Source organism: Delphinus delphis, chromosome 11, assembly GCF_949987515.2.
Source record: "Delphinus delphis chromosome 11, mDelDel1.2, whole genome shotgun sequence".
Lineage (NCBI taxonomy): Eukaryota > Metazoa > Chordata > Mammalia > Artiodactyla > Delphinidae > Delphinus > Delphinus delphis.
The window spans coordinates 17,210,237-17,332,264 of NC_082693.1; the positions used below are offsets into that span (position 1 = coordinate 17,210,237).

The following is a 122,028-nucleotide window of genomic DNA, read 5'->3' on the forward strand; positions in this document are numbered from 1 at the left end:
TATGATATCTGTCTTAACATACAAGTAATTAGTGTTTAGAAATAAACAAATCTGATTTTCTATTTCACCAGGACTACATAGAGTAGACATCACAGCAGACCAACAATAACCACAATCTGAAAGTATTTTAATATAAAGCTAAAACGTGGACCTGATGGAATGTGTTATGTCTCCTATTTTGGATGTGTGAATTAGAGTAGGTTCACATTCCAAGTGTTTCTACTCGATCATTTCCAGGTTCATCCTTGTTTTTATCACTAAGCACCCAGAAATAAATGGTTAAAGTCTTTAGGATGATAGATTTGTAACCTCTTTTCTATAGTCAGAAATCACTACTCACAGTATTTAGGTCCATGGTGATCCCATTTCTAGCACTGAACGTCTAGACCTTATTATATCTTCTCTTATTCAGTTATGGGTATGATGTAAACGTATTGTGAAGTACATTTTGGCAAACTCCAATGCCAAAGGAGCCAACGAGATAACATAAGTGAATAAAGAGTGTTCGGTGTGGTGGTTAAACTTGGAAGAATTGTTGGTGGTGAACTGCCCTCTGTACACACCTGAAAGTGCATATACTGCTCAGCCTCAACCTATTCTTTTCATGAAGAAATTTGGATCCAGCATTGACAAAATCTTCTGATTGGTTTTCAAGAAAATCCTGGAATCCAGATTTTCATGTGGAAGTTTTCAATTTTTAAAACAATGTGTGAACAAAAGAAAACACTTTGGCAGGCTATGTCTAGCCAGGTTATGACCTCTAGTTCCTATGTGTACACCAGGGATAGAACACAAAAAATGTTATCAAAATGACACTTCTGATGGATGATGAATAAGTACTTAGCATGTAGATGGAGTCACTGATTTTATCAATCATTTCTGCAGTCTGTCAGAGTTGCTGATTATGGAATAATATGAACATGTAAATCAATTTTAAACTCAGAGCTGTATATATTTGAAAACCACTTCAATAAATAGAATTAATAATTTATTTCTATATATCAAGTCAATGTTTTCTCACATTAAAGAGTTTTCTTATACATCAAAGAGTAACAACACCATTATTGTGCTTCAAACATCTATGGGGTGTGTGTGTGTGTGTGTGTGTGTGTGTGTGTGTGTGTGTGTGTGATGCTTTCTTATTAGAATGTTTATATTTATAAATTTAAATATATACTGAAACTTTATATTTACTGAAACAGCTCATTTATACTTGTTTAGATATAGCACATACATGGCACTCACACAGCTTTAAAGGGAAATATTATTGAAATAAAATGGTTAAATTATCCCTAAAATTTAGAGTCTAAATTTTAAACTCAGATTTTCATTATACGTATATCTTCACCATTATCATCCTCTGTGCTGTCAAGGAGTTGGAAATGCAGGTTCTAGGGGGAAAAAACCCCACTACTGGCTCTGAGAATTTCTTGCGAAGTGCTGTAAATTTCATTAGTTTCTTGACCTCAGGAGATGGTGCCAATAGAAGTTTTCAGACAATGAGTATCATGCTTTCCATAAATGGCCCTTAAATAGTTTGCAGGCTTCAACTGTTCAATGGTGGCTGCTGTTGTCATGTCACCAGAAAAGCCACCAAGTTCAACAATGTCATGACTGACTCCTGGACAACAGCAATTGTAAGATGTCATGACTTACACTTATTTCAAAGATAAAAAGTGTGAAAGAAAGAAAAGAGTGTCTCAGAATTGATGAAACATCATTTACTTTCTTCATCTATGGAGAACAGCAATTACTACAATTATTACCAGAAATTTTTACATTTCAAAATGATTTTTGACTGGCTTCTTCTAATTCTTTATTCTAGGCACTATCAGAATAACTCCTAAGGACTCTCGTTGGGTTGGTGCGTGGTGGCTTGGTTTCCTTGTGGCTGGACTAATATCCATTATTTCTTCTATACCATTCTTTTTCTTGCCCCCAAATTTGGATAAACCAAGGAAAGAAAAAAAAGCTTCAGTATCTTTGCCTGTGCAAAATGAGGAAAAGAGTCAAATGGCTCATTTGACCAAGCAGGGGCAAAATGTTAGTGAAACTGTAGCTGGTAAGTATTTCACATTCACAGTCAATTTGGAATTGTTAATCCCAGTGAAAGGGAGGGGTGAATATTCCAAAACAATAAGTCATACTCAAGTCATCTAAATAAAGTTCGATTTCTTCTTTACTAAATTTGGCTAAATTATTCTAAGTTCCTACTAAAATTTGTGAATATTCTGAACACATATCAACTCTGAAGGGAAGGGGATTAGGCTTGTGATCTTTAGCAGGGAGAAACCAATCAAAGGCTAAAAATATCTGTTATTTGTAAACCAAAGAGTATATATTCATTTCCAAATTACATAGTACAAACTATAAGGATTAAAACGTCTTTCTCTTTCTTCCTTCCTTCCTTCCTTCCTTCTTCCTTCCTTCCTTCCTTCCTTCTTCCTTCCTCCCTCCCTCCCTCCTGTCCTTCCTCCCTCCCTCCCTCTCTTTCCTTTCTCTCTTTCTTTCTCTCTTTCCTTTCTTTCTTTCTCCCTTCCTTCCTTCCTTCCTTTCTTTCTTTCTTTCTCTTTCTTTCTTTCCTTCCTTCCTTTCTTTCCTTCTTGCCTTTCACAAATAGTACCAGGAAGCATACTATGCCCTGGTAATAGAATATTGCCTCTGTTTTCCAAGTATTTACAATATAATGGGGTTGTACCAAAAAATATATAGACAATTGCCATATAGTGCCTATATAAACAATTATGAGTGCCTATAAATTGGGCAACTTAACTATTCTTAGGTGGAGACATGGAGTATGGAGAAGGAAATCAGAGGAAGTTTCTCTCTAGATAGAGTAAGATTATTTTCTTGGTAATTATATAGAAAAAATTGCTTACCTAAATATTAAAAAATGAAGTACAAGCAACAGTAGTAGTTAAGGTTATTGTAGTCAGTCATGTGAATAAGAGCCCTCCATCATTTGATAGTGCCCTTCCTTTCAAACATAAGCCCTGAGGGCTAATGGAGAACAATTTAGGAGCAGTAATTTGGGGAACGATCCAGTGGCAGTCAGAGCAAGATAGTGGAAATGATGTTAATAGTGCAGTTTTCAGACCGCACAGAAATGGCAGAATAGTAAGAGTCAAAGCAGAGCAATGCCTGAACCCTTGACAACCTTTTCAAGTTGAAGTTGAAGTGACATTAGAGCTTGTCAGGTGGAGCCCAATTTCTCCCTCTCATCAGTTCTTCCCCTCACTCCTTTTATTGTTACTTTCTCCTCTCCATCACTCTAATCCGAACGTAATGGTGTGACTTGTATTGACTCATGAGAGAAGACTTAAATTTTCTGTCACATTGGTAGCTTAAATTGGCCATGATGGGAGAAGTTACCACCATTTATTACCGAAATTGGGAAATACTCAAATCAATGTTGTTTTCCCAAGAATCAGTTGTTAAACATTTACCAGCACACCACTGATTTAGGAGTCTTTGAAATTTAACATGCACACTAAAAATACCATTCCAATAAATTTTCATTTGCTATGCTATTTTCACACTGCAGTAAATTAAATCCGTAAAAAGTAGTGGATTATCTAAAAATAAGGAACGTGGTGACTGTGAGCCTCCCCAAAATGGAGAGGATAATGAAGATGCAAAATAGGGCAATTGTAAACATCATCTGTGTTATCAACTGTGTTTGTAAGATAGTGACCAAAATAAGATAGTAAAGAGGTTCTTAATTATGTGCTATTAGGAATGGATGAAATAACTAAGAACATTTAGTCAGAAAATAATATATCTAATTTGAATAGAAACAAGACTAGTTGGTTAGAAAGAAATAAAGATATCAGTTCATTACCAAAAAAAATTGTGAACAAGGAGAATTGTCCAAAAATGAGCAATTTCTTTCTGAGATAGTCAGCTTAATGAGTTGTTTATTGATCTGTTTATTGAGGATATATAGTGGATCATGATTGTGTAGAAGTTCAGATGACATCCACGTTCTCACTCACCTCAAAAATTAAATGATTTGGTGAGCCCATATACCCCATTTCTTTTGATCAAACATCACAACTCACTTAGAATGCCTCACAAGTCAATTGTCCTTCCTGATTGGAGAGTCCCATAGAGAGAAGTTTAGCATTTTGACCTAACAATTTAAAATGTTATTTATTCCTGCTATACCTTTCCTTACATCTTCTTTTTTCTCCTTCTATGCCCTTTGCCCTAATCTTTTTTCTTGTTATTATAAGCAGATGAAACTATTTCTTAGTTACCATTGGATAGAAGTTTTGGTTCTAACCATATCTAATGGAAACCTTTAGAGATCTACAGCACAAGATCTTTCAAAGTCCACACCATCCAAAACTCAGTAACCATATCTGGTTCTGTCTTGCTAGACTCTGATACTTCCCACTGTTTTTCTAAGTGGTTTCTTCCACTTTTAACTCCCATTACAGCTGGTTAACCTGGTGATCATAGACCCAAATTACATAATTCTTGCTAGGTACGGAAGTTACGGATTTGTTACACACCTGTTTGTAGGCATGGGTTTTTTGCCCTACTGTTGTCATAATGTCACTTGAGACACAATATGTCGTTAAGAAAGCTGATGGATAATACTGCCAGATTTACTGAGGCAGTATTTTATGGTAGAAAAGCTATATACCAGGAAACAAGAGATCTGAATCCTGGTACTAAATTGACCTTTATGATTTTTGAACCTTAGTCTTCTTATTTCTGTGAGCTTTGGATTATACTATCTTTAAGATAAATTTCCAGTTAATAATTATATTATTAATATAATGATTATATTATTAAGTGCTAATAAAAAAGAGACATGGCATTTCATTCACTTTTGTTTCTTGAGTGCCTTATTGCCTAGTACCCAATTAAAAACCAAACGTTTGCTAAATGAATGAATAAATGAACTAATGATGTATACAGTTGTATGGTAGAATGCTAAGAATAACCAAATACGAGGCGAACAAAGCACTGACTAAAACAGCATGTATGTTTGATCCCGTTTTGGAGTAAAATGAACTAATTAAATAAATATTAATGCACATATGGAAAAAATTGAAAGAATTTTTTTAAAAAACTGTTAGTAGGATTGCAGGGTATTCTGACTTTCTGTGCTATATATTTATGGAATTTTAAATCTTATATAAATTATATTTACAAGATTAAGATATTAATATATATGTAAGCTGCATTATAATATTTTCTTTCTTTTTATGTTTTTATAGGTTTTTTCCAGTCCTTGAAAAGCATCCTTACCAATCCCCTGTATGTTATAACATTAGTTTTGACACTGCTACAAGCCAGCAGCCATATTGGAATTATTACTTATGTCTTCAAATATGTAGAACAGCAGTATGGCCAGTCAGCATCTGAGACTAGCATTTTGTTTGGTAAGACCTGTTTATGTTTGCTTGATAAATGCTATGCTACTGAGTCACTGAGCTCCAAGTGACATTTTGTTGTGAAGGCAATTTCACATTTTATTAAATATAATTTTCATTTATTTTTTTCAAATTTTATCAGATCGATGGGTCTTGTGATATCATCATTGTTCTGCATTTGAAGTTACAGCTCATGTTATTTTTGAGGAGATGAATTCCTGAAGGAAAAGTGACATGTGAATGGAACATATAGATATGATATCTGTATAACTGGATCTTATAATCTAGTGCTGAGCTTCTGAGGCAAATCCTTTTGTAATGTAATTATTATACTTCTATCCTTCATGGACTTTGAATCAGGACCCAGATACTTACAAAAAATAGGACATTGATGTTTCCAGGAGAAAAATCAATTTAAACACATCATTGGTATCTATATAATTCAATACAAATCTCATATTTTAGAGAGGTTTTTTTGCTGCAGTATCTGTTTCCAATGACACAAGGAGACTTCTTTATGAAGGAAAGGTTTTCTCATATTATTCTTTCTCTACCCCCTGTATAATATAAGATTCTTAAGAGCAGTAGAATACCCAGTACATGGCCCAGCACATTGTAGAAACCCAATATTTGATAAGTTAAGCTGAATTTATCAAGTGATATATGAATAGGTCATAAGTAAACAAGAAAAATATAATTCTGTAGGATGTGCTTATTGAACTTAAGATAAAAGTTAAAATTGTAAATTTAACTCCTAATAAAGTTCTCAGCCTAAATTTTTTGTTAGAGGGATCTTCATCTTTAATCAATCTTGGAAGACAATGAAATGGAAAAGTTATAAGAGGAATCAACTATTTTTAACATCACATATAGACCTGTTTATCATCTTAGGGCATGTGTGTGTTTAGATGAATGAAGAAGAGATATTAATTTAAGTGTTCAATTCTAAACTACTGGGCAAATTTGTAGTAAGTTTTTAAGGATGGGAACTCTTCATTTTAAGGAAATGCAAAGGATTTTAGATGGTAGGATAAAAGTCTCAGAGTCAGGAAGATGATATTTTGTTGTTGTTGTTTTCCGGGAGGGGACAAAAAGCACCTTATAAAAACCATATGTTCAGACATACAGATATTCTTAGTCACTGACTTTTGCTACTGAGGAAACTAAAACTTCAGCATTGGCAGGAAGAAATTATTTTTATCTCCCCCACATGGTGCACTGACCCTCTACCTCCATCCTGGACTGCCAGCCTTCTATTTAAGAAGTAACAAGATAGGATGATTTTGGTTGATATACAGTGTTTCATGTGTAAAGACATTCAGAATAACCATATTTATATAATTACATTTTTTCTCTTACTTCTAGGATTCATAACCATACCAACTTTTGCATCTGGAGTGTTTACAGGAGGATATATCATTAAAAAATTCAAATTTACCTTGGTTGGAATTGCGAAATTTTCATTTTGTAGCCATATGTTGTCCTTCCTATTTCACCTATTAAATTTTGCGCTAATCTGTGAAAACAAATCAGTTGCTGGACTAACCTTGACTTATGATGGGTTTGTATATATATATCAATATACCAATAGCACAATATATAAACCATCTAATGTAAAAGAAAGTAAGGCAAACAAGGCAGATGGCAATTTTACTAAACTTTTAACTCAGAGAAATTTCAATTTACAAATTCTTAAAATGTTCATTTCTTAAGATCTCAAAAAGTTCTTTTTTTTCCTTCCTTAAAGAAAAGCCATATAGTTTGTAATAGTAATAGTTATTATTTATGGGTGCTTACAATGAGTGATGGGTACTTTTATCCCCATTTTATAGATAAGGAAAGCAAGGCTTAGAAAGATACACAGATTACATATCTAACAATGTTAAGATTCTGACTCAGATTTGAAGGTTTTGACTCCAAAACTCTTAATCCTAACCACTATGATCTTGGGTGAATCATAAGAGAAATATAAATGACATTTTCCAAAAGTGACTGAACAATCTTTATCTGCAGTTAATTTTGATGTTTAACAATTATCTTTATAAGAAAACCAGTACACTGCACTCAATTCTCCTTTTTTGCAAGCTAATTCTGTTTCTTCTGGTATTGTCTTCATTAGCAGTAGAATTGATAAATACTCTATACATAATGGCATATTAGACCTAGAAAGCTTTTACTTTTCATTATTATCACGCATTGTGCAGTATACCTAGTACTACAGTCTCTACCCCAAATCAAGGGCAAGATTCCTGTGCAGATTTCTCATCATCTCCTGAATATAGCCAACAATTTAAGTTTAGGAATGTTCACGTTCAAGCAACAAGCAAAGATCCTTGGATCACAGTTTAGTAACCAGACTCCTTAGCACTGCTTATTGTTGGCTTTGGGCTTTGAAACTCTGGGTCTTATGAGGTGTCAATTTGAACCTGTCGAATCTTCCCACATTTGCTTACCTAAACATCATCCTATTCTTGGAGGCTTGCCAACTTAATCTTGAATTATCTCCCCATTCCCTCCTAATCCTGTTTGTTGTTGAATATTCCTATTGACCACCACTCACTCTGGTATATCAAAATACAGAGTACCTAGAACATTGAACTTTAGAGGGAAGAGAATCCTGGAGATTATGCAGCCCGACCCTCTAATATCCTCTTCCTTTGTTAGTTGAGACCCTGAGAAACTGTGGCTTGTTTGAAGTCATACAGTGACTCCAGAACGATGCTACTTCACAGCACAAGCATACAGGCTTTAACCTAAAGCCAGTTCCCTGAAACAAGCACAGTAACTGTGCTATCTATTCAAAAGAAGGCAGCTAGAGTTCTATGGGCTTTTTTCATTCAATAAAATTTCACTGAGTGCCTCCTTAAAGGTCAAAAAATTTATAGGATACCTCAGTGCCCTCATGGAACTCATAGTCTAAGTGATGGCTATTAACAGAATCAATATATTTAGCATTTATGAAATGTTAGTCACTGGGGTAAGTTTTTAGAGAATGAATTACTGTAGAGGTTCTCAGAATGTGGTCTGAGAATCTACAGGGGTCCCTGAGACTTTTGCAGATGGTCAACAAATTCTAAACTATTTTTATATTAATACCAAGATAGTATTTTTCTTTTTCATTCTCATTTTCTAATGAGTATATAGTGATATTTTTTTTTCATTTTTATTTTATATTGGAGCATAGTTGAGTAACAATGTCGTGTTAGTTTCAGGTGTACAGCAAAGTGATTTAGTTATACATATATATGTATTTATTCTTTTTCAAATTCTTTTCCCATTTAGGTTATTACAGAGTATTGAACAGACTTCCCTGTGCTTGTACAGAGATATTTTCTAAGGCTACAAGATATGTGATGATAATATCAGCCTGTTGGCTAAGGATGTGTGTGCTTGCACATTCTCATGTACTAAATTTTTCTTATTATTAATCTCTAGTAGAGTATGTATGTCAATAAGTAGAACCCACTTGAACAAAAAACCCTTGGGGTCCTCAGTACTTTTCAAGAATTGACAGGCTGCTGGAAACAGAAAGTTTGAGAACAGCTAAATTAACTTTTTTCCAAAAAAATTCTATGAGGATTTATGACTTACAAATGGCAAATCTAATTTTAGAAAGAGTAGTCACATTGCTGTGAAGTGGCAGACCTAATGTGAACACAGGACTGTCTGATTGCAATGTCCGGACTGAGTCATTAATCATTATGATAAATCACTCCCTGTGCATCGTGTGTCCCCAAGCAGGATTAGGTATTAGATGCTTTCAGTAAAATCATTGATTACAGAATTTCTGAATCTACCTTCTTCTTTCTTCATGAAAATTACTTTCTCATTCAAAGATAATTTATCAAGATTTTTACCAAAAAAAAAAAGAATAATTTTAAAAATCTATAAGCAGAAAATTAATTATATGAATAATCCATTTAATAATTTTAGCCATATTATAAGATTATATTTTATAAATACAACGATGTTTCACAGTAAATCATTATAAACTTTGTTATGGTTTCCTTAAAAAAGCATATGAAGTTTTTCTAGTCTTCCTCAACTGATTCTATTATTCTTTTTTTTTTTTTTTTTTTTTTTTGCGGTACGCGGGCCTCTCACTACTGTGGCCTCTCCCGTTGCGGAGCACAGGCTCCGGACGCGCACGCTCAACGGCCATGGCTCACGGGCCCAGCCGCTCCGCGGCATGTGGGATCTTCCCAGACCGGGGCACGAACCCGTGTCCCCTGCATCGGCAGGCGGACTCTCAACCACTGCGCCACCAGGGAAGCCTGATTCTATTATTCTTGATTTTTAAAAATTGATCCTTAAGGATTCTGCTTTGACCACGTTGAATCCTTTCCTTGTGTAGTTAAAATATAGATTTAAAAATTCAAACTAGTTAATTAACATTCACAGATTCATGAGACTTTACAGTGAGCTGGGAAGAACCTTAGTCTAATGCCATTATCCTACTGAATAGAAACCAATTCTTAGAAAACTGAAGGGATTTTTAAGGAATTTTTTGACAGAATCACAAAGACCTCTTGTCTATGTCTTACCTATCCTCTTTGGTTTCTTTTTTATGTTTTATTTTCTCTACATCATAAATCATGTCTGGGTAAAGATAAAGGGTGAAAAAGTTAATAAGCACTAAAAATAAACTTTGCCATTTTGGACAAGCAAAATATTTCTATTTAATTTAAAGACAACCCTTTCCCTTATTTCTCATCTCCTTTTCGTCTCTCCTCCTTCTTTTCCTTTCCCTCCCCTTCTCTTTTTGTCCTCCTCCTTCCTCCCTCTCCCCTCCTCCTCCTGCTTCTTCTTCTCCTTCTTCTTCTTCTCCTTCTCCTTCTCCTTCTTCTCCTTCTCCTTCTCCTTCCTCTTCTCCTTCCTCTTCTCCTTCCTCTTCTTCTTCTTTCTTCTTCTTTTCTCTCTTTCTGATATATGTCTATCATATATTTCCAGAAATAATCCAGTGGCATCTCATATAAATGTACCACTTTCTTATTGCAACTCTGACTGCAATTGTGATCAAAGTCAATGGGAACCACTCTGTGGAGACAATGGAATAACTTACATATCACCTTGTTTAGCAGGATGCAAATCTTCAAGTGGCAGTAAAAAGTCTGTTGTGAGTATTATTTTTTACTTTCTTCTCCTTAATCAAAACTGCAGATTTGATTTAACTTACTTAAACTTTGATAATTACTTACCAAATGTTTCTACAACTAAGGTCACCAGTAAAAAGATAGAAAAAGATTCCCATTATCGCCTGTCATTGTGATGGCTGTGATGTGTAAACAAAGCCTCACATAAAATCCTGCTTGAGACACAAACAGCTACACATCTAGCTACATTTTTCTGTTGCTTGAATTCTCATGAGATTACTCCCACCTTTTCTTCTTGCGTTTATAAGACTATGACCTTTTGAAATTTAAAAACATTTATGATTTCTAGGAAGCACCTCATTTGACTAAAGGATATGATTTCCATTAGGTTGGAAGTACTTTACCCTTCAGATGCTAGGGGAAAATCCTGAGCCAATCCCTTGTCAATCTAGGTGCCTTTTCAGGACAACCATCTATATGCAACCTTGCATATAGATTCTGCAGAGTTTATCTTGAGGCTCAATACCCTTTTGACTTTCCAAGAAATTAATCAAGGCTTCATGCTCACTTGACTGTCCAGTTTTTGGCTTCCAATGTTGATTTTTTTCAAGGTTGGCACTTTTCCTACGCAGGATAACTTAATATTCTGCTTACCTATTGCTAACATCTCCCATAGAAGTGCCACTGTCTTCTTCACTCAAAATATCCCCTTCCATGCAAATTATGAGTTCTCCCCAATCCCCCAAGTAACTTCCAATAGCTGGGCATCAGATATGGTGTTCTCTATTCTACTTCCAATCCACTGAATAACTCACAAAGTTGGGAACCCATTTCCTGGGCCCTTTTCCTATCACCAATATTAGCAATATTATCAGCTATGATCATTGCTCTCTACCACATCCTCCTGTCTTTGATTTTCAAACTTTACCATCATTTTCTTGCCCATAGTCCTACTAACTGAATTAATGAAGGTCACGGAGAACCTTTTGAAGAACCTAGATTCTTTGAAGCTGAGTCATAAATGTGCACAAAAATGGCCCAAAGACTATACTTAAAAACCCATATCTCGTATGCATGGCTATAGTGCCTTTCATTGAGAGTGCCCCGTTTAATCTATGGTCCCACCTTGTCCATGCGTGAAGGGCTGGAAGAGACATGATGTTAGAATCCTAAAGAGAGCTCTATCTACTATGGAGACATCATCTTCTTAATACTTTACCATTTAGGGACCACTGCGGAGTTCTTTTACCAAATTCTTAGTAATAAGTCATCCCTTCTTAATCACTCAAAATAATGCCCTTTGTACTTAAGTTTTGTTTTATTGGCTGATAGGCTTGCTACATAAAGAATTTCTCCATACAATTCTTAGTAAAAAAAAAAAGTAAAGCTTGGTCATCAGATAAGTATGAATTCAAATTCTTCCCCAGTTCCTCCTTCAGTAATTGGTCTTTAGCATTAATGGGTTCAAATTTCCCTTAAACCTTAGTTTAGCCTAGACTCAGAACAGAACTTATTAAAGCCATCTAGCTACATAAACTGCCTGCCAAATTAAATTTCTAAAATCATTTGTTCCTAAATTTTCTCCAGCTGTGTTCTAACCTTTAGGGTATTGTGTTGTGTTGAACCTCTCTGGTAATGGCATCATCTATCCTATAATCTGTCATTATGCAATCAGATGTTGTATTTGCTGGCCAAAGTGGAATTCTAGCATCCATGCCTGGTCCCTTCTGCCCTGGACTTTGCCCCATTCGAATGGGTGGTTCTCGACCCAGGTTTGACCCCTCCAAAACTACTATATTTTCTGGATTCCCTAGGCAATCCTACTCAGGGAGTGTCACTAACACTCTGTAGAGATTGTTAAAGAGAGTAAGTAGGTGTGCTATAGAAAATAAAAGTGAGTGGTAGAGAAATATTTAAACACTTTATATTGATGAGAAAATAATTTACAGAGTTTCAGACATTACTTTTTTTCTATTCTTTCCTAATTTTTAATTTAGGGATGTATGAAAAGTTAATAGTAAATTACATTTTCTTGTCTATAAAGGAATCCAGGAAACTATTTTGCCTTTCAATTCTTAAACAACTGTATTGTTAGAATGTTTTCTTTAAAAACTGTAAATATTTTAGCTTAGATGAGTGAGATGTCTTTAAATATAATAGAATATATTTATAGCCCAGTCATATTTTGTAAATATATTCTGTCATATTTCAAAAACTATTTTTCAGATGTTTCATAACTGTAGTTGTGTGGAAGTAAATGGTTTCCAGAGCAGAAATAACTCAATGAAGTTGGGTGAATGCCCCAAAAATGATCAATGTACAAGAAAATTTTATGTTTATATAGTAGTGCAAATATTTATCTTTTTTTCTTCTGCATTGGGAAGCACCTCAAATATCATGCTGGTTTTTAAGTGAGTATTACTTTTTAAAAGCATTTTTACATAGACTATAAACACACCTAATAATGTGCATATTTTTCCATAATATATTTGGAACCCCAATTCATATTTTGTTACATTTAAATTTTCTAAGAGTGCATTTTCTTAGGATTACTGTGATATTTCACTGCCATGATTAATAATAATTTTGCCTTGACCTTTGCCACTACAAAATCTAGATTCCGTACTTTCTCCTCTTAATGAGAATTTTAAGACAGAGACTGATCGACAACTGCCTCAATGTGAAAGAATCCCCGTTGTGATTCTAAAAGAACTTCTCATTCTGAGATGCCTTATACCCTGTTGGGCCTGTCAGAGTGAATCACCTATTGATTCCATTGAAAAAAAAAAATTGGGGAACCAGATCACATAATATAAACAGTCTATGATATTCCAAAGTTTTTAATCCTAGTTAAAAGAATGGCTTTTGACCTAGTCTCTCAAATACCCTCATAGAGAAAAGAAAAATACATGAGCAATATTCGTTCTTTTCTTCACTGATTAGACAAATATTTAAACCACACTTGGTGAAGAATACTCCATGGTGAATAAAACAGATAAAGTACCTGTTCTCATACAGTTTAGAGTATAACAGGAAAGACTTATGTAAGGCAAATAAGCTTAAAAATAAACACATAATTACAAACTGTCGTTAGTACTACTAAGAAAAAAAGAGTGCTATTAAAGGGAATAAAAAGGAAAAACAAATTTAGGATTGAGGTGAGGAGCTGTGAGGAAGAGGACTCAGAAAATACTTCTCAAAAACAGTGACACAATCTAAAGGTCTAGAGGGTATGTTAAAGTTAGCAAGTGAAGAACTTTACAGGGAGAGGGGCTATATGCCAATGCTTCAAGGCAGGAAAGAACTGATGTGTTTGAGGAGTGAACAGAAGCCAGTTGGTTGGAACATACTGAGTGAGACAGATGGCACAAGGTAAGACTGCAGGGTTAGGAAGGGAGTAGGTAATACAAGGCCCGTTGGTGAAGTTAATCATTCAATCACCTAAAAGTGAAAGCATGTAAAGACTTGCATGTAGGTATTAAAATATATATGTGTAAATATGGTGATCTGGGTTAACCTCTAGTTATACTTTTAAGACATAAGTAGTTAGCAACAGGTTCACGGTCAGCCAACAGCATGACTTAGAAGGGAAAGAAAACAAATATATTAATGTTTTTTAAAATGAGTATAAAGCTATAAACTGAGACTACAGTTGTTTAAATTCCACAATGACCCTTAAATCTTGTCAAATTATTTATACTAATTTATTCCACAGATAAAGCTCTACCTTACCATAAAATACTGTCTACTCAAAAGGAGAAGCTTTCCATATTTGCCAAATTACAGATTCATTAAATTACAAGAAGTTGTCTCAAAACTCCAAATTAGCTTGCATCTCAACAAGTCTTGGCTTCTTAATTTAAAATTTTTCATGAGGAGAACGAGAATTTTAGAGAAAACTGTTACAACATTGATGATAATTTTATCTTAATAAGAAAGTGATAAGATCAACATTACCATTTATCAAAAACATTTATTGATTTCTCACATCAACATTTATTGATTTCTCACATCAACATTATTGATTTCTCTTCGATTTTATTGAAAGAGAACTTTTGTGAGGCAGACTGTGGAATAAAAATATAAACTTCAGTCTATTAATGATTCCCCAATGCTTACATCATAAGGCTATTATTAAAACTAGACTAAGCAGGAGTGTTGATATTTACACATTCAGTATATATGTTAGGCACGGTTCTAGGGGCCACGGATGGAACTGTGAACAAAAGTGATAAGGGCTCTCCTTTCACTAGCTTTCATTGGGGTGAGGGATGGGAGAGTGGATGGGTGTAGGAGAAGAAACAATAAATAAATAAGCATGTAAATACACAAAAAAAAGAAGTGTTAAGCATTAGGAAGAAAAAATCAGAGTAAAAATATAGAAAAGGTAATAAAATTTTAATGCTTGGAAATACAGATGACAGGAATAAGGAAGGAATTCTTGTACTATTCTTGCAACTTTTCTGCAAGAATAATTAATTTCAAAAACTTTTTTCGAAATAATTTCAAAAGCATTTTTTTACAACACTGTTTTAAAGAAATGGTAGTTTCAGACTGTTCCCTCCCAAGAATTTGAAAGCTCAACCAACTCTGTGAATCTTTAAAAATTGGACAGGAGTTATAGAAGATGACTCATCATAAGAGCCCCTTTCCTCTTAGTAAAAGCCACCCTCTCTGCAAGAATAGTTAAGTTTTGAAGAAATCCACATATTATAGAATAATTGAGGCTAAAGCTATGATCTGGATGTGCATGATAAACAACCTACTTCACTTCTACAAAGTGTGGTTAGTCTACCAAGTGCATTTCTGGGGATTTTATTCAATCACCTGTCTGAGCCATTGAAAGAGATGGATCACCAAACTAGACCACGACATTCCATGAGCATCTGAACCTCCAGCCTCACTAGGTCAACGGCCTGCATCTCCAGTAAAATGCAATTAGCTAATCACCATGCATCCAAAAAAATTAAACATTAAGAAGCCTAACAGCCAAGTCTACAGTACATTGCTCAGGCCCTTGGCAGAGCCCTCCATCACTAAATTCTGGTGAGGAAGGAGGCGCACTGCATCTTCACTAACTAGGGTTTTAATTACCCTCTGTCTCTGTAAATCGCAATGGCAGGGTCTGCTTTAGTATCCCCATTCCACTGTCACCACAGCCTGACTTGATGTTCCCCCAGTGTGGGAAAGGGGAGACCATAGATGAGAATAACCTGATGAGGAAAAAAGAAAGGAAAAAAGAAAAGCAAAGAAAGAAGAGGGGGTGGAGAAGCAGTACTAATTCAGATACCTTCCATTGAAAGTCATTTGATGAGACCTGAATAAAGATTGAGGGTACAAATCATGCAGATATGAACAGGTGAAGAGCAATCCAGGGAAGGTAGCAGTGGAGGTAAAAGTCCTGAGGTGGAACATACTTGACATGTACAAGACCAGGAGGACTGTACGAAGAAGAAAGAGGTAAGAAATACAATGAGAGAGCAGGCATGGTGCAGAGAGCACAGACCCTATGGATCACAGTAAAGACTCTGGAGTTTACTCTCATTGTATTAAGAAGCCAGCAGAGAGATCTGAGCAGTAGAATTATACAACTATCTTATCCAATTAGAAGATCACTGCCTGTTGGGTGGAAAATATGTCTTTGGGAGGCAAGAACAGAATCAGAGGAAACAGAAGGCTATGATAGGAGGTGCTTTTTGTGGAGAATCCATCCTGAGAAATGTTGATCAAAATACAGAGCTGATCACTGTCAGATTGAGGCAGGACTCATGCTGCAGTGACCAATACTTTACATGATAAAAATGTGTGTGTGTGTGTGTGTGTGTGTGTGTGTGTGTGTGTTGAGAGTGTGCATGTAAGTATGAGCATGAGGGTCTGTAAGTGTGCATCCATGTGAATGTAGGAGTGTGTGTGATTGTCACTCTATATGTGTGTATGTGTGTTGTGTGTCATTATATCACATAAGTCTATCATTTCCACTGAGTTGTCTAAGATTTCAAGTTCCCTTTCAGGAAGATATTATCACTATCCCCAAGTCCGCTCAATTCTCCTACACACTAGCCCTCTCCCTGGGTAAAAATACAAGTTGATAGCAAACATCTCAATTTTGCCTCTATTGCATCCAGCTTGTAAGCCAAATACACCCTTTAAAAAATCAACTGCAATGAAAAGTGACACTTCAGGCACTTGTCACAGAAAATTCAACCAGGAACAAACTGCATTCTCTCTCTTCCCAAAAGCCCTTTTAAGAAATCTGATTATTTGAGAGAGATAGCTAACTGGACTAGTTAGCTGTCATGGCTGATTCCCTCATGACAATTTCCTCAGCGAAGAACTCACCTCTTTGAATAACATGACCTCATCTACTTACTGGCATGGCTTCACTTCCCTCAAGCATAGTGTTTTGTGTCCTCAGCTCGGCTAGTGGAAGTGTCCCTGCCTTTTGCAAAAGCAGAGGAAAAACCCTTTCCATTCATTTTCTTTCTTAATACATAACTCTGCTGTGTTTAATTTTTATTATGCTATGTTTAATTTTTTATCCTGTTTACTTTTATAAGCTTTCTTGAATACTTTTGAGAATCTCACTCAAGGGTAGCTCTCCTACAAGGCTTAAAGGGCAATTTTGTGTAAAGAAAATTGAGGTTTAGAGGGCTAGCTTATTACATTGTATCCTCACAACACACAAGATAAGACTACTTAGCAGATAAGGAAACTGAGGCTAAGAGAGGTTGAATGACTTATCTAAGGCATTTAGTTACTATAAACATGATTTATCTCTTTATATCAATAACAAAGACTAGCATAGAGTCTCCTAGGAGGCACATGGCAAATGTTTGTTGAATGACTAAATTTACTTATCTCTGAACACATACAGTCATTCAAGAAAAAAAATAAACCTTTGTATCAGTTAATTCAATATTTCGGTAAAAACAGAACTTCTGAGCCTCAGTCACCCTCCCCCATCTTGCCACTATAGTCAGATAATTTATTTTGCTTGATATGTATTAGGTTATTACAGAGTTGGTTATATCATCAGCTCATTGAACATAGAAATATGGAATTGTGGAAATAACTTTCTAAATGCAAAAGTGAGTTAAATTGTGAGAGGATACAAGTGTATTTGCTACCTTTAAAATGACATTTAAATACACTAGACAGTAGAATACAGATATCTTTTTAGACCTTCCTGGTTATATTATGTAGTTTATGAATCATATTAGTCAACTTTTCTGTTAAGAGCAATGATAGAAATGAAGTAGTAAAAACAGTTCTGCTCAGACCAAGACCTACATAAAAGTATTTGCTCTCTCATATGGCAGGTGTCAACTGAATAGATCACATGAAATCACTGTCTTCATAGATATCATAAAGTCTATTCCAACCACTATCTCAGGATTTTCTAAGGATCAAATGTGGAAATGTTTGTAAAACTGTCTTGAAATTGTAACACATTGAATAAGTAAAGAAATAAGAACTGTTAATATCATTCAGATGTTTGCTTTCTAAAACAACTGAAAATATAACTTTAAATAATATCTGCTCTTCACTTGAGGATTTTCATTAGATCATGAAGAACAACACTGAGAAATGCTTTAATATTTAGCTCAATCTGGTATTTTAGAGATGCTTAATGTTGCTTTGCCTTTATCTTATTTCAGAAATGTTGAACCTGAACTGAAATCACTTGCCATGGGTTTCCATTCACTAACTATTCGAACACTAGGTATGATAAATATGTAGATGATAAATTCCAGGTATAAATTTTCATGTCAAAGCTCAAAGACTGAATGTAACTGATTTCCAATTATCAGAAAGTTTCTTTAAAAAGGTATAAGTAAAATATCATTTTAATGTTTGTGGTAAATGAAAAATAATGAGATAAAGGAGAACTAAATGACCTAAAAGAGAATTTCATTGTCAGTTCTATTTAGAATCAATCTGTAAGAAAAAGGCATCATCATAGTTGTATTATATCCTTTCTAAAACAAAGATCAGTGGTCTCCAAGAATTTAATTTAAGACTTAGGAATATTTCTTCCCATATGCAGAGTGCAGGACCTTCCTTCTATGCTGAGGGGCGTAATGCCCAAAACAGCTCAGGAGACCTGGGAGATTGTGCAAAACAACAGATGAGGACTTTCACAGTCCCTCAGACTAGTTCTCTAAGGCTGGGGCAGATAACCTTTAATAGAAATTTAAAATGCAGAAGGGAATGGGTGTTACTGAACTCAGGTCTGGCTGTTCCCTGTTCAAAAGCCAATATTTGAGAGGCAAGTGTTGGTAGAAAGGAAAGTTGCTTTAATCAGAAAAGCCAGCAATCTAGGGAGAAGGCAGACTCATCCCAAAACCATCTCTGAAGATTCTGCTCAGCCATGATAGTTTTTAAAGGGAAAAAGGGGAAATAATCTCAGTTAATTATTAAGGTAGGAGGTCAGATTCCTCATCATTTTTTCACTTCATGCAGACTTGCTGACTACTCCTGATCTTCCTTTGGATGCTATCTTGCCCATGTGGTCTGCTTGCAAGTTTGCTAAGGGGGCACTGGGGATAGAGAGTCAATCATTTTTAATTACTTAATTCTTCATTCCTACTTCTTTTAATCTAGGAAAAGAATCAACAGGTTAGGCAACGCATGGTGTGCATTAAGTAGAGCACAAGTCAGGAGTTAGGTTAAATGTTACCTAGTGATCTGATTTTTATAATTAAGGTTTAAGGGGAACAGAAATAGACAAACAGAAAAGGAGCAAAAGAGCTGCTTGTCAGACATCATTCCATTCCATGGGATTAGGGATGAAAGTCCATCTTCTATAATTTCATGCCGACAAAGGGCATTGTATTCTTAAAGTGGAAGATGTCGACATGGATCTGTAGTATCTTTTTGCTGATAATTTTAGATGCCCACCTACACATACAGGCAGAGTAAACTACAATTATTTTGATGCCCACAAAATATAGATTATCATGAGCAATAATGTTAATCCCATTATCTGAAGCCAGTTCTTGGAATTGTGCTAGCCATAGATGGAGCAGCTTATGGCATGGCTACAGGCTGGTCATTAGGCGGTTAGCTTTTTCTCTTTGGTGGCAGTTATGGTATCTGCAACACAACTCAGGGATGTACATCAGACACTGGAAAGATTCTGTGACTCTGCTGTCCTAATCATTAACTGCCTGAGCTTGCTCTTTTGTGACTCAGGAAGGCCTGGGAGACTTCATCTTTTCTACAAACAAGAGGCAGGGGACATGGAGGGAACTTTGTACTTGCAGGGGCCCACAGGGTTCTGCTTGGTTTCATGGGAACTAAAATTCTAGAACTGAGCATCTTAGAATGGGGAGTGCTCTGAATGAAAGAAAGCTCAGGAAGTTGTATTTTGTTGTTGCTGTCAAATAGTAATACTATAGAATCTAGAGGCTAAAGGCCTATTTCTAAATATTCAGATGAGGTGATTAGTACAAGATTTAGAAAATTATCCTTTTCCCTTTGTTGCCATTTGCCATTTATACCATACAGTTTCCTGTTGGTAGCTTAACAACTTCTAACCTAACCCCTGTGCTACTGCTTTTTAAGACCTGTTTACATTATATGCTTATTCCTGGGAAGTAGGAAAAGGACATGATTGCTCTAGGAATTGGGGTAGGCAACTGATCATGGCCGGGAGGCAACCACCGATGGCTGAAAGAAAAGGAAATGGGAGGGCGTCAATCCCTGGGACTCTTGCAAGCAAAAGAAAGAAGCATAACTATGGCCAAGTTACAATGGAGCAGGTGTCCAACAAGTATATTTGGGAGAAAATCACAGATCCTCAAAGGTAAAAGGAGAAAATATAAAAGGTATGGGAGAGAAGGAGAAGATGGAGGTACTGTAGGATAAGGGCTGTGAGTGAGCTACAAAGTGCTAAGAGTTCTAAAGAGGACAGTTATTTCCAGCTGGCAGGAATAGTGCAAACTTTATGGAAGAGGATCATATAGTTGGAATCATACCGTGAGTAGTTTTTCAGACTGCCTTCTTTCAGTTAGCTATGTGCATTAAAGTTTCTACCTTGTCTTTTGTAGCTCTCTGTCCAATCCTGGCAGTTCCTCTAGATCCAATGGAGATGCCTCACTCCTAGAATCTAAGCTATAGAAGTTAGCAGATAGAAAGAGAATTTGGGGAGCTAGTATTCCTTCTGATATGCTGAAATGAGATTGAGAATAGAAGAAGTTCCTCTAGAGACGTAAAATAGAAAAAAAGGAATTTTGCTATTCTGATTTTGAGCATCCTATTTTGATATGTCCAGTATATGGCCCAATGGAATCTAACTCTTCTAGGGGAGAAATACATACTGAGGACCAAATGTCCGGTCACAAACAACTGTCTGAATACAATGTAAATTGTGGAAGGTATATTAAACTGAAACAGGTATTTGGAAAACAAGTTATCTGAAGTTTTAAATTTTCAATAATATAAGACCAAGTTTGTTACCTGAAACATTTAATTCATTAAGTTTGATCAAACCAGTGCTATTTTTATATAAGAAAAATAAATTGTTGGCACATAGTTTTCATTTTTCAAAGGAATGGCTTAGATTTGTAGAAACCTGTGAATTCCTAATCCAGTTTCTCAGTAACAGTTTTCCTCAGATATATTCGTCTCAGACACCAGTTCCTTGACATTCTAAGATTTCTCACTCTCAGAAAATTGAGACTGATTAAAAGTAAATGAAATTGGCAAAACTGTAAACTATGAATCACTACCATTTTTATGTAACAATATAAAATTTGAAAATTAGCATATCTATAAAATCTGATCAAGTTACTAATGCTTAGAATTAGGAGTCAATGTCAGAGTTTATTAAAATAGCAGTAAAAGCAGATGGGCACTTCTGCTATAAGACAACATGTGTGTTCCTGAAAATCCTCAAATTCTGCAAAATCATAGCTACAAATAAAAACTGGGTTAGGTACAGGCCACTGAAGAGACCTAGGCATCATTATGATCAGAACATCAATAGAAGCAAAATTCAGCACCACAGGCCCTTGGACAGCCCAGGCTGCTTCAGGAGGTATTAAAAATGAATACAATCGGGCTTCCCTGGTGGCGCAGTGGTTGAGTCCGCCTGCCGATGCAGGGGACACGGGTTCGTGCCCGGTCCGGGAGGATCCCGTGTGCCGCAGGGCGGCTGGGCCCGTGAGCCATGGCCACTGAGCCTGCAGGTCCAGAGCCTGTGCTCCGCAATGGGAGAGGCCACAACAGTCAGAGGCCCTCGTACCGCAAAAAAAAAAAAAAAAAAGAACACAATCAATAGAGAGAAAATGCTTCATGACTCCAAGAAGGTGGGAGTGGAGCCCTCAGGCCAAAAAAAAAAAAGCACAGCCTACCAGGAGCCTAGCACTCAGTGAAGCTGGGCCTGTGCTTCTCTGGGGAGGAAGTCCTAGTGTTGGCATTCACCTTTTTTTTTTTTTAAGATTTTTTTTTTACATGTTGGGGGTAGAAGTTTCTTAATTAATTAATTAATTTTTGCTGTGTTGGGTCTTTGTTTCTGTGTGAGGGCTTTCTCTAGTTGTGGCAAGCGGGGGCCACTCTTCATCGCGGTGCATGGGCCTCTCACTATCGCGGCCTCTCTTCTTGTGGAGCACAGGCTCCAGACGCGCAGGCTCAGTAGTTGCGGCTCACGGGCCTAGTTGCTCCGTGGCATATTGGATCCTCCCAGACCAGGGCTCGAACCCGTGTCCCCTGCATTAGCAGGCAGATTCTCAACCACTGTGCCACCAGGGAAGCCCCCACCTTTTAATTTACTTAAAAATAGAGTTGAAAAATCTCTTGCCTTTGCAGCAATTGAGCTGAGAGATTTTCCCTTTCCCTGTGAAGTTATAACTCTACTCCTGCTATTCTAGCTGTCCTTCCTTGCCTAAGAAAAATTACATATGAACCAATATAACTTCTATGTTTTGCTGACAACATTCTCCTTTTTACCAACCAGGCTTAAGTTAATTGGCATTATAAGAAGAACAATGTACAGGCATATAATCTTCCTTCTTCCCTATATGTGTTGGCATGGTGAGGGTAGATAAAAGATGTCTATGCTATTGTATGTGATTTGAGCTTTGGAGATTCCTCATAATCTTGATTCTTGAGTAGAGTTAGGCCAAATCAATGGACAAGTGCTCCAAATTTTTTTTTTCAAAATTTTTGATTTCTACATAATCCAAATATATCCGTGTGGAATATCACTTTTTCCTTTGAAATATGTTCCTTGGGTTGACATCTTCTCATCTTATGTTGCAGGAGGAATTCCAGCTCCTATATATTTTGGGGCTCTGATTGATAGAGCTTGTATGAAGTGGTCTGTCAACAACTATGGGAAGCAAGGGTCTTGTCGGATATACAATTCCACGTTATATGGGTAAGTTGTCATAAATATATTTCATTAATTGATTTTGTCCTTTGACTATGTTAATTACTAAAGAATGAGATATTTTCAGTGTAATATTAGGAATTATAGCTACCATTTAATAAACTTTATAAACAACACAAAGTTATAGAATTAATTCCATTCAGTTAAACCTAATTATTGTTCAAAGTATCTTTTGCATAAAGCTTCTCAACATTTAGTTAATAATGTTATGAGGCGACTGCTTCTCAACCTACCAGGTCAGTGGTCATCAATCTTTCCTGCTCATTATAATCACCTGAGGAGCTTTAAAAAATATTAATTTATTTTTTTCCTTTTTTTTTTTTTTTTTTGGCTGTGCCATGCAGCTTGCAGGATCTTAGTTCCCCAACCAGGGATTGAACCCGCACCCTTAGCAGTAAAAACATGGAGTCCTAACCACTGGACCACCAGGGAATTCCCCCAAAATGCTAACTTCTATTTTGAAATACTTATTTCAATTTTGATTTAATTGGTCAGGGGGTGTGGCCTGGGGAATGGGAGTTTTAAAATCTCCTTAGGTGATTCTTATGTTCAATCAAAGCCGAGAATCCTTGGACTAGACCATGTGTACTAGGTAATTTTATGTGGCCTTGTGAAAAATTTTCAGTAGACCACAGGGCAGGGCTTCGTAGACAGCAAGCCTATAAGGTAAACACTGGCTCCTGGTTCAATATAAATGGATTCAATCTGATTATCTCACAGTCAGTTCATTTCCTTTATAATCTGTTCTCATTACACATGAACTAATCTGTCTCTGAGAAAGTTAAACATTCCAAATATACCTTATTTTACGGAAAGCACTTGGGCAGATCGTGAACCATCCTTAGTTTCTGTGGGTTAATCATCCTTTAAAAATAATCACAAACTTCTTATGCTCCAATCAAAAGAATCACTGAAATTGCTACTTCAATGTTTTTATGTAAGATTTCAAACATCATTTTTTAAAGGCCTTCTGCATACTGAAGAGCAACACTGTAAAGTGTTTTCCAAGTAAAAACTGACTTTTTTTCTCTTTTCACAGAAATACTTTCTTTGGCTTGACTACAGGCTTAAAACTCCCAGCTCTTGTTTTATATGTTGTATTAATTTCTGTTATGAAGAAAAAATATCAAGGAAAAGATATCAAGACATCAGAAAATGAAAGAAAATCCGTGAACGAAGCGAACTTAGAACCGTTAAGTAGTGATGCCGCAGTGGACCGTGAAACACATATTTAAGGGGAGAAAAAAATTCTTCTGCTGCTGTGTTTTCAACTAACATTGTATTAATTGAGTAGGATGTTATTTCTGAGCAGTTCCTGGTCCCTTCACTGACAATTTTCACATTCTATACTAATGATGGAACAATGAATCACCTATGAATTTATGACAATGAAACAAACTATAAATGGGAAAAAATGGGAGTACTCATTGTTAAGGTGTGGCTATGCATTTGTGGTTAAGATTAGAATATGTGATCCATACAAAGTTAAAGTGAAAGGTATGGTTAATATGTAATAGAAGAAAATGTATTTGCTCAGGTAATTGTAACGCAATAAAACCGGTGACTAGAAGATAGGTAGAGGTGAAAAAGGAAGAGAGAAATTAATAGTCTAAGTAAGAAGAAAAGCTTAATACCTTTCTTTTTAAAACAAGAACCAAAACCAGTTTGGACAATGTTACTCAAGCCTAAAGTCTAGTATGATGGAGGGCTTATGCTATCGTGACATCTGTCATTCATGTGTTAAGTCATATATTTCCCAGACCTTATTAATTTCTAATTTGACTATCAGCACTTGATACATCTTCTTCCAACCTCTCATTAAAATACTGCTGAAGAAATAGAACTAATAGAAAATTTCCAAGCTGCAACTGTCAGACAACATATTACAGAATGTGTTAAGTTTCTTTCAAGCCCATGGATATGGATTAAGAAACGCTGACATTAACCTGAGAAAGCAAAGCCCCTTTAAAAGATGTGTCTTCATTTTGTTTGTCTGCTCTGGAAGAAATGGAGTCTGCACCAAATCATTTACCAACTCTCTCTCAATTGCATGGCTTTTTGTGTGTTTCTGTTTGGTGCACAGAGATCTTTCACACCCTCACAAGTAGGATAAGAAGTAGAGTGAATGAGAACAAATATTTGAATACAGCATTTGCTAGTGATGGCAGCTTTATTATAGTGAATGCTAGAAGTTGTAGTTTTTACTCTGAATAGCAAAAAAAAAAAAAAAGTGGGTCATCAGAATCAACTGTGAAACACTTTTTTAAAAGAAACCACAATCATACACCCACATGAGAGTCTGATTCAAAACATTTGTGATACAGCCAGGACATCTCCTTTAAAAAAAAATTCACATAGAGCCCTTGATAAAGAGACACAAAAAAAAACAAACCACATGACAGGAGAAGATGTTCCTGAGTATACCAAAGCCACACAACATGAATGCTTGCTACAATCTCAGAATTACACTGGAAGTTATATATATTAACCTATTCTCAAACAGTAAACCTGAGAAAAGATTCATTAATCACAAAAGCAGAAATTTGGAAAAATCACCCACAGCTGGTTACTGTGTGACAGGTCTGATGGGATCTTGTATCATTAAAAAAAAAAGACAGAAAATTACAGAGCTGTGTTTTAAAACATTGCAAAGAAAATAAAGGCACTATCTTGAATATTTATTTCTTTACCAATTATCGAATGTCAAAAATCTGACAGGTAAAATGAAATATAACAGTAAACAAAAACAAAGAATTACACTATCTCATGGAGCGCTTTACAATGGTGTGTTAGTTTCTGTTTTATAACAAAGGGAATCAATTATACATATACATATGTCCCCATATCTCTTCCCTCTTGCATCTCCCTCCCTCCCACCCTCCGTATCCCACCCCTCTAGGTGGTCACAAAGCACTGAGCTGATCTCCCTGTGCTATGCGGCTGCTTCCCACTGGCTATCTATTTTACGTTTGGTAGTGTATATATGTCCATGCCAATCTCTCACTTTGTCCCAGCTTACCCTTCCCCCTCCCCATATCCTCAAGTCCATTCTTTAGTAGGTCTGTGTCTTTATTCCCATCTTGCCCCTACGTTCTTCAGGACCATTTTTTTTTTTTTTTAGATTCCAAATATATGTGTTAGCATACAGCATTTGTTTTCCTCTTTCTGACTTACTTCACTCTGTATGACAGACTCTAGGTCCATCCACCTCATTACAAATAATTCAATTTCGTTTCTTTTTATGGCTGACTAATATTCCATTGTATATATTTGGCACATCTTCTTTATCCATTCATCTGTTGATGGACACTTAGGTTGCTTCCATGTCCTGGCTATTGTAAATAGAGCTGCAATGAACATTGTGGTACATGACTCTTTTTGAATTATGGTTTTCTCAGGCTATATGCCCAGTAGTGGGATTGCTGGGTCGTATGGTAGTTCTATTTTTAGTTTTTTGAGGAACCTCCATACTGTTCTCCATAGTGGCTGTATCAATTTACATTCCCACTAACAGTGCAAGAGGGTTCCCTTTCCTCCACACCCTCTCCAGCATATATACGGGTCTTGTTTTTGTATCCATTCAGCCAGTCTATGTCTTTTGGTTGGAGCATTTAATCCATTTATATTTAAGGTAATTATCAATATGCATGTTCGTATTCCCAGTTTCTTAATTGTTTTGGCTTTGTTATTGCAGGTCTTTCCCTTCTCTTGTGTTTCCTGCCTAGAGAAGTTCCTCTAGCATTTGTTTTAAAGCTGGTTTGGTAGTGCTGAATTCTCTTATCCTTTTCTTCTCTGTAAAGGTTTCAATTTCTCCATCAAATCTGAATGAGATCCTTGCTGAGTAGAGTAATCTTGGTTGTAGGATTTTCTCCTTCATCACTTTAAATATGTCCTGCCAGTCCCTTCTGGCTTGCAGAGTGTCTGCTGAAAGATCAGCTGTTAACCTTATGGGGATTCCCTTGTGTGTTATTTGTTGTTTTTCCCTTGCTGCTTTTAATATTTTTTGATTGTATTTAATTTTTGGTGGTTTGATTAATATGTGTCTTGGCGTGTTTCTCCTTGGATTTATCCTGTATGAGACTCTCTGTGCTTCCTGGACTTGACCAACTATTTCCTTTCCCATACTAGGGAAGTTTTCAACTATAATCTCTTCAAATATTTTCTCATTCCCTTTCTTTTTCTCTTCTTATTCTGGAACCCCTATAATTCGAATATTAGTGCATTTAATGTCCCAGAGTTCTCTGAGACTGTCCTCAGTTCTTTTCATTCTTTCTTCTTTATTCTGCTCTGCAGTAGTTATTTTCACTACTTTATCTTCCAGGTCACTTATCCGTTCTTCTACCTCAGTTATTCTGCTATTGATCCCTTCTAGAGAATTTTAAATTTCATTTAGTGTGTTGTTCGTCATTGTTTGATTGCTCTTTAGTTCTTCTAGGTCCTTGTTAAATGTTTCTTGCATTTTGACTATTCTATTTCCAAGATTTTGGATCATCTTTACTATCATTATTCTGAATTCTTTTTCAGGCAGACTGCCTATTTCTTCTTCATTTGTTAGGTCTGGTGGGTTTTTACCTTGCTCCTTCATCTGCTGTGTGTTTTTCTGTCTTCTCATTTTGCTTAACGTACTGTGTTTGGGGTCTCCTTTTCTCAGGCTGCAGGTTCATAGTTCCCGTTGTTTTTTGTGCCTGTCCCCAGCGGCTAAGGTTTGTTCAGTGGGTTGTGTAGGGTTCCTGGTGGAGGGGAATAGTGCCTGTGTTCTGGTGGATGAGGCTGCATCTTGTCTCTCTGGTGGGCAGGTCCACGTCTGGTGGTGTGTTTTGGGGGTGTCTGTGGCCTTATTATGATTTTAGGCAGCCTCTCTGCTAATGGGTGGGGTTGTGTTCCTGTCTTGCTAGTTGTTTGGCATAGGGTGTCCAGCACTGTAGCTTGCTGGTCGTTGAGTGAAGCTGGGTCTTGGCGTTGAGATGGAGATCTCTGGGAGATTTTCACAGTTTGATATTACATGGAGCTGGGAGGTCCCTTGTGGACCAGTGTCCTGAAATTGGCTCTCCCACCTCAGAGGCACATCACTGACTCCTGGCTGCAGCACCAAGAGCCTTTCATCCACACAGCTCAGAATAAAAGGGAGAAAATATGAAAGAAAGAAAGAAGGAGAGAGAGAGAAAGAGAGAGAAAGAAAGGAAGGAAGGAAGAAAGAAAGAAGATAAAATAAAATAAAGTGAAATAAAATAAAGTTATTAAAATAAAAGATAATTATTAAGAAAAAAATTTTAAAAAGTAACAAAAACAAAAACGGATGGATAGAATCCTAGGACAAATGGTAAAAGCAAAGCTATACTGACAAAATCACACACAGAAGCATACACATACACACTCACAGAGGAAAAGGGAAAAAATATATATATCTTTGCTCCCAAAGCCCACCTCCTCGATTTTGGATGATTCGTTGTCTATTCATGTATTCCACAGAGGCAGGTACATCAAGTTGATTGTGGAGCTTTAATCCGCTGCTTCTGCAGCTGCTGGGAGAGATTTCCCTTTCTCTTCTTTGTTCTCACAGCTCCCGGGGCTCAGCTTTGGATTTGGCCCCGCCTCTGCATGTAGGTCACCTGAGGGCGTCTGTTCTTCGCTCAGACAGGACGGGGTTAAAGGAGCCGCTGACTCGGGGGCTCTGGCTCACTCAGGCCGGTGGGAGGGAGGGGCACGGATGCGAGGCGAGCCTGAAGCGGCAGAGGCCGGCGTGACGTTGAAACAGCCTGAGGGGCGCCGTGCGTTCTCCCACGTAAGTTGTCCCTGGATCCCGGGACCCTGGCAGTGGCGGGCTGCACAGGCTCCCCGGAAGGGGGATGTGTATAGTGACCTGTGCTCGCACACAGGCTTCTTGGTGGTGGCACCAGCAGCCCTAGCGTCTCATGCCCGTCTCTGGGGTCCGCGCTTTTAGCCGCGACTCGCGCCTGTCTCTGGAGCTCCTTTAAGCAGCGCTCTGAATCCCCTCTCCCCGCGCACCAGGAAACAAAGAGGGAAGAAAAAGTCTCTTGCCTCTTCGGCAGGTCCAGACTTTTCCCGGACTCCCTCCCGGCTAGCCGTGGCGCACTAATCCCCTGCAGGCTGTGTTCACGCCGCCAACCCCAGTCCTCTCCCGGCGCCGCGACCGAAGCCCGAGCCTCAGCTCCCAGCCCCGCCCGCCCCGGCGGGTGAGCAGACAAGCCTCTCGGGCTGGTGAGTGCCTGTCGGCACCGATCCTCTCTGCGGGTATCTCCCCGCTTTGCCCCCGCATCCCTGTTGCTGCGCTCTCCTCCGCGGCCCCGAAGCTTTCCCCCTCCGCCACCCGCAGTCTCCGCCCGCGAAGGGGCTTCCTAGTGTGTGGAAACATTTCCTCCTTCACAGCTCCCTCCCACTGGTGCAGGTCCCGTCCCTATCCTTTTGTCTCTGTTTATTCTTTTTTCTTTTGCCCTACCCAGGTACGTGGGGGTTTCTTACCTTATGGGAGGTCTGAGGTCTTCTGCCAGCGTTCAGTAGGTGTTCTGTAGGAGTTATTCCACGTGTAGATGTATTTCTTATGTATTTGTGGAGAGGAAGGTGAGCTCAGCATCTTACTTTTCCGCCATCTTGAAGCTCCTCCCCGTTTGTAGATTTTTTGATGATGGCCGTTCTGACCGGTATGAGGTGATATTTCACTGTAGTTTTGATTTGCATTTCTCTAATGATTAATGATGTTGAGCATTCTTTCATGTGTTTGTTGGCAATCTGTATATGTTCTTTGGAGAAAGGTCTATTTAGGTCTTCTGCCGATTTTTGATTTGGGTTGTTTGTTTCTTTGATATTGAGCTGCGTGAGCTGCTAGTAAATTTTGGAGATTAATCCTTTGTCACTTGCTTCATTTGCAAATATTTTCTCCCATTCTGAGGGTTGTCTTTTTGTCTTGTGTATGGTTTCCTTTGCTGTGCTAAAGCTTGTAAGTTTCATTATGTCCCATTTATTTTTGTTTTTATTTCCATTTCTCTAGGAGGTGGGTCAAAAAGGATCTTGCTGTGATTTATGTCATAGAGTGTTCTGCCTATGTTTTCCTCTAAGAGTTTTAGAGTGTCTGGCCCTATATTTAGGTCTTTAATCCATTTTGAGTTTATTTTTGTGTATGGTGTTAGGGAGTGTTCTAATTTCATTCTTTTACATGTAGCTGTCCAGTTATCCCAGCACCACTTACTGAAGAGGCTTTTCTCCACTGTATATTCTTGCCTCCTTTATCAAAGATAAAGGCTTTTCTCCACTGTATATTCTTGCCTCCTTTATCAAAGATAAGGTGACCATATGTGTGTGGGCTTATCTCTGGGCTTTCTATCCTGTTCCATTGATCTATATTTCTGTTTTTGTGCCAATACCATAGTGTCTTGATTACTGTCGCTTTGTAGTATAGTCAGAAGTGAGGGAGCCTGATTCCTCCAGCTCCCTTGTTCTTTCTCACAATTGCTTTGGCTATTTGGGGCCTTTTGTGTCTCCATACAAATTTTGAAATTTTTTGTTCTAGTTCTGTGAAAAATGCCAGTGGTGGTTTGATAGGGATTGCATTGAATCTGGAGATTGCTTTGGGTAGTATAGTCATTTTCACAATGTTGATTCTTCCAATCCAAGAACATGGTATATCTCTCCATCTATTTGTATCATCTTTAATTTCTTTCCCCAGTGTCTTATAATTTTCTGCATACAGGTCTTTTGACTCCTTAGGTAGGTTTATTCCTAGATATTTTATTCTTTTTGTTGCAGTGGTAAATGGGAGTGTTTCCTTAATTTCACTTTCAGATTTTTCATCATTAGTGTATAGGAATGCAAGAGATTTCTGTGCATTAATTTTGTATCCTGCTACTGTAACACATTCATTGATTAGCTCTAGTAGTTTTCTGGTAGCATGTTTAAGATTCTCTACGTATAGTATCATGTCATCTGCAGACAGTGACAGCTTTACTTCTCCTTTTCTGATTTGGATTCCTTTTATTTCTTTCTCTTCTCTGATTGCTGTGGCTAAAACTTCCAAATCTATGTTGAATAATAGCGGTGAGAATGGCAACCTTGTCTTGTTCTTGATCTTAGTGGAAATGGTTTCAGTTTTTCACCATTGAGGATGATGTTGGCTGTGGGTTTGTCATATATGGCCTTTATTATGTTGAGGAAAGTTCCCTCTATGCCTACTTTCTGCAGGGTTTTTATCATAAATGGGTGTTGAATTTTGTTGAAAGCTTTCTCTGCATCGATTGAGATGATCATATGGTTTTTCTCCTTCAGTTTGTTAATATGGTGTATCACATTGATTGATTTGCATATATTGAAGAATCTTTGCATTCCTGGGATAAACCCCACTTGATCATGGTATGTGATCCTTTTAATGTACTGCTGGATTCTGTTTGCTAGTATTTTGTTGAGGATTTTTGCATCTGTGTTCATCAGTGATATTGGCCTGTAGTTTTCTTTCTTTGGGACATCTTTGTCTGGTTTTGGTATCAGGGTGATGGTGGCCTCGTAGAATGAGTTTGGGAGTGTTCCTCCCTCTGCTATGTTTTGGAAGAATTTGAGAAGGATAGGTGTTAACTCTTCTCTAAATGTTTGATAGAATTCGCCTGTGAAGCCATCTGGTCCTGGGCTTTTGTTTGTTGTAAGAATTTTAATCACAGTTTCAATTTCAGTGCTTGTGATTGGTCTGTTCATATTTCCAATTCTTCCTGGTTCAGTCTCGGAAGGTTGTGCATTTCTAAGCATTTGTCCATTTCTTCCAGGTTGTCTATTTTATTGGCATATAGTTGCTTGTAGTAATCTCTCATGATCCTTTGTATTTCTGCAGTGTCAGTTGTTATTTCTCCTTTTTCATTTCTAATTCTATTGATTTGAGTCTTCTCCCTTTTTTTTTCTTGATGAACTTACACTTTAAAGGGGAAGAAGAACATTAACAAGATTAAAGTATAAAATGTTATAATGTTCTATAAATTAAAAGAATAAATTTATATGTGATATGTGCAGTGAAGGAAAGGAACATTAACACATATACAGTAGATTATTTGATCTACTTCAGAACCCAGGAATCCAAAATAAATATTAATATTTAATTCAATGGCATTTATTAAACATGAATACAGATCCTAGGGGAAAAAATTCAACAGAGATAAGAATATGATAAGTAAAATTTTCAAGGAAGCAAAATAATGCAAGATGTAGTTAAAATATGCATTGGATAAAATTGAAAGAAGACAATGGCCAAAACCCCAAATCCATGATAAAGAAGTTACATTTGAAAAATCTGTGAAAATGTGGAAGAAAAAGGTAAAGAAACAATTTGTAAAAGAAAGGTAGGTGACTTAGAGGACAAACTAAAGCACCAACCTAAGAAATCTATTTTTGAGGAAGAAATCAGAGTTGGAAAAGAAGCATTAATCAGAGATGTAGTGGAAGAATACCTTCCTGCTCTGAAGAAAGACTTGAGTATCCAGACTGAGGTCTCCTTATTTACACCATGTCTTCACACTCCCTTCCATTTTCATGCAATTGAGTCTTTGATCATGATATTTCTCTCTCCTGAAATACTCTTTTTTACCATGTAACTGCTTCTCAGAATTCAGATCTAAGCTTAATCACCATTCCTTCAATGTCTCAGACTTCTTAATTGGTGAGAAATTTTCCAGTGTATTTGTAGTAATGCAGCTCTTATCAAAATGGTAATTTTACATTTATTATGATTATTTAATAACCGTCTGTCTCCCCCCCAGTCATAAGCTCTAGGAAAGTAGGAAGTGAACTCATTTTACCTACTTATTTTATTCCCAGGATCTAGCTTGGTGCCAGACAAATAGGTGCTTTATCAATTATTTTTGAAAGAATGAATGAGTGAATGAACTCCAAAAATGCCAGTCACATGAATGTTATAAATAAGAACTAAAAACCATGTGCAAAAATAAAAATAGCTGTATTAAGTCATTGGATAGGGAGTGATGATTTCTGATGTTTTGAAGATTTTCTTTAACATCTTTCAACAACATAAATTTTTTTTAAATGTCAAAAAAGTGGTTTTTGACTGCCATCTACATGCTAAGCATGAGATAAAAATATTTATGAAATAGAATCTTGGCCCTTTGGGAGCCCACAAATGAGGTGGAGAAGAGGCATATAAATGTAGGATAATATACACTGTAATCAATACTATAATAGAATCAAAAAGTGTTCATGTATCTCGTTCATAGGGACCATGCTAGTGTCTCTGTTTCAATTTCAACATATATATTTCTGGAGATTTTACCCCCTCCAAAAAAAAGTATTGAGAATTTATCACAACAAATTTGGCAGTGGCCATTGTCACTCTCCTCTTGCGTGCCTTCTACCCTTCCTAAGTAGACTTGCTCACCACCTGGAAACCAAGAAGATGATTAGACAAGCAGTATGATTTCCCCAACACCAACTCCAAACCTGACTGTCATAGTTTATAAGACTAAAATATTTTGTAAAGGGAGTGTTGGTAGAAGTAGTTGAAAGGTAGAAATTTAAAAATTATCACTAAAAAACAACAACAAAAACCCACAGACACACCTCTGACTCCCAACCAGTCTCCATTGTTAAACTCGAGGCTGTTTCAAGTTCTATCCTTAGAAGCTTATACCTTTGAATTGAGACTTTGTTTAAATTGGAAGAGATCATATATTTATCAGGTACTTCACAGTAGAAGTGAGATTCTAATCATTTTAAAGCAATAGGTTTTTAAAAGGAGTGGAAATGGAAAACAATGAAGATATTCAGAAAGCAAGGGCAAAGGTAACAGAAAAGTGAGATGATTAGCACCAAAAATCTTTTGTCTATTCCCCATTTTGTTTAAGACTGATCTTACCAATAATGATTCTATACTTTTAAACCCTCTGTAAAAATGTTCCTTTGAGTCACATTCATCTTTAAAAACCCTTCATTTGTTTAATGATTCTAATAATATGTCTGTACTCTGTTTTATATCTGAGTTTGGTTTGGATGATTGCTTTGCCTATTCAGACTGTGTTTTTTATTACCTTTTTATGTCATAATTTTTTGTTGAAGGTCATAAATGTAGTATAGGACAGTTGATACAGAGGTAAATATTTTTCCTACTTGGAGATGAGCATATCTTTCCTTCTACTAGGCCTGTAGCATGGGGTTTCTATCAGGAGTGGGGCTGGATTTGAAGTTTGTTGTTGCTGTGGTTACCCTTAGTGCATCAAGGGCTTCAAATTCCTCTAGGGAAGCCTTGTATTTAGGGTCTACTCCCCATGTGGATTTGGTTCTCCCTTTGCCCTGTTACCCACAAACAATCTGTCTCTTGCTGCTGTCCCCAATTTATCCCACTTTTATTTTTACTGTATGCTTGGGTTTTTTTTTTAATATATATATATTTTTTTAATTTATTTATTTAGTTTTGGCTGTGTTGGGTCTTCGTTGCTGCTCGCGGGCTTTCTCTAGTTGTGTGCTACTCTTCATTGCGGTGCGCCGGCTTCTCACTGCGGTGCTTCTCGTTGCCGAGCAGGGCTCCAGGCGCGTGTGCTTCAGTAGTTGCTGTGCGTGGGCTCAGTAGTTGTGGCGCACGGGCTTAGTTGCTCCGCGGCATGTGGGATCTTCCAGGACCAGGGCTCAAACCCGTGTCCCCTGCATTGGCAGGCGGATTCTTAACCACTGTGCCACCAGGGAAGTCTCTGTATGCTTGTTACCATGGGTGGACGTGGGTATGGAGGAGGGAGACAGGCAGACTGGGTAAACCAGCGTTTGCGGGTGACGTGCCCCTCTCCCAGGAGTGGAGCTTTTCTTCCTGCTTTCCTTCTCAGCTGCAGGAGTTTTCACCAGCACCCTCAAGCTACAGTTTTTGTTGATCATCCCCACTGAAGAGAAAAGCTTCCATTCCTTAGAGGAGAAAAGGGAGACTGGTGTGAGCAGAATGGGAAAAGGAGCTGCTGTTCTGCCCCAGCTGGCACCCCTGGTGTCCTCTCTAACCTCCCCCGAATGGCTGGTGGAGGTTCTGGAGGAATCAGCTGCAAGAGGTGTGAACCCCCTTCTGTTGGCCACCTTCAGGGGCTTCACTTTCTCATGCCAACCCACACTTGGTCTTTAGCAACTCATTAAAAATTTCCATCTGAATCTTGTACTGACTTATTTGGTATTAAGTGGTTTCTGCCTCAAGTCAGTAAATGTTCAAATCCTGCTTCTCCCTGTGGGATCCTGACTCTAGCTATCCAGTTAGCTGTTTATCCACTAACCTCAGCTCACTGATGGGTTCAAGAAAAGTTGTAATTTACATTTTTTCCAGCTTTTTCTTATTATAGGAGTATGGATGCAATACTGTTTCCTGCTCTCTGAATGTCTGAGCTGAAACCAGAAGTCTCACTTTTATTCCCTTGATGTAAAGGAAAGTGTGTTTCAGTTAACTTCAGGAATTTTCAAGACCTAGTTGACTTATATGAGAGTACCTCTCTTCCTTTCCCTCACCTGATGCTAGTCAATAGATTCTCCAATAATTAGGAAATTATCTATTTGGTAAACAATTCTAAGTACAGCTATCATTCTGAAATAGACCTTTCCTAAACTCACTCATTCCACAGGGCCAAGTCATCAGGCAAGAAGTCTTTTATTTTGTTTCTATTGAGTTCCTTCTGTCTTCTCAGTTGAATGTTTTAAGACTGACTGGAAATTTTTTTAAAACAGTGAGTCTGGTTTTGTTATGCTGGATTTTTTACCCAAAGATTTATCCCTAGCACCTGTGCATAAAGAGTTCTAGTGATGTTCACCCAGCAATATCTCCCATATTCTTATGATCTGTTCATTAATATAAAGTCTCCAGACAACTGATAAGAAAATAACAAATAACGCCATTAAGAATAAAGGTGGAAGAAAAGGTGTAATCTTGCAAATACATCTGATGTTTGGGATGACTACAAGAATATTTCCAATGTGGCGAAGTTGCTAGACGTTATTAGGTGTGTACTATGCTGGGTCTGCAAGGGATTTTTCTCCCAGGTCTTAAGGAAACATGCAGAGCTATGAAAAGAATGAGGTTTTCCACACATATTAAAGCCACTTAAATATGTCTTCCCCCATACTAACCATTCTAAGAAACTCAGCATAGTATATCTTTACTTTGGGAAGAATCTCTCTCTCTCTTCCCCTCCCTTCATAATTTCTATTGCTGTCATTTCATTTAGTTATCAAAAATGATACTGGTGAAGGATGTATATTTTTGTTGAAGTATAGTTGACTTACAATATTATATTACTTTCAGGTGAACAACATAGTGATTTGATATTTTTATAGATTACATACCATACAAAGTTATTATAAAATATTTATTATATTCCCTGTGCTCTACATCCCTGTGACTTATTTATTTTATAACTGACAGTTTGTATCTCTTAATCCCCTTCCCCTATTTTGCTCCTCCCCCCGCCTCTCTCTCCTGTGGTAACCACCAGTTTGTTCTCTGTATCTGTGAGCCTGTTTCTGTTTTGTTATATTCATTCACTTGTTTTATTCTTAGATTCCTCACATAAGGAAAAACATACAATATTTATCTCTCTCTGATTTATTTCACTAAGCATAATATACCTTCCAGGCCCATCCATGTTGTCACAAATGGCAAGATTTCATTTTCGTTTTATGGTCGAAAAATATTCCATTGTGTATATGTGTGTGTGTATGTATGTGTGTGTGTGTATATATATATATATATATATATATATATATATATATATATATATATATATATACCACCTCTTCTTTATTCATTCATTCATAAACACTTAGGTTGTTTCCATATTCTGGCTATTGAGAATAATGCTGCTCTGCATGTTGGGGTGCATGTATCTTTCTGAATTCGTGAAGGATGTCTTTTGAATCTGTCAAGCTTGATATATCATTAGGATATGTTAAGTTATTATTTTATTCAGAAATTGACTTCAACAGTGTTGGAGGATGGAAGGAATGAAAAATGCCCACTGAACTGAGAAGGCATTTTGAAACCAAAAAACAAGGCAGGCAGCTCGATATAATTAATGGATCAGTTTATTATAGGGTAACATTCACACGATAGGATTGGGCAGACAACGATCCAGAAGGGTTCACAGCTGCACTCACACTGCCAAGGGGCCACTGGGACGATTTTAGTTGACCTAGGGAAAGGGGTAGTTGCTTGGAAAGAGGACGGGCATTCCTAAGTCAAGATTTATGAATGGGTAACTAGTCTTGTGGATGCTGAGAATACGTCAGGGAAGGTTTCCATCACTGGGGACTAAAGGCTACCTGTTCCTAATGATTAGTAAACAGTGTCTATTAACCGTGAATCCCCTCATGACAGAGAAGTGATTTACTGTACAATACAGTCCTGTGTAGAGTCAGCAGAAGGACAAGAGAAACTGTTAGTGCTCAAGATGGTATCAGTTATGCTAATAGCCATACACATAGGAATTACAGACATCTGAGGGCTTGAAGAGTCTTGTGATTTCCTTTTTATTTTATTCCATTTGATTTTAAAGTAACATTTGCTTGAATTTTTCTTAGGGCTGATTGCAAGAAAAGTTTCATATTTTGTTTTTATCACACACCAGGCTTTACTTCAGTAGCTTTGTTTATAATAAAGCTCTGAGTACTACTTGGGCCATTTCTATAATTTGTATCCTGTATGAGTCACATATATAAGTCATATACACATATAACAGGCTATAAATTTGAGAACAGTTAAAAGGAAAGTAAGTGCCTTGTTTAAAAATATAAAAACAATCTCAGGCAGTTGTTTGTTGGATCCACAATCTCTCGAGTAATAAATTTAAAAATTAGATACATGGTTCATAAATTTAAAAAAATCACTTCCAAGATTTCTTATGCCTACTATGTGGTTGAACAAATGGAAAAGCATTTTAAATATACAATCAATAAAAGAAGCTCTTTGTTTCTATTCATCCTAGAGCAGGAGGTAATAGGAAATCAACATAAATTTCAAGGCTACAATGTTGTGTAATAGCACTTATTAATCTCGACCTAGACATAGGTGAACTTAGTGTAAAATACACTTAGCAATATGCATCTACTCTCTGGATACATAACATCCAACATAATATTCACTTTCTAAAATTTATCAAATATTCAATTGTTTTCTTCCCCTCCTTCCTTTCCTGGTCTTCTCTTTTCTTTCTCTTTCTTTGTCTTGTCCTTTTCCTTCCAGAATAATTCAATCCTGAGCCATTAGATGGGGCCAAGAAAGTAGGTATGTAGGTAGGTGCAGGTGGAGGAAAGCTGTTTAAGGGGAACTACAGGGACCTGAGTGGGTGTAAAAGCCCAGGAGTCCAAGCAGTGTTAGGAGAGTGTCCATAAGAGGGATAGTCTAGCATTGGTGTCAGAATCCAAGGAAGGGTCTATTAGTCGGGTTTTCCAGAGAAACAAAACCAAGAGGAGATAGATGATAGATAGATAGATATAGATAGATATAGATACACAGATAGATAGATAGATAGATATAGATAGATAGATAGTAGGGGGGTAGCCTAGAGACCCAGGGAAGGGTTGGTGTTGCAGTTTTAGTCCAGAGGCAGTCTGCTGGGAGAATTTCTTCTTCCTCAGGGGAAGCCAGTCTTTTTTTATTAAGGCTTTTGACTGATTGGGTGAGGCCCACCCACACTACGGAAGGTAATCTGCTTTACTCAAAGTCTACTGATTTAAATGTTAATTTCATCTAAAAAAGACCTTCACAGAAATATCTAGAATAATGTTTGACCAAATATCTGGATACTATGTCCCAGCCAAGTTGACACACAGCACCGACCATCACAGGAGTATAAGGGGGACATCACACATGGGGCACCCTGCCATGGGTGTCAGACCTGAATAGGGTGCAGAAGACATCACTGTGGGGGAGAGCAGAGTGAAGGCTGGATGTGAGCTGTTGGAACCCGAAAAGGGTGAGAAGGGTTTCCAGGTAGGAAAAGAGCAGCCCAGCAGCACACGGTGTTGGACTCTGTGTGGGGTGAAGAAAGTCTCTGCAAGGAAGAGAGTGGCACCAGGGATGGGAGACTGGTTGTCAATATCACGCTGGCTTAATTCCTTTAGCTTTATAGGTCTTAACATCTGGTGGTGGGCTTCTCCAACTTTACCCTTCAAGATTGCTTTGATTTCTTCTTGGCCCTTTACATTTCCATGTAAAGGCCAAATTAATCTTGTCAATATCCACATTTCAAAAACGACTGGGATTTTGTCTGAGATTTCACTGAACTTATAGATAAAATTTGGGAGAACCGACATCCTTAAAATATTAAATCTCTCAATAAGTGAACATGATGTAGGTCTTAATTTCTTTGAATACTGCTTTGCAGTATTGGGGATAGAGGTCTTAGACACAATAAGATTTATTGCTAGGATTTCAATGTGGTTTTATTTTTTGTTTTTTGTGTTTTTTTGATGCTACACTAAATAATATGCTTTACTAATATCATTTCCTAATTGCTATTGATATATGAACAGCTGCATTTGATTTTGTGGACTGCCCTTGTAACCAGTGAACTTTCTTAAAATTCACTTAATCACGTTGATAGCTCATCTATAGTAACTTGTGGATTTTCTGCAATACAAACGTGTCACTGATAGTTTTATTTTTTGTTTCTTTTCTTATCCTTACAAATTTTAATTCTTTTTCTTCCCATTTCTGTGGCTAGGACATAATGTTGAATAGAAATGGCAATAGTAGCCATTTCCTTCTCACTCCCAACGTCAGCAGGAAAGCTTTATTAAAATTAAATATCCCATTTAACTCTAATGTTTGCAGTAGTGCTTTTTTAAAAAAAGAAATCATGATCATGTCTGAAAGCATATCATATGGAACTTGTGATTTTTTGTTCTCATTCTAAGTAAATTATCACTTTTAATTTTATTATGTATTCATCATTTTGAAAATTTTTATAGGCCTTCCTCTCACATTTGGTAAACTTAAAAGCCTGCAAAACTCAGCCCTTCCACTGCTGGTGGCCTGGCTCTCACTGTCTTCCTGCTACACCGTGTTTCATCATCTTTCATCCCTATGCTTTTGCCTCTTGGTGGCAAGATGGCTTCTTGCTCCTCCTTGAGGCCTAATATCTTCAGTTCCAGAAGGAAAAAGGAAAAAGGGCAAAATGTCTTCCTAGAAAGCTTTGTCTTCTTCTTTTGGAAAGAAATCCCTTACCAATTAGCATGCTTCTGCAATGTTTCCCAAAAACAGAATGGGAAGTTTTTGCAAAAATCTCTGATTACTTAGTGACTCACCATATGTCCATAGGGTTTGAAATTACCTTGTGCTGTTATTTGTCATTCTGTCATTGTTTTCTGTATATATTTATTCACCCTAATAAAATGACACCCACTTGAATTTTAAGGCCTACAACTTAGTTCATCACCACCTTCCTTACATACACACACCAAGACACATATCCTCTAGAACAAAGGACAGAAACAAGAAAAAAATTGCTCAATAAACATCCATTGGACGAAGTGAGAGAGTGACATGGACATATATACACTACCAAATGTAAAATAGATAGCTAGTGGGAAGCAGCCACATAGCACAGGGGGATCAGCTCAGTGCTTTGTGTCCACCTAGAGGGGTGGGATAGGGAGGGTGGGAGGGAGATGCAAGAGGGAGGAGATACGGGGACATATGTATATGTATAGCTGATTCACTTTGTGATACAGCAGCAACTGACACAATATTGTAAAGCAATTATACTCCAATAAAAGATGTTAAAAAATAAACTAAAATAATAAGTAAATAAATGAACACCCATTGGAGAACCTTTGAAAATCTCACAATTGGAGGACTCAGTTCTTCCCTTTCTATAAAATGCCCTATTTTATTTCTTTTATTATTATTGTTTTTGCTGATGTGTATTCTTTATGAAATTTTTTTCATTGTATTTTACATGCAAAAGAGAAAAGAAATCAGAGTACAAAAGGGGCAAAAAGGAAAGGCAAATGCATTGTTCTTTGCTTTTCTTCCTGCTTCCAACGCTACACAGACAACCACTTCTCAGCAGTTCTGATAAGATGTGTTTGCCAATTTTATCTAAATTTATTAAGCTTAAAATATATTTTAACTCCATGCTATAAAATATGAAGAATTCCTCCTTCATGTTTTTTCCCAATTTTTGTGGTTTTTCTATGTACTTATTTTTAAAGTTCCCATAAATATCAGTTATATTGAGAATTATAAATAATATATTAAACCATTTCTAATTCCATAAACCTAGACTCCTCACAGTATTAAATAAGACAATGAACAATCCTAGACTTCCCACTACCGGTTTTCCTGCTGTTTCTCTCCTCTACTTCCGTCTGCTGTGCCTTTACTTCTACCCTATCCTGAGGGAGGACAAATGCTCAGAATAATAACTGACTTCCCTAGGCCTCATGGACTTGAACAACAGAGGTCAGGAGAGGTCACAGAGCACTCCAATACCCACTTTCTCTGATTTTCTTTCCTCCACCAAGAAGTGTCTAGAGAGAACCCTAGACTAAAATGCCATCATTCCCAGCAGGTGATAAGAGTGAGCCCAAGACACTGGGTGCAAAATCATGTCTCTCTGGGCCTACCCTGCTCCACTGAGGGTATTCAAGTGGGTGAACTGTGCACAGAGTTAAGACTCAGCTTTCTCTGATCAACTTAAACCCATCAATAGAAGTCAAGAAAGACCCACAGGTACTCAAGTAAGATTTTGATTCTCCAGTTTGCCTCCATGACAAAGGGTCATGAGGAAGCCCAGTCATGACCCCTCCTAATTTTGACACTCACAGTGTCACCAACACTATCTGTCTTGAAATCTATCAGGACTAACCTCGTTATGTCAGTTACCTAAAAAGTCCCAGAATTCCAGATGACCTCTCATTCCCCTTCTTCTAATTTTCATTCTCTAATTTCCATATACCTCTTATCAACTTTTTCTCTCAGACTCCAATTTTGAAATCTGCCCCCTTTCAGTTTGTCCCCTGGAACTCAGAGTCCCTCATCTCCAAAACTGTCCATATTCTCAAACTCATAAACCAGCATTCTCTTCACGGCTGCAGCCTCACCAAAATCTGGGTTTCTCCTGAGGACAATGCTTCCCCCAAAAGCATCTCATGTGGTAACTGTTGACTTTTTCTCACAACTCTCTGGATATAGGGTGAGTTCTTGCTCCTCTTTTAGCTTCCAGAGCATTCTCCCCATTTCCTCCCTTCCCAAATAAAGCAGCTCCAAGTTTCATGTCATCTGACCCTAACACAGAACTGTCCCTCATCTGCCACACGTCCCCTGAGTTGGAACTCCTCACTTCCAATGGTTTTAGCTCCTCTCTCCAGTGTCAACACTGTTCCTGTCTTGAATCACAGTCTTGATGAAGTCTCAGACTTCGTGAGCAGAGAACTGAACTCTTAAATCTTCCCCCCCAAACCTGTTCTACCCAGTCCTCTCTGTTGCTTTCTCCTTAAATGATGTATCCAGTTCTCAGGAAATCATATTGGTCTGCAAAGTATACATAGACAGTCCCTCAGTTAACTGGCCTATTTCCTGTCTAGCTTGTGGTCTATTTTCTGTCTAACTTGTATTCTTTGAACTTTCAACTCAGAGGTTCCTACCTACATCCCAGGCTCCTTCTAAGTGCATCCTGAATGACAGTTCCTGCCACCCTGTTCTATCCCTGGAGACACTCCCATTCCCTTTATATGACACATAAATAATCAGAGTATATTGACAACCACTTCTCCAATCCTCCCTCTCCACATCTTCCTCACCCTTAAGGGAGTTCTATCATTGCATCTATATTGACTGTCCTTTCAGTGGGAGGGAGAATAAGAAGTAGATAAATATGGCTGTTCATTCTATTCTCTTGAACCAGAAACTCCATATCACCCATAAAGCCTCTTGTGTCTCTAAAATCCTTTCATACTTTTATTGTATCCCTAAGCTACAAAATAATAATAAGGGTAGATCTAGTTTTAAATGTACATCTTGAATTTTCTTAACCTCAGTTCCATAACAGAAGCTACTTTTTAAACAATTCATTCTCTAAGAGGACATAAAGAAAATTTGTGTTTGTGTTCTAACTTAGGACACGTTGGGTGACATAAACATTAGACTAAGGAGGCCTCCTGAATCTGGGAAATTGATTTTTTGGATAACATCTGGCAATACAAACAGCCTTTAAGGACTAGTGTCTTTCGGGACTTCCCTGGTGGGAAGAATCCGCCTGCCAATGCAAGGGATATGGGTTCGAGCCCTGGTCCGGGAAGATCCCACATGCCGCGGAGCAACTAAGCCCATGCACCACAACTACTGTGCCTGCGCTTTAGAGCCCGCCAGCCATAACTACTGAGCCCACGTGCCACTATTACTGAAGCCCACGCACCTAGAGCCCATGCTCTGCAGCAAGAGAAGCCACTGCAATGAGAAGCCCGCGCACCGCAACCAAGAGTAGCCCCTGCTCGACGCAACTAGAGAAATCCCATGCACAGCAACAAAGACCCAATGCAACCAAAAATAAATAAATTAATTAATTAAAAAATACTGAAAAAAAAGGACTAGTGATTTTCTAATATTGACCTTTCACACTTTGACTTAGACATTTGTTTTTAAGAGAGAGTTCAGTTGCCATTGAATTGCTGAAAAAAAATCCAACAATCTTTGCTACATGATTTTTAATTACCTGATTAAGTTTGTCAGTACTCTGAACAAAATGAGCAAATATATGACATGAGTCAAAAAGCAGGGAATGAATTGAAATCAAGTGATGGCATATTAGTGAGTAATCTATTTTAAAAGAATCATGTCTGGAATGAATAGGAAGAGGTAAAGAACAATTCCAAAATAGATTTAAAAGATTTACTCTTCTTTCACATGAAGTGATAAATTTGAATAAAATACTTAAATATTCACATAAGAAGATAAGAATTTCAGTCTTGAAATAATCCTGATATCAAAGCAGAAATTCAATGGAATTAAGTAGATTTTCATAATAGGAAATTTTTAGCATCATGTGGAAAAGATTTGGGAAATATGCCCTTATTTTGCATGAGTGAAAAGAGAAATTGCTGTTTTAACAAGTTAACATAAAAATAAAGCTGTTTCTAATATCCTACTTTGAAGGTTGTTTATAAATGTCCCTCTGAGGAAAATCTCAAATGCCACTGTTCCTTCAGAAATACCATTAGTGAACATTTTTTTACCTTGAGTAAAGAAAAATGTTGAGGTTCTTAAAGACAAGGAAATATTACCTGCAGTAAGTACCTCTATTGATTTTAAAAACAATTAAGTTGTAGTGTGTTCTCCAATTCTGCGAAGCATGATATAACAGAGCATTATAGTTTAGTTTTCAATTCATCATCATTCAAAACTTTGGAATTTTGGTCCGTCTCTTTGCCCTCATTTTCCTTCCCTGTAAACTTGGCCTCAAGCATAGTTTCTGAAGAGGCATTTTCCTCTGGTAGACGATACTTCCTCAAAATAATGAGGATTAAAAAGGCTGGAATATAGCTTGATCCTCTTAGCACTGCTGGCAATCCAAGGTAGATGTATCTATCAAAAAAAGTTAAAACATATTAAAACTTATAGTTTTGCATGTAGTTAATTATTAATATTTTACTCCCATAAGGAGAGCAGCAGCTAATTGTTTTGCACGTCAACCTTATGAATTAACCTCATGAACTCACTTATGAATTCTAATGTTTGTTAAAATGAGTTTTGGGATTTTTTATCCAGACGATTGAAATTTATTTCCCTCTTTGCTAATCTTTTGTTACTGTTTTTATTTTATCTTTTTACATTGAATAGACTCCTCAACTTAAATTTAATACTGACAGGGATAGCAGTTTTATTTCAATATTTAATAAGAATGCTTCCAAAAATCACCACTAATTATAATATTTACTCCTGTGTTTTCTTAGATGATCTTAATCAGGTTAAGGAAGTTTCTTTCTCCTCTTTTGAGTTTGCTCAGAGTTTTAGTTGTGAATTTGTAAAATATCACTAAATCATTTTTCTGTACGTAATTAGAATATCCAAGATTATTATTATAATTCTATAACAAACTCTATTTGTTAGTTTTTATATCTTTTTGGATTCAATTTGATAATTTTTTGCATGTATATTTACAAGTAAAATCAGCTTATACTTTTTTCCTTATACTGAACTTGTCTAATGTCAATATCAAGGTTGCACTAGCTTTGTAAAATGAATTGGGAAATTTTCCCTCTTTTTCCGTTTCTAGGAATAACTTGTATAATGCAGGAATCATCAGTTCATTGAAGGTTTGTAATACTTGCCTTAAAAGCTTCCGGACTTGATGTCTTTGGAAGATGAGAATTTTTGACTGATTCAAATTTTTTAAATGGCTATGAAAATATTCATGTTTTCTATATATTTATAGTAATATTTGATAATACATATTAATCTAGAAAACTATTTAACGTGTTTCCAAATTATTATGTATAAAATTCCCAAGTATCTGTACTTACATTTCCTTTTTAGTTCCTAATAGTGTTTATTTATGCCTCTTCTCTTTCTTTATTTGCCTTTCCAGATTATTGTTATTATTATATTTCAATCTTTTAGAAAACACAGCTTTTTTGGGGTTACCTCTATGGTGTGTAGTCTATTTATTAATTTCTGCTTCTTATATTCATGTTCTACTTCTAAAATTTTCTTTTATTAGGAAACATTTCAAGAATTCAGGAAAAAAAGAGTTAAGCATATTTGTACTCACCATGCAGGTTTTTTAAATGATTAAATTTTGCCATTTTTGTTTCAGACCAGGTTAAAAGAAAATATTTAATTCCTGTGATCCTACTACATTCTAACCCATCCCAGGTGTAACACTATGTTGAATTTTATGGATTTTGTTCCTAGTTTATTTTTATAGCTTTACAAAGTATGCATGTATCCATTCATAATTTATACAATTATTGTATATATTTTTACATTTTAAATAATTGGCATAATACTATATTTTTATTTTGAAAGTTTTTCTATCAGCCCACCATTTTAAAACTAGGCTCATACATGTAGTTCTACATCATTTATTTTTAACTGTTGAACAACACTGTGATGTATGAACATGAAAGCAACTCTTCTGCCCTTTTCCTGTTTGCCCATTTCTGTCCCCCTCTAACTTTAAAACCCTAATTATAGGAATGAAATCACTAAACAATTGAAACTAACTCCTGACTTAACGCTTTCTTTAACGCACACCATGCTTTGCCTAGCCTGTTGATTCTTTTCCTAGTTAAAAAGAAGTAAGAGTGAAGAATTAAATAGATAAAGAATGGTTAGCTCTCTGCTCCCAACAGCTCGCTTAGCAATCCTGCAGGCAGATCATTCAGGCAAGATAACATCCGAAGATACAGTCAGCCAGTCTGCACTCGGTGGGAATGATGCAGAACAATCTCCTGCCTCCATGATTCACTGAGATTCTTCCCACCCTCCCCCTCCCCCCCAACACTTTTTCCTTTAAAAACTGTCATGGCTAAGCAGAATCTTCGGAGTTGGTCTCTGGACACGAGTCCACCTTCTCCCCAGATTGGCAGCTTTTCTGCCTAAAGCACCTTTCCTTTCTACTGACACTGCCTCTCAGTGTATTGGCTTTTGAGTGGCTAGCAGCTGAACCTGAGTTCGGTAGCAAACACACCACGGCTTATTATCCATTTTCCTGTGGGACGCTTTTGTTCAAATGTTTTTAAATATCAACAAAACTGCAACAAACCTTTGTTGCCATGTCTCCTTGTGCATGTGAGCAAGAGTTTCTCTAAAATACGTGTAAGCATCTTAGAGGATGCAGCTTGGTAAATATTGCCCAAAAGTTCTTTTCAATAGTTTTTATTCACCGCCAGCAGTGTATGAGAGTTCCAGATGCTTCCAGTTTCTGTTCTATCATTCTTCACTGTCTATGGTGTTTTCTGTTGCAAACATTTTTAAAAATTTTACACGTAGTCACATTTGATTATTTCTTGCTCTCTGGTTTGTGTTTTTGTTTCAACCCAAACCCAAAGCAGTAAGGATCATAAAGATATTAGGATCTATGGTTGTTGATGACCTATCTGCTATTGGTCTAATTGTTATTTCTTTATAAGCCACATGTTTATTTCTCCTGGTAGTGTTCATGTTTTTTCTTTATCTTGAGCATTTGTAATTTCACTCTGATATGTCTATTAATTTATTCCATTAGGCATTTGAGGTGCACTTTTGATCTGAAAATGTATGACTCTGTTAAATTCTAACGAATTCTAAGCCATTAGTTCTTTTTATCTCTGCCATTTCCTCTATTCTCTGTTCTAGAAAATTTCTGAGATATATCCTTTAATTGCTAATTGGTCTTTAACATTACTTATGTAGTTCATTTTTGTTGAATCAGTTCAAATCATTGATTTACATTCTAGATAAATTCTTCTGTACTCTCTTCCATTTCACCAATTCTTATCTTATGTTGACTTGAAATTTATTATGTATTTAGGATTCTTTTTATTTCACTGCTATCCATTTAATCTCTAATATTTCCAAGAGTTCTTTTTGATATTCTTATTTCTGCTAGAATTTTTTCATAATTTCTTATTCATTTTTTAATGGGCATTATGCCATCAATTTATTATTTTTAAATCTATCGAGCTGGTTAAACATACTTATTTTAAAGTCTTTGTCAGATTCTTATATTAGATTAAATTTAATCTGGAATCAAGTCATGTTTCAATTGGTAGTTTATGTGCTTGTCTTTCTTACTGTTGGATTTATTCATGTATTTTAACATTTCAGTTTACAAGCTCGAGTATTTTGTTGTTGTTCTTTGTTTATTTTGGTTTTCTTTGCTGTTCTATTTCTCTGTATTTACTGCTCCAAATTTGATCATTCTCCCTTTGCTTTTACCTGTCCCCCAGGTTCTTAGGCCTTTCCTAGTTCTTTTCATAGTGATACTGGGAATAATCACAGAGGGAGTAGATCACTCGGTCTAGTTCTTGGGTGTATCTGTATCTTATTCCGTCCTTAGAATCACAGCAATAACGTGCAAAAGGGTTTCTTTTTAAATCTCTTTTACAATGAGGTTTGCATTATTTTCCCATGGTTGCTGTTAGTTGGGTTAAAAAAAATCATGATAGGGCTTCCCTGGTGGCGCAGTGTTTGAGAGTCCACCTGCCGATGCAGGGGACACGGGTTCGTGCCCCGGTCCGGGAAGATCCCACATGCCGTGGAGCGGCTGGGCCCGTGAGCCATGGCCGCTGAGCCTGCACGTCCGGAGCCTGTGCTCCACAACGGGAGAGGCCACAACAGTGAGAGGCCCACGTACCGCAAATAAAAAAAAAAAAAAATCACGATATATCTACCAATAGATAATTTTTGCCCAATTGGATGGTTCAATCTTCTATATTCTCACTAATTTTTCATCTGTATTTTATATTCACTTGTTGTAGAAGTGTGTTGAAATTTTCCTAATTGTAGATTTCTTCTTGTAATTTTGTGAATTTTTGTTTTATATATTTGAGTTTATGTTGACAGATTTATATGGATTCATGATTGTTATATATTTTTGGTGAAGTGCTTTTTTTATTATTAAGTAATACCCTTCTTTAATTCTATTAATTCTTTTCACTTTAAATTCTAATTTGTCTTACAGTCATTAATATAACCACAGAAGCTTGATTTAATATTTGTCTGGTATACATTTTCTGACCTTTATCTTCAACCTTTCTTTGCATTGTATTTTTAGGCTCTCTCTTGTAAACAACATGTAGCTGGAATTTGGAAAACTTCAATATGAAAGGCATTATCTTTTAAGAAGCGAGTTCAATTGGTTTACAATTATTGTGAAACCTGGTATATTTAGGCTTTATTTTCAATTACTTTGTGTGTTTTTATTTTCCTATGCCTTACTTCCATCAAATTTTCCTTAATCCTTTCCCCACTTTTCATTAGATGGTAATAAATGTAAGTGATCATCCTTACATTTTTGGCCAATTTTTAAGTTAATCAGTATTTTGTTCTCAAGAATTGTAAAAGAGTCCTAGATCTTACCTGGATTTTAAGCTAACAAGTTAGCCTGCCATAGCTGCATGGAAACTGGCAGAAGGTACAAGCCTCCTTGGTCAGAGACAAAGGACTTTTTTACAGCAATCAGCACAAGCTTCATGTTCAGGTTAGTTTTCACCCCCCAAGTCCCGAAGTGGGGACACAGGAGACCCAGGTGGATGTTGTGCACACACTGCGTTCGGGTCACAGCTAAGCAATCCTGAGTTTAGGAAATCCCTACCATTTAAATGGGTTGCAAGCAAATCTGCCAACATTTGCCCCAGAGGGGGATGTTACCTTTATCATCCTGGACAGAAAACTCTGCTCCAGAGGAAAAGACCATTTTTATCTTCCAAAGTCACTTACTGTTCAAACATCTTTGAAAAGATAGTTCAGAACAAAAGCTTCTGCTGACAAGATATGCCAAAATTCAAGGAACCCATGAAGAACTGTCTATCAACATGTAACTCTTGTTTCTACATTGTATTAGTTTCTGATGAATTTTCTCATGAGTACACTTCATTGGTCACTCTAATTCACCTGACTGACAGAGGATGGTACCAAATATAATAATTTTGTCTGAAATATCATTTAATCAAAGCTACTATAAACAGGAATCAAAGCAGCAGGATGGGGCCAACCTACACTAGGGATCCTTGGCTTTCCTCAATTGTGATGCAAACCCATTGCATGCACAGTATGTATCTGTGCCCACCTCCATATTACCCCTGTGGAACTTTAGGGGAAAGGGGAACTGATGAAAACATGAATCACATTCTGTCTGCTCTCTTCACAGTTCTTGACATATATCCTTTTACTGATCAAGAGAAGACCTTAGACTATTTTAAATAATGCTAAATCATTTTTAGAAAATGAGTTTTCTTACCGCCCCATAAGGAGAAATTAATATAAATTTAAACAAAATCCAGGTCTCCAAATGGAAAAGAATGTGAACATAAAAAGAGAAAAATGGAAGAGTTTTGTTAAAAAACAGGTTAATATTATCATATGAGGTTTGTTCAAAATCAGGTCTGTTATTAAAAAAAAAATAAAGCTTTAAGAGACATGAAGAATATTGTGCCAGTGAAATTTAATAAGGGAGAAAAAATACCATTTTAGAGCTCAGAAGTGGATAGTGAAAGGAAGTAAGGATTTAACCTAGTAAGATGTTGAAACGATGTAGGATTAAATGGGGATACTTGAGAGTAATATAATTTAGATAGGTAGCTTTTGTACAGCCATGACCTTCAACAATATATTGATTGCAACCAATTTAAGGAACAAGCTTTTGAAAGCCACCCATGCTTATATTTATCAAGTACTTTGAAAATACTGAGGAAATAAAATTCTAGTATATAAATAAGAATTGGAGATACAGTACCACTATCTATTCTGGAAACAAAGGCAAAAGTAATCTAGTCCCTTGACAAAGAAAATGTTAGATATGAATGGTACCGTTTTACACACTGCCTATGCTTAGAAAGCAATTTAAAAAATTATCTTTACCTGAAGTTGGTGGAATCATATATCCTACATGCCCCTGACTCACCACATTTCAAAGTACCCCAGTGTAAACATGTGGAGTCCACTAAAGCTCCAAAATATATAGGTGCGGGAATTCCAGCTACAATTAAAAGGGAGAAAGAAGAATCCATTAGCAAGGTAAGAAGATATATTTTGTTTGGAAACATTTTAACTTTATTCGTAGAACAAATAAAGTTTAACAAAATATACATCTATTGCTTTAAATTTTACTTTTAGAAACTGGAAGTTACTTTTACTGTAAAGTTTTTAGATTATAAAAAATAAGTAATCTGAAGGATAAATGCAAAATAAAAATCATCAGTAGAGAAAAACACTGAATTAATGATTCTTTACATTTTTTTTCTGCAATGTTTTGGGCCAATCACATGCACATTATACTTTAACAAAGCATTTCCTGTTCCTTTGCTTTTCAAATTGCATTGATGAAAAGTAGAATTAAGGTCAGATAGGTCTTTTTCAAATAAAAAAGAGAAGTTCTCTATTTCTTTTTGTTCTTCATTCTCACACTAATTACAAAGTGCTGTTTACAAGCAGAAGGGATATTTGCTAGACTGTTACTCTGAGGGAGTGGTTTCATCTACTTAGTATTTAATAGTGGTCTGATGTGATGTTGGGAAAAATAACTATTTTTACCTAATACCCTTGTGCAAAATGCATGTAATCCCACACCAAGAGACTTCTCTTCAGGCTTGATACACCTAAAAAATAAATGAATTCATAAATTTAAAAAGTAGACATTTAAAATCTACCACAGTTTCTTAAAAGAACTCTTTGTGTGCTAGTAACACACTGAGCCTTAGAAAATTTTCCTGCCTGCTCAGGTCTTGGTTATTCAAGGCCTGATTATCCAGTTCATAACCTTCACAGGAGCCCCACCTCTGGTCCTTGGCATTTTATCCATCACTTTTTGCTCATTCATTTCTATCATAAAGTTATCAAGGAAGAAAATGTTTCATATCAGCTGATTTCTACCCCACTATCCTCTTCTTGAATAGTATTTCTTGATTCTGATGGTTAAAACTTTAGCCTAAAACAAGAACAGTACAACCTAGGTGTATTTAAATTATTTCTATTAACAAAATACAGAAAAGCCAAGAATTTAAAAAAATAAATGTAAGGAGAAAAGAAACCCAGAATAAAAATTTTCAAAGGAAAGTGATGAAAAAAATCCAAAGCAAACATATTTTAAGTGACTTGGTATCTTTTCAAGAGTGGCATAGATTCCTCCATTCTCTCCAGAAATTCCCTGATGTTTTCACTGTTGCCTGAAATTCCTATGAGTAGAAATGAAGACTATAATTCCCCAATGGCACTTTTTGTGCTCCACTCACTTCATCAGCAGCATGGCTACCTGCTCCAAGAATTCACTTGGAGAGTTCCTCTGTATTCCCTTCCCTTCTTTGATTAACTCAAAGCTGAGAAAATGAAAGCAGCTTTCTTCACAAAAGGACGTAGTACATTTTTAGCAAAAACATCATATTATTGGCATTTTCTTGGCATAAATATTTTACCAATTCAAATAACTCTTCAGTGTCATAGACTGAAATACAGTTGATCTGGTCATTATCTATCTAACAAGTAGGTTATTTAGACAGCATCAAGGATTTTACTGAGAAGGAAGTAAGAAAAGCCAGGAGACCTAGCATGACCCTCTTGCTCCCATAGTTACCATTTAATACAGAAAATAGGGCCTTTAAATTTCACTGAAGAATTTTTCTTTCTCCTCTATTTCTAATATACCACCTTATAATCTCACAAAAGTATGAAATCCTTATAGCTAAGAAATTGTAAACAGTTTAAACTGTTCTCCAAATGCTGTCACTATTTGACATTGATAACAACATTAATTCTAGAATCCAGAAATAAGAAAGAAAAATTAAAATTCAAATTATGGGAAAATGCTGAGAGAAATTAAAATAGTTCTTAAAAACTGGCAGAGTAGCATAGATGTTGCATCCCTATACCATCATGGTAGGAGATCCAGGAAGATTCCACAAAAATAGAGAAAAGCATAAGTATATCCATAAAAATTCAGGTGTTAAATCCAACAATGTGATCTTGGCAAGAGCTGGAGGAAGAGAGTAAAGATATGAAGAGATATGAGAGCATGATTAAGTATTCATCTTAATAGAAAGTAGATATTATTACTGAAAAGTTTTGAAATTGATAAGTAAAACAGAAATGTAGCTAAGAATTTCAATAATCAGGCTAGCCATTGGAAAGATTTGACTTTTAAAGCAGCAGAAGAAAATCCAATAAATACAATGGAAAGCAAAAACAGAAGCAAAAAGTCAAATAAATAGAATATATGAAATAAAGTGGCAAAAGAGCCCTATCACATTAATTACAATAAATATAAGTGGGTTAAACTCACCAATCTGAAATTACAAAATCAGATCTAGCATATTGTCTATAAAGTGAAATAGAAGATTGAAGATTGAAAAGAAAGGGAAGGAAAAAGGTGTAACAGGAAGCAGTGAACCAAAAGAAAGCCAGTACTGCAATTTTAATAAGAGACAAAATAGAATTGCCTGAAAGAAATGACTAAAAGATAAAGAAGAAAATTAAGTGCTGCTAATAATAGAAGTATAATGATAAAGACACATTTACATCCTACAATATAGCCTCCAAATATATAAATTAAAAAACTGACAGAATTATAGGAAGAAATACATCAGCAATTTTAAAAGATTTTAACATCCATCTTCAAAAAACTGTTGAATTAAGCAGACCAAAAACAAGCATAGATCTACAAAATTTAGATAACACAGTGATTAACTTCAATCCAAGAAATATGGAAATTGTATATCCAAAATGCAGAAGTTACACTTTCTTTTCAGAAACACATGAAACACTCAAAAATTGAACATGCATTATGCCCCAAAGAAAGCCTCAATATTTCCCCCCAAGCCCCACATCTGTCAGATTATATTCTCTGAACATGAAAATGAAATAACAATAATAAAGGATACCTACAGAAATTTCTCATAGATATGGAAATTATATAACACATAAATAAATTTTTGTGTGGTGGAGCAAACATAAAAGATATTACAAAAGAGTTAGAAGTAAGCTTCATGGAAAATACTAGTTCAGATATAACTAAAGCAATACTTGCAAGGAAATGTATGATTTTATTTACATTAATCAAAATGAGCAAATTATCTAAGTGTTAAACTCAAATAGTTGAATAAAGAAAAATAAAGCAAGCCCAAAAGGAAAAAAATTTTTAAATAAATAAAATAAAGAGCAGAAATAGATGAAATAAAGATTATCAAAGCCAAAAACTGGTTCTTTAAAAAAGAAATATATATATATATATATATATATATATATATATAGATTCTCTGATATATATATCAGAGAATATCAGAATGATAAAAGAATATTATAAACACCATACACTAACAAGTATACAACTGGTGTAAGCAGATATGGAAAATGTGAATAGACACTAACATTAAATAAATGAAAATAATAACCAAGTATCACTGACCAAATAAGCCCAAAGTACAAATAGTTTTACAGGTGAATTCATAAAACTTTCAACAAACAGATATTTAATGCAAGTTGTTCCAGAAGTTTAAAAATAGAAAATTTATTAATTTATTTTGTGGGCCTAGAAAGATTCCAAAAAAAACAAACAAAAAAGAATAGAAAATAAAAGGTACGTTTTACTTATCAACATAGATATAATAATTTTAAATAAATTATTATCTAAATCAAATCATATATAAAAAAATATTGTGATTAAGTATGGTTTTTCTTAGATATGCAAGCAGTTCAATGTAGAAAAAACCTATCACTTTTTTCCACTACACTAAAAGTACTGAGTTGGAAGATTATATGTAAATTTTTTCCTAGATGAAGAAAAATATATTGATAGTTGAATACTGATTCTATTATTAAAAACTCAGAAACTAGATGAAAACTCATACTAAAAATCTATAGCAAGCATCATATTTAATGGAAAAATTTTACACGGTTTCCATTAAAATTAGAAAAGAACAAGAATACTCACTATCACCAAATAGTTTAACACAGTTTTGGAGGTCCAAGCTGATGCTGTAAGAAAAGTTTTAAAACCTAAGATGTGTAAGGTTTGGAAGTGAAGAGATAAAACTCTCCATATGTGCACATATGGTTTTGTTGATATGTAACAAAATCAACAAGTTATTAGAAAAATAAGAAAAGTTGCTGGATAAAAAGTAAACTTTAAAAAATCAACAGCATTCCTCTAAACCAACAATAACCAACTAGAAAATATAAAAGAAAATAACACCATGTTAAATTACAAATAAGTACATGTCCATATATGTATGTTTGGATATATATGGGTACATATATATTTGCAATTGTACATGGTGACATTTTGTGTGTGTATATACATATTATATGTGTGTGTGTGTAGTATCTATAAAGGAAATTTTAAATAAATGGAAAAATATTCCATGTTCACAAATATTTGATGTCAGAGTTTCTCCAATTAATATATAGAATCCATACAATCAAATTCATATGTGAGTATAAAGATCCATGCATTGATAGCTAAATCAATTTAGGAAGAAAAGAATAAAGGAAGAGTGAAGGTGAAAGTGTTGGGTGGGTGAGGAAGAGCTAGTGTATGAGACATTAACATATGCAATGTCACTGGTATGAGAACAAATAAACTGTGGAACAGAATAAGAATGAAAATGGCCCATGTTATATAAAAACTTTAAATACGATAAAGATGACACCACAAATCAATGGAATAAAGACCTCTCATTTGTGCTATGATGCTGGGAAAGCTACTTAATTTTTTGGAGAAAAATAACACTGAATATCTCTCTCTCTTGAGCCACACATAAAGATAGACTTGTGATGACTTAAAGAACTAGGTAAAGCTGTATAGCTGGTAGGATAAAATTTAGGGGAATACTTTTATAAATTAGGAATATGGGAACCCTTTTGAAATGTGACTCCCCAATACACAAACCCTAAGGCAAGAAAATTGTTAGATTTCACTACAACAAAATTTAGGATTTAATTTCATAAAAAATACTATGAAAAAATTCAAAGGAAAGATGAGAGACCAGGAAAAGATAATTGTAGCAAGTAAACAATATTTCATTAATGTCTATAATTCACCAAGAAAAGTATAGGAATTATAATGAAAATGGGCAAAAATAATGAATAAGCATCTTGAAGCAGAAGCATTAATAGCTAGAAAAAAGTTTGAAGAAATTCTTAAACTCATTGAATTAGGAAATCACATATTAAAACATCAGTGAGCTACCATTTTACACCCATTGGAAGAGTCAAAGTCAGAAAGTTTAATAATTCTAAGTGTTGGTGAGGCTATAAGGAAGTAGAAATTCCCATGCATTTATGGTACGAGAATAACTCATAAGTACTAGCAGTACTTGGTGAATTTATGTATTCATGTGCCTTTTGAACCAAAACAAATTTATGGCACAACACTATTTGTGTGAATATAAAACACAATACACAAAAAACTTAATATTTTACAAAGGAAAATACGTATTTAAGAACATATGTCTATCATATTAATATAGATGTTGGTGGTAACAGGAAGTGGGGAATGGAATGAAAAAAATTAAAATAAAGTGAAATAAAACAAGAGGGAAACCTTACCTCACCTAGGATAAACTATGAACTGAGAATTATGATCAACTTCACTCTGCTTCAAGATGAAGAAAAGAGAAAACAATGCACTTTGCTTACTAGGCATGTTTAGAATTGTTTACAAGGCATGAAGCTGCTGTAATTGGAAAAATACATGTAATAAACCTAAGTCTGAATCCTAGCTCTGCTATTTCCTATTTTCAGTAAGCCCTTCAATGTTTGTGTCTCACAGTAGCCTTATAAGACAGTTGAGCATTCATTATATATCCATTTTTTAATTAAAGATAAAAGGAGCTCAGAAAGATCAATTGACCTGCCTTTTGCCCTGTGGGTAGTAATTGGTGAACCTGAGACTTCCGACAGCTTTAAACTCTGCTGTCCTATAGGTTGAACTATAAGAAATGACAGCTAGGCAACCACTCTGTACTAGGAAAATGATCATTTCATATGGTTTACCCTAAAATATAAATGTGTCTCTTCTTGTGTTAAACAATGAGAGGTTCACTAATTTAACTCTAAGAAATAAGGTAGGAAAGATAGGGAGGGAAATACCAACAGATAAACATTTTTATTGCTAACTTTAAAATCTGGTAAAATTCAACAATGCTTAATGGGAAAATCTTAATAACTGGTATATATAGAGCACCAGGTTCTTAGATACTGTGGACTTAAGTGGCTTTCTTAGAAAAAGCTCCCTTACTAAATAACCAAAAATAAATCTAAATAAAGAAAATAATTCTTGTACCTCAGGAGAACCATATATCCAGGGATGGCAGATAAAGAATAGATGAAACTGCTGACCACCGACAAGATTAAAAAGTACTGGAGCATCATGGAACAGTCCTGTCCCTTGTCACATAGCCCAAGAACTGCAGATGAATTTCCTGGTGTTTGAATGCAGCTACAATTTTGGAACACCTGTCAAAAATAATATATTATCCTATTTAAGGAAGGAAAGTTTTGAATACAAATCTCAAATATTTTCTGCATGCCCAATTAGGTCAAGATAGACAGTTTATTCCCTTTGTTCTCATATCCTTTATTGTGTCTCAGGATTATCTCGTGAAACAAAACATAGAAGGTGGTTTCCGAAAAAGGGTATTTCTTTCTAAATTTGAGTACATTTGCAATAGCTCTGTTGCCTAAAAGTCATGCTTTTTAGAAACACATGCTGTTTTGCCACATGCTAAATATGACAAATAAAATTTGTTTCAGAATGCTCAGTTGAAATGTTTACTTACCAATAAACAAAGTTTTATTTCAAAAAATATAGTTTATTTCACAAACAGAACAAAGTCAACCCTTTTTGAATTCTTATGTTCCCAGGTTTCAATAAGAATCAAAATTTGGAAGGTGGAACTTCAAGATGGCAGAAGAGTAAGAAGTGGAGATCACCTTCCTCCTCATAAATACATCAGAAATATATCTACATGTGGAACAGCTCCTACAGAACGCCTACCGAACGCTGGCAGAAGACCTCAGACCTCCCAAAGGCAAGTAACTCCCCCACGTAGCTGGGTAGGGCAAAAGAAAAAACAGAGACAAAAGAATAGGGACGGGACCTGCACCAGTGGGAGAGAGCTGTGAAGGAGGAAAGGTTTCCACACACTAGAAGCCCCTTCGCGGGCGGAGACTGCCGGTGGCAGAGGGGGAAAGCTTCGGGGCCGCGGAGGAGAGCACAGCGAGAGGGGTGCAGAGGACAAAGCAGAGAGGTTCCGGCATAGAGGATCGGTGCCGACCCGCACTCACCAGCCGGAGAGGCTTGTCTGCTCACCGCTGGGGTGGGCGGGGCTGGGAGCTGAGGCTCGGGCTGCGGAGGTCGGATCCCAGGGAGAGGACTGGGGTTGGCCGTGTGAACACAGCCTGAAGGGGTTTAGTGCAACACGGCTAGCAGGGAGGGAGTCCGGGAAAAGTCTGGAGCTTCCGAAGAGACAAGAGACTTTTTCTTCGCTCTTTGTTTCCTGGTGCGCAAGGAGAGGGGATTAAGAGCGCTGCTTAAAGGAGCTCCAGAGACGGGCGCAAGCCGCAGCTAAAAGTGCGGACCCCAGAGACGGGCATGAGACACTAAGGCTGCTGCTGCCGCCAGCAAGAAACCTGTGTGCAAGCACAGGTCACTATCCACACCCCCCTTCCGGGGAGCCTGTGCAGCCCGCCACTGCCCGGGTCCCGGGATCCAGGGACAACTCCCCCGGGAGAATGCACGGAGCGCCTCAGGCTGGTACAACGGCACGCTGGCCTCTGCCGCCGCAGGCTCAACCCACACTCCGTACCCCTCCCTCCCCCGGCCTGAGTGAGCCAGAGCCCCCGAAGCAGCTGCTCCTTTAACCCCATCCTGTCTGAGCGAAGAACAGACGCCCTCAGGCGACCTACACGCAAAGGCGGGGCCAAATCCAAAGCTGAGCCCCGGAGCTGTGCGAACAAAGAAGAGAAAGGGAAATCTCTCCCAGCAGCTATCAGGAGCAGCGGATTAAAGCTCCACAATCAACTTGATGTACCTGCATCTGTGGAATACATGAATAGACAACGAATCATCCCAAAATTGAGGAGGTGGACCTTGGGAGCAACGATATATATATATATATATTTAACTCTTTTTCTATTTTGTTGAGTGTGTATGTGTATGCTTCTGTGTGTGATTTTGTCTCTATAGCTTTGATTTTACCATTTGTCCTATGGTTCTGTCTGTCCAGTTTTTTTTTTTTTTTTTTTTTTTAAGTATGGTTTTTAGCACTTGTTATCATTGGTGTATTTGGTTTTTGGTTTGGTTGCTCTCTTCTTTCTTTCTTTTTTTTTTTTTTTACTTTTTATGACTTAAAAACTTTTTAATAAGTATTTTTTATTTAAATAACTTTATTTTATGTTACTTTATTTTATTTTATCTTCTACTTTCTTTCTATTTTTTTCTCCCATTTATTCTGAGCTGTGTGGATGACAGGATCCTGGTGCTCCAGCCAGGTGTCAGGGCTGTGCCTCTGAGGTAGGAGTGCCAAGTTCAGGACACTGGTCCACAAGAGACCTCCCAGCTCTAAGAAATATCAAACGGTGAAAATCTCCAGGAGATCTCCATGTCAACGCCAAGACCCAGCTTCACTGAACGACCAGCAAGCTACAGTGCTGTACACCCTATGCCAAACAACTAGCAGGACAGGAACACAACCCCATCCATTAGCAGAGAGGCTGCCTAAAATCATAATAAGGCCACAGACACCCCAAAACACACACCAGACGTGGACCTGCCCATCAGAAAGACAAGATCCAGCCTCATCCACCAGAACACAGGCACTATTCCCCTCCACCAGGAACCCTACACAACCCACTGAACAAACCTTAGCCGCTGGGGACAGACACAAAAAACCTACAATAACAAACCGAAAACAATTAAGAAAATGGGAATAGGAACATACATATCGATAATTAACTTAAATGTAAATGGACTAAATGCTCAAACCAAAAGACACAGACTGGCTGAATGGATACAAAAACAAGACCTGTATATATGCTGTCTACAAGAGACCCACTTCAGACCTAGGGACACATACAGACTGAAAGTAAGGGGATGGAAAAAGATATTCCATACAAATGGAAATCAAAAGAAAGCTGGAGTAGCAATTCTCATATCAGACAAAATAGACATTAAAATAAACACTATTACAAGAGACAAAGAAGGACACTACATAATGATCAAGGGATCAATCCAAGAAGAAGATATAACAATTGTAAATATTTATGCACCCAAAATAGGAGCACTTCAATACATAAGGCAAATGCTAACAGCCATAAAAGGGGAAATTGACAGTAACACAATCATAGTAGGGGACTTTAACACCCTACTTGCACCAATGGACAGATCATACAAAATGAAAATGAATAAGGAAACACAAGGTTTAAATGATACATTAAACAAGATGGAGATAATTGATATTTATAGGACAGTCCATCCAAAAACAACAAAATACACATTCTTCTCAAGTGCTCATGGAACATTCTGCAGGATAGATCATATCTTGGGTCACAAATCAAGCCTTGGTAAATTTAAGACAACTGAAATCGTATCAAGTATCTTTTCTGACCACAACGCTATGAGACTAGATATCAATTACAGGAAAAAATCTGTAAAAATTACAAACACATGGAGGCTAAACAATACACTACTTAATAACCAAGAGATCACTGAAGAAATCAACAAGGAAATCAAAAAATACCTAGAAACAAATGAAAATGAAAATACAATGACCCAAAACCTATGGGATGCAGCAAAAGCAGTTCTAAGAGGGAAGTTTATAGCAATACAATCCTACCTTAAGAAACAAGAAACGTCTCAAATAAACAACCTAACCTTACACCTAAGGCAATTAGAGAAAGAAGAACAAAAAATACCCAGAGGTAGCAAAAGGAAAGAAATCATAAAGATCAGATCAGAAATAAATGAAAAAGAAATGAAGGAAATGATAGCAAAGATCAATAAAACTAAAAGCTGGTTCTTTGAGAAGATAAACAAAATTGATAAACCTTTAGCGAGACTCATCATGAAAAAAAAGGAGAAGACTCAATAGAATTATAAATGAAAGAGGAGAAGTAACAACTGACACTGCAGAAATGCAAAGGATCATGAGAGATTACTACAAGCAACTATATGCCAATAAAATGGATAACTTGGAAGAAACGGACAAATTCTTAGAAATGCACAACCTTCCAAGACTGAACCAGGAAGAAATAGAAAATATGAACAGACCAATCACAAGCACTGAAATTGAAACTGTGATTAAAATTCTTCCAACAAACAAAAGCCCAGGACCAGATGGCTTCACAGATGAATTCTATCAAACATTTACAGAAGAGCTAACACCTATCCTTCTCAAATTCTTACAAAATATAGCAGAGGGAGGAACAATCCCAAACTCATTCTATGAGGCCACCATCACCCTGATACCAAAACCAGACAAAGATGTCCCAAAGAAAGAAAACTACAGACCAATATCACCGGTGAACATAGATGCAAAAATCCTCAACAAAATACTAGCAAACAGAATCCAGCAGCACATTAAAAGGATCACATACCATGATCAAGTGGGATTTATCCCAGGAATGCAAGGATTCTTCAATATATGCAAATCAATCAATGTGATACACCATATTAACAAACTGAAGACGAAAAACCATATGATCATCTCAATCGATACAGAGAAAGCTTTCAACAAAAGTCAACACCAATTTATGATAAAAACCCTCCAGAAAGTAGGCACAGAGGGAACTTTCCTCAACATAATAAAGGCCATATGACAAACCCACAGCCAACATCGTCCTCAATGGTGAAAAACTGAAAGCATTTCCACTAAGATCAGGAACAAGACAAGGTTGCCACTCTCACCACTATTATTCAACATAGTTTTGGAAGTTTTAGCCACAGCAATCAGAGAAGAGAAAGAAAAGGAATCCAAATCGGAAAAGAAGAAGTAAAACTGTCACTGTTTGCAGATGACATGATACTATACATAGAGATTCCTAAAGATGCTACCAGCATCTTTGGTAAAGTAGCAGGATACAAAATTAATGCACAGAAATCTCTTGCATTCCTATACACTAATGATGAAAAATCTGAAAGTGAAATTAAGAAAACACTCCCATTTACCATTGCAATGAAAAGAATAAAATATCTAGGAATAAACCTACCTAAGGAGACAAGAGACCTGTATGCAGAAAATTATAAGACACTGGGGAAAGAAATTAAAGATGATACAAATAGATGGAGCGATATACCATGTTCTTGGATTGGAAGAATCAACATTGTGAAAATGACTATACTACCCAAAGCAATCTACAGATTCAATGCAATCCCTTTGAAACTACCACTGGCATTTTTCACAGAACAAAACATTTCACAATTTGTTTGGAAACACAAAAATCTCCGAATAAACAAAGCAATCTTGAGAAAGAAAAAAGGAGCTGGAGGAATCAGGCTCCCTGACTTCAGACTATACTACAAAGCTACAGTATTGTAGACAATATTGTCGTGGCACAAAAACAGAAATATAGATCAGTGGAACAGGATAGAAAGCCCAAAGATAAACCCACGCACATATGGTCACCTTATCTTTGATAAAGGAGGCAAGAATATACAGTGGAGAAAAGACAGCCTCTTCAATAAGTGGTGCTGGGATAACTGGACAGCTACATGTAAAAGAATGAAATTAGAACACTCCCTAACACCATACACAATAATAAACTCAAAATGGATTAAAGACCTAAATATAAGGCCAGACATTATCAAATCTTAGAGGAAAGCATAGGCAGAACACTCTATGACATAAATCACAGCAAGATCCTTTTTGACCCGCCTCCTAGAGAAATGGAAATAAAAGCAAAAATAAGCAAATGGGACCTAATGAAACTTAAAAGCTTCTGCACAGCAAAGGAAACCATAAACAAGATGAAAAGACAACCCTCAGAATGGGAGAAAATATTTGCAAATGAAGCAACTGACAAAGGATTAATCTCCAAAATTTACAAGCAGCTCATGCAGCTCAATATCAAAGAAACAAACAACCCAAATCAGAAATCGGCAGAAGACCTAAATAGACATTTCTCCAAAGGAGATATACAGATTGCCAGAAAGACATGAAAGAATGCTCAACATCATTAATCATTAGAGAAATGCAAATCAAAACTACAATGAGATATAATCTCACATCGGTCAGAATGGCCATCATCAAAAAATCTACAAACAATAAATGCTGGAGAGGGTGTGGAGGAAATGGAACCCTCTTGCACTGTTGGTGGGAATGTAAATTGATACAGCCACTATGGAGTACAGTATGGAGGTTCCTTAAAAGACTAAAAATACAACTACCATTCGACCCAGCAATCCCACTACTGGGCATATACCCTGAGAAAACCATAATTCAAAAAGAGTCATGTACCACAATGTTCACTGCAGCTCTATTTACAATAGCCATGACATGGAAGCAACCTAAGTTTCCATCAACAGATGAATGGATAAAGAAGATGTGGCACATATATACAATGGAATATTACTCAGCCATAAAAAGAAACGAAATTGAGTTATCTGTAGTGAGGTTGATGGACTTAGAGTCTGTCATACAGAGTGAAGTAAGTCAGAAAGAGAAAAACAAACACCGTACGCTAACACATATATATGGAATAAAGAAAAAAAATGGTCCTGAAGAACCTATGGCCAAGACGGGAATAAAGACACAGACCTACTAGAGAATGGTCTTGAGGATATGGGGAGGGGGAAGGGTAAGCTGGGACAAAGTGAGAGAGTGGCATGGACGTACATAGACTACCAAATGTAAAATAGATAGCTAGTGAGAAGCAGCCGCATAGCACAGGGAGATCAGCTTGGTGCTTTGTGATCACCTAGAGGGGCGGGATAGGGAGGGTGGGAGGGAGGGAGACGCAAGAGGGAAGAGATATGGGGACATATGTATATGTATAACTGATTCACTTTGTTATAAAGCAGAAACTAACACACCATTGTAAAGCAATTATACTCCAATAAAGATGTTTTAAATAAATGAATAACTAACCATTATAAACGTTAGAATTTTGTATAAGTTTTGACCCAGCAATAAAATAAAAAAAAATCAAAATTTGTATTTTATTTTGATCACCAACCAACATTATAAGTGACATTTTTTAGGCAAGAAAACATGCCCAATTCTATCTTCTTAAAAAGCTGTCACGATGTAAAAACACAGAAAGTACATGTGTACATATACACAGGAAAAAAGAAAAAAAAACCCAACAAAGAGATTGACTGGATAATTGAGAGCAAAACTGCCTACTTTATCTCAGTCTAGAGTATTTTTTTTTTCAGTCTAGAGTATTTTTAAATGACATTAAGTAATAATGTCAACTGTTATGAAATTAAAGGTCAGAGCTCAGACATGCAGAAGAATTCAAAGAAGATCTAGGAAGTATAAGATAAATTAAGTGAGCACATAGAAATTAACTTATTTTTTCCACAAAAAAAATTATAATTTTGTTTTGAGGAAAGACTTTAATTTTACTTTTGTCAAATATGGACCCAGTTCATAGTTGGAATGTGCCAATGCAGTGCATAAAACAAAAGTTCTGTATAAAAGGCCAATAAGATGTGTTACCATGTTTATTCCTGTTCCAGAGGATGTCTCACAACCTGCAAGACAAGCTGACATGTATGACAAACCATCGTTTCCACATACAGGGTCCCATATTTTAGTTGGACAGTTACAATCCATGTTGCAGTCAGCAAGGATGCCATTTCCCACATGTAAATCTTGTTGCACTCTGAAATGATTTAAAATAATGCCATGGATATTGAAAGAATATTAGAGCATTTATTTTTCTTTTCAGCATTTTCTTTTTCTTTTCAGAAAAGAAAAAGAGCATTTTCTTTTTCTTTTCAGCTCAGTTCCCAATTATATTTCTTCTACTTCCCAAAATAGAAGCATAAATCTTCCAACTGTCAATGTATGGCTTGGATACTATAACTCTGCAAGAAAATACGCCTTACTTTGGTGACCACAGCCAGTTTTTCAATGATTTCTTTCAGGTAAACAAAAGCCAATAAACAAGCATTACCTGAACACCTACTACACAGAAAGTATTTTTCCAGTATTAATTAGAACTCAAAAATGAAGATGAACAAATCCCAGTGTTGGTCCACATGGTGGAAAATAACGAGAGATCATATTTTATGAAAACAATTTCAAGGGCTCAAAATCTGTAAGAGCAAAGTCTGTAAGTGCAATTTATAATGTATATAATACACTTAGCTCCAGAAACAACTACTTGAGTAGACAAATATATTCTTCTAGTATAAAAAGTGTTCAGTGATCATCAAGAAGACCAATTAGCAGCTATCCATAAACAAGACACCACTGTGAAAATCCCAGAACACAGTTGTGAGGTTGAAGCACCTCCTGAGCCACAGAGACTGAGAAGGATGACCTTAGAAGGATAACAGGAGCAATAACACTCTGAGCAGATTGCCCCTCCCCCTGGCTAGCACAACACCACATCAAGACAAGTCCCCCTAAGCCTATGGTTCCTCCAGTGGGAAAAGAAAGCCCAGTGCCCCCAGATTGTTGAATGCTCTCCAGGAGGCCCACTCAGATCTTTCCACAGGGGATCACTGGGAGAATCTGGGGGGTTTGACCACTGGAGAAGGAGAGGGGGAAGGACTTACAGCAACCAGCAGTCAGATCTTGGTAAACTGAATTCCTGCTTGCAGCAGTGCCCAAGCAGGGATCCCAGCTAGTGCCTCTGCCCATCTGCAGAGCTGAGTGGTGACCCCATCTGGCCAGAGAGCTCGGTTGGCAGTTCTGCCTGCTTTGGTTTCCCAGTCAATGCGCCACCCTGGCCATGGAGCTCCACCCAACTACTAAGTATAGCCTCCAGTCCTACCCTCCATCCAGAATGCCTGGCCAGAGAGCCTGGGCAGCCACAGAGCCCATCTTACAGCCACAAAGACCCTGAATAGTCAAAGGAATCTTGAGAAAAAAGAATAAAGGTGTAAATATCACACTTCCTCATTTCAAACCATATTACAAAGCTATTGTAATTAAAAGAGTATGGTACTGGCATAAAAACAGTCACATAGATCAATGGAACACAATAGAAAGCCCAGAAAAAAAAACCTGTGCATGTATGTCAATTAATTTACAACAAAGGAGCCGGGAATATATACAATAGGGTTGGGAAAGTCTCTTCATAAATGGTGGTGGGAAAACCAGACAGCCACATGCAGAAGAATGAAACTGGATCCTTATCTTTCACCATACACAAAAATCAACTCAAATTGATTAAGATTTAAATTTAAGACCAGAAACCATGAAACTCCTAGAAGAAAACATAAAGGGTAAGCTCCTTGACTCCGGTATTGGCAATGAGTTTTTTGGATTTGACAACAAAAGCACAAGTAACAAAAGGAAAAATAAATGAGTGGGATGACGTCAAACTAAAAAGCTGCTGCACAGAAAGTGAAACCATCAACGAAATGAAAAGGCAACCTACGAAATGGGAGAAAATAGTTGCAAATCATATATCTGATAAGAGGTTAATTTCCAAAATATAAAGAACTTATACAACTCAATAACAAAAACCAAATGATCTAATTTAGAAATGGGCAGAGGCAACGGGAGAGGCCACAACAGTGAGAGGTCCGCGTACCAGAAAAAAAAAAAAAAAAGAATATAAAAAGAAATGGGCAGAGGACCTGAATAGACATTTTTTTCCAAAGAAGACATACAAACAGCCAAACAGGTAAATGAAAAGGTGCTCAACATCACTAATTATCAGGGAAATGCAGATCAAAACCACAATGAGATATCACCTTACACCTATTAGGATGTTTAAGGGGATGTCTGTTATCAAAAGGAAAGAGATAACAAATGCTGGCAAGAATGTAGAGAAAAGGGAAACCTTGTGCACCTTTGGTGGGAATGTAAATTGATAGAGCCACTGTGGAAAACAGTATGGAGTGTCCTCAAGAAATTAAAAACAGAACTACCATATGATCCAGCAATTCCACTTCTGGGTATTTATCCAAAGGAATGAAAATAGACGATTGAAGAGATCTCTCTATTCCTGTGTTCATTGAAGCATTATTCACAATAATAACCAAGACATGGAAATAACCTATGTGTGCATTGACAGATGAATGGATAAAGAAAATGTGGTATATGTATACACACACACACACACACACACACACACACACACACACACACACACACACAAAATGGAATATCACCCACCGTAGAAAAAGAAGGAAATCCTGCCATTTGCAACAATATGGATGAGGCTTGAGGGCTTTATGCAAAGTGAAGTAAGTCAGAAAGAGAAAGAAAAATGCTACATGATCTCACTTATTTGTGGAATCTAAAAAAACTGAACTCATGGGAACAGTAGATTGGTGGTTGCTGCGAGGTAGGAAAAGGAATGGGGAAAGGTGGTCAAAGGGACAAGCTTGCAGAGACGAGGTGAATAAGTTCTGGGGATACGATGTACATCCTAGTGACTATGGTTAACAATACTGTATGTTTTAAAGTTCCCAAGAGAGTAGATCTTAAAAGTTACCATACACACACACAAAACTGTAAATATGTGAGGTGATGGATGTGTTAACTAACCTTATTGTGATAATCATTTTGCAATATATAATGTATCAAATCATCAGATTATACACCTTAAACCTACATGATGTTTTTTGTCGATTATATCTCAATAAAACCAGGGAAAAAGAGTTTTTTTAAAAAGGGTCTAACACAGAGAAAGACAAATATCATATGATATCACTTAGGTGGAATCTAAACAAAATGATACAAATGAACTTATTTACAAAACAGAAACAGACTCACAGGTGAAGAAAACAAATTTATGGTTACCAAAGTGGAAAGAAGGGAGGGATAAATTAGGAGTTTGAGATTAACAGATATACACTATAAAAAAATAAATAGAATTGTATAAAAAATGAATAGTTTATATAAAATAAACAACAAGAATTACTGTATAGCACAGGGAATTATATTCAATATCTTGTAATAACCTATAATGGAAAAGAATCTGAAAAAGAAATATATATATATATTTATATATGTGTGTGTAACTGAATCACTTTGCTGTACACCTGAAACTAACACATTGTAAATCAACTATACTTCGATTTAAAAACAGATCTAAAGGTCTAACAAGATTACTTTTCTTATGTTCAATGTAATATGATGAAAAGAACGCTAGCATGGGAGTCTAGAAACTGAATTAAAGTCCTGACTCATGACTAGATTACGCCTTTTTACATATTTGCTCTGGGAATCAGGATAATTGGAGATGGAGATAATCTTTAAGATTTTACCAATTTTAAATTCTATTTTTATATATTGATGGAGTTGAAGAGGTTTTTCATGACTCCCTTTGTCATTTAATCTCTCTGAATCTCAATTCTTCATCTGTAAAACGGAAATAACAACAGCTATCTTAAATGGAATTTGCAAGACTCAAATAAGATAATATATAAAATTACTTTGATGATTATATATTTAATATTATTCCAATTGTATAGTCCTTGGTAATTTTAAAGGGATCATTTTAGGATCCTCTTCATTTCAGCTAATCACTCCATTATCTAGATATGTCCTACAAATTACTTTAAAAAATTCATATCACTATGCAAAACCTTCCTGTGAACCCAGGTAACCCTCAAAATGCAAATCTAAAACCATTCAACAATATAGATATACCTATACAAATAAAATATATAAATTTATATAAGCATCGATATATCATGTATTAGGATTCAGTTACATTAAATTTAAGCCCATCGTGGAACCATATAAAGGTGATTGAGACTGTATAGTCAACTCTTAATTTTACCTATTTATGGTTGTATAAAATGTATGAATAACACATCCTAATACAACCTAAAACCATAACTAGTTTCTGTGATATTCATTTTACTATCTACTAGGATATCACAAAGACAAACACACACACACACACACACACACACACACACACACACAAGCAATCATAAGCTCACTAACTCTGTGATATATTCCCAACCTCTTTAATAAGATGGAGAAAGACCACAAATTCCTGTCATTAACTCCAATTAGCAAATAATCTGGTCATGAGTAATCACTGTAGAAAATATGTTATTAACTTTTGACAGAGTATGACATTCATTAGAAAACAACATACCCTTCATAAGAGGTGGTTATGCCAGCAACTGAAGAATTATCACAGATCATGAGAAAACACAAAAAATAGAGAAGGTACTCAATTAAAGATAACCAACATCCTATGTGGGCAGCTTGTATGACAGTAATCTTGAACTTCTTCATAATTAAACCACCAACTATATATCCAATGCATATTGGAGGTAAGTTATAAATACCTATAAATGCAAGTAAAATATTATGTACAAAGTGACTTAGCAAAGGAAAAAATATGATAACACATTTATCTAATATGTCTCACATAAAAAACCATTTAGGTCCAACTCATAGTGAAGAAGCCTAATTTAAATTTATCCCCACTTAGTTATGTATTACATACAGAGAGATTTTTAAATGCCCCACAACATTGAAATATATTTTGGAAGACTGTTACCATTGTCATTCATTTAATTAATAGCAGTAAGTTGTAAATTTCTTGTATGCAGAGATCATGGTCTATATCTCTTTTCTTAGGATCTAGGTAGAAGTGACAAGTCAAAGTCGACCAGTCATTTATTGCTTTCCATTCTTTCGGGTGGGATTTTATATATATAATGATTTGTATATAACATATACAGTATTATATAATCATACATAGAATGATTTGTATGATTCTGCAGCTTTTTATTCCCACTCTGATTGTTAAGAATTTGACTCAGCTCAAGGTATTTTAGAGGTACTTTGCTGAGCCTGTGATTGTCAAGTATCTTTACATTTCATGTCTTGCTGCTACTGACTAGCACTCTCCCTCCCCCAATCCTCCCCCCCAAAAAAGGGAAAAGACAGCCCTAGGTTTCGTCCTTACAGTGCCAGGGTCTGTTCACTGAATCACACTCTTGGGAGAGCTTGTTTAATATCCATTCTCAAGTCCCATTCCAGAGAGTCTAATTTAGTATATTTGAGATGGGTCCCAGGTATCTGAACTTTTAACAAACACTCTAGGTGATGTGGGTACATGTAATCTGGAAATTCTCTTTTCAAAACAGTAAAAAAGATCCCAGGAGAAACTCAGGGTGGAGTAGAACCACCGAGGTTAGTGTGGTTGCAGGAAAATCAGAATGTATGGGCTGCAGAGACATCTCAAAACACCAGGGGAGCCAGGGAACTAAATTAGAAACCACGGAATTCATGAATTGGAGCCAAAAAAGTAAAACCTGGATGTGAAACAAAATTCCTGATGCGTTAACTCTGTCTGCCTTTTTACATAAATGAATTACCAATCTGAAAATTGTATCTAACTTGTACATTCCCTGAACTTCCCACAAATATTTCAGATTTGCACTCTGACTACAAAAAGAGCAAAAGAAAGAAGAAAACCAGGATTTTCTGGCTTCTTCCCTTCCTTACCCTCTCTTGATTTCCCTGGAGAGCAGACGGGGGGATATTACCAGAGGCAAAAATATCCTAACAGATTTCAATTGAGGAGTTTCCTAGACCCATCATCACACTCACTGTTCACCATTTCATGGGAAAAAAGGTAGGCTACAATTGCAGAGAAGAACAAACATACCAATGAGAAAGATTGCATCTGAAGCTGATTTTCCATAGTGCTGTTCCAGATATTTAGGCATGAAGGAGATCATATTGACAAATGCGTTGAATTGCAGCACACTTATTAGTATGAAAAGCATGTAAACTGGGTTGCACAAAAGACTTTTCATGAATGGTAAAAAATCTGAAAGGAAAGGATGACAACAGTGTCATACAAACTTGGCTTTGCATTTTATGATTGACTTTTTCTGAAACATCAACCTCCCCTCTAAAGTATGTTTTCCTGTTTTATAATGCACTTGTGTTTCTTGATTCTTTTTGCCCCTTGAAAGCTAAAATTGTATCATTGTTTTGGTAGCTTCTGCAAGACAGTGAGGCAGCTGAGTGGGAAGGGATCAGAACACAGTCGTTTTACCTTCACTAAGTTACTAACATGTCTTAAGGAAAAAGTATAACTATTACATGACAAAAATATTGTCCGAGTTCACACCATTTCTTTCTCATCTTCTCCCGTTGCAGAGCACAGGCTCCGGACGCGCAGGCTCAGCGGCCGTGGCTCACGGGCCCAGCCGCTCCGCAGCACGTGGGATCTTCCCGGACCGGGGGCACGAACCCGTATCCCCAGCTTTGGCAGGCAGACTCTCAACCACTGCGCCACCAGGGAAGCCCTATCCTTCTCTTTTACTTGTACTAATATCCTCTCTTCTCTAGAGATCATCTAGAATGAAAGATGCTTGTTCTCCTGTTCTGTCCTCTAAGGCCAGGAAGGAAAACAATTTGATAAAGGAGTTCACACTCACATATTGATTAATCATTCCTGAACATTTAAAATGTAGTTAGATGTGGAAATTCATGACATATAAATTTTCTCAAGTACTAGGCATTTCTTTGCTTCTAACGGTTCACAGTCTTTTAAAATACCAACCCCCAGGTCTCGCTCCCTGAGATCCTGATTCATTTGCTATATATTAAAGACCATGTGAATGAGTTAACCGAATGTTTTCCTGTTTGTGTGGACAGACAAAGCTCAGAGCCAAATTTGTGGCCAGCTCTAGCAAATGTTCTAGGTCACACTGTCTCCATTTTGGGTCAAAGTCTCACTTATCGTTCCTTTTCACTTTTCCTATCTTCATGTTGTCTGCCTTGATTTCCTTACTTATTGTGTATTATCCTGGTTTGCTTAATAAACAGCCTAAAATCCAATCTAGCAAAGTATCAATCAGTAAACAACTTGGAAGAGGAGGAAGCATAGTTTAATGCAAAGAAATGAATTCTAGTTGCAGAATTCATATTTATGAATAAAGTACATGGCAGAGAAGTGACTTGTGTTCACAGCTCTTTGGAGCTTTTGAAGTCACACATGTTTGTTGACATACTCTCCTAATAGATGAGTCTCAGTAGTTTCAATTTCTTTTCTAGATGTCATATACTAAGTTAAGCCCTTTCCTAGTTTATCTTGCAGACTATAAATGATATTCTGTGTTAAAATTCCCTACCCGTCCATACCAGCCCTTTGACAAGTGTTGTGAATATAATCGTAAGGACTCTGAGAATTTGTAAGATTCTGAATTGGCTCCTAATGATATGAGAAGTATTAAATTATGTTCAATTGTGGTTTAAGTGAATTTGTAACTGCTAAAAATTCTGTGCAAATTGATATTATAAGTTACGGGTGACAGTAGAAGTGGCAACATCAACAATAATAATACTAGTAAGCAGTAATAATAGTAATATGTGTCAGAACTCCTTTTACCTTCGCCCAACAACTTTATAATAATAAATAGTATTTTATCCCTATCTTTGAGGTAAGGAAACTAAGCCCCCCACCACCTTCCAAATGGACACTCTTTAAGAATTCCAAGGCCCAGGCCATACCTTATACTAATTAAATCAGACCTCTGGGTAATACTACAAAATTTTTCCATGCAAAATTCCCTAGGTGATTCCAATATGTGGCCAAGTTTGAGAACCAGTATTCCTGAATACTATACATAGATTATCTTACTTAGTTTCCCATAGATACGCCTTCTGTAAATTATGCTTTGAGCTTTTATTGAGGATCTATACCAAAAAAAAAAAAAACCTGTTACATGAAATATGCTCCTGAATTTGCTGGAAAACAACTATGTGACTCAGTATTACCTGTATTGTACATCATATAATTTTTTCTTTTTTTTACAACTTGTTACTCGGGCAACAATTTCTCTTTAAGAATTGTTATCCTTTCCACTCTCAAATATAGATAATTATATGACCTATAATTGAGGTGCCTTTTTTCTTTTCTGCCTTAACTTCCAAGAAGCTCACAGCTCAGCTAATACTTTTGGTTTCAGACCTATATGGTACTTATTTGGATTAGCGTATATTTTTTCCTCCTTTTGTTCTTGGTTTGAGTTTCATTTTTAATTAGACCTATGCTCTCTGTAAAATAGATTTTTTAAGGCAGATGGGACCTAATTTATTTATTTATTTACTGAGTACCCAGATTGACATAAAATTTCATATAAATGCTGATCTAAGTCAGGTTCTAAACTATATCATTCACTCCCATGTGGTAGCATGGGAAAACATTATTGTAGTAGCACAGCTAGACATTATTGACTGCTGACTGTCAGTGACAAATTGTTTTAACTCAGCCTAGCATATTGTAATAGACTAAGATACAGACATGACTATAGAAAATAAAAAGTAAATTGTAAAATATAAAATGTTTGTATTTGCCTTTAGTGATTCCAACGCTTTTCTTCCTGACTTCGCTTTGTTTCTCTTCTTTGTCATTTTTAATGGTCTCAGCAATATCCTCTAGTCCTTCCTTTGGAAGCGTTTTGGGCAAAACGAAAAAAGGAATGGCAGTAAGCACATTCACCCCTGCACAAACCAAAAAGCCAAACCACCATGCACCAACCCAACGAGTATCAATGGGAGTTATGGTCAGATCATCTGTAAAGAGATACACACAATTTTTATTAGCTTGAGTCATCATTTCCTTTATGAACTATAGAAAATTATTACAATTATAATTGTCAGGTTCTATCCAAGTACAGAAATTGCATATAATTCAGACATTGATAAAACTTGTCTGAAAATATGTGGTGTTACAATACTGTCTAGCAATAAGCTCGTTTGACTATCTGTCCTATCATGTAAGGAATTTATAAATAGGTACATATTAAAGAGCTACAAATTCTATTTCATTATCCTCAAATGATTGCTTGATTTAAAAAGAATTCAAACCTATGTGCTTAAATCTTTTGAAAACAAGAAATATGATTAGTGCAGTAGAAAGAGCACTGGATTTTGAGTCAGAAGATCAGCACTGTATCTTGCTCTCCTCACTGGTTTGAAATATTGAAAATTATTTAAACTCCTCAACTTCAATTTGGTCACCTGGAAAGTGGAGATTCTATCTAACTGAGGGTCAGATAAAGTAACAATTAAATGTGGTAACATACCTGATGATGCTTTGTGTACTTTAGACACTGTATAAATAGATTTTATGGAGTTACCTGTGTTCACCGATCCAGTGTCAACATAAACATTTGCACAGAATGACGCTAACGAAAGTCCAATCAAAGGACCAATGATAGCTCCTGTTTCTATAAACCCTAAAAATAAAGGAAAATATAAAGTTATACACCCACATAAAGAGTTCTAATCCCATGAAGAGTCTGAAGGTTGAATTGTTTTTACCTTAGATATTTTTGCCTTATGTGTTCAATCTGTAGGAAAATTAAACTTGGTGTATGTATAAGTAACAAGGATGTTTGTTTAAATGTTGAAACAGGAGCCTCCTAATTTGAAGCCACTTTCTCTAAGCCTCCAAATTCTCTTTCACACTCGGTTACAGGTAAAGATCTGCAGCTAGAAGAGACTGGCTGCAGCTGGGTGACCATATTGTGTGCAAACGCCCTTCTCGAAGATGAAAATATTCCTTTTCTCTTATGAAAGACTAACTTACTTAAAATTATCAGTGTGTATGTATGACTTCATTCCTTAATAATAATTTTGAAATAAAACTAAGGAAATGGGAACCTTTAAATTCTATGGGGCTTCCCTAGTGGCGCAGTGGTTGAGAGTCCGCCTGCCGATGCAGGGGACACGGGTTCGTGCCCCGGTCCGGAAAGATCCCACATGCCGCGGAGCGGCTGGGCCCGTGAGCCATCGTCGCTGAGCCTGCACGTCCGGAGCCTGTGCTCCACAACGGGAGAGGCCACAACAGTGAGAGGCCCGCGTACCGCAAAAAAAAAAAAAAAAAAAAAGATGAGATTAGTGGGACTGTCCCTATTATGATTCAAAGCCATTTTCTCTTGTGGTATTAGAGACTGGTTAAAGTGATGGCCTTTTTCGGTGAGTTTTGTTGTGTCTTGTGAGTAAACTATTACTGTGTCCGGTATTGGAATAGAATTATCACTACTGTATCATGGGTGGATATTTTGATTCTATGGTTCCTTCAGTATTACAGCTGGGATCTTACTATTAAGAAAGTCACAGTATAGAGCAAAATTCTTTTGTTGCCTTCCACAGTCATATTTTTGGAGGATTTTTAAAGAAATGCTATGTTATGATAAATATCTTGTGGCATATTCCTCAGGAAAGCTTCACTCCCAAATCTACCACTTGATACAAAACTATACATTCATTTATTGTCTTAGTCTTGTACCTTATGACTACCCCTTCTTTGAGTTTTCTTCCTCTTACTCTATTCACTTAAGTAGAAGTATTCCCTAGTATTTTATCCTAGGGCTCCTCACTATGTAGCATCTGACCTCCTATGGCAACCTCATTTCTCCCTCTTGATTTTATTTTTTGTCTCTGTATAGATGATTCTTAAATTTCATGTCCAGCTTTTATGTTCTCTCCTAAACTCCAGAGCCATACATGGAATTGTTTTCTTGATGTATAGTTAATTGACTTATAATTATTTAATTATACACGGATTATTAATTAATAATTATTACTTTGATTTTCAAATTTAATTATACACATATTTATCAGATTTTATTGATATATAATTATGTAGTTATTTATATACTAAACTTTATATGGACAATGTCTTATTCATCTTAATACATGTAGAGATTATCCATTGTTTCCATGTGTTATATACCCTAATATTTGTTGAAAAAAGAAACACATATTTTAACAAGGTGTTTGCTAATTTATTGCAGGTGAGCATTCTGTAATCTTTCAATATAAGCATGTGAATGGATTTCAAAGACTGAATAGAAAAACACTGAAAAAGATTATTGCAAAATCAGTGAGTCATCAAAATCACCCAAAGTTGCTTGGGATAATCATTCCTAAATATTTTAATCTCCTCATTACATGTAGCTCTGTTACTATCTTCTCTCACCCACTTTGACTTTTCTGGTTTTAAAAAGATATTTCTACTTTAACACAAAAACGTCTCTGTACTCAAAGTTATGATTTTATAACCAACAACAGATGGAGTAACTAAGGAATATAAGCAAGTTATGCATAATAAATTAAGAATATTCAGGAGATTGTAAGACAACATACAAGGTGGATCTTAAGTTGCCTATTGTGGGAGATACTGATAGATTTTAGAAAATGAATTTTCAGGAAACATTACCAAAATTATGAAGACAGATATTTGTGAAAAATATGAAACAGCCTGGCTATTATAAAGAAATTGTGATAAAGAGAAACTATATAGGAAACTAAATAGATAAACTGAGTGCAGATCTAGTAATAAGTAAAGAGCTCATATTTAATAGATAGAATCAGTATGTTTCATCACCATTAAAGAGATATTTAAAATAGTTAAGAAAAATTATACTGCAAGAATTTTTATAAGAAATTGATTATAAATACTACAGATAAAATGACCAATATAGAAATTATAATAACATATACATGAAGTGATGAAGACCTGAACAAAAACAGAAGTAATGAAAATAGTGAGAAAGGTTTTGAACATGAGACATTTTGGAGAAAACATTGCTAAATCTCTTAACAGATTGGGTATAGAGTAGTGCCCAGCAAATGGAGGAGTCAAACAGAACTCCAGGGGCACTAGATTAATGGCATTTTCAATAGTAAAAAGCAGGTTTAGCAAAGTGGCTTATTTGGAGTCAGCCCATAATTGCTCCATTCAACAAACTTTAAATGAGGGCCAGTTGTGCCAAAGCACTGTGCTCATCATTCTGTTCCTCACTAAGCATCCAAATAAATAACTAATATCCATGCTCAAGGAGCTTACTGTCCTGAAAAGAGGCTAAGGCAGATTTTCCAACTCACCAATATATAAAGGAGAGTTTTCAGATTTGGCAAAATCCTCTATGTAGGAAATACCCAAAGGCATGATGGGAGTCTCACCAATTCCACGTATAATATTTCCAACTAGTACATACACCCACATTAATGATTTAACTTCCTTCACACATTCTGCATTAAAAGAAAAAAAGACATTACATTAGTGTTTTGGTAGTGAAATATTAGCAATACTTAATTCTAAGTTTTTGGTAGGTAAGCATTTCACAGTTCTTATGTGACCATGGCACCTTGCCAACAATGTACTATGCCAGCAATGACTCACTGGGACACCCCTTTTGCACTTTCTGACAGAGTACTTACGTATGGCCAACAATAAGTGGTACGCTGGAGCCAGTTCCTACTGGCTGGGGAGAGATGAGTATATACATCTCTTCCCAATTCAGTATTTAGTGATAACATGCTGGTAGTTTGATGAGAGTATTTACACCACAGAAATTGACAAACACTAAAAATCAAGGCTTTTTTTTCCCTCCAGAGAGTTAGTTTACCAGCAACTACTAAACTTAGTTAGCTGTTATAAGTGCTACCCAATATATATACTAACTCTGAGGAGAGGAAAAAACACAAATATCTCTCCCTAGAATTGAGACTATATTTATAAGATTTATGTAAGAGGCTCACTGAGTTTTGAATTCTCTACAGTTCTAATTACTTTATAGAAATGAAAAATATTTAACTGAGTAGTAATCACATTTTCTCTATAGAGCCCACTGTATACTGTGATCACCAAATAACTTCTTTTTAAATTGAAGTACAGTGACTTACAATACTATATTAGTTTCATGTGTACAACATAGTAATTTGATATTTTTATAGATTATACTCCATATAAAGTTATTATAAAACATTGGCAACATTCCCTGTGTTGTACATTACACCCTTTTATTTATTTTATACCTAGTAGTTTGTACCTCTTAATCCCCTCCTCCTGTTTTCCCCCCCTCCTCCCACCCTTCTCCCCACTGGTAATCACTAGTTTGTTCTCTGCACGTATGAGTCTGTTTCTGTTCTCTTATATTATTCATTTGTTTCATTTTTTAGATTCAACATATTAAGTCAAAACATACAGTATTTCTCTTTTTCTCACTTATTTCACTAAACACAATACCCTCCCGGTCCATCCATGTTGTTGCAAATGGCAAAATTTCATTCTTTTCTGCGGCTGAGTAATATATTCCACTGTGTATGTATTCACCACGTCTTCTTTATCCATTTATCTGCTGATCACACTTAGGTTGCTTCCATATCTTGGCTATTGTAGATAATGCTACTATGAACATTGGGGTGCATGTATCTTTTTGAACTAGTGTTTTTGGTTTTTTCAGATATGTATATATGTATCCAGGAGTAGAACTGCTAGATCCTGTGGTAGTTCTATTTTTAATCTTTTGAGGAGCCTCCACACTGTTTTTCATAGTGGCTGCACCAACTTAGATCCCCATCAGCAGCGTACAAGTGTTCCCTTTTCTCTACATCCTCACCAACATTTGTTATTTGTTACCTTTTTAAGGACAGCCATTCTGGCAGGTGTAAGATAATATCTCATTGTGGTTTTTGATTTGCATTTTCCCGATGATTAGTAAACTGTGCCACCCACAGATGTGAGGGTTCTGAACACAGCTGAGTCTCAAAATTTCTTGTGAGGCTATCTCTCAGTCATTCCCAGTCCAGAAAATCATAGTCTCCGTTGCTGGGTATTCATATTTTTATCTATGATGAGCACAATGTTTATGTCTATAGATCATAGGCAAACTCCAGGTTTCCTCTAGGGCAAAACTGAAAATATCAGGTGATTAAGGAATCAACACATTTCCCTGGAGAGACACCCAGCTGGGAAGGTTTTGTTTATCTACTACAATGCACATTAGGAAAAATAGGAAACAGGACCTGAGTCATTCTTTGGCAAAAGCCAACTCAAGGAGAGAACGCGGGCTATTGCTGATGTCACTGTTTTCTTTTGCTTCCCCAGGGGGTTCCTTTGATTTAGAGTTTCTGAGACAGCTATTCTTATACTCATTTGAACTATTTTGATTCCCTCTTATCCCATGCTGGCGGTGAAATTCCCAGCCTAAGGAACCACCGTAACTTCCACTAATATGAATCCAGCCTGAAAATGTGCCCATCACAGGAAAAGAAGTTCTGGTCTGAGGTAAATTAACAGGGTCACCTGTAGACTAAGTATCACCAGATTATATAGGTCCTTTAGCACATGAAGGGGCAGAGGCAGGTATGCTGGTGCCTGGGACTGCAAGAACCTGGAAGAAACACCATTATTGTACACTATCGTGCTGGATTAGGAAGTAGTCTCTGGTAAAGAGGGACAACTGGGCAAAAAAGACAAGTTCCTAGTTCAGAAGAAAGAGACTATTCAGAACTATAGCATACTTGCCTGCTTTCTCTGCTATAGAATATCAATAATATAACACAAATCTTTTGACTTTGTTTCTACCTCTGTTTCCTATTTAGATAATTGTATAGACCAAATCATCAGTATAAACCCATCCTTCTAAGATGTTTTCCTCTAAGGAATTAATTTTACAGTGGCCCTTGGGTGGATGTCTTTGATTTTTAAATAACTGATTTTTAAATAACCATTTTAAAGAACAGACAAGGCGGGATTCCCTGGTGGCGCAGTGGTTGAGAGTCTGCCTGCCGATGCAGGGGACACGGGTTCGTGCCCCGGTCCGGGAAGATCCCACATGCCGCGGAGCGGCTGGGCCCGTGAGCCATGGCCGCTCAGCCTGCGCGTCCGGAGCCTGTGCTCCACAACGGGAGAGGCCACAACAGTGAGAGGCCCGCGTACCGCAGAAAAAAAAAAAAAAAAAAAAGACAAGGCAGTCTTAATAGGTATATTCAAATATAAGAGGCATTACATTTTCTATTATTAGCCATTCCTCTTCCTTATTCTCCTCCATGATCCCCTCTAAAATCCTTTAGAGGGGAAAAAAATATCTTTTTGTTCCTCTACCTTACTTAACCAAACCCAGTAACTCATTCAAAAACCCTCCACAGAAAGTGTTCAGTTACAAATTAACTAAAGTAATAAAATGAAGCAGACAACCTGATGGATCTTCTGTTGGTTTGAAACTCTGGGTTCCGTTTTCCATACACAAGAAACTGTTTGAGGACAAATTACCAGAAACTGAAACTGTAGATTCATATTCATATCTGTATGAACACAGGGAAAACACGTTTGTGTTAAGGAGCCAATGAGGACAATGTGAGCGTTGTGAAGATGCTCCTGCTTCACTTAAGATACAACATCCAAACCCAGGAAAGCAGATGTCTTTTCATGTTTGCCACCCAGTCATCATAGATTGATATCATCAAAAAGAACTTGCCACTCACGAAAATGTGCAATTCATTGACAGCCAGCTTTCAATTATCTGCATATGTATGGTCTATCCTTTAGATTACCTAACATCAATGCTTTGTGGTTTTTAGGAGATCATTTCCTGGAAATAATTGCTGTGGATAAGGAACTAAAAGGAAGAAAAATAATAGACTCTACGAAGTATAATAAAGAAGATAAAGCTTTGGGAGGAAAAACAACACAACAAACAAGTTTCCAACTTTGGATCCTCTGAGGTTTGCTCGTAAAAAATATACCCCACTTTCTGAGAATTCAAACAATAATCCCTTCATGCATTCATCAATCCCCAAGAAAAACAAAATATTTGCCCATCATAATGAGAGAACTTTGGAGATTCAAACACTGTGACAGTGCAATGTAATGAGTTTTTCTCTTCTCGTAAGGACAAAAGGGTTAATACACTGTGACCATATTATCTTAGGCAAATTACCACAAGATCCCATTCCCTTTCACAGAAAGTAAATTATAAGTTGCAATAATGGAAGAAAATATGTCCAGCTAAGTCTCTCTTTGGTAGAAATTATGCTGGACTGGTTTCTATATTTCTAGTAGATAAGAGAAATCCAAAAACAAAACAAAACAAAACAAAACACACACACACACACACACACACACACACACACACACAGACAACCTTGCCCTTCTGAGTTCCAAATGAGCTAAAGAGTGCTATGCTTGTATGTCACTGATAGTTCTGATTTCTATGCTATAGAACATAACAAAAAGGGTCAAAATGCCTTCCCCTTTGAACAATTGTCCAGTCATGGTCACAGAGTGGCTGTGAACTGTGGACAAAGGCTTCTCTCTCCATACCCATGATCCCATGAGACTTGCCAGCTTCAGACAAAAAAAATAACACCTTTGGCAGAGAGTGGAAAGAAATGTAAATAATAGCTGAATATTACTTGATGTTGTCTTGGACAGGATAGGAACTAAAAGGACAGTAAAACTCTTTGCCTGAACACTTATGATCCCTTCAGAAATACCTGAGAAGATAACATATCATTTTCATTTAACTTATCAACTAAACCCCAATAACTCATTCAACGTTCATTCATCCCCAAAACTTCAGCAAAATGACAGTTGATGGATTATAAAATAGTAAAGGAAAAGGCATAATGCCACAAGGATAAAGAAAATGGAAGATTTGACAAGGAGAAAGAGATTTTGAATATTCGACAGGAAGATAAAGATTCTGAAAACGGGAAAGGAGATGAGTGGTCACTGAACTAGAAAATATGAGAAACACAAGCCTAAGTGCGTGCCTGCAGGGGAGGAACCAAACATGTGCCACATATCCCTGGAAAGTTTCAGGCAGGATACAAGATACTTCTAAAGGCGGGAGTGGGTATGATCCAAAAAAATCAGAGGATTGGTTTAAAGTGTGTATAAGGAACAGTTAAACCCTTATAATAGACACCCTCCACCATCCCAACGAACACGGCCTTAGACTGCAGAGAGTCAAGACAAGCACACTGAGGATAGGAGGCCATACTAAAACCTGGGGATATTAAGTAAAAGAAAAATCTACATAGTGATAAAAGAGACTCCCACTCCCACCTGGCTGGTAGCCAAGCTGCCATGTCTCAGGCAACAGATTGGAGAATCCCTGCCTGAGTTAACTGACAGGTTATGGACAGTTCTGAGCCATCTCTAAAACACCCAGTCCCTGTGCTGGGAAGAAGCCCTCCAACAACCACGTCCTACACGTGTACCACAGAACTTCTGGTTAGCTTGTTGTTGCTATTCCTCTCTCTCAAATATGAATAGCTAACCAAGGACCGCCAGATACATGAAGGAAGCCTATAACATAAAGACAAAGACAAAACAAATAAAAAACTGTACACTTGAAATGCAGATGGAAAAGACATTGCATTCTTAAAGTAAGAGCAAGATGTTCCCTAAAAAGATACATTCAAAGAACAAGAGTCCTTAAAACTTAAAAATATGAGAGCAAAAGTTAGAAATCCATTCAAAGGTTTGGAAGATAAAGAAATCTCCCCCAGGGACTTTCCTAGCAGTCCAGTGGTTAAGACTTCGCCTTCCAATGCAGGGAGTACGGGTTCCATCCCTGGCTGGGGAGCTAAGATCCCACATGCCTCGCAGCCAAAACACCCAGAAAACTAAAACAGAAGCAATATTGTAACAAATTCAATAAAAGACTTTAAAAATGGTCCACATCAAAAAAAACAAAAAATCTTTAGAAATCTCCCCTAAAAATAACAAGAAGGCAAAGAGGTAGAAAGCTGGAGAGAAAAGATGAGAAAACTATAAGCTTAACTCAGGATGTAACAATATTCAAGAACAAGTAGAAGTTCTAGAAAGAGAAAGTAGAGGGGTGGAAGAAGGGGGGATATTATCAAAGAAACAATACAAGTAACTTTTACAAATGTCCAGATTGAAAGCACCTAGCACGATAAAGGAAAATCATTTATACCAACATGATTATCATGAGTTCAAATTCTGGAGTTTAAAGGAAAATCCCAACAGCTCCTAGAGAAAAGAAACTGGTCACAGGGGTTAGAATGGTATAGGATTCTCAAGAGTAACACTGGAAACTAGAAAGTATTGGAAATGATGTCTTCAAAATCCCTAGGGAAGGGGTGGCCCAGTGGTTGGGAGTTCGCCTGCCGATGCAGGGGACACGGGTTCGTGCCCCAGTCCAGGACGATCCCACATGCCGCGCAGCGGCTGGGCCTGTGAGCCATGGCCGCTGAGCCTGCGCGTCCGGAGCCTGTGCTCTGCAACAGGAAAGGCCATGGCAGTGAGAGGCCCGCATACCGCAAAAAAAAAAATCCCTAGGGAAAAAACTTCAAACCAGAATTTTATACCATCCAAACTGTCACCGGGTATGGGAGTAGAAGAGGAATATTTCCCAATGTTTAAGGTCTTAAAATTATTACTTTCCTTGCACACTTTTTCAGAAACCTATTAGATGACATTTTCCACAAAAAGAGTAAGAATGAAAAGGAAAGGAGAAGATACTACTACCCAGGAAGTAAATAACTGAATGGAAGAAAGAGGTAAAACAAATTCCCAAAGAGAATGGTGAGTGAAAATTTCAAAGCAGCCATGCAGCAGGCCTGGAGAGTTCCCAGTTCAGACTGCAGATGGAAAATTGATGATGACAGGAGAGGGATCTCAAAGACAAAAATGAAACCCTCTGATATGTACGACTATATTGAGAAGACATTGTCCTACCGGTAAAGAATTTGCTGATGATTAGTGAGACATAAAAAGAAAATGAATCAAATATAAAATGAGGGAATTATTAAATCCAGGGAAAATAAAAAGTGATATAAGAAAGGGAAAATAACAGCATGGTTCAGCTGAAATACGAAAAACATTTACATAGTCACACACATGGAATAGTGAGTATGATTTTATAGTAGGAAGTCAATATGTATATTATAGAACACTGAAGTATCAAAAACTAAAAGGATAAACATTTACTTAGAAATATGGAAGCAAATAGAAGAAGAAAGAGCTAGAAGAGTCGGGAGTAGTTGCCTCCGGAGAGGAGTAACATGAGCAATGTTGAAGGGGTGTGCGACAATGCTTTTTTCAATATAATTTTACTTTTCACAATTTTGCACACATATTACTTTGATAAAAATTTAAAATGAAAATCAACCTTCACACTGGTCTATCCTTTCGTGACCCATAATTAAACAGAAACTCAACTGTAATTAGAAGTGTCTAAATAGTCCCTAGAAAGGAGTAATCCCAAACCTTGCCAGGTCCTAAGAATCTTTTCATCAGACTGAACTCCATAAAAGAGTTGTCCCAAATCTCTATTTCATAAATTGACGTGTAAGTGGAAGCCAGGCAGCTAAGAGCACAGAACAGGCGAGTGGAACAGAATCTGAACCTTGCAGTTTCTATTACAGCGCTCTGTGTCTTTAGGAGCATTGTTCCTAGAAAGAAATCCAAGCTTATTTCCTGCAGAAAGTTGCACCTAAAGAAATCATCAGAGACTGCAGTACTTACCGGTCCATGAGGAAATGAGGTAGTGATTGTAAGAAACACCCAAGGCCCATAACCACACATCCAACACCAATCATTATAGGTCTATGCAGTTTAGTTCCAAAATAACTCACAAATATAATCAACAAAAGATTTCCTAGAAAAAATTGATGTGAAAAATGAATATTTCAATTAGTATGAACAAAGTCTAAATTAACAGCCTCACCCAATCATTGACTATCCAGCATTTATTGTATAATAAATATCTGAAATACTGGGAGTGGTGCTAGGGATGCATGAAATAAATGAATAGGACGCAACCCCTGCCCTGAGGGAGAGCTCTGTTTCACAATGTCTTTTCACAGAAGTTCTTGACCTGCTATCTATAAACCCCAAACGAGTCCATGGATAGAAATCAGGTGCTCCATGAACTTGAGTGAGAAAAAAAATTGCATCTTTATTTTCAGTAACTTAATATTAGCATTTCCTTTGACTGTGAAAGTAGACACAAACTACATTAGTATTAACAGTATGTATGATTTTGTCATCAATTATCACCAACAGAAGTTACAGGTATTTGCATACGACATAACAGCTGTTGCAGATACTTCAAAATATTATTGACACTGATGATTACTTCAAAATTAGTGTAGATATTGTTATTTAATGTGATGGTAAGAAGTATTATTATATAACCTGCTTTTAGTATTTTTATAATTTTATTCCAGTATAATTGACTTCCTTTGTACCCTTAGGGTTTTTATTTTACGCAATTACATTATTCTGAGATTATATGGCATCAGATTGCCAAAGAGGTCCTTGACACAGAAATGTTAATAACCTCTGCCAATCTCTTAGTGACTCTCCATTACCTAGAGGATAAAAGGTAAGTTCCATAGCACACACACACGAAGCTCTCCAATAGTCCATTTCTCACCCCTGCCCATTTCTCCAGACCTATATTCTAGGAATTGCCACCTGAAGTGTGGCCAGTCCATAACACTGGGCTGAATGTTGCTTCCTACACAACTACCATGCTGTTTCAACATTACGCTTCTTCTTCTATTGGAATTCTCTTCACACTTATCTAACCCTGTTTCGTCACCCAGAAAACATTTTACTTCAAGAGCCTATCTTCCTTAAGTGAGGTTGTGTCCCTCCTCTGTGTTCCTATAGGACACTGCATATACCTATGTCACCAAACTTACTGCATTCAGTTAAATTATTTGGCACCTATGCCCTCCATTAGACTGCGAGGTGAGTTTACACAGGGACTCTACAAGGAGTGACTTCTGACTCCGTAGCCAGGATCTCCAGAGCCAGCAAACGGGTGGCACAGAATGAGGTCTGAGAGAGTTGAGCGCTAGTAGACAAGATCAAGCATCACCTGTTTCAGTCTTGCCTCTATCCCATCCTAATTTTTCTTTCAGATACTGATTAAAAATATTAAAGGCAACTTTCATCTTGAAGGAAGTAAAAGCCATTACAAAACTGTAAAGGAGTGACATTTGTATTTCTCTGCGGGTTTGTTCACAGAAGAAATCTTTCCCTCCTTCATTCTTTCTCTCTGTCCTCACATCTTCCCAGTCGGCCACAAAAATCAGAGCCTAAGAAAAGGCTTTATTCTTCCCTAAAAGCTGTTTCTGAAATAAATTCAGCGAGATGTGAGAGCTGTTTCTTCTTCCCTCTGCACTTAGAAAGGAGAATTGTCAACCTCCCAGAAACAATAGGAGAAGAAAAATATTTGCTTTTTTTTTTTTTGAAAACAGATTCCTTTGTTTCCCATGATATCTTCTAAACATGAAAATAAAGCCCTAAGGGTTATCAAATAATAGATTAAATATTAGTACTCTAAACACTCTGCTACTCATGCTAGCTAACCAAAGGACTATTAGAATAAAAAGTCCCGTGACGGGATATGTGACGATGTTTAAGTGTTATTCAGGGATAATATTGAAATGAATTGTTTCTCAACATATTCGAAAGTGAGCTAGGCTATTTAAGTCATTTTAGAAAATACATTAAATACATTACATTTAGAAAATACATTAAAATACATTAAATACATACATTTAGAAAATACATTAAATGCAATAGCTAGGCTATTTAAGTCATTTTAGAAAATACATTAAATGGTACAAAGCGGAAAATAAGGAGAGTAAAATTCAGACTAGCTCCCTGGATAAAATAATGTATAAAAAGAAGTAATGGAAAAGTAATTCATTACCAATCTCAAAGCTTCCATTAATAAATCCAACTAGAGATGTTGGGATGTTGAATTGTCTCTCTATTTGTGTGAGCATGGAATTCATATAAGATCCGGATAGTGTTTTGGATACATACGCACATGTTATTGCCAACAGAAACATCTAGGGAGAAAAAAAGTGCAAGAAAACATATGAAAAATTTATTTTTGAATTTGTACATTTGCCACCCGTTGGCAAAATATCTTCTACCAAAAGATTGATTGTCTCCAGCTCAAGTAACTCTTGTATTTGGAAGAAGCTTTTAAAGTGATCTCTTCTTCTGGTCTTCCATATTATGTTCTCTCTTTGAAAATCCAAAGTGGGACTAATTGATTAGTGATATTGAATTGTGTAGGTCATTTGTAGCCTCATTATTTTATGGGCACGTCTTATACACACACAGAAGCAAGTAATCATTCTAAATAACATGTAGCAAACGATTTAAATTGATCTTCAGCATTGCAACACTATCTGTAGTACAAAAGAATATGTGTATGTTAATTTTTAAAAAGGAATGTGACGTTACACAAAGACATTATTTCTGTAGCAAATCTGCTTAAGTTCTCTCGAACAAAGTAATATGCAATTTATACAACATTCTATTGCTACTCATTGCCAGTTAATTTATTTAAAGCAATATTTTAATTATAAACCATACAAAAATGTTTCTAAACTGAACAGGTACTTGCTATGATAAACGAATATGAATACAGTACAATAAATTTCTGCATATTGAATCACACTTCCTAGGTATTGATATAATTCCAGACAGTAGTCAGGCTGACACCATCTGTAACAAAAAAAATCAAGGACAACTTAACAGATAGAACCATTGTGATCAGCAGAAAGTAGTATGGTTTTACTAAAAAGTTAAAATTTTGATAGTTTTATTAAGTTGGAAGTGAAAAGATTTAGGTCTTAGTGAGGGATTTGAAAAAGGAGCATTGTATACTGGGTAATCATAAGTTAGGTAGATTAATTACTGCTTCAAAATCAACAAATTATAGATAAATATATTTATGTCAGCCTGAATGGTAGTCCCTAATCCTATGCCATAGGGCTTTTCCATCTCCTGATGACACTTCCATCCTGAGAGACCATTCGATTTACTCTCCAGCCAGTACACTCATATCTATAAAATCCTCACCCCTCCATCTTCCAATTTCTCAATCTTGAACCAACCCCACAATTTATAATGCACTTTGTACACTCCCTTCAAGATTATTCACAATCTTTTCTTTTTGTCAGTCTCCAACTCAGCCCCATGCTCTTCTTGACCAGCAAATGATCTCAGCAACTTCACCTTCAAATCTACCCCTCCTTACCCCTCCAATTTCCCTCCCATCTTAAAAGGATGTATCCCTCCTCCTGTATAAGAAACTCCCTCCAGCCATGGTCTGGAATCCATTCTTCCCATTGCTGAAATCCTGATTCATCAATTGTTGACCCCCTCCTCTATTTTCATCCTCATACTCTTTACTCTCTCTCTCCCCACTAACTTATAAATATATCCAAGACATTTCTGTCCTAAAAATCTTCCCTCATCCCTGATGGTAGCTCCAGCTACCATCAAGCTGTTTGGAAGAATAGTCTAGATTCATTGCCTACATGAACCTTCCACTCACTCTTCAGTCTAGCCTCTCTTGAAGCTACTCTATAAGTCATAAACAACTTCCTGATTTTCAAATCCAATAGGTACTTCTCAGTCCTCAGCTAACTTGATATCTCCGAGTCATTTAAGATCATTAATCATTCTTTTCTTCCTGAAATTCCCTGCCCTCCCCCCATGCATACCTATATCTCCACCTATCTCTAGACTCTTTCTATCTGGTCTTCTCTTCTCAGGCTTTTGTCTCATACCTTCCACTTTTTGCTATATACGCTCTTCCTAGGAAATCTCACTTATTCCCATGGCTTTAACTACCACCCAGATGCTGAAATCTCTCAAATGTATACAAAGTTTATCTTAGACAACTGCAATCATTTCTTAGTCTCCTCTAGTCTTTCCCACCTCCAATCTCCCTTCCACCTCCTGCCACCACTAATTTGGAGCTTCATAAATGTTTGTCAAACAGATGAATAAAATGCGTATTTAGCATGTGACTCCACTTCTTGAAACTGTTTAGTGGCTTCCCATAAACAAAAATCCATACTTCTTAGATGGCAAATAAAACCTCGTATATACCTTGTTATCATCCCTTGCCGCTTGTCCCTAAACATAATGTTCTATTTATAGTTCTTTTAATTCACCATGCCACTTTACATCTCTTTTACAGGTGGTCCTCCACTTGCAATGTTTTTCTTCACCTGTGCATCTGATAAATATATGCTCAGTATTTAAAACTCAACTCTATCATTATTTCTATCGTGGAGTCTTCCTTGTCTTTCTACTTCCCAGGTAGCCTTGGCCACTCACTCCCTATCTCCCCACGCTGCTGTGCGCCTGCCTCTATTACAGCCCTCAGCACAGTGCACTTTATTTTTTTTTAAGGACTTTATTTATTTATCTGTTTGGCCGTGCCACGTGACATGCGGGATCTTAGTTCCCTGACCGGGGATTGAACCCTTGACCCTGAAGTAGAAGCCCGGAGTCCTAACCACTGGACTGCCAGGGAATTCCCCACAGTGCACGTTATTTATGTGTTTGGATGCCTATAACCTTCTCCCTCACTATACTGTGAACAACTCGATGATAGCATCCATATATTATTTACCTTCGTATCTTTGGGGTCTAATAAATGCCTCACAAACAGTAGGCATCCAGTACAAGTTTACTGAATGAATGACAGAATCAGTATTCAAAAACATCTTGAAGAAGTAGTCGCTGCTGAAAGTAAGCTGAATATAAGATGAAATTCAATAGGATTAAATACAACTAAGCCAAAAGTTATCGGCACCAATTAGTTTGGGGAAATCTGAATAGAAATGTATGTGGAAAAGACCTGGGAAATTTAAATATCAAGCTCAATATGAGTCAAAATTCATATCGTGGGGCTTCCCTGGTGGCGCAGTGGTTGAGAGTCCGCCTGCCGATGCAGGGGACACGGGTTCGTGCCCCGGTCTGGGAAGATCCCACATGCGGCGGAGCGGCTGGGCCCGTGAGCCATGGCCGCTGAGCCTGCGCGTCCGGAGCCTGTGCTCCGCAACGGGAGAGGCCACAGCAGTGAGAGGCCCGCGTACCGCAAAAAAAAAAAAAATTCATATCGTTACATAACTGCCAAGATAGTATAACTATATCTCTAGCTATTTATCCTTTTATATTAAATACCAGTTGTAGAAATTCTGTCTCTCATCACAATGTAAATCTTTTCAGAGCACATTGTTGAGAGTAAACAATTTTCACATGGTTTTATAATTCAGATTTTATATTTAAAAGCAAGCAAGGCCTATCAAATAAAGTACAAATCATGTTTGAGAGAATAATTTCTTTTATTTAACACTTTAAGAAAGGAAACGAGATAAATCATGATCCCAGTGCTTTTCCTGAAACATTTAGATGGGCTTCCTAACCTGTATGGTTTTCTTCATAGAGTGAAAGCAACCAGTGGCTATTGTGACTCATGTCTAGTGCAAAATAACCTCTATATTTATAAAGCTAGTCCTACCAGCTTTTAATAATGTCCCAGAGTTTGAAGCAAATTTGTTGAAGACAGTCCTTTGATACCTTCTAAAAATGTTGCTTAATGAGCATATGTCTAAGGTCAGAGAAACAGAGAAACCCGGCTAATTATGAAGCAATTGTCTCTTACTTTTACCTGATAAACTTGTGCTTGCAGTATTTTGCTATCTCATTTCAGATCAATATCTAGTCCTGCCAAACTCCAGTCATAAAAAATTAAGGACCAATTGTTTATAAATAATACTTGACCTTTATCCACAAATGCTATTATTAATAATAGCTAATATTTATTGAATGTTTACAATATTCCAGTCATTGTTTGAAGGATGTAAAAAGAAAAACATTCTATGAGATGAGTACTGTTGTTACCCCTTTCAGATGAGAAAACTGAGCCACAAGGAGGTTAAGCAACCTCTCTGAGGTCACACAGCAAGTCAGTAGTTGAACTCGACATAAACCAAGCCTGGGCCTCAGTCCTTATTTTTAACCCCTCAATGTTAGGAGATGGACATGAGAATTAGGAATAATTTAAGGGGATTTTAAAAATATATAATTAACAGAGCATTTCAGGCAAAAGTAATTTTCTAGCTCTATATCATGATTCTCCCCTTTCCAGTACATGTGTAGATCTTTCCTACACATGTATAAAGAGAAAACAAACTTTTGATAGGAAGGAAACTGGTGGCAGTGTCATAGTTTGGAAACCACTTGCAGGCACTAGCTGTGGAATCAAGACAATTATCCAGATTCCTTGGTTTAAAATAAATTTAAATTTTGTTTGAAGGCAAAACAGCTTTGAGGCTACGCAAAAAGAATTTGCTCTGAAATAGTCAAGAATACCAGAAACCGCTAACAAAATGGGCATTTTTCTTATAAAGAATGATTGGTATGTTGCCAGAGCTTGAAGTAAACATTTGTTTTAGTGGGTCATTGTGAAGGCATCACTGAATACAGATCAACAAAGCATTTCTGTCCAGTGAACCGTTTTCCAGGAGAGACCTCCATACTCCTCTGACTTAGAAGCCCCAGAAGGGTGAACATTAAATTGGCCTTTAATCCAGGAAATTAAATCCTACTGTCATATAATGTGTACTTGAAAGTGTTTAAGATCCTGTCTTCCATTTAAATCCCTCAACATTATTTCTGCTGAAATTGCCTGAATCAATAATCCTATTTAGACACACCCTCAGTTACAAACCACCTTCATTAAAGCAAGAACTTATCAATATATCAGGTAGTATGACATTATTATTAGATTAATACATGAAGATATAAGCAACTTTACAAGGTCTCGGTTTAAAAATATATATATGGTACATACACATATATCCACACAAAGCAGTCCATACCTTCAACTTGGAAAGACATCTTATTCTATGAGTTTCAATTCTTTTCTCAGTTTCTCCCATGTTGCTCTTCTGAGTGTTCCAAGGTATTTATGCTTTAAATCTTGATATTTCTTAGTTCTATTCTTTTAAGAAGACAAAAATCTATTAAATTGCTGGCAAAGTCATAAAGCGTCATTCTTTTGAAGAAAACACTGAATCTGAATAACAGAATCAGAATCCATTGTGTTACAAAAATACCTAGGAAGCTTCTGATTCATATCTAGAAAACAATGACGTTAAAAAAGATTTAGTTGTTAATTTTCCATTGAAAAAGTTACATCAAATCACTGTAGTAACTCTTTAGTGAAATTAAAGATTAGAACAATTTGTTATGATCCCCTTGCAAAATAGTGCCCACGTGGTTAAAACAAAGCTTTTCATTTCTTTAGCCAAAGCAAATAAAACTAAAGTGAGTTCCTTGGACTTACATGAAAATGCTGCTTTTAGGAACACACAGACTTTGATTTTGTTTGTACTAATAATCTGCTTTAGCAAGGCTACAAAGGCTCAAAAATCTCTATTTGGCCAGGCTCCCTCTTCAAGTTCTTTGTGTTCCAAGACTTCCCTGGAGTCTCAGGAAGCGAAACGCTTTCTGGGGCACTGCTGATTCACGGAAACCTGGGGAGACATGGAATTTTAATCATGGAAATCGCTTAAGTAAAAATAACAAATAATTCTATGATCTGGAAAAGAATCCTGCAAGTTAAGAAGTGAGGTTTCAGAGAAGATCAAACATAGAAGTGGAAACCTATATGTATACATATATAATAAATACAGATATATGTGTGTCTATGTGTATATATAATATATAGGTACACATTTTTATATGTAAAATGTCTTATATCTAAAACAAAAAGATGATTTAAACTCTATTAAATTCTACTAACCCTTTGTCAAAGATTTTGTCTATTCGTTTCTTGAAATTAGGGCAATATTTTGTACTAATACCAAAGTATTTCACTCTGACTATATTTAATCTAGTAAATCTACTTCCAGTTGCCAGATGCTATCTTAACAGTATCCCCAGGGTTAATTGATTAAAATCCTCTGAACAATATCCATTTAACAATATCCCAAATGGCACTAATTTTTAAAACCTGAATCCCACTCCCCTATACACATTAAGGAAATAGCCACTGAACAATTATGTATGAGCTTAATTCTCTTTACTCATTGTTTTATGAAGACAACAAATATCTACCCGAAGTCTACTATATGCCAGTCATTGTGCTAAGCACAGGATTTCAGCAGTGAACAAGACAGACAAGTTGTCCTACAGACAATATAAACTAGGTAGAGAAGTATAAGGCTCTGTGAAAGGTACTTGGACCCAGATCCCCAGGAAATTATACTTTTATTGGGAAAGGTAAAACTTTTCAATAAACACATTGGAATAGAACTGGACAGTGTATGATCAAATACAAATTGTTTGGTATGTAAGTGGTGAAAAAATCCATAGGTCATAAGTGAAAATTATGAGAGACCACTCTTGGCAATTCTGAATGACAATACAAATGAACTCAAGCTGAAATCCCTCCCATAAAATTCCAAGTCACCTTAAGTATAGTGCAAGTACATAACACTAGTTTTAGAAAAACCCATAGAATAGGATAATTTTTCAAGAGTGGAAACTGCTATTTTTTGGTCTTCATCTATAATACCTCTGGTTTTATCATAAACCTCTCAACTGCTCTCAGTTTTTCCTTCTCATACATTTAGAACTCAATCTCTCTCCCTTATGTTTTTTTCTTCCCCCGCTCCTGCCTGCTTATATTTCAATATATTAGAGCTCAATATAGCTACCCAGTCAAGATAAGAGAGGGAGATAACATATTCCTCTTGGTATCAAAGTTGTCTTCACTCATCTTAGTGGCTAAAAACATCCCTATTCACCTAAGTGTCCATCATCGGATGAATGGATAAAGAAGATGTGGCACATATATACAATGGAATATTACTCAGCCGTAAAAAGAAACGAAATTGAGCTATTTGTAATGAGGTGGATGGGCCTAGAGTCTGTCATACATAGTGAAGGAAGTCAGAAAGAGAAAGACAAATACCGTATGCTAACACATATATATGGAATTTAAGAAAAAAAAATGTCATGAAGAACCTAGGAGTAAGACAGGAATAAAGACACAGACCTACTAGAGAATGGACTTGAGGATATGAAGAAGGCGAAGGGTAAGCTGTGACAAAGTGAGAGAGTGGCACGGACATATATACACTACCAAACGTACAATAGATAGCTAGTGGGAAGCAGCCGCATAGCACAGGGAGATCAGCTCGGTGCTTTGTGACCACGTAGAAGGGTGGGTTAGGGAGGGTGGGAGGGAGGGAGACGCAAGAGGGAAGAGATATGGGAGCGTATGTATATATATATAACTGATTCACTCTGTTATGAAGCAGAAACTAACACACCATTGTAAAGCAATTATACTCCAATAAAGATGTAAAAAAAAAAAATCCCTATTCTAAATGCCTATTTTTCCTATATACCTGAGGAGGCATAGAAGTTGGAGTTGGTAACACAGAAAATCACCACATCAGGGAATTCTGTTTTTCCTTCTATGCATTGTGATATTGTGCAGGTTTTATCATCATGTCTCAAAGGTTTGTTTCAAAATGTGTTTCCAGCCCTGAAAGAAGTTTTTAAACAGTTGTCTTTTCACTGTAGTGTTTAAAGCTAAGCACTTGGAAAGAATTAAATGCGATTCAATTAACACTAAACTTTCCTTAATTTGCCAACTTATACAGTGAAAACATTTTAGCTTTTCAGATACTTTTGAAAAATTTTAGCGGAGTAAAATAAATAAATGAATGAATAAGATCTATTCTTTTTTACTTAAAATTTCTAAATTCCAATAGTTAATGTCACAATCATTACTGAGCACTTTGGCCCCAAATCAGCGAATGCACACGTTGTTTCTTCATATTCTCAACGCCGCGCTAGTGTCAGCTTTGTGAACAGTCCCCTTTTGTCAGCACAGCTTTGTTTACACGGTGACTTCTGCTCCTGGGATCACAGCATCACCGACAATCTCCATCAGTCATCACTGCTAATGAAAACGACTTGCTGCAGATTTATGAAGCAGAGAATCAGTTTATTTCTCTAACTCCTTCTCGACATTCAGATGGGAGCAGGTAATTCTTCAGCACAAATGTAGTTGGGTTTCTTCCATGTCTACTGGTCACGACTCTGCTTTTTGTGTTTGTTTTTATTTTTGTTTTAATTGTGGTAAAAGCACATTACAGAATTGTTCACTCCCTGCACACTTTTGGTTAGTGGATTTCTAGAACTTTTTCATCTTGCATGACTGAAACTCTACACCCATGCAACAGCAACACTCTGGGGTTTTTGACACCCCTTGGTTTCCAGTCCTTAATGACGTGACTCAACGACAAGAGAATACAATTTTTTATCAAACAAATAAACGGTCTTCTTGTGTTCTTTCCCCAGTATTAAATACATAGACATAGCTTTTATGATTATAAATCACCTGGGAAAATGCCTACATTTAATTTTATATTAATCTCTCCTATTGAATTAACAAAATAAAGGCTTTACTTTATCATGGCAAAACTAGTAGTACATACATGAAGATGATTTAGGAGAACATCCTTTCCCTGGGAAAAAAGACAGGGTCACGCCAGCAAAGATCTTATGAAAACTGTTTATTTCCAGAATCTTCAAATGGCTCCTAGCTCTGCAAGAAGAGAACAGCCTCTTGGTGGTATCCAGCTGAAATAATTTCAACCAATACCAAACCAAGCAAGTATGTGCCAAAGAAGCACGTGGAGAATTAACAATGACTCTTTGTATGACGCCTACCAAATTATTTTGCTTCTATTAGTTACTTTTCATCAGAAATCAAAGAATAAGACATGGATTCTGCAAATCAGCCTTACAAATATAGGTATTATTTTAAGTCCAAGCTCAGAGGAGTTACTAGAAATGCATCACTCTGGTAAAACTAAGGGAGAAACTTAACTGGGCCATAGACTCATGCATATGATTTTACCGTGCAAAGCAAAGTATGGAACACACAGAAACACAAGTGAAAACCATCATCAGCAATCCAGCAATAAAAATACCTACCCAGGTACTTTGGAAAATTACTGGCTCGTGCTGGATAATAAACCAAGACATGGAAAAGTAAAGCTAAAACCTGACTTCTAAGTCTTTAGGAGAGCTAGTTGTGAATATCATCAGGGTTACATCTCATGCCAAGTAACTCTAGAGAATGATTAGGTAATTATGGGAATAGCCAATGTTTTCCACATTGGCAATTTAAACCATTTCATATTTCAGATTATTATCCCAATTTCTCTTCCTTTTGCCTGAATAGGCGTAGTTTGAGATACAAAAACTTGTTTCTTCATTTAATTATGGCAAGAAAATACAGAACTCCTCTTTTTTCTCATAGAGATAAGACTTCACCTGTTTATGAAGTTCCTCTAATAACTGGAAATCCAATAAGATGTTAGATTTTTTTCCAACCCAATTATTTATATATTTGTTCCTTCATACTAATGGAAGCAGCTAGATGTAGACAAAAGGTCAGACTTTAAAGCCCAGTTAGCTTGGGTTTAATTCTAGTTTAGTTGTGAATTGTTTAAACTCTGACCCTATTTTCCCTTACCTATGATGTTGGAATATTTATGCCTACCTTGCAAGATTGTTATGAAGACTGAGTTATAAATTTTACATAAGACCCCTAGCATGCTTGCTGGAATGAAATAGTCGCTCTGTAAATGACAGTGATTATTATTCATTCATTCCACAAATATTTATTAAGGCTCTACTACATTCCAAGCACAGTAGTTGGTGCTAAGACTACAAAGATGAATAACATATGTGCTCGCTCTCAAGCAGTCTCACAAGCTAATGGGAGAGAGAGACAATTAAAGGATAATAATAGCTGCTTCGTGCCATCATGCAGACAATTTGAACTAAGTAATAAAAATAAGCAATTCATGAAAAGTATTCATTTGGACATTCACTTGGAATATCATTTCGATACAGCATAGTAGTTTAAGGACTTGGGCTTCGCAAGGAGGCACTACTGGTTTGAAAGCCTGTGGTTTTTTTTCCGTTTTTTTTTTTGTTGTTGTTGTTTTTTGCGGTACGCAGGCCTCTCACTGTTGTGGCCTCTCCCGTTGCGGAGCACAGGCTCTGGACACGCAGGCTCAGCGGCCATGGCTCACGGACCCAGCCGCTCCGCCGCATGTGGGATCTTCCCAGACCGGGGCACGAACCCGTAACCCCTGCATCGGCAGGCGGACTCTCAACCACTGCGCCACCAGGGAAGTCCTGAAAGCCTGTTTTTAAACTAGTTGTGTGATTCTGTACAAGTCACTTAATCTACCCATACAATGAATATAATCTCTACCTTTACATAAATCAAGGTTCAGACAAGAAAACAGAACCCATGACAGGTAGTTCAATAGAGGATTTAATTACGGGAAACTAGTTCTAAAGGCATCGGAAGAGTTAAAAAGCCAAACTGGGCAGACGGTGGACAACGCAGAGATTTATGTCAGTGGCAAGTCTCTCTCACTCCTGTGAATGTATCAGAAAGGGAAAAGGGCTGAGTTGCAGGAGCTCGAGCCACTGCCAGAGGCACCACTTAATGCATGGAGCTGGAGAAATGCCTTTTCCCCTCTACAACCCCAGTCTCACACCAATACCTCCCACTGACAACCTAACTGGAAATCAGGGAAGCTGGAAATTTTAATTTTCTGAAGTCAGTCCCATGGAGGACAGAAAGGATCAGAGGGCCCAATACAAGTGACCACGACAACAACAATCAGTTGCAATAAAATTAAATAAGATAATACATAAGAAGTGTGTAATATGATGCTAGCCACAATCAACATTCAGTGAAGGGTACCTATTGATGTTACTGATATTATACCTTCAATCCTTAATGCTCTTTTTATTCTCAGTAATAGAAGATTCAGGAGATTTAACTAGTTTTGCATAATTGGCCAGCTCTTGACATTGCATATGCAGACCCTGCAATCTCTATGTGATACCAAATAAGATTTTGTCATCAAATCAACTGATTTTTAACTGGTCAGATATATTAACCAACTGCTTTCGCATCAGGTAAAACACAGCCATTGTCACCAATTATTAACTTACCAAGGTATATCTAGCTTTCTTATTTAAGTTATATGTGGGGAAAATGTCCAAAGAAATTCGAGATACATAGTCTCAATTACCACTAAGTGCTTTGTTAAAATGCTTCAACAAGCAGAGTAAAAACAGTACATTAAAGTCAGAAGGAAAACTTTTCCATGGTGGGAGGAGAAAAAGGGAAAAGGATAATATTATTATTCCTCATTCTTATTATTTCCTTCTATATAGATGGAATTCCATGAGCATGACACGTCCTTCCTTTCCATACCCTCACTCACTCCATGTGGAGAATTCTGGCTGACGTGGGGAGGTTGATCTATTTGGAGGTTAACTGTAAGAAAGCCTGCTTGCCAGCAGAAATAAGGCACATTCCCTCACATCAGCTTGTCAGTGCTAGAAGTGATGTTTTGGAATCTGTGTGTCATACGTGTCTCTTATTTTTCAATTGATTCACAGTTAGGATGGGGGAGCACTGGTACTTATTGGTATTTATTGATTGGACACTCTCAAAGACTCCAACATACAAGAAAAGCACGTAGACGCAGATTGTCCTAAAGGGCTATGACCAGATTAGAAAAACACAAACCCTAATATATTACATAAAATGTGACACCATTTTTGTAAAACTATATATAACTGGAGATAATAATACAACATATACACATTATATACTACTTGCTATAGTCCAGACACAGTTTTAGAAGCTTTAGAGTTGCCAATTCATTTAGTTATCATAAAACCTTATGACAACATTTCCCCAAAGAAGATATACAGATTGCCAACAAACACATGAAAGAATGCTCAACATCATTAATCATTAGAGAAATGCAAATCAAAACTACAATGAGGGCTTCCGGGAAAATGGCGGAAGAGTAAGATGCGGAGATCACCTTCCTCCCCACAGATACACCAGAAATACATCTATGTGAGGAACAACTCCTACAGAACACCTACTGAACGCTGGTAGAAGACCTCAGACTTCCCAAAAGGCAAGAAACACCCCAAGTACCTGGGTAGGGCAAAAGAAAAAAGAATAAACAGAGACAAAAGAATAGGGACGGGACCTGCACCAGTGGGAGGGAGCTGTGGAGGAGGAAACGTTTCCACACACTAGGAAGCCCCTTCGCGGGCGGAGACTGCGGGTGGCGGAGGGGGAAAGCTTAGGGCCTCGGAGGAGAGCGCAGCAACAGGGGTGCGGAGGACAAAGCGGAGAGATTCCCGCACAGAGAATCAGGGCCGACAGGCACTCACCAGCCCGAGAGGCTTGTCTGCTCACCCGCCGGGGGCGGGCGGGGCTGGGAGCTGAGGCTCGGGCTTCGGTCGCAGCGCTGGGAGAGGACTGGGGTTGGCGGCGTGAACACAGCCTGCAGGGGATTAGTGCGCCACGGCTAGCCGGGAGGGAGTCCGGGAAAAGTCTGGACCTGCCGAAGAGGCAAGAGACTTTTTCTTCCCTCTTTGTTTCCTGGTGCGCGAAGAGAGGGGATTAAGAGCGCTGCTTAAAGGAGCTCCAGAGACAGGCGCGAGCCGCGGCTAAAAGCGCGGACCCCAGAGGCAGGCGGGAGACGCTAAGGCTGCTGCTGCCGCCACCAAGAAGCCTGTGGGCGAGCACAGGTCACTATCCACACCCCCCTTCCGGGAGCCTGTGCAGCCCGCCACTGCCAGGGTCCCGCTATCCAGGGACAACTTCCCCGGGAGAACGCACGACGCGCCTCAGGCTGGTGCAACGTCACGCCGGCGTCCGCCGCCGCAGGCCCACCCCGCACTCCGTGCCCCTCCCTCCTCCACGGCCTGAGTGAGCCAGAGCCCCCGAATCAGCGGCTCCTTTAACCCCATCCCGTCTGAGTGAAGAACAGACGCCCTCCGGTGACCTACACGCAGAGGCGGGGCCAAATCCAAAGCTGAGCTCCTGGGAGCTGTGAGAACAAAGAAGAGAAAGGGAAATCTCTCCCAGCAGCTTCAGAAGCAGCAGATTAAAGCTCCACAATCAACTTGATGTACCTGCCTCTGTGGAATACATGAATAGACAACGAATCATCCCAAATTAAGGAGGTGGACTTCGAGAGCAAGATCTATGATTTTTTCCCCTTTTCCTCTTTTTGTGAGTGTGTATGTGTATGCTTATATGTGAGATTTTGTCTGTATAGCTTTGCTTCCACCATTTGTCCTAGGGCTCCATCCATCCGTGTTTTTTTTCTCTTAATAATTATTTTTTTATTTTAATAACTTTATTATATTTTATCTTATTTTATTTTACTTTATCTTCTTTCTTTTTTTCCTTCCTTCCTCCTTCCTTCCTCCCTCCCTCCCTCCTTTCTTTCTTTCTTTCTTTCTACTTCTACTAATTCTTTCTACTTTTTCTCCCTTTTATTCTGAGCCGTGTGGATGAAAGGCTCTTGGTGCTGCAGCCAGGAGTCAGTGCTGTGCCTCTGAGGTGGGAGAGCCAACTTCAGGACACTGGTCCACAAGAGACCTCCCACCTCCACATAATATCAAACAGCGAAAATCTCCCAGAGATCTCCATCTCAACACCAGCACCCAGCTTCACTCAACGACCAGCAAGCTACAGTGCTGAACATCCTATGCCAAACAACTAGCAAAACAGGAACACAACCCCACCCATTAGCAGAGAGGCTGCCTAAAATAATAATAAGTCCACAGACACCCCAAAACACACCACCAGACGTGGACTTGCCCACCAGAAAGACAAGATCCAGCCTCATCCACCAGAACACAGGCACTAGTCCCCTCCACCAGGAAGCCTACACAACCCACTGAACCAACCTTAGCCACTGGGGACAGACACCAAAAACAATGGGAGCTATGAACCTGCAGCCTGCAAAAAGGAGACCCCAAACACAGTAAGATAAGCAAAATGAGAAGATAGAAAAACACACAGCAGATGAAGGAGCAAGATAAAAACCCACCAGACCTAACAAATGAAGACGAAATAGGCAGTTTACCTGAAAAAGAATTCAGAATAATGATAGTCAAGATGATCCAAAATCTTGGAAATAGAATAGACAAAATGCAAGAAACATTTAACAAGGACCTAGGAGAACTAAAGATGAAACAAAAAACTATGAACAACACAATAAATGAAATGAAAAATACTCTAGATGGGATCAATAGCAGAATAACTGAGGCAGAAGAACGGATAAGTGACCTGGAAGATAAAATAGTGGAAATAACTACTGCAGAGCAGAATAAAGAAAAAAGAATGAAAGGAACTGAGGACAGTCTCAGAGACCTCTGGGACAACATTAAACACACCAACATTCGAATTATAGGGGTTCCAGAATAAGAAGAGAAAAAGAAAGGGACTGAAAAAATATTTGAAGAGATTATAGTTGAAAACTTCCCTAATATGGGACAGGAAATGGTTAATCAAGTCCAGAAACCACAGAGAGTCCCATACAGGATAAATCCAAGGAGAAATACGCCAAGACACATATTAATCAAACTGTCAAAAATTAAATACAAAGAAAACATATTAAAAGCAGCAAGGGAAAAACAACAAATAACACACAAGGGAATCCCCATAAGGTTAACAGCTGATCTTTCAGCAGAAACTCTGCAAGCCAGAGGGGACTGGCAGGACATATTTAAAGTGATGAAGGAGAAAAACCTGCAACCAAGATTACTCTACTCAGCAAGGGTCTCATTCAGATTTGATGGAGAAATTAAAACCTTTACAGACAAGCGAAAGCTGAGAGAGTTCAGCACCACCAAACCAGCTCTACAACAACTGCTAAAGTGACTTCTCTGGGCAAGAAACACAAGAGAAGGAAAAGACCTACAATAATGAACCCAAAACAATTAAGAAAATGGGAATAGGAACATACATATCGATAATTACCTTAAATGTAAATGGACTAAATGCTCCCACCAAAAGACACAGATTGGCTGAATGGATACAAAAACAAGACCCATATATTTGCTGTCTACAAGAGACCCACTTCAGACCTAGAGACACATACAGACTGAAAGTGAGGGGATGGAAAAAGATATTTCATGCAAATGGAAACCAAAAGAAAGCTGGAGTAGCAATTCTCATATCAGACAAAATAGACTTTAAAATAAAGATTATTAGAAGAGACAAAGAAGGACACTACATAATGATCAAGGGATTGATCCAAGAAGAAAATATAACAATTGTAAATATTTATGCACCCAACGTAGGAGCACCTCAATACATAAGGCAAATACTAACAGCCATAAAAGGGGAAATTGACAGTAACACATTCATAGTAGGGGACTTTAACACCCCACTTTCACCAATGGACAGATCATCCAAAATGAAAATAAATAAGGAAACACAAGCTTTAAATGATACATTAAACAAGATGGACTTAATTGATATTTATTGGACATTCCATCCAAAAACAACAGAATACACATTTTTCTCTAGTGCTCATGGAACATTCTCCAGGATAGATCATATCTTGGGTCACAAATCAAGCCTTGGTAAATTTAAGACAATTGAAATTGTATCAAGTATCTTTTCCGACCACAATGCTATGAGACTAGATATCAATTACAGGAAAAGATCTGTAAAAAATACAAACACATGGAGGCTAAACAATACACTACTTAATAACGAAGTGATCACTGAAGAAATCAAAGAGGAAATTAAAAAATACCTAGAAACAAATGACAATGGAGACACGATGACCCAAAATCTATGGGATGCAGCAAAAGCAGTTCTAAGAGGAAAGTTTATAGCAATACAATCCTACCTTAAGAAACAGGAAACCTCTCGAATAAACAACCTAACCTTGCACCTAAAGCAATTAGAGAAAGAAGAACAAAAAAACCCCAAAGTTAGCAGAAGGAAAGAAATCATAAAAATCAGATCAGAAATAAATGAAAAACAAATGAAGGAAACGATAGCAAAGATCAATAAAACTAAAAGCTGGTTCTTTGAGAAGATAAACAAAATTGATAAACCATTAGCCAGACTCATCAAGAAAAAAAGGGAGAAGACTCAAATCAATAGAATTAGAAATGAAAAAGGAGAAGTAACAACTGACACTGCAGAAATACAAAAGATCATGAGAGATTACTACAAGCAAATCTATGCCAATAAAATGGACAACCTGGAAGAAATGGACAAATTCTTAGAAATGCACAACCTGCCAAGACTGAATCAGGAAGAAATAGAAAATATGAACAACTTTCTTATCTGTTTTTTTTTTTCCCTTGGTTCTCTAATTATTTTGCTTTCACTAAGAACCTTTGTCAGTCTCCTCTTTCTTTCCCTTCTCTTTGATTAGTTGGACTTTAATTTAGCAAAACAGCCTGAGGCATCTGTAACTTTCCTGACCAGAGCCACTGACTGTGAGAGCCGGGAAGCATCCAGAGTTGCTACTCAGAACTTCCCAACTGGCTCCGTGTGCTTCCAGCCATAAGGGTATCAATTCTCATTTCTACTTTGGTATTAGTAAATAAAACACTTGTTTAAATTATATAAAGGGAACAGTTTGGAGCTCTGAATAAATATCAAGTGAGATGCTCAGGTCTAGTGTTAATCAGATGAGTGAGTGAAGGACTAGCCTCTCCTCCATTTACCACTCAGCTGAGTACCGTTTGTCAGCATGTTGGTTTCGAATATTAGACAATTTTAAACTCTCTTTATTTTTGGTCATACACTGTTTTATTTATACCTCTAATAGACCATTGGATAAAGACAGAAAGCATGAAAAGCACTGATGTTAAAATCTAACCTAATAAGGAGCATAAAGAAAATAATGTTATAAATGTCCCTCAAGAGTACGTTCATCTGATCAGTAAGTTTCATTCCTCTATTTAAAAATTTTTTGGCCCCATGGCATGTAGGATCTTAGTTCCCTAAACAGGGATCGAACCCATGACCCCTACATTGAGAGTGTGGAGTCTTAACCACTGGACTGCCAGGGAAGTCCCTAAAATCTGCCTGTGTACGGCTGTTAGAATAACTGACACCATCTTGAGCCCTCAGAGTTTCTTCTCTCTTTCCACTGACCCTACCCAGGACTATACTGTGCAATAAACCACTTTTCTGTCATCAAGGGATTTGTAGTTAATAGATATTGTTTAATAATCATTAGGACCAGGTGGCCCCTATGCTCTGTTAGTCCCTCCAAAACGATGAAAACCTTCGCTGACGTATTCTCCAGCACCCGTGAAACTAGTTACCCATTCACAAATCTTCTTTTTTTAAATAAATTTATTTATTTATTTATTTTTGTCTGCATTGTGTCTTCATCGCTGCATGGGGGCTTTCTCTAGTTGCGGCGAGCAGGGGCTACTCTTCACTGTGGTGCACAGGCTTCTCGTTGCAATGGCTTCTCTTGTTGTGGAGCATGGGCTCTAGGCACATGGGCTTCATTAGTTGTGGTGCGTGGGCTCAGTAGTTGTGGCACATGGGCTCTAGAGCGCAGGCTCAGTAGTTATGGTGCACGGGCTTAGTTGGTTCACGGCATGTAGGATCTTCCTGGACCAGGTATTGAACCCGTGTCCCCTGCATTGGCAGGTGGATTCTTTTTTTTTTTTTTTAACATCTTTATTGGGGTATAATTGCTTTACAATGGTGTGTTAGTTTCTGCTTTATAACAAAGTGAATCAGTCATACATAAACATATGTTCCCATATGTCTTCCCTCTTGCGTCTCCCTCCCTCCCACCCTCCCTATCCCACCCCTCCAGGCTGTCACAAAGCACCGAGCCAATATCCCTGTGCCATGCGGCTGCTTCCCACTAGCTATCTACCTTACTACGTTTGTTAGTGTGTATATGCCCATGACTCTCTCTCGCCCTGTCACAGCTCACCCTTCCCCCTCCCCATAACCTCAAGTCCGTTCTCTAGGAGGTCTGCATCTTTATTCCTGCTTTACCCGTAGGTTCTTCATGACATTTTTTTTCTTAAATTCCATATATATGTGTTAGCATACGGTATTTGTCTTTTTCTTTCTGACTTACTTCACTCTGTATGACAGACTCTAGGTCTATCCACCTCATTACAAATAGCTCAATTTCGTTTCTTTTTATGGCTGAGTAATATTCCATTGTATATATGTGCCACATCTTCTTTATCCATTCATCCGATGATGGGCACTTAGGTTGTTTTCATCTCTGGGCTATTGTAAATAGAGCTGCAATGAACATTTTGGTACATGACTCTTTTTGAATTTTGGTTTTCTCAGGGTATATGCCCAGTAGTGGGATTGCTGGGTCATATGGTAGTTCTATTTGTATTTTTTTAAGGAACCTCCATACTGTTCTCCATAGTGGCTGAACCAATTCACATTCCCACCAGCAGTGCAAGAGTGTTCCCTTTTCTCCACACCCTCTCCAGCATTTATTGTTTCTAGATTTTTTGATGATGGCCATTCTGACTGGTGTGAGATGATATCTCATTGTAGTTTTGATTTGCATTTCTCTAATGATTAATGATGTTGAGCATTCTTTCATGTGTTTGTTGGCAGTCTGTATATCTTCTTTGGAGAAATGTCTATTTAGGTCTTCTGCCCATTTTTGGATTGGGTTGTTTGTTTTCTTGTTATTGAGCTGCATGAGCTGCTTGTAAATTTTGGAGATTAATCCTTTGTCAGTTGCTTCATTTGCAAATATTTTATCCCATTCTGAGGGTTGTCTTTTGGTCTTGTTTATGGTTTCCTTTGCTGTGCAAAAGCTTTGAAGTTGGCAGGTGGATTCTTAACCACCGTGCCACCAGGGAAGTCCCCCCATTCACAAATCTTGACTTAGGAATGTACACCCTTTTTCCAAGCACTCACCCCATTCCCTAGGTTAACTATAAAAGTGCCCCAACGGCTCCTCAGTGGTGCAGAGTGCAGATGCGAATGCTTCGGGATTGTTGTCACCTGATCCCAATAGATCCTGCCTTGTAAGTTGCCCTATAATAAATGGATCCATTGATTATATGGAGCTGCCTGCCTTGTTTTTCAGTCTCAAGACGCCTTCTCAGTTCAGTGGGCACTTTTCGTCCCCTCCATCCTCCAATAGCATCGTACTTCATTTTATGTTTTCATTATATCAAAACCAATTCTTGGAAAGAAAGAATAAAATGAAGAATGGCATCTAAATGCTCTTTTTTCATCTAGTTAGAAATATCTGCAAATAATGACGTAAAACCTATTATCTTATTTCTTCAGTTCTAAAGAAAATACAAACAGTATAATACTAAGTTTATTGATTTTTAAGATTTTTTAAACTCCAAACATTTTTAAACTCCAGAGTGTAAAACTTCCAAACATTATATCAGCTTTTTTCTTATTTTAACACTTTAACACATATAATAATTAAACACCAATCTACATTTTAATGTGTGACTCTCTGAAGCCAAATACAACAGAATGTCACCTTTGAATTTATTTTTTAACAGGTCATGCTTTTTTCTCAATATTAATTTAAAATAAGGAGTTTATATCACATGATAAATAGCATGATATATATGACAAAAATTTGCCTTCCTACTTAATATTACCAAATATCATAAAGTTTATAATTTGTCTACAAACATATTGATCTAAAATAAAACATTTTAGGTAGAATCATCTTTTTTTTTTTTCTCGGTACGCAGGCCTCTCACTGCTGTGGCCTCTCCCTTTGCGGAGCACAGGCTCCAGACGCTCAGGCTCAGCGGCCATGGCTCACGGGCCCAGCCGCTCGGCGGCATGTGGGATCCTCCCGGACCGGGGCACGAACCCACGTCTCCTACATTGGCGGACTCTCAACCATTGCGCCACCAGGGAAGCCCAGAATCATCTATTTTTAAATAAACGTTTTTTAATTTATAAAACTTTTCAAAAGAGATTAAGATAGCAGAGTAAGTGGACACTGGTCTCACCTCGCATCACAAGCACATCAAAACAACAACTACATACAGAGCAACTCTCACTGAAATCGACCTAGGGACTAATAGGACTGCTAAAACACCTACACACACTGTGAGAAACTCACATGCACGTGTGCACCCACGTGACCTACACCTGTCATCTCCAGAGAGTCAAATTGCCCTTGTCACCTTTTTTCTCCTTAATCAATATGAGAGATGACAGACTAAATCAAAGACTAACTTCTATGAAAACATATTTTTTAGCCTGCTTTTTCTCTTCTCCCTTTCCCCTAACTCTTTATATATGTTCCTTGACTGCCTCATTTTGCTACTTTCCAGTGTAACACCTGCTTACCTAAGACACCATTCTGATTAGGAAGTAGCTTATCTTTTTCCTCTTTCCCAGAGGGGGGAAAAATGCATATGTTTATAAAATGCAGGAGGAAGATTTCACCTTGGTTATCTCATGCGTTGGAGAAATGTCGATAATGGACATTTCCATTGGCAGGGACATGGGAAAGAATAACACAAAATTTTGCAATACCTTTCAAATCACATACATTACCTGGCCACTTACTCTGTCTACACGTAGGCAACTTCATACAGATAAGGTGTGAGAACTGACAGAAGAAAAAAAGCAAAGGGATAATACGGGTCAAACTTTTTTCTTTTGCCAGCTTGGTAAATCTGATAAAAGGACTGCTGAGCAGTGAAAACTGGCATTTCCGTAACTGAATTTATGTATCTTCAAAAATCAGATAAGTCTCACTTACTGAGTGACTCTTTGTATGTAGCATTAATGTTAAGGGTTAAACAGTTCCATGTGCTGCCTTTCAGAACTGCTAGAATGAGAGAGCTGCACAGTTTTAGCATTATAGGAAGCCTGAGAGAAGATGTAATCCAAGGAATACCTCCCTCCCCTTACCCACCATACCATAAACCCACAGTGTACCCCATACTTGGCCTCACAGAGGTATGAATTATAGTGCTTCGCCTGACTCACTTTCCACAGTGTTTTATGTCTTGGTTCTACTCTTTTCTAGTTGCTATGAAACTAATCTAGTTAATACATTCATACTGATATATTACCACCTTTTAATTTTGAACTTAATATGCTCCTCCCAGGCAGATTCATATTTTAATAGGGGCCCTTTGTTACGTTTTTTAATTAAAAGGACTAGCTCACATGTTAGGAATTTTAGTACAGAAGAAACCAAAGAGGCAAATATATTTGGTTTGGAAAATGTTTTAAGATCCTTCCTACTATACAGTAACTTATCTGAATGAATGTTGCAGAAAATTATATGCCTAAGAGAAAGACAAGAGAAAATGAACAGATGAGTTAAAGTCCTACTCAATGCAAAATTAACAATGCATTTGACTCAAGTTATATACAAATCAGTAGTTTCTTTTTTAAAGGAAAAGTAACAGTTTGAGCTTTTAAATTTAGAGTGAGTCTTCTTGTATACTGAATTCAGACATTAGTAAACCCTATTCCTTATTTCTTTAATAACTAACTGCAATACCACTTCCCCCTTTTCTTGGTAAAATCAGTGTTGAGGATAAAGATTCTTTCTTCAAAATCCCTAGCTCATATGTGCAGAACAATTTTCCTAATCCATATTCATATAAACACAGAGTAATCACTCCACGGGAGACAGTGAGTAAATGAGCTAAATGGTACTTCTCATTACCCCAAAAAGTTATTGTAAAAACATTAACAGCACATTCAAAGAAGCAGGTTAATTTTTAAGCTTCAGTTATTTGAAGCTGTTTCGGTTTTGATCTGTTTTGGTTTTGTGTTTGGTCTTGTTAAGTACAACCATAGAATTTTCTGGGAACGTGACTTTTCATGGTCCAAATTCAATTCATTCTTCACCTAAATCTTAGAAAATCCAGGCTAAATGTCTGTTGAAAGTAGCATATTCATATGGAATCTACCTCCTCCTTGCAGTAGGAAAACTAAATTATTACAATTTGGTGGACCAATGCTTATGATGTAAACATAGTGGTCTAGAGACTGAGAACAGTCCAGCCTTTTCTAAAATTTTAGAACCAGAGAAGCAGTAACATCTATTTGCAAGCAGGACCACGACATCTTTTTTTCCATTGAGCACAGACAACACAGAGCTCTGCTCATTCATTTTAGGTAAATAGCTAATCCTAAAAAATTCAGGATCATTATCACTGTGAGAATGGATTCATAGTATCCTGTTAAAAATTATAATTGATTTTAAATTAGTTTTCACTATATCGTCCTAGAAGCCAAGTAAGCAAGACTGAATGAACAATATAAAGCTAAGATGTATTTTTCTATTCCAAGTCATGAAAGATAATCACAAATTATGCTTTCTTAAGTAAATGAACTGATAAGGGAATTAAACCTGAGGTCAGTCACAATGTCAATTTACCAAACACCAAACTTGTCAAATTTACTAAAACTTTCTATAAGGAATATTGTTTTTAAATATGCATATACTTTCATTAACTACATTTTAAGGAATGTTCAATTTGTCGAAAGCTGAGTCCTAGGCTTATTTGGTGATTTTATGACTATTTTCAAATAAATTTTCTAATAAATATTAAATAAATATATTAAGAATAAGTTCTAATAAGGTAGTATTTTTTAACATCTTTATTGGAGTATAATTGCTTTACAATGGTGTGTTAGTTTCTGCTGCATAACAAAGTGAATCAGCTATATGTATACATATATCCCCATATGCCCTCCTTCTTGTGTCTCCCTCTCACCCTAAGGTAGTAATAAAAGCATAATAAAGATGACTAAATTCACTGAAAATATTCTTAGTTGTGAAAAATATATTCATGAAGAATATAATTAGGGAGAATGCATTTATGAAGAATATATTTATGTAAAATGTGTTTCATTGGGTATTTGAATGTATTCAAAAAGAAAATATTCATATTCACTTAATATAGTCAATAAATTATGTTTATAGGAAGGCATATACAGAACCATTTAATATGCTTATGCTGATTATTCCTTAAAACAATATATCTGGTAAACTAGTAAATTTAGAAATAGGCTATTCCACAAATGAACTTCAGTACCTTGATCTTTGAAGAATTCACCTACTTCCATGAAATGATGGCAAGAGGGGAGTATATATTGAAGGGCCATCAAACACAGGTACATTTTTGCTGAGCACAGGATGTAGATCAAGGATGAATTATTATGTTTAAGAGAATTTGCGTTGATAGTCTGTACGGTCAAATCAAATTGTAACTGCCAACTATATGACTTTGTATTGAGAAGATATGACCTCCAAAGAAAACATATGGGGAACATATGTGACAATTTATTTAATTTATTTTACTGAAGTATAGTTGATTTAAAATGTTGTGTTAATTTCTGCTGTACAGAAAAGTGATTCAAATTTGGTAATTTGAATTGGAAAAAAGTTGACTGTTAAAAGGGAAACAACTTTGAAGAAAACTTGTATATATATATTCTTTTTCATATTCTTTTCCTTTATGGTTTATTATAAGATATTGAATATAGTTCCCTGTGCTATACAGTAGGACCTTGTTGTTTATCCATTCTATGTAATAGTTTGCATCTGCTAACCCCAAAGTCCCAATCCATCCCTCCTCCACCACTCCCCTTCTTCTTGGCAACCACAAGTGTGTTCTCTATGTCTGTGAGTCTGTTTCTGTTTCATAGATAAGTTTATTTATGTCATATTTTAGATTCCACATATAAGTGATATCATATGGCATTTGCATATATGACTATTTTTTAACCCAGTTTCAGCAAAACCTTTGGTATAAACATCTTCCCAGCAGTGATAAATATCTAGTTATTTTAAAAAACAAAGCAAAAAACTAGTTATAGATTCCAAAGCAGTTTCCCTTTGCCTGGAATTTCGCCTGTTGTGTGACCCAAACTCCAATATCATCAGATACTGTATATTCTGAATCTGCAAAGATATAACCAAGGCTGTCTGCTCCACTCCACTGGAAAAGAAACACCCACGTTTTCCAATACACTTCATTTGGAAACAAGATGAGCTAGCAAGCCATACACATGCCATTGTGACATTAATAGTAGGTTCATTGTATTTTATGGTAATTGCAATGTAAATCCACCTACGTAAGGTAGAGCATTTCCTTCACTCCTTGTGGGAAGCTCTTAGTAATATGACTGATCCCAAGTTCAGACTTATTTTGAACTACAGGGGGAAAAGCCACTATTTATAGCCCATCTGTCAAGACTGTTTCATTTTGAAAGATGAAGAGTGTTTTAAGGTACAGAGGAATTGTCATTCTTCTGGTAATTTGAATTGGAAAAACGTTGATTGTTAAAAAGGAAACAACTTTGAAGAAACCTTGCTTAAAACTTCATTGTTGGTACATAAGTTAGCCCAAATTGATCTGTTTCCTCAAGAGCAATTTATTTGGTACAAAGGGTGCAAAGCAGTGGGTTGGGTATTGAAGTGAATCAGTAACCTCAGACCAGTTCATGAGCTTTTCTACCTGCATTTGCAATAATTGTCTGTACTTCACCGTTAGAATGTAAGTACCATTCTTACTGATCAGAAACGTTTCTTGCTTCATGTGGGTATGTCTCAGGTGTTGCCCAGCCTATGGTTTTACCATATTTTTATACCCACAATTCCCAGCTGGTGCTAAGTTTGGAACGTGTACTACCTACCTACTACTAGGCAGTTCAAAAATGTGCATTCAAGGGCTTCCCTGGTGGCGCAGTGGTTGAGAGTCCGCCTGCCGATGCAAGGGACACGGGTTCGTGCCCTGGTCCGGGAAGATCCCACATGCCGCAGAGTGGCTGGGCCCGTGAGCCATGGCCGCTGAGCCTGCGCGTCCGGAGCCTGTGCTCCGCAACGGGAGAGGCCACGACAGTGAGAGGCCCGGGTACCAGAAAAAAAAAAAAATTAAAGTTTAGAGCAACAACCACAAACAAAAAAAATAAAGGCTATTATTAGCAAACAAGAATCTGGGAAAAACTGAAACACATATGATATCGCACTAAAATAACAAGGTGACTAAATGTGTCCAAGGCACTCTGCTAAGAGGCATTGGGTAATGAGAAGTTCGCAATCAGCAGCCCTCACTTTGAAGCACCTTAGAAGCCAATAGATAAGACATGTAGACAATTACATGACACAGTGAACCGTGTTCCATCCATAACATGAGAGGTACAAGCCCGGAGGTCACAGAGTTCAGGGTGTGGTGACAATGAAAAGCAAGTTGTTTTGTTTCATTTGTGCAGTTTCTCAAAGTGTGGTCTCTAGTTCACCTACAACATATTCCTGGGCCTCAGACCTAAAGAAAACTCTCACCCAGCTCAGGAGAGTTCAAAGTGTCTCCACAAACAACACACATCTGGTGTCTTGCACTTCCTAAAATGCCTTACAATACTTATAAACATTACTGGAAAATGTTAAAAGTTTTGGAAGGAACCGTGAATCAAGGGACTATTTGAAGCACCAATATCAGGCTTTCTTATGTCCCCAAATAACTGAGATCAGACAAATGCCATGGAAGCCCACCAACATGCCCTTGGCCTTTGGGTCTTAGTTTGTACTGATTTGAACTTGGCCTTAGGAGCTTTTCTCCTGGGTTTCAAAGAAGTCTTGGCAGTCTGTGACTTAAAATCTTGGGACAAAATCTGTAGGACAGATTGAGAGGGATTCAAGATGCCCTCAGATCCCTCTATTGTTACGGAAAATGTCAGGTCTCCAATTGCCATCAGCCTCTTAATCGCTTGCTGGGGTTTTTGTTTGATTTGGTTTTGTCTTGGTTTTAACAGTCCACCTTTTATTTTTACTTTATTTTATTTCTGGTTTGCTTCGTTTTGTTTTTATTGTGGTAAGAACAATTGACATGAGATCTACCCTCTTAAATGTCTAAGGACACAGTACAGTATTGTTAATATAAGCACGATGTTATACAACAGATCTCTAGAACTTATTCATCTTGTGTAACTGGAACCTTATACCTGTTGAACAGCAGCGCTCCATTTCCCCCTGCTCCCAGCCCCAGGAAACCACCATTCTGCTCTGTTTCTAGGAGTTAAACTATCTTAGGTGCCTCGTATAAGTAGAATCACGTCTTATTTGTCCTTCTGTGACTGGCGGATTATTCCCTGTAGCATAATGTCCTCCATTGCATGCGGAGCTACCAGACTAAAGCTCCTTAAAGACAACCCCCTTAGAATTTTGTCTAATTGGTATCATCCACCCCTCCTGGCCTTTCCTCCTTTTGCATTTCAGGATAGTCTCTAAAAGGAAGGTTTAATGTTTTATTTCAAAGATTGACAGCTTAGAATTGTACTTCACCAAGCACTTCAGTCCAGACCTACATCGCCAAAACGGAATTTATCTCTGGAAATGCAAAGAGAGGAAAGATTAGGAGGGGTGCATGGTAGCAACTAGATACAATTCTAAGCCCTAAGAGGCTTTAGTCTGGTGGCTCCATTTCCGTAGTGTCAGTAAAATCCCAACTAATCCTGTTCTATTTTCCCAGTAACTGGATCATTACCCTATACCTCTCCCTTCATCTGATTTTAGTTAGGTCATCTGACTGAGGGAATCTCTAAATTGAACATTTTGAGTCTTCCTATTAAGGGTGCTCTCATGGCTGAGTGTGTGTCCAAAAACATCACTCACTCTCAATGAGCCCTTCATGGCTGCCCACAGGTAAACACTCCTTTTTGTCTGTCATCTGCTGTTTACACATAACACTTTGTTGTGGTGGGGCCTCTGAAACTCACCGTATATTTCCAGAATACATAGATGTTGGCTTTTCCACCCACAGCCAAAAGTCTAGTGCAACAAATAGCTTCAATCCATTTATGCTGAGACACATTGAAATAAAAATACTCTTTCCCTGTTCCTCTGCTGTTTGGTTGGTTCATTGGTTGTTTGACTGTTTCCGTGGGAGTGGGGATGGGAGGGGTATGAGTGGATGTAGGTAAAAATATCTCAGTGAACTTGGCAATTTTGTCAACCAATCAATTTACACTTAAAGGGAAAACACTAATCTTTAAAGGAATTTTTGGCATAGGTTATTAAACTTTTTTAACAGTGAAAATAAAATAGCTAGGTTTCAACCTTAACCATATGCCACTTCTCTGAGCAGTGTTACAACTTAATCACAGGGTATCACTCTTTAATTATTATCAGATCTGCTTAAATAATCAAATCTAAACCAGAGTTCTTTTGACTAGACACATTATCACTTAAAACTCATCTCTATAATTATATCCAACCACAGTATTCACAACAGCAACAAAAAAATGACTATTTGGAACCAGTTAATTTCTATCACATATCAACTTAGCTTGGGAGTTACTTAGCTTTAGATCAAATTAAAATAACACTCAAATACAAACAACAAAAGTAATATTATTTGTGAAGTGTTCCTGAGTATAAAACAAAACAAAAAATGTAAATAAGGTTTCAAAGAGCTAATAATCTGCTGAACCAAGATAGACAGTAATATTGTACAGAGGGGAAAAAAGTTAGTCCTAAGGCTTCTACAACATGGACGATTCCACAGCTTCTTTCTGTACTCACTGGGTGGTCTTAGGAAAAAACAAACTGACAACAAAAATAAAATCAAAGCTGGGTGGCTTTGGTAAGAAATAATACATGATTGCTCTGATGGATCTCTTATGTTCTTTTTGTTCTCCCTTTTCATTTAGCTCATATTTGAAAATCTCCTATGAACAACTTAGCTCTTTCCCAGAGCTAAGCTTCAATCCCAGCTTCCAATGCTGTCAGACCTGGAGGTGGGCAGTATGCAGGACCCAGGGGCTGCAGGACTGTGTGACATCCATCCAGACATCTAAGGGACAGTGCTGATAAGTCAGTAGAGAGGAGTAGGCCAGGCTACTGGTCATTCTCAGTGGATCATTCTGTCATTTTGTAAGCAGCCCTTTGCAGGAAGCAGCTCTTTGCAGGAGGCCCTTTTTGTTGCCACTTTAGCAAATCTGTATTTTAACTTAACCTTTATACCAGGTGCCTCCACGCTTCACCAATCCCCCACCCAAGCACACCTCTCAAACCTTTCAATCACACCATGCCTTGTCTAACCTGTTGATTTGTTTCTTAGATTGAAGAAGTAGGAATGAAGAATAAATAATTAATGGAGGACTAGATCTTTTCTCCAGCTTCCCCTTCAGTAACCCTGTGAGCTGACTGCATAAACAAGATAGCATCTAAAGAAAGATCACAAGAAGTCAACAAGCCTGCGCACTATGGAAGATGGTAAAGAATCTGACCCCCTACTTCAGTGATTAACTGAGATTTTTTTCCCTCTTTTTTCTCTTTAAAAGCTTTCATGGCCAAGCAGAATCTTCGAAGCTGGTTCTGGGACACAAGTCCACCTTCTCCCCAGGTTGCTGGCCTTCTGAATAAAGCAAGCTTTCCTTTTCTCACCAACACTTGTCTCTCATTTATTGACTTTCAACCTGCAAACAGCTGAGCCTGAGTTTGGTAACAGGTTTTTTTTTTTTTTTTGCGGTACACGGGCCTCTCACTGTTGTGGCCTCTCCCGTTGCGGAGCACAGGCTCCGGACGCGCAGGCCCAGCAGCCATGGCTCACGGGCCCAGCCGCTCTGCTGCATGTGGGATCTTCCCGGACCAGGGCACAAACCCATGTCCCCTGCATCGGCAGGCGGACTGTCAACCACTGCGCCACCAGGGAAGACCTGGTAACAGTTTGACAATGAAAATAGAGACTCCAATTTCCCAAATTTCCCTCCCCTCCAAGTCCAATCTTAGCAATAGTAATTAATTCCTTAATTTCTGTATAACTGTACCAGGTGTGGCAGTTTTGTTGTGTGACACATGGAGGTTAGACTCTTCTCCTTGCCATTTTCTAACATGAATTTGAAAAAGTTATGTAATCTCTCTAAACATTCAAGTGCTCATCTGTAAAAGCTAACATTTCCTACTTCACAGGGTTGTTTAAAGATTGAGGTATTGTACAAACATGTTCTAACACAATGCCTGACACAAAGCAGTTTCTGAAAAACACACATTTCTAATGTCTGCTTCCCTCATCCCCATAAGACTAACCTCTCTACTATATTCACGATCCCATTGCCTCCCAATTCTCTGGGGACACTATACCAACAATTATCTTTTCCCTCTCCTGTCTTACCAAACTCTCCTATCCTGCTGAAAAGTCAATAAACATTTACTGAATATGTCGTTAGTAAGTGCCAGGCCTTTTTTTTACCTGTTATCTTAACCTAACGCTAACCTTTCCTGAAGCTACTGGTTTGTCTTTCTTCTTGCCTTTATGATCAAAAGTCTGCCATGAGGCTACAGTAGGGGAATCTATATAAAGGAGGTTGTCAGAGGGAATATGAATTTCTAGATATTGTGCTCAAATTTTAAATTACATGTTCAAATCCACATTTTCCAGAAAAACAGAGTTCATCAGAGTCTTAAAAGGATGCTTGATTCTCAATATGTTAAGATCCAGTGATCTATATCAGTAACATTTCAGGACTGTCACACTATGCCATTATACTGTGTCTGCCCATACCAAGCACTGAATGCACCCCAGTTATAGTCAGCAGTGAACTTTTACTGGCTGACCTCAAATTTCTATTTTTTAGTCTTCATCCTATGTTATTTATCTGCATAATGTGACATTCATACCAAGATTTTCCTTCTTGGACTTTCTCTTTCATTGATTTCTGACATCACTTTTTTCTCCCAATAAGTCATATTTGAGCACTCCCATCTCTTCCTCTGGCCCCTATTCCTCAAAATGACTCATAAATTTTGATGTTTCCTACGATATACTTTATCTTAATTTATTCTTGTTGTACATGCTCTCCTTGGATTATATAATCCATGTCTAAGACTTTCTATATCCAGATCAGACCTATTCTGATATCCAAATCCATATATCTAGGTGATTAAAAAATAAATTGCATAAATGACCCAAAGAAACAATTAAATTTTTTTAAACTTCACTAGTAATTTTTTAAAATTAAGTTAATATAATCTGAAAAAGAATAGATATATGTATATGTATAACTAAATCACTTTGCTGTACACCTAAAACTAACACAACATTGTAAATCAACTATACTCTAATATAAAATTAAAAAAATTTTTATGTTAATATAAAGATACTACTTTCCTTTTTCCTGTGATTTATGGGTATTTTTTTTCTAAATAATATCCTGTGTTAGCAAACTTAAGAATAAAGTGTATCCTAGTGCACTGCTAATGGAGTGTAAATTATCATAAGCTTTCTAGAGGGCAATTTGACTATATAGATTGGAAATCCTTAAAATATACATACACACTTCTGCTTTTGTAGTATGAAGTTATACTGAAGGGCCCTCCCACTAAAAGACAACAAGAACCTGGACAAATTAAGACAAACATCTTTAAGGCATGGCTAAGCTCACAAGAAGGAAAGGAAATCTGAGTGTGATGGGGGAGGCAATGAAATGAAATCTGAGCAGAAAGTCGTGAGTAAACAGTAAGTGAAAGAAAGTCTCTCTGGGAACAAATAATAATAGGAGACCTGAGATCCTGAAGTCCTAAGCTTTGGGTCTGTCTCAAGGTTGGAAGCTAATGTGAGTCTCCTGTATTACCTTGACCCTCCTTGGAGCTTAAGTTATCTCAGACGTCAGCAAATTCTGGACAGTGGCAAATAAACCATATCCTCTCTAAGGGAACATCCCCAATGTGGGCCCTCAGGATTCCCACAGATTTAGTTGAAGAACATATGATCTTGGACTTCCCTGGTGGCGCAGTGGTTAAGAATCCACCTGCCAATGCTGGGGACATAGGTTTGAGCCCTGGTCCAGGAAGATCCCACAAGCTGTGGAGCAACTAAGCCCATGCACCACAACTACTGAGCCCATGTGCCGCAACTACTGAAGCCTGTGCACCTAGAGACCATGCTCCAAAACAATGAGAAGCAATGAGAAGCCCGCGCACCGCAACAAGAGTAGCCCCCGCTCACTGCAGCTAGAGAAAGCCTGTGTGCAGCAATGAAGACCCAATGCAGCCAAAAATAAATAAATTAATTTACAAAAAAGAATTTTAAAAAAAAGAACATATGATCTTATAAACACAAATTAAGCCACTGCCACTGAGAGTCATCAGAAACAAAACACAGACCAAATTTCCAAGGAAAATACATTGAGATAATCAGATAAACAATATTGACTGACCATCTATGAAATGATTAAAAACACAACAAATGCACTGTTTTCAAATCAACCTAAAATGACTATTAAAAATGACCAAGAAGTATTTAAAACTAAAACAACTTAATCTTTGATATTAAAAACACACAGAATGGGTATCAACATATCAGATACAGATGAAAGAGATAATTTGTGAATTGAAAAATCAATCTTAAGAAATTAATTACCCAGAGTTAGCATAAAAAGTACAAAATAAAGAAGCTATATAATACAGTCAATAAAAGACAAGATTCAGGAACTAGACTAAATTTGAATCCCAGCTCTACCACTAACTCCCTCTGTAGCCTTGGGTGTGTTACTATCCTCTCTGTACCTCAGTTTCATCATATATTTAAAAATGAGGGTTTGTGTAAGGATTAAATAATATATATAAAATGCTTGGATCAAAGTCTGATAAATTAAGCACTATAGAATAAATGTCATTATTAATATGACAAAACTAAGACCAAACATATCTATTATATCAAGAAATACATGAACTTAACTTACTTATTAAAAGAAAGTTTTTTTTCAGATAACTCACAAAACAAATCCCCACTTTATGCTGTGTATAAAAGACACACTAAATACAAAGTTATTCAGAAAGACTAAAAGAATGGGCAATGATATCCAAAAAAGAAAAGATAAAAAAAAAAGAAATAGCAGAAGTCATGATCATAATATCTGACAAGGTAAAATTCAGAGCAAAAGGCATTAAAATTCAGAGCAAAAAGCATGTTAAAGGTACTAAAAAGAACAATACACAGTGAAGATGTGCTATGTATTTCTATGCACCCAGTGGGAGTACGGCAATTTCATAAAGCAGGAAATTCAGGATATGCAAAGATAGATAGGCAGAGACATTCAGGGAGAGAAATAAATAATAGCAACTTATTTGTCCCCCCAGTCCAAGGCATAGCAAAATGAAAAGCATAAGAAAGGCTTCAGAAGACTTAAATAATGTTTTCAATAAAGGAGGTAATATGGATATATATTGAATTTTGTACCTGAATTAGAAAATACAGCTTTTTCCAAGTGCTTATGGAAGCTTTACTAAAATTAACCATATATTAGATCACAAAAAAATTTAATAAAGTCTAAAATATAAATAACACAGAAAATACCACAAAACAATAAAAGAAACTCCTCCACTGAGAAAGACTAAACAAAGAAAGAAAGAAAACCATTGAGTTAGAGGAAAGAATTTAAAACAAACAAACATTTTTGCAGAATTTCTAGAAAACAATTGTTATGGGTTGAATTGTTTCCCCTCCCTCCAAATTTATAAGTTGAAGTTCTAATACTACCTCAGAATGTAACCATATTTGGAAATGGGGTCACTGGAGTTGTAATTAGTGAAGACAATGTCATACTGGAGTAGTTTGGTTCCCTAACCCAATACAACTGGTGTCTTAATAAAAAAAAAAAAAAAAAAAAAAAGGAAATTTGGAAACAGAGACATACACACAGAGAATTCAAATGGAAATGAAGACTGTGATAAGAGTGACGCTTCTACAAGCCAAGGAACACCAAAGATTTGCCAGCAAACTACGAGAAGGTGGGGAAAGATATAGCATAGCCCTCAGAAGGAACCAATCCTGTCAACATCTTGATCTCAGACTTCCAGCCTCCAGAACAATGAGACAATAAATTTCTGATCTTTAAGTCAGTTTGTGGTATTTTTTCCAGCAGGTTGAAAACGTCATTGCTAGTGTTTATTTAGTTGCCCAAATTCCAAACTAGACTATACTTAAGAGTTTAGTACCCAATAGATGCTCCAAATATTACTGAATGAATAATTCAAGCATTAAAGGAGAGTAAATTAAATTCTCCTGACAGTCTCTTCTAACTCAGAGATTGCTGTTCATTTGTTTGTGTGCTTATTTTGTTTTGATTTTGGGGGAACATCAGGCCTTTCAAAAGCTGCTAATCCATATGTCTGAATTAACAGGATCTTAGAAGTCCTTAAAAATGCATCATTTTTCAAACTATTAAAACAGGACGGAAAGTATGTCTTTTATACAGAGCATACAGTTGGGATTTCTTTTGTGGGTTATCTGAAATATCCTTCTTTTAGTAAGTAAGGTAAGCCCATGTATTTCTTAATATAATAGATATGTTTGGGATTAGTTCTGTTATATTAATAATAACATTTATTCTATACTGCTTAATATTACCAAAATTTGGTCCAAGCATTCATTAAGATAGTTTCTTGAGACACTTATAAAATATAAAGTTGCAAGCCATTAAACACGGAACTCACCACAAAAGCATAAAAATAAAACAAAGCTCTGAGTGAGAAGGCATTGTTCATACTCCCCTAAATTTCAGCAGGAATGGGGTTAGCTCCTGTCTCTTTTCAAAATACTACTCATGAGGGGGCAAGATCAAGATGACAGAGTAGGAAGACCCTGAGCTCCTATCCCCCCATGAACATATTAAAGCTACAACTACTTACAGAGCAACTCTTGCTGAGAACCACCTGAAGAACAGCTCTTTTACAACCAAGGCTGTAAGGAATAAACCACATGGAGTTCGGTAGGAAGGGAAGAGAAGAGATTTGGTCAAGACCTCCACCCTCTTGAAGAGCGCATAACAAACTTGCTTGCTCTCAGCCCCAGCACAGAGACATCAGATTGAAAACTGCCAGGGGCTTTGACCAGCCTGCCAGAACGGCCCCGTGTGTACTCCAGCCTGCCCTGAACTCCTGCTCTGGCCTGTTCTGCTCCAGCACTTCTCCCATTAGGGCAAAGATCACCATTACAATGCGTGTGCACACACCAGGGAAGAAACAGAGCCAGCTCAGGGCCAGCGCTGCCTATAGCCAGGGCAGAAGTGTGGCTCAAATTCCCTGGGCCCTGACCCTGCCTCTGAGCAAGGCAGAGACCCGGAGCCAGCTAAGATGTGCAGCCTCAGTGCCTCAAGGCCCTGGACCCACCCACAATAGGGCAGTGACCAGCACTGAACCTAGGTGAAGCCCTGGCTTGCACCTGCCTTCAGCTCTAGCCCCTCTGACTTCAACCTTACTTCCCACCAATGTGGTGGCTGTCAGCACAGCTCAGGAGAAGTCACAGCCTATGCTCACTTCAGATCCATCTCTCCCACCAAAGCCACTGGGCACAGATAGACTGCATAAGGACTCTCCCACACAAGGACACACCTTCAAGACCAGGGTAGGTAACAGTTTCACCTAATTTCATAGAGACAAAGAAATATGAGAAGACAGAGGAATATGTTTCCAATGAATGAACAAGAAAAAAAATGGGGAAAAAACCCCATATAACACGGAGATAAATAATTTACCTGATAAAGAGTTCAAAGCAATAATAATAATGCTAACTGAACTTGGGAAAAGAATAGAAGAACACAATGAGAACTTCAACAAAGAACTGGAAGATATAAAAAAAGAACCAGTTAGAGTTGAAGGATACAATAACTGAAATGAAAAATAAACTAGAAGAAATTAACAGCAGACTAGGTGATACAGAAGAATGCATAAGTGATCTGGCAGAGACAATAGTGGAAATCCAATCAGAACAGTAAAAAGAAAAACAAAATTTTTTAAAAATGAGAATAGTTCAAGAGACCTCTGGAACATCAAGCATACTAACATTTGCACTAGAGGGGTCTTGGAAGTAGAAGAGAGAGAAAAGAGGGCAGAAAATGGGTTTGATGAAATTATGGCTGAAAACATCCTGAACCTGAAGAGGAAAACAGATACCCAGGTCTGGGAAGCAGAGTCCCAAACAAGATGAACCTAAAGAGACCCACACAAACATGTATTAAAATGGTAAAAGTCAAAGGTAAAGAGAATTTTAAAGGCAGTAAGAGATAAACAAAGAGTCACATACAAGGGAATCCCCAGAAGGATGTCAGCTGATTTTTCAGCAGAAACTTTGAAGGCCAGAAGGGAGTGGCATGATGTATTGAAAGTGCTGAAAAGAAAAAACCTACAACCTAAGATACTCTACCCAGCAAGGTTACCATTCAGATTTGAAATTGAAAAAGGGATAGTTCTCCAGACAAGCTTTCTGCTAAAAGAGTTTATGACCACTAAATGGTTCTTACAAGAAATGTTAAAGGGTTTTCTTTAAGTGAAAAAGAAAATGTTATAACAAATAAGAAAATATAGGAAGAGAAAAAATCTCACTGGTAACAGCAAAGGTATAGTAAGGGCAGTGGATCAACCACTTAAATGAGCTAGAACAGAGGTTAAAAGACAAAAATTGTAAACTCAACTATCACTACAACAAACAGTTAAGAGACAGACATAGAAGATGTAAAATACGGCATCAAAAACACAAAATGTGGGGGGAAGGGGAAGCAAAAAATATATCTTTTAGAATGTGTTTGAATTTAAATGACTATCAACTTAAAACAAGTAGATATAGTTAAATGTTGACATATATGAAATTCATGGTAACTGCAAATCAAAAACCTACAATAGAAATAAAAAGGGAGAGAGAAAGGAATCCAAACATAACTCAAGAAAATCATCAAACCACAAGGGAAGCGACTAAAAAAAGAAGAGGAGAGAAGAACTACAAAAACAACCAGAAAACAACTCACAAAAAGGCAATAAGTACATACCTATCAATAATCACTTTAAATGTCAATGGATTAAATGCTCCAATCAAAAGTCATAGGGTGGCTGATCGGATTAAGAAAACACAACCCAT

At 37.0% G+C, this 122,028-nt stretch overlaps 2 protein-coding genes across 8 annotated transcripts in view; one reads left to right on the top strand and one right to left on the bottom strand.

Annotated features, from left to right (window-relative positions):
• LOC132433535 (solute carrier organic anion transporter family member 1B3-like) overlaps nucleotides 1-25,033 on the top strand; it is a 58,531-nt gene extending 33,498 nt beyond the window's left edge. For both annotated transcript variants that reach the window (XM_060024399.1, XM_060024400.1), the window contains 8 exons: nucleotides 1,826-2,062; nucleotides 5,232-5,396; nucleotides 6,753-6,948; nucleotides 10,338-10,503; nucleotides 12,707-12,891; nucleotides 18,139-18,203; nucleotides 22,745-22,862; nucleotides 23,914-25,033. In XM_060024399.1, the coding sequence (XP_059880382.1) occupies nucleotides 1,826-2,062; nucleotides 5,232-5,396; nucleotides 6,753-6,948; nucleotides 10,338-10,503; nucleotides 12,707-12,891; nucleotides 18,139-18,203; nucleotides 22,745-22,862; nucleotides 23,914-24,109 (1,328 nt within the window). In that variant the 3' untranslated portion in view covers nucleotides 24,110-25,033. The remainder of the gene's footprint in view (nucleotides 1-1,825; nucleotides 2,063-5,231; nucleotides 5,397-6,752; nucleotides 6,949-10,337; nucleotides 10,504-12,706; nucleotides 12,892-18,138; nucleotides 18,204-22,744; nucleotides 22,863-23,913) is intronic.
• A 14,513-nt stretch (nucleotides 25,034-39,546) lies between these two features.
• SLCO1A2 (solute carrier organic anion transporter family member 1A2) lies at nucleotides 39,547-120,038 on the bottom strand. Of its 6 annotated transcripts, none has more exons than XM_060024406.1 (16): nucleotides 119,808-120,038; nucleotides 91,592-91,781; nucleotides 91,125-91,241; nucleotides 86,138-86,279; nucleotides 83,935-84,067; nucleotides 79,633-79,739; nucleotides 76,536-76,682; nucleotides 73,781-73,879; nucleotides 72,996-73,214; nucleotides 70,294-70,458; nucleotides 68,767-68,962; nucleotides 64,188-64,353; nucleotides 56,810-56,982; nucleotides 51,070-51,134; nucleotides 50,398-50,515; nucleotides 39,547-44,418 (listed from the first exon to the last, which is right to left on the bottom strand). In XM_060024406.1, exons 3-16 carry the CDS (start codon nucleotides 91,182-91,184, stop codon nucleotides 44,202-44,204), a joined length of 2,007 nt encoding a protein of 668 aa, XP_059880389.1. In that variant the 5' UTR covers nucleotides 91,185-91,241; nucleotides 91,592-91,781; nucleotides 119,808-120,038; the 3' UTR covers nucleotides 39,547-44,201. The 6 variants fall into 6 exon arrangements, with proteins under 6 accessions (XP_059880389.1, XP_059880388.1, XP_059880385.1 ...); XM_060024405.1 differs by having other exon boundaries at nucleotides 91,125-91,246; XM_060024402.1 differs by having other exon boundaries at nucleotides 91,125-91,383.
• Nucleotides 120,039-122,028: the final 1,990 nt, after the last annotated feature.

What these genes read in the sequence shown, in the direction of transcription:
- SLCO1A2 (XM_060024406.1), bottom strand. Translation starts at nt 91,184, where the DNA reads ATGGGAGAAACTGAGAAAAGAATTGAAACTCATAGAATAAGATGTCTT. An exon ending in ACCAACAGAAGATCCATCAG is followed by an intron (nt 76,683 to 79,632) that starts GTTGTCTGCTTC and finishes CTTTTAATGCAG; the next exon opens with AATGTGTGAAGGAAGTTAAA. An exon ending in ATAACCACCTCTTATGAAGG is followed by an intron (nt 64,354 to 68,766) that starts GTATGTTGTTTT and finishes AAATCATTTCAG; the next exon opens with AGTGCAACAAGATTTACATG.